Source organism: Nomascus leucogenys, chromosome 24, assembly GCF_006542625.1.
Source record: "Nomascus leucogenys isolate Asia chromosome 24, Asia_NLE_v1, whole genome shotgun sequence".
In the NCBI taxonomy this organism is placed as follows: Eukaryota; Metazoa; Chordata; class Mammalia; order Primates; family Hylobatidae; genus Nomascus; species Nomascus leucogenys.
The window spans coordinates 9,947,244-10,089,462 of record NC_044404.1 but is presented as its reverse complement, the minus strand read 5'-3'; the positions used below and the strand labels follow the sequence as shown (position 1 = coordinate 10,089,462).

General features: G+C 50.7%; 1 protein-coding gene and 2 long non-coding RNA genes across 4 annotated transcripts; 1 reads left to right on the top strand and 2 right to left on the bottom strand.

The window, feature by feature from the left end:
• Window positions 1–3,776: 3,776 nt before the first annotated feature.
• On the bottom strand, window positions 3,777–40,096 carry H6PD (hexose-6-phosphate dehydrogenase/glucose 1-dehydrogenase). Of its 2 annotated transcripts, XM_030805483.1 has the most exons (5): window positions 39,802–40,096; window positions 29,324–29,960; window positions 27,784–27,901; window positions 12,865–13,134; window positions 3,777–11,665 (listed from the first exon to the last, which is right to left on the bottom strand). In XM_030805483.1, the coding sequence occupies exons 2-5, from the start codon at window positions 29,948–29,950 to the stop codon at window positions 10,305–10,307; spliced, it is 2,376 nt and encodes a 791-aa protein (XP_030661343.1). In that variant the 5' UTR covers window positions 29,951–29,960; window positions 39,802–40,096; the 3' UTR covers window positions 3,777–10,304. The 2 variants fall into 2 exon arrangements, with proteins under 2 accessions (XP_030661343.1, XP_030661342.1); XM_030805482.1 differs by lacking the exon at window positions 39,802–40,096 and having other exon boundaries at window positions 29,324–30,048.
• Window positions 40,097–82,733: 42,637 nt separating this feature from the next.
• On the bottom strand, window positions 82,734–93,608 carry LOC115833035. The gene is made up of 3 exons (XR_004028467.1): window positions 93,496–93,608; window positions 91,991–92,165; window positions 82,734–83,453 (listed from the first exon to the last, which is right to left on the bottom strand). It is a non-coding gene; the product is annotated as an uncharacterized LOC115833035 (long non-coding RNA).
• LOC115833034 lies at window positions 93,420–129,013 on the top strand. The gene is made up of 2 exons (XR_004028466.1): window positions 93,420–93,805; window positions 125,167–129,013. It is a non-coding gene; the product is annotated as an uncharacterized LOC115833034 (long non-coding RNA).
• The last annotated feature ends 13,206 nt before the right edge of the window (window positions 129,014–142,219 follow it).

Below are 142,219 nucleotides of genomic sequence, written 5' to 3'. Positions count from 1 at the left end.
ACTTGAGGTCAGGAGTGTGAGACCAGCCTGGCCAACATGGCTAAACCCCATCTCTACTAAAAATACAAAACAAAACTTAGCCAAGTATGGTGGTGCACACCTGTAGTCCCAGTTACTTGGGAGGCTGAGGCAGGAGAATCACTTGAACCCAGGAGGCAGAGGTTGCAGTGAACCGAGATCGCACCACTGCCCTCCAGCCTGGGTGACAGAGTGAGTAATCTAAAAAAAAAAAAAAAAAAAAAAAAAAAATCCAGAGTTGGAAACCAGGAAATGGGAAGTGATGGAGAATCAATGTCTATATTTGTCGAAGTCAATAGACACCCCTAATCAAAACTGATTCAAGGAGTTAAAAATCACATTAAAATTCATTAAGGACTTCAGACTTAATGTTTTTCCATAAACAACTTCTCCTTCTTCTTCTTCTTCTTCTTCTTCTTCCTCTTCCTCTTCTTCTTCTTCCTTCCTCTTCTTCTTCTTCTTCTTCTTCTTATTCTTCTTCTTCTTCTTCTTCTTCTTCTTCCTTCTTCTTCTTCTTCTTTCTTCTTCTTTCTTCTTCTTTCTTCTTCCTTTCTTCTTCACAGAGTCTCGCTCTGTCCCCCCAGGCTGGAGTGCACTGGCGTGATTACACCTCATTGCAACCCCTGCCTCCCGGGTTCAAGCGATACTCCTGCCTCAGCCTCCCCAGTAGCTGGGATTACAGGCACCTGCCACCATGCCCAGCTAATTTTTGTATTTTTAGTAGAGACGAGGTTTCGCCATGTTGGTCAGGCTAGTCTCGAACTCCTGACCTCAGATAATCTGCCCGCCTCGGTCTCCCAAAGTGCTGGGATTACAGGCGTGAGCCACCGCACCCGGCTTTTCATACACTTCTAATGTTAAAGAGACCTTTTGGGAAATGATATTGATTGTGTGACAAAATATATTTCTGAAGTCCAGCAATTCCTTCAGTTTCTAGTAAAATTATTAATGCACCATTATTTATTAAGTATGAAGGTTAAAATTAGCATCAAGAGGAGGATCCCACTTTTACGAAATATTTTTAATCTTCTGTTTGCATCCGTGTCTTGAAGGATATGCACCTGATGCTACGGTTGTTCATTTCTGGAGGGCTGGACTACAGTGATTTTCTTTACACACATTTGTGTACTATTCTGCACTGTTTGAATGCATTTGTAACAAGCATGTGTGATTTTTACAAAAATACGTGTGTCCAGGTCTTTGCCATCAAAAAATATGTATGTGTTTTTTTCTTTTAAAAAAGCAAACATAAAAAGACCTCATACGGTGAATGCTGAAGGGGGCAATCTCCATGGATTAATATTCTCATCTGAGTGCTTACTGTATTTTATTTTTTCAGTAAAAAAATAAAGACATACGGAGCAGGAGGAGGGCCTGACTGATAGCATGAGCTTAGTTTGATAATCTTTCCTCCCAACGATGCTTCTTCAGACAAACAGAACTCATGAGGCTGGGTTTCCACAGCCAGTGAGTGGGGATGAGGGAAAGGAAAGGGTTGTAGTGAGGCCTTTCCAGGGGGGCAGAGCAGCCCTAAACTGTCGGGGCCCCCCCCGGCTGCCATCCCTGCTGCAGCGTCCAGCAGTGGGCGCTGACCCTGGCTTTGCTCTCCATCAGCAGCCAGTGGGAGCTGTCAGAGTGGGGGTCAGATCTTGCCCTGCTTCTGCGTGGCCCTCCTATCCCACGATGCCAACAAGGGTGGTGGCCTGCCATGGCTGGACCACATCCATTGCACCCCTAGGCCCTGGCCCACTCTGGGCACAGGAGACCCATGTGCTTAGAACCTCCCTCCCCTAGAGAGGATGACACATGCCAGGCTCACCGCTGGCCCCACACCCCCTCAGGCCTCCATCCCTCCAGCCACCCTGCTGACCACTCTCTTTCATTATTGCCATTCACTCATTCATTCACTCACACATTCACTGCAGGGCGGCGTGTAAAGTACCAGAAACATGAAAATGAGCAGAACATGTGGAGTCTCTGCCTTCGTGGTCCTCAGCCCGACAGGTGAGTGGGAAGATGGGGGCAACAGAGGGCATGGGTGGAGCCACATCTCCTCCCCTTCTGCTGGGAGCTGGGTGGGGAGGGGCGGCTGGCTGACCCCACCCGGGCTCTGGCTGTCTGTAAAGAGCTTGTAAGAGACCCAGGAGAAGGTGGACTCAGGCCAGCAGCTCTTGAGCTTGTCTTCACCACGGCTTCTTTTATGATTTGCGCAACTCTTCCCCTCCTGCCCTTCCATCTGTCCCTGCATCTCCAAAACTATGGTCTATCAGGAAAACAGTTCCAATTAAGCAAGAAGAAACCGAAGCTGCACAGCAGGGGCCACCCACACTGGACTGCTGAAACCCTGACCCCAAACAGAAGGTTCTGTCCTCTTGGTTCATGCGAATCACCTTCTTACTTAGGTCAGTGTGGGGTTTCTGCTGGGCTTCCGGAAATATGTAACACAGCTCCTAGCTCCAGTACCTATCAGGTTCTGCTGCTACAAGGTAGTTGAGGCACCCAGGAATGAGGCACCCAGGAATGAGGCCCGCAGGCTGACTTCAGGAGACTGGAACCAGGTCCCAGAGACAGCCCCCAAAGCGGGATCCTGGGGCTCTCCTCTCCTCCATGCCAGCCTTGTCCTTAGGCCCCCGCGGTGCTGAGATGGCTGCTGCAGCTCACCAAGGCCTGAGTCCAGAGAAATGGTGCCGCTTCAGCCTGAGTCCTCGGGGTCACTCTGATTTGACCAGTTTGGGCCCTGAGCTCTCCCAGATCCCATTGCTGTGGCTGTGGGCATTGGATGTCCTGATTGGCCAGCACTGGGTCACACGCCCCATGCCTGCCATCAGAACTCTCCAGGACACATGTATGGGAGGGTCCCCAAACGGGGGCTGGACACCAGGTGACCCTCCAGTGCGGCCCTCACAGACACTGGCTGAGACCTGCAGTCCTGCCCCGCCATGTTTCTGTGAGGACTGTGGAACCAGCAGCCATCACCACAGAGAAGCAGGGAGGGGATGCCCTGGGCTACCCCCCGGGAAGCAGCAGATCCCCCGCGCACCTCCTGAGGGACAGGCAGGGACGGTCACTGCAGTTCTGGTTTCTGGCCTTCATGACATCTTCCCTTGCAGGCTTCTGGGCATGTCTCACCGTCTCTGTCCCCTCTGCCGTGGGGTCCCTGCCCAAAGCTCACCTATTTCGAATAGGTGCGCTGCTCCTTTTGCCACCTTGTGATGTCACCAAGCCTGCCTGCGTGGGTCCTGCATGCTGTTGGTGACAACCTGCAAATCTCTAACTCCTGTACCGCAAGTGGTCCTGAAATCCTATTTGACTTCCCCAAAACACTTACATTCCTGGGAGTGTGACACAGCTTGGAGGTAGGACTCAGGCAGGGGACAGGAGAAAAGACAAATGAAGGCATCAGGCTCTGGTGTCCTCAAACATCCTCCCCTCCTGATATCTCCCACTCAGGGGTGAGCTCCTTCCCCTCTAGTGGGCTGCCGGGAAGGTTGGGGGACTCTTCCCAGACTGCTTAGGAGTCTATGAAATGTGATCATCCTGCCCACCGCTGTCTCTCCCATGAGGCCCACAGACCCTCTTGCAAATGGAATGCACTGGCTTGCTCAGACACACTTACACTTGCAACGGGCACACGGCTGTCCTCGGTTCAGGGCCCTCACTCACCGCAGCCCTCCCCTCCTCCAAGAACACACACAGCATGATGCTGGGGCCTACAAACCCCCACACCTCATGCCCCAAATAAAGAATTAAAGCCCAGATTTTGGCAAATCAATTTTATTGTTTAAAAAAATAAATGTTACATTTGACATAGAAAAAGACATCTTAAAAATGTTTTTAAAAGGTTTAAAAAGGCATTTGTTCTGGCCAGGCATGGTGGCTCCCGCCTGTAATCCCAGCACTTTGGGAGGCTGAGGCGGACGGATCACCTGAGGTCAGGAGTTCGAGACCAGCCTGGCCAACACGGTGAAACTCTGTCTCTACTAAAAATACAAAAATTTGCTGGGCATGGTGGTGTAATCCCAGCTACTCAGGAGGCTGAGGTAGGAGAATCACTTGAACCCGGGAGGCAAAGGTTGCAGTGAGTCGAGATCACGCCACTGCACTCCAGCACTCCAGCCTGGGCGTCAGAGCGAGACTCTGTCTCAAAAAAAAAAAAAAAAAAAAGCATTTGTTCTGAATGTGCTTCATCATCCCAGGCAGGCATCTGTAAGTTTCCATTGTTTCCATAAAAACCAGTGGGGTTCCCCTCTCTGAAAAAAAGCATGAACATTCTTGCTGCTTGGCAGTGGGTGGCTCTCATGCCCACGCGTCTCCACCCAAGGGAACAGTCTCTCTGCTCCTCACCTGGCAGAAGCCCAGACCCTGAGTCCCTAGTGCGGGGCAGAGTGCAGAAACATGATCCAGATGCAGCAGGCGCCGCCCGTCTAGTTCTCCTGCAACAGCCTCTTAGCACTGCTCCAATCTGACCTGCCCGGCTGGAATCACAGTTCCCACTCCGGCACAGGTAAAGATGAGCTCCCAGGAGCCAGCAGGGGCTCTGCCCCTGGGATCTGCTGCCAGCCGGCTCTTCCTGGTGGACAAAACTAAGAGGGTCAGGCTGTACCCAGCACATCTCAGAAAGATGGAGGCAAGCTGGGTTCCTGATGATTTCCAGCTAATACAGGTCCTTCCTCCTGCACGCAGGCACCCCGTAACGCTTTGTAACAGATGCCTCTAGACTTCTGTGGGGGTAAAGTGAAGGACCCAAAGTGACACAGGTAGTGTCTGTTCACACTTCCACTTTCAAAGCTAACTACTAGCTGTTCAAATATACTCCATACAGCTTTCAGCAAATCAAAGTGTTTACCTCTCCCACACCAAGGGAAGAAAAGATGCAGACTGCCTTTAAAGCACCTGACAGCAAGGCGAGGGTTTTAAAGATCAGCCTTGAGAATCAAAACAGCAGCAGAAGTGTCGTTACTCCAGTGCTCTCCCTTCCCATGCGTGGGTCACACAGAGAGAGGCACATCCCCAGTGCTTTGCAAACAGAAGCTCTCCCAAAAGTTGGCTAGAGGGAATGCTTCGACAAAGACATCATCTTCCCCCTGGCTTGCTGGACTCTCGGAAATGCTTCTGAAAGCCCTTGCCATCCTGTCTTGTGCTGATGACAGCATGAGCCCGGTTGCACCTTGCTCAGCAACAAGCTGCGAGATCCTCAGCTTCTCACTCATACCCCACCTCGAGCTGCTGATGGCGGCCGGGAGAACCGTGTGTGGCTGTTCCTGGATGACATCTGCTGTCACTAGTCTTCCCAGAACATCCGCTGCCCAGGGTTCCTGCTGCCTTCCCCGGTGGACAGATTTTCCAGGGAAGACTGAGGAAATCGGAGGGGGAGCTCTGCTCTACAGCGGAAGTCACAGAAGGTGGGCTTTTTGTTTTATAGGGAGACTTCCCAGTGCGCTGCAAAAGGAAAACCAAGAACAGGGAGTGCCCAACTCACCCCTCTGCATGAGCAAATGGACACTGGACTGTGCCGACTGACACCGGGACTCACACTTGCTGGTCAGTGGACAAGAGATAAAGGCAGGCAGGATTATCACAGGAATAAATCTGCACTTCCAACGGGGCAGCTCCCATGACTGAGTTACAATGCTTGGAGCCCCCGAGGGCAGAGTGGCACCAGGTGGGAGGTTGATACTGCATCACCGCTTCAGATGCCCTCGCAGGCTCTGATTCGCTGCCAGGTGCTGGTGAGGCTGGAAGAACTTTCTTCCTTCCTATGTACAATGCAAACAGCGCTGCTTCAAGTGCTACCCACACGGGTGCAGCCTCACGGGAGAGTTGCGGAGGGAGGGAATGCATTCAGTTCAGCCAGTGGACGGCCAGGAGTAAGCAGCCCCTAGTGGGTCACATGGCCTATGACGTCTGGAGGCCGCAGATCTTCAGCCTCTGGAGTCTCATTTGCAGGGTGGATGGGTGCTAGGGTGTCGTCCGGTCACTGTGGCCACCTCACCCTTGTCACCACGGGCCTTTCCTGCGCCGTGCTCACTCTGACTCTGAGATGCTGCCAGGCAGTTTTGTTTTTTTTTTTTTAAACCAGTGGAGTAAGTTCAAGGGAGCCCCATGTGCTTAAGATAAAAATGTAGCTGGTAAAGTGGATGCAGAGGCTGCTTCTGTGAGGCTGCATATATCTTACAGGACAAAAAGTTTTGTACTTGAAAACCAAATTCTGGGAAACAGCCCTGCAGGTTTTTGGGAAGCTTCTCCCTCCATGTCGTGAGTTCCACCTGGGCCCTCTGGGAGAACAGGGACAGGAGAAACGCAAGCAAAGCAGACAGGCCCGGAGTTGGAGCCTGAGCCCTGCATATTTTGGAATGGAACCCCTCGAGGGAATAGTCTGGAATAGTAGGCCAAACAGTAGGAAGCTTTGATTACTCTGCTAATTTGGGGGCCCAAGAGTAGGGCTAAAGCATTGTTTGCAGAGAAACAAACAGGGAAATTCAGTAAGAAGGGCCTATTTTAACTTGCAGTTAGCAGAAGAATTTGTCCCCAGATTTTGATCTAGCTTAAAGTCCCTTGATTCCTTCCCCTCTACAAATGGCAATCATGCTTGCCCTAGAGATGCTGACTGACAAGGTCTCCCAAAGGAGGGGCCCTTCTGCCATTTATGGGCCCCTAAGTGCACACGTGGGCTTCCATGCGGACGCAATCATTGGTCCCCACCAGGGAACCTGGACTGTGGGAACTGCCGCCACCATAGGACCCGAGGGCTTCCAGGCCAGGAAGAGGCAAGCAGCCTGCCTGGGAACACAGTGCTGGAACCTGGGACCCTACAGACTTGGGTTCTGAGCGGGGCTGCTCCCTGGGCTGTTGTCATCACTCTTTCTTCCCTTTTTTTTTTTTTTTTTTTTTTGGTCTTTTCTGAGACAGGGTCTCACTCTGTTTTCCAGGCTAGAGTGCAATACAATAGTGCAATCACACCTTACTGCAGCCTCAGCCTCCTGGGCTCAGGTGATCCTCCCACCTCAGCCTCCTGAGTAGCTGGGACCACAGGTGGGCACCACCATGCCTGGTTTTACAACTTTTTGTAGAGATGGGGTCTCACTATGTTGCCCAGGCTGGTTTCAACCTTCTGGGCTCAAGTGATCCTCTCACCTCAGCCTCCCATAGTGCTGGGATTACAGGCATAAGCCACCGCACCTAGCCTAATTTGGTGAATTTTAAGAAGCATTTTTAAAAAACGAGAACTAAAAAATAGAGGATATCCGAGGTCCTAAGGGTAAGAATTTATGAAACTTGCTTGGAACACAGTTGTAAACAAATGGACTGACTTATGATGGAAGGCACGTTTCTTGCTACAGATCATGGTCTGAAGTCTGAAAGCCACCAGCCTAGAGGGTTCTGAGAACTTCTCCTTCCTAACACAGGTGAAGGGAAAGGGGTGGGCAGGCACGGAGGCATACGGACATGTCCACGTTTGGACTTTTCCAACGTGATTTGCAGAAGGCACTTGATTCTGGAAAGCAGACCTTTGGCATTTCGACCCTCACCCACACTCCCACACCCACTCTGCACAGATCCGTGGTGCATCCGAGGCAGGGCTGAGTTAGAACAGGACATCCTAGGCTCGGCGGCAGTGACTATTATTCAGAAATGGCGACATCAAGGGCCGGCCTGCCCTTCATCCTGCAGGGGTACTTGGGCACGCGGAGGCCCCTCTCTCTGGTGTTGCAACTGGAAAGGAGTCGGTTCCTGAAGAACAGATGGGAGAGTGCTGGGGCCAGGTACCCTGGGAGAGAGGAGGGAAATGAAAAAATATCCGGCACAGGAGCTGCGGGGATAGGGGCATCAGGAGGCGGCAGTGCGGTGCAAGGGCTCCCCCACGCGGCCAGCTGTGGAACTTCCACCACGACTCCCTGCCCTCTCCTGAGCCCGCCCATTACGCTCAGATGCTGGGCGCCAGGAGGGTGGCTTCCCGGCTCTGGGCACTGTGGTTCTGTCCTAACGAGGGGCGCTCTCTGGGTATAAAAACAGATGTTCTGGCTGGGTGTGGTGGCTCACGCCTGTAATCCCAGCACTTTGGGAGGCTGAGGTGGGTAGACTGCCTGAGCTCAGGAGTTCGAGACCAGCCTGGGCAACATGGTGAAACCCTGTCTCTACTAAAATACAAAAATTAGACAGGCATGGTGGCCGGCGCCTGTAGTCGCAGCTACTTGGGAGGCTGAGGCACAAGAATTGTCTGAACCCGGGAGCCGGAGGTTGTAGTGAGCCAAGATCTCGCCACTGCGCTCCAGCATGGGCGACAGAGAGAGACTCTGCCTCAAAAAAAAAAAAAAAAAAAAAAAAAAAAGACATGCTCTGTCCGGCCTGGGTTGTTGGTGGCCAGAGTAAGTAGTCTGAACAAGAGCCCCAGCTTGGGAACCATGTCTCAGACTGGCATTGAAAATGAAAGCCAGGATTCCTTTAAAAACATAGCCTTGAAGTGTAAACAGTCCAGAGAGAAACTGACTTCACCATGCTCCCTCACCCAAGAAAGCCCTCTCTGAAAATGCGCTAGAAAGTTTGTACCTGCCTGATCCAGAGAGCAGGTGTAAGGTGCAGGAGAAGCCAGACAGAAGAATCGACCTTAACCAAGAGTTCCATCTCCCAGCCTTAAGTTGTGGGATGTTGAACAAACAAAACTACACATGTCCTGGGAATTTTGCTTTGTGGTGTTTTTAAAAAGAATGTCAGAGCCCTCCTTGGGGGTTTCAGAAAAGCAGGTATTGCTGGCCCACGGCTTCTCAAGATCACAGTCCCCAATCTATGCTCACCAAGAAGATACCCGCTTACTTCCCCAGTCTCAGGCAGAGAGTTAGTGGTGAAGTGAGAGGCGGCAGGAGAGACCGGCAGACAGGAAGCCACGGGGTCACCAAGGGGCAGGAAGAGAAGGCCTGGCTGCGGCCCTGTCACCCGCCAAGTGAGTCCCTGAAAAGGCTGTGGGCAGCCCCCCCGCCAGTGAGGCCTGGCTCCTGTCTGGTGGGAGCAGAACCGCCTGGATGGCCCAGTGTCACCTGATGCTCCATCTCTCTCTCCCCACTAATGAGCTGTCACCTCAGTGGGTGATTTAACTGGATCTTTCCTGGTAAAACAAGAGGGGCTACTGAGAGTGGAAACACCCACCCGGGAGTCCCCTGAGATGGAAATGACCCTCTTAAAGTGGGGCTCTCTGGAATGGCCTGATTATCTGCACCCAGTGTGCTTCATGGAGGAAGGCTAGCAGGACAGAGGAGCAGCAGAGGGCAGGGGTCCTCCCTGAGGAAGCTGGGGGAATGAGACCCCACCTCCCCACACAGAGCAAGTCATCAAATGAGAAACGGAGCTCTAAACAGCACTGAGATTTCTAGGGCTGGGTGCAGTAGCTCACACCTGTAATCCCAGCACTCTGGGAGGCTGAGATGGGAGGATCGCTTGAGCCCAGGAGTTTGAGACCAGCCTGGGCAACATAGCAAGAGCTCATCTCTGCAAATATTTTTTTTAAATAAAAAAGAAGAAAAGATTTCTGGAACCCTTTCCACAGTCTAGTCTTTGCTGCTGTATTCCTGTTATCAGCCCTCATTCTCTATAAATGGAGTCTGAGGAACAGCAAAGACACAGGGAGGAGCCTGGAATTCCTACTGCACAGCCAGGATGGAGGAGAGACGGATGGCAAGCGGGAGCAGGTGGAGGCAGTGAAGAGGAGGGCCACAGGCTAGATGTGCAGAGGTTCTAGAAGATGGGGCAGCTGGGGAGGGAGGGGCTTGACCCCCTCAGGGTCTCAAGACAGTCCCCAGTGCCCCTGCTTTGCAGGGGGCAATGTACTCCCCTGGGCGCCTCTGCACCCTTCTGTCCACCAATCATGCTCTGAATGTTCCCCGGGAGGCAGTTCAAGGATCACCTCCCCCAGGAAACCTTCCTTGATTAACCTCAGCCCACCACGTCTCCTCTTGTGAACGCCGGAGTTTGGGCGCCATCCTGTGTTGTGCTGGTTGATGTGAATGTGTAACTGCTGGAGGGCTTTTCTTAAGGCTTCTCTCCTGGCCTGGATTTGAAGCTTCTCAGGAGCAGACTCTATTTCTTCCTTGTTTCTGCATCTATCCACCACTACACAGAGCTGCCTGTCAAAGGCATCGGGACAAGGCCTTGTCCTGCCCTCTCTGGGGCCTGACCGTGGGACAGAAGGTTCTGGAGAGCCAGGGCACGCTGGGCAGGTGGTGGGGCCGAGAAGGGAGGGAAGACATGGGTGAAGGAAAGCATAGGAGTGGAGCGGGCAAGGGGCACAGGCGCCCTCATCCCAGGAAGGCGTCGTAGTCCATGTACCACACCAGCTGGCCGGAGTGTGGCAGGACACCCGAGATGGGCCACTTCTTGGGCTCATGGCCCACCCGGCTCACCAGCGTGGTGATCTCACGCTTCATCCTGCCCATGACCAGGACTGCCACCTTCTTGGCGCGGTTGATGAGAGGCAGGCTAAGGCTCATGCGGCGGTGTGGCTGGGAGGGGCTCGTGGTCAGCACGACCAGCTGCTCGCCGTCCAGGCCGATGGGCGACTGTGGGAAGAGGGAGGCTGTGTGCCCGTCGGCACCCATGCCCAGCAGCACCAGGTCGAAGCTACTGTTGGCCACCAGGGCTGAGATCTCCCTGGCGTAGATCTGGGCGCCCTGGTCCTCCTCGGCGCAGAGCCGCTGCTGCAGGTGCACAGGCATGGGGTGGATGTTGTAGTAGGGGATCCGGACGTGCTGCAGCAGGTGGGCCTGCAGGCCCTGGAAGTTGGACTCCGGGTCCGAGAGTGGGACACAGCGCTCGTCAACCAGCCACAGGTGCGTGTGGGCCCAGGGGAAGCCATAGTGTGCCGTGGCCAGCTGCTGGAACAGGGCCACGGGGCTCGAGCCCCCCGACAGCGCCAGGTGGAACTGGCCAAAGCGCCGCACGGCTCGCACAGCAGTGGCCTCGATGTCGTTGGCCAGCTTTGAGATCAGCTCCTCGGACCAGGCGGAGACCAACGGGCTCTCTCGGTACTTGGCCCTGAGGACCTGGAAGTCACTGGGCATTGGGGCCGGCCCTGGCCCTGGCACCAGCTGCTCCGGCTGCTGCTGGGAAAAGAACAACCGGCCGCTACTGAACTCAAAGTCCAACAGACGGCCATTCTCAGCTCCTCCAGGGTAGAGGCGTGGGGCCTTATGGGCCAGGCTCTCCAGCAGAGGGGTCCAGAAGTCCCAGGAGGCCAGCAAGTTCTCTGTGGTGATGAAGGAATCCTTCCGGCCATGGAAGATATGGGATAAGAGGATGGAGTGGGCGTCCCGCTCCTGCACAGGGCTGTAGGCGTAGTAATCGGACAGAGGGCTGCCGAAAAGGTGGAGCCCAGGTGGGCCCTCCATTTCCTTCCAGCTGGAGGGCAGGGAGGGCCTGAACAGGTTCCTGCTGACCAGCACGGCGGGGCTGCCCAGGTCGCCGTGGCCGATGTGGAAGATGAGCTGCCGGGGCAGGCACTGGCTTTGCGCCGCGGCCCAGTGCTTTTCGCTCTGCACACAGCAGGCCTGGTTCTTGAACAAGATCCGAGCGTAGCCCACTCTCTCATCCAAGGCTTTGCCAGACATCAGGATGAAGGGCACGCCCTCCCAGCGAAGGTTGTCGATGTGCACTAGGACGGCTGGGGCGAGGGAACAGCAGAGAGTGACTCTCTGGCACAGACCAGGACTCTCCAGCCAGCCCTCTCCTCTCCTTGCTGGCCCCTGTGGGCGTCCTCCTGCCTCAGGGAAGCCCCTCACCTTGCCATGCTCACCCCTCGCCCTGCCATGCTCACCCCTCGCCTGGCATCTCTTCCATGACCTTCTCTTCCCAGTCCATGTTTGAAAACCAGCCTCTGGGGCTATCTCTGCGGCTTTGACACCTGCCTTCCTTGAGGCCCGTCTTAGAGTTATGGTCCCCAGCAAAGGAGAACTGGGCTGAGAGCATCCAACCTGGAGACTCTAAAGGATGCCCCACAGTGGGGGCAAGTGGGGTGGGGGACCCTGACTCTTAGGTGTGTGAGGGGTCAGGGGGTCCTACAGAGAAACGTGCTCCCCTCCTGTTTGTGAAGCATTCAGGATACACCCGACGCAGGGTCAGAGGTGTGGGGTGGGTAGACAGTCACCAAGCAGAGGTCCGTGGGTGGGGTGTTGGCGAGGAGGGGCAAGGCCTGGTGGCAAGAGCCAGGGGCTGACAGTATTCCATGCCCAAGTTCCAAGCCTGGTTCATTTTGACGACTTCACCGAGCCTTACGTTTCCTCACCTATAAAACGGGGCTAATGGCCTCTGCCTCGTGGTTGGCGCATGAGGCTTGTATGAGAGGCATCTATAAAGCACCTGGCATACGGCACATGCTCAGCAGGCAGCTGTGGCTCTTACTGCCTGGCTGCTACCTGGTGAGGAGCCAGCCTCTCCCAGAAAGCCCTGGGCCTCTGGAACTGCCCAGAGGACAGCCCTGGCATGGCACTTGGCCGTGGAAGTGTCTCCAGCTGTGGCCAGGCAAAAGGCTTGTGGCCTCACTGGGGAGGCCCTATGAGGCAGGAACCAGGTCTGTCTGAGCCTCGCACAACAAACCCTTGGGAAGCATCTGGGACTGAACTGGGGCTGACACGAGGCCATGGCCATCGGGATGTCCTTCGCCCTGAGGGCACCACCAGCTGGCCTGCCGCTTTAGGCTAGTAGGAGGCCAGGGAGACAGGGGAATGCCATCCTTGCCTCCGAGCACCCTGGGGGAAATCCCACCTCAAGTCCCCTCCACCCCACCCAAGGGCGTCTGCATTTGGAAAGCTGCTCCTGGCGAAGTGGGCAGCCCAGTGCCCCATGCCCGGCCCCAGGGCCCACCTGCGAAGGTCGGTGTCAGGCTGTGGAAGCTGTCTGGCTTCTGCAGCTCTCTGCGCACCTGCTCGCTGTAAGACTGGTACTGGCCCACGATGGCACTGCCCCTCTGCAGGCCCCGCAGCGCCTGGAAGACCTGAAGCTTGTGCCGCAGCACAGCCTCCGCATTGCTGACATTGTGGGGCAGCTCCATGGCCACGAGGGTGAGGACCTCTGTCAGATGGTTCTGGAGGATGTCGCGAATGACACCGTACTCCTCGTAGAAGCTGGTGCGGCCTGGTGGAGGGAGGTGGAGAAGTGGGGAGGATGCAAAGAGAGGCCACAGCATCAGATCTCCCCCAGGTGCACCAAAACCCCAGCCCGCACATTCATCCTGCATCCTCTTCCCCCAGTCCACAGGGCCTATAAAAATGGTGCACACCAAAGCCAACCTCACCACGAGAAGGGAGGGAGGAAGTCTTGAAGCCACCTCTGTCAATGAGAACTACTGTAAGAGAAGGTGTCAAATCCGTGAGCCTCTATGGAAATCCACATCAAGAAAGCTCTATTCCCAGCAAAGGCCAGATTGCCTCTGCAGATACTGGCCAGCCCCCTGCCCCGCCCTGCCTGGCCACTGCCAGCAGAAGGCTCGGCACTGTGGGGGCTATGGCACCATGGCGGGGGCTGGGGCCCCAGAGTATGACTGCCACTTACTAGCATGTGATCTTGGGTAAGTTACCTGACTTTTGTTCCTGCATCTTGCCCTTGGATGAGACTAACAAGTGCCGCCTCAGTACCGGGCGCACACCTGTGCCAGGCAATGTGCAGGGGAGTGGGAGGGAGGGAAAGTGGGAAGAAGAGAAAAGGAAGTAAACAAAATTACAGAGCAATTGTGACAGAGAGTAATGAAAAGGCCCCTCCGAGACCTGAAGAGCCAGCCTCTCAAAAAGCCAAGGAGAAAGCATCTCAGCTGCAGGGACCCTCAGGTGCCAAAGCCCCGAGGCAGGAAGGAACTTGGTGTGCTGGGGGCCAGATGGAAGTAAGCAAAGAGCGGGGAAAATGGTGAGGCTGGAGAGGAGATCCGGGTCTTGCAGGACAAGGCGAAGAGGCTGGACTTTTTTCTAAGATCAGTTGTAGGGGGGACACTGGAGGGTTTGAGGCAGGAGAAGACGAGACCTGACCTATATTGGGGATCGACCCCTGGTCTTGGGGGGAGAATGCGTGCAGATGCAAGGCAGGCAAGGAAGAGGCTGCAGAGCTGCCCAGCAAAGATTACTGGGCCTGGACTAATGGGCAGTACAGGAGCTGGAGGAGAGGGAGAGGCACCCCAGAGTCAGGATTGACTGGACCTGCTGACAGATGGGGTGGGTGTGAGCAAAATGGAGGCCCCAAAGATGAGCCCTGGAAGTGGGGCCTGAGCAGAGGGACAGGCAGTGGAGGCGCTCACAGACATGGGGAGGCGGAAGCAGAGGGGTTTGGTGGAGGGTTTAGGTGTGTTTAGGCTGAAGACCCCCAGGTGCAGATGTCCAGTTGTCAGGTGTACGGGGTAACTGTGACGATAAAAGGGAAGAACACCTGGAGAACATGGAGCAGCACGCCCAGCATAACAACAGCAACATAACAACACCAGCCTAACAACATAACACTAGCATAAGAGCAGTGCAGCAACACCAGCGTAACAACGTAACAACATAACAACACCAATGTAACAACAGCAACATAACAACACCAGCCTAACAACATAACACCAGCATAACAGCAGTGCAACAACACCAGCGTAACAACATAACAACACTGACGTAACAACAGCAATGTAACACCACCAGCGTAACAACATAACAACACCAGCATAATAGCTGTGTAACAACACCAGCATAACAACGGTAACATAACACCAGCATAACAACAACAAAACAGCAGCAGAGTAACAACAGCAACGTAACAACACCATTGTAACAACAACATAACAACACTGGTGTAAGAACAGCAACATAACACTGGTGTAACAACAACATAACTGGTGTAACAATGTAACACCAGCATAACAACAACAAAACAACACCGACATAACAACATAACACCACCATAGCAACAGCAACATAACAACACTGGTGTAACAACAATGTAACACCGGTGTAACAGCAGCAACATTACACTGGTATAACAACAACATAACACTGGTGTAAAACAGCAACATAACAACGCTGGTGTAACAATAACATAACAAAGCTGGTATAACAACAACAACATAACACTGGTGTTAACAGCAGTGTAACAACACCAGCATAACAACAACATAACACCAGCTTAACAACAGCAATATAACACCAGCTAACAGCAATGTAACAACACTGGCGTTAACAACGTAACAACACCGGCAACAACATAACAACACTGGCATAACAACAGCAACGTAACACCACCAGCATAACAACATAACAGTAACGTAACACCAGTGTAACAACATAACAGCAGAGTAACAACAGCAACGTAACAACACCAGCATAACAACAACATAACAACACTGGTGTAACAACAGCAACATAACAACACTGGTGTAACGACATAACACCAGTGTAACAACGTTAACATCAGTGTAACAACAACAACAAAACAATGCCAGCAAAACACCACCACCATAGCAACAGCAACATAACAACACTGGTGTAACAACAACATAACACTGGTGCAACAATGTAACACCAGCGTAACAACAACAAAACAACACCGACATAACACCATCACCATAACAGCAGCAACATAACAACACCGGCGTAACAACATACCACCACCAGCATAACAGCAGTGCAACATCACCAGCGTAACAATATAACAACACTGATGTAACAACAGCAACATAACAACACTGGTGTAACAACAACATAATGCCAGTGTAACAACGTAACACCAGCATAACAACAACAAAACAATGCTGGCATAACAACAGCATAACACCACCATAACAACAGCAACATAATAACCCTGGTATAACAACAATGTAACACTGATGTAACAACAGCAACATAACACCAGTGTAACAACAACATAACAACACTGGTGTAACAGCAACATAACAACACCAGCGTAACAACATAAAAACACCAGCATAACAGCAGTGCAACAACATCAGCATAACAACATAACAACACTGACGTAACAACAGCAACGTAACACCACCACCAGCATAACAGCAGTGTTATGCTGGTGTAACAACAGCAACATAACAACACTGGCATAACAACAACATAACACTGGTGTTAAAAACACCACCACCAATGTAACAACAACATAACAACACCACTGTAACAGCAACACAACACCAGCATAACAATGGTATACAACACAGGTGTAACAACAACATAACAACACTGGTGTAACAATAGTGTGACAACACCAGCGTAACAACAGCAACATAACACCGGCATAACAGCAATGTAACACTGGCATAACCACAGCAACATTAACACTGGCATAACAACGTAACAACACTGGCATGACGACATAACACCAGTGTAACAACATAACACTGACGTAACAATAGCAACATAACACTGGTGTAACAACAATGTAACAACCCTGGCATAACAATACCGGTATAACAACATAACAACACGGGCATAAAGTAACAACAGCAACGTAACAACACTGATGTAACAACACCAACATAACACCACCGGCATAACAACAGCAACATAACAACACTGGCATAACAACACTGGTGTAACAACAGCAACATAAAAACAGTGGCATAACACCAACGTAACTGACACCAGCGTAACAACACCAACGCTGACAGCAGCCCCGGCCCGCGCTGGGCCCGCACCACTCCTCCCCATACTCACAAAGACCCTGCACGCAGGCACCGTGATCACTCCTGCTCCGCGAGTGAGGAAGGAGGCAGGTGACCAGGCTGGGGCGGGGGGGCAGAAGCAGACACTGCCTAACCACGAGCTCCACTCCACTCCCTCCTCTGAGGCTCAACCCCAGTGAGCACTGATTATCGGTGACTCCAATATACAGGACAGTCCCAGAGCTCAGGGTTCCAACGCATACCACCTTGCAGGAGAGTTCCAATGCCCAAGTCTCCTCACAAGCTCACCTACAGAGAGAGCCTGGCCTCATGACACGAGGAGCCATCGTTTCTCAAAGGCTTCTGCATGCAGGACCCCTAACCTGGGATTCGTTTGTTCGCCCAGCAAACTCCCACTCATTGTTAAGGGCTCAGCTTCTAGGAGCTTTGGCCTACCCCTTCTGAGGGGCCCTGGCTTCTCCTAGCCCAGCTGACTGTAATTCAGGCCTGTTTCTCTTTCTTCCCCGCTACAAGGGAGGGGAAGAAAGGCCTGTTTCTCTTCCCCACTACGAGGGAGGCTCCATCTGAGCAGTATCTGCCCTCTGCTGCATCCCTAGCCCCTAACACGGCACTACGTTCAGACGGTGGACAGCAGAGAAAATGAAGATCCACACATTGTCACAGATAAACCTCCAAAACGTAATGTGGTGAGAAAGCAACATGATTATGTTGATAAAATAAAAATTAATTTGAAAATAGGATATAGGCCAGGCGGACTGGCTCATGCTGGTAATCCCAGCACTTTGGGAGGCCCAGGCAGGAGGATCACTTGAGCCCAGAGTCCAGGAGTTCAAGACCATCTTGGGCAACAAAGTGAGACTCTGTTTCTACAAGAAATTAAAAAAAAAAAAAATTAGCCAAGTGTGGTCTCAACTATTTGGGAGGCTGGGGTGTGAGGATTGCTTGAGCCCAGGAGGTCAAGGCTGCAGTGAGCTGTGATCGTGCCACTGCACCCCATCTGGACAACACAGCATGAGACCCTGTCTCAAAAAAAAAAGAAAAGAAAAGAAAAAGAAAACAGGATATAAAGTGACCAAAATAAACAGAACTTCAATAAATGAAAAATATAATTGGAAACTAGAAATTCAGTAGCTGGGCCTTACAGATGAAAAACAGCTGTAAAGAGTCAGCTAGCAGAAGACAGAGCTGAAGCGATTCTCCCAAATGCTGGACACAGAGACAAAAAGATCCATGCTCGGACACATACAGGATGACTCCTGTTCAAAATTAAACAACAGGTTGTTTAGGGAACCAGGCGTGCATGGAAACAGAAGGAGAAGCGAGGGAATAATCTATCCATAACTCGTTAGTGTAAGATGAGGAAATAGGTCAGAACGTGGGGAGGGACACGCATGAGAATAAAATTCTTTTTTAAAAACGGGTGGTAGGTGTATTGCCGTTTGTTATACCATAGTTCTGTATCTCTTCCATGCATTCTGCAAACTTTAAATTTACCTAGTATCTAGTTAACATTTAACTCCAACAGACAAAAAGCAGCGGATTCTAAGTTCAGGCCTGCGGAGCCCAGCATGCTCCCTCCCAGCAGCCACTCTGGGTCCACGGCGCCAGTCCTGAGCACCTGCCCTGACCAGGTTGGTCGTGTGCACTCTCAGGCCAACTAGACAGCAAGCATGTCCAGGTCACGGCTGGGGGAACAACCTGCCCTGAATCCAGCCCAATGTGCCATTCCCGACAGCAGCACCAGAGTTGGGGGGCAAGAAATGAAGCCGGCAGCCACTCGTAGGAAGGCACCCTGTCCCCGGCCATAGCAACCAGGAGCTGGAGGGCGCAGCTCTGTCCAGGGATACTAAACCTTGAAATGAGCAGGAAGTCCAGCCCAACTGTGCCAACCAAAATGCCAAGAGTGGTCCCCACTGGGAAAACAATGGCTGAGTTCCCCCAGCTCTGTAGTGTTGTGGCCTTCAACGTTCTTGTGCTATTGTTGAGAAGGCATCCAGAAAAAGAGAAACTGATGACAGCAATGTTTGTGGATCAGTTCATTTATCCTCAGAGTAACAACATATAAGGAGGCCCTTGTATTTCCCCTATTTTAAAATATAAGGAACCTGAAGTTCAGAGAGGTTGGATAACTTACCCAAGGTCACACACAGCTGGTAAAGAGGTAAAAAACAGCTTCAAACCCAGGCAGTTGGCCCCAGAGCCTGCAATTCTTAACACCAAAACATTTCCCTTTTAATTACCTACTACTCAACCCTACAACAGAACGGTGTGAAGTTGAGTGGCATGGGCACCACTGGCCTTTAGAAACAGAGCACAATGAAGAAGCCGGCTGAGCTTCTGGAAGGAGGGGTCTAGGGCAAAGCTCAGAGATTCCAATGCCTACTGGGGCCAGCAAAAGCGAAAAGGATGGAGTAAGGCTGGTGTCCCTCAGAGGTACAGTTAAGTACCTCAGCTGCATTCAGGTGGTGCCTCACAGGAGTGTGGGCCCAGGGTGACCAAATCTTCCAATTCTCCTTTTCGGGAGAATGTAAAAAGACAATTCTTCCCTTCCCCTGCAATAATAGAACAGGAAAATTAGGAATATCTTGTATTTGAAAGGGACCTAAGGCCTGGCACAGTGGCTTATGCTTGTAATCCCAGCACTTTGGGAGGCTGAGGTGGGCAGATCTCCTGAGTCCAGGAATTCAAGACCAGCCTAGGCAACATGGCAAAACCCCATCTCTACAAAAAATACAAAAATTAGCCGGGCATGGTGGCATACACCTGTGGTCCCAGCTACTTGGGAGGCTGAGGTGGGAGGATCACTTCAGCCTAGAAGGTCGAGGCTACAGTGAGCTATGATTGCACCACTGCACTCCAGCCAGGGCAACAGATCAAGACCCTGTCTCCAAAAATAAAAACTAAATAAATAAATAAGACTTCTTGGCCTCAAACAGTTAAACAGAGTCATGATCCTCCAGCAACCCCACTCCTGGGTTTATACTCAAGAGAAATAAAAATGCAGGTCCACACAAAAGCTTGCACATGAATGCTCATTGCAGCATTATTCATAATAGCCAAAAAGTAAAGACAACCCAAATGTCCACCAACTGGTGACTGGATAAATTATAGTTTATCTATACAATAAGATATTATGCAGCAGTAAAAAGAAATGAAGTGCTGGTACATGCTAGAACACGGGTGAACTCTGAACACAGGATGCTAAGTGATAGAAACCACACACTGTATGATCCTATATGTATGAAATGTCCAGAATAGGCAACCCCACAGAGAGAATGCATTTCCGTGGTTGCTAGGAATTAGAGGATGCCAACTAAGGGGTACAGTGCTTCCTTTGCCGTGATGAACATGTCCTAAAATTGATTGTGGTACTGACACACAACTCTGTGAAGACACTAAAGCTCACTGGCCTGTCCACCTTGACTGGGTAAAGTGTAGTAGGATTTGTGAGTTACAGCTCAATAAAACCTTTTTAAAAAGGAAGCAGAACCACGAAAGAGGTACTTCAGGAAGATGAAGCTGTCTGCGACCTCCAAGATGAACAGGATGGGACTGGTGGTAGTGAAATCAATGACGCAGCCTTTGCTGCAATCGAAGGAAGTAACAAAGGTAGGAGGGAACGAAGTCACACTGAACTGCAAAGAAGTTATTACAGTAGATGAATACAAACTACTTGGTGACTGGCTGGATCCTTGAATGGTGGTACAGAGCTGTGATCTGGAGTGTGGTCTCTGGAGCCAGGCTGCTCCAGTTTATCTTATTTTATCTTATCTTATTTTGTTATATTTTATCGGAGATGGAGTCTCCCTCTGTTACCCAGGCTGGAGTGCAGTGGCGCGATCTTGGCTCACTGCAACCTTCGCCTCCCGGGTTCAAGCAATTCTCCTGTCTCAGCCTCCCGAGTAGCTGGGATTACAGGCACACACTACCATGCCTGGATAATTTTTGTATTTTTAGTGGAGATGGGGTTTTACCATTTGGCCAGGCTGGTCTTGAACTCCTGACCTCAAGTGATCCACCCATCTTGGCCTCCCAAAGTGCTGAGATTACAGTTATGAGCCACCGTGCCCAGCCTGCCCTGGTTTAAATACCGGCTCTGCCATCTTTCAGCCCTGTGATCTCCAGCAACTGCGAACAAGCAACATGCGAACAAGCAACAATCCCCGCACCTCCCTTGCAGGGCTTCTGTGGGCCTGAAGGAGTTAATATCCACACAGGGCTTGGAACAGTGGCTAGCACCCAGGAAACACTGATAAAGACTGGTTGGAATTTTTCTTATGACAGATGCTGTAAAAGAAGGGCTACCAGCCTGGTCACTCAGAGAGCACTGTTCCCATTAGAAATAAACAGGTTAGAAAACGCAGTTGGTATTTCATGAGAAAAATGCAGTGATGGTTTTCATTCTAAATCTGCTGAATCTGAAGGGATGGTGCAACACCCCGTGAAACGATCTAAAAGGCGGCTGGAGGTATAAACTAGGGCCTGGGGAGACAATGCACACTGGAGATAAACTGGATTTCATCAAACCTGAAATGCCGTCAGTGGCGGAAGCATCGCTGTTTTATAACCCCTAAGAAAGAAAAGGGTTTCCTGTTCCACTATGTCACCCCATTAAGGATAAACCCAACTTCAGAGACGTCCAAATATGAAAAATATGTGTCTTCCAATCAATGAATTACAGTGGATTTATATGTCAACAGCATAGTTAAAGCTTTAAAAACAGATGAATTTTTGATGAAGGGAACACAACAGTCCCTAAAAGCCCTGTTATCTGCTTACTATTCATTAATGTAGCAAATCCCTAAGCGGCCCCTTTCCTATTTTTATCCTCTCTCAATTCTCAAAAAGAATGCATTCCACGGGTTTACTACCTGCTGGGTAAAAGAGAGCTTCCTTTATTCCTTAATTTCAAGCTTCAGGGGGTGCGCCTGTGTTTAACACGGCCTGTAGATTTATGGACTTTGCCTGGTTGGCTCCGTCTTTTCAGAGTTTAATGCAGTGACCGGGACCGTGGCCTGGCACCTCCCGGGGAAGAGGCCATGCAGCTGAGTGCAAGGACAGGAGGTGAGGGGCTGGCCCTCCTGCTGATGTTGATCTTTTCTAGTTACTGCCCGTTATTGTGGACTGATTTCTCCTAAAAATGATCTATATTGGCTCCTAGTATCTTTTCCTGGGTTGAAAGTTGAGGGTTGAAACCCATCAGCATATGAAAAGGATAGAGAAAAGCATAACCAGGGTGGACACTGGGAGGAAAGACCCCCTGTAAACTTGGCTCCCGCCTGTGCACATCCAGAGCTCATCCAAGGTCAGAGGATGACAAAGCAGGGGGGCCATGGCTGCGCCTGCCGGCTGTGCTGCTCAATCTCATAAGAGAGAGTAACAGCTAGAAAGCACTTCTCCCCTTTGGCCCCGTCGTTCCACTGCCGAAGTATATACTTAAAGGGAATACGTTTTTTAAAATGCTCATAAATGTTCTCGAATTAGACAGTAGTTGCATAACTTTGTAAATATACTAAAAACCACTTAATTTTATATTTTAAAAGTGTAAATTTTGTGGTATGTGCATTGTATCTCGATTTTTAAAAAAGCTCACAAAGTACTATCTAAGATAGAAGCCAGGGGAGGTGGGGCGCTCCTGTAGTCTCAGCTATTTGGGAGGTTAAAGCAAGAGAGGATCACTTGAGACCAGGTGTTCAAGACCAGCCTGGGCAACATAACAAGACTCCATCTCTAAGATAATAATAAAATAACAAAAAACTAGAAACAACCAAAAAGCTTAATAAAAGAGTTTATAACACATATTCTGTGGTATGAACAGAACTGAACAGAAATATAAATATTAAAAGGTATATATTGTGCAGACTGCTAATACATAGAGATTTAAATACGTATACAACTGTGTGTGTATATGTGAGAGAGAAATATGACATAAAGAATGGACATGAAAGTATGACAGATCAATTATAGGATTTATATAATAATCCAATATAAGTCATGTGGAACTCAGACACACTGCAAGAACACTGCCGCTGCCTCTCCTGACAAACTTGGAAGAAGAACAACACTTCCATTTGTAATGTATTTCCGTGTGCATTATCTGATTTAATCCTCAAAACTACCCGAGAGAGAGAGGTACCGGGGCTATCGGCATTGTATAGAGGTGTGCTGAAGGTCATAGCCTTCAGAACCGGGACCAGAAACCCCCTCCTCGTTGCTTCCACATTGTGGGAAATCCAGGTTTTCTCAACAAAAATAGATTAAAACAAAAAAAACAGACAACTAAGAGCCAGCTGCAATCCCGATCAACACCTTCTGGGATTACTAAAAATAAAAAGAGGTGAGGGCCAAGGAGAGCACAGTGTGCTGGCTGGTGCTCTCTCTGGACAGGAGATCCGGCAGCTGCCCTGGGCTCACCTTGCAGACAGCTCTGCAGATGGGGCAGGAAGGGGAACCGACCCTGCCAAGCGAGCTCCTGGCCCCTTCTGGCACACCAGGCTGGAAGGCGGGACAGCTGGTGTGTGCCTGGAAGGACCCTGGATGCCCTGGTCCCTCGGTGAGAGGCACTGAACGGTCACTCCAGCCCTCAGAGGTGGGCAAGCATCAGGCTCCTTTCCCCATGTCAGGACAGGGACCCTCCCAGCAGTGACATCCTCAGGAAGTCTCCCTCCTTCTAACAACAACAACAACAACAGGCCTTCTACACAGAGGGGAAACTAGGGCAGCAGGGAGACTGGCCCGGAGTGCATTCCAGCAGGGAGACCAACTGCTGATGGCCTGGCCAGCTTGGGAGGCTGTGGAGCTCAGTGGTTAGAGGCTCGGGCTCTGAGGTGCCAGAGACCTCAGTTCCAATTCCAGCACTCCCGACAGAAAAGGCAGCCAGACCCAGACAGCTGAACACAGCCCATTAATCACATGGGCCCGCCTATCTGCAGAGCCCTCCCGATGCCATGATGAGGGCCAGCCAGGGTCATCTCTGGGATGAAGGAGGCTCAGTGACTCTCCTTTTATGGCCCATGCTGCTTCGAGACCCCAGCCAGGGTACCCAGGGTGGCTGTGACTCTCAGGGGCTCACAGACTGGGATACACAGGAGGAGCACCCCAGGTCAGGCTGAGAGGGAGCTGGGTACCAAATCGCGTCTTCCTTTCCTTCTCCCTACCCCCTCCGGCCTGTGCAGCAGCCTTGACTCTGCAGCAAACTCCTCTGGGCCAGAGGCTGCAGCAGGAAAAGAAAAACAAAACAAAACACTCACCCAGCATGGAGGATGGAGGGAGCCGGGGAAGCCGGCTTCCACCCACTTAGATGTGTGTGATGCGGGTGGGGGAAGACATCCAAACGACCTTGCAGCTCAGAAGTCCCTTTCCCAGGGCCTGCAGCAGCTCTGGACCAGGAACACTCCATTTCTCAGGCCTGGCTTGCAGCCCCCTCCCTTCCCAGCACTCAGGGTGCTGGCTTGGGTTATGCAGGTGCCACTCCTGCCTAGGAGTCAGCTAGGGTTGCACCACTGAGTGGGTGGAGGGCAGCTGGGATCCACCGGAACCCTTGGCAGGGCAGAGCACAGGGTAGGGAGTGGGGGAGAATGGCCTGTGGTGTGTGTGGGGTGGGGAGTGGGGGAGAATGGCCTGTGGTGCGTGTGGGGTGGGGAGTGGGGGAGAATGGCCTGTGGTGTGTGTGGGGTAGGGAGTGGGGGAGAATGGCCTGTGGTGTGTGTGGGGTGGAGTGGGGGAGAATGGCCTGTGGTGGTGTGGGGTGGGGAGTGGGGGAGAATGGCCTGTGGTGCGTGTGGGGTGGGGAGTGGGGGAGAATGGCCTGTGGTGCGTGTGGGGTGGGGAGTGGGGGAGAATGGCCTGCCGTGCACTTTGCCCCTCTGCTTAGCAGTCAGACCTCGGGGCTCTGAATCCTGCCTTGAAGACGTTCTGCCCACGCTGAGCCCCACTGCGGCGGCACTCGCCTGCCAAGTCCACCAAACTCCAATAGGAGGCAGCATTTACTCCTGCCTGTTTCCCGCCCTCACCCAGGGCAGCACTGGCAGCCTAGGCCTTGCTGTGCTGGGCACAGGGCTCCTGGCCGTGCTGGGGTGCACTACAGGTCAGCGGTGCCTGTCCCCTCTCTCCAGTCTGAACCAGAGGTGGGAGGCCCCTGAAGGACTGGCTCCAAAGCAGGACCCAGAGAGGACAGCACAGAGCAGTGCTTGGGCCAGCAGGGCTGTACCAGGCCACCTTCTTGGGATGCAGAAAGAATGTGTCCTCTGGCACGCAGGCACACAAAATTGAGAGAGACAGCAAGCAAGCTCATTCTGTTGCCAAAGCACCCTGTGTCCAAGGCCCACTTGCTGGGGGGCTGGGCTCAGCAGCAGGCAGTCCCTCCCTGCTACGAGCTATCAAGGATCTGTTTGTAAATGGCAGGTAAACAAGCCAACCAGTGAGGCCCAAACCCCAGGACAGTTGCAGTCCTGCTGGCCACCTCTGACAAGGAGCGTGGACTGAACTAGCCCCACTCTGGCCTCACCGCGACAGGCTGCAAGCCTCCACGACTAGTGGATCTCCCACTGCCTGTCCTGCGCTGAGGCTCCCTTTGCCCCTGGGCTGAAGGTGCAGGGCCCAGCTGTACTAAAGGCCGTAGACTCTGGAGCTTAGGAGCGGTGGACCCTCCCCCAGAGCCCCACGTAGCAGGCAAGACTGGGCCTCCTTTAGTCCCCGCAGCTGTGACAACAGGGCTCCAGGTGCCTCTCCCTCCTGGACCTTGAGGACAGCCAGCCCAGGCTGTTGTGTTGCTGTTCAAACGCAACATCCTCAGACTGTCCCGGCAAACAGACCTGCCCAGAACTCCACCTGTCTTTCTTTCATATCTTCCATGTTTCTTTCTTCAAAATCCAAAAGTACCTTTGCTAGGACAATCAGGCCTGCAATCTGCCTGGTCCCTGGCTCCACGGGACCTACAAACAACCCACAAATGACACGACATACCAAGAAGGAAACAGGGTGGCAGGGCTGGAAGAACTAAGAGGCAACAGCACCAACAGGTAACTCCAGGCATCATGGCTCTTCCCCAGCCCAGGGCAGGGATAGGAAGGAGTTGCCAGAAAGGGGAGAGGAGTCCTGGTCTCCCAGCCTCGCTGGGGATGGGGCCAAGTCCAGGTAGAGAAGTGCAGGCGCCGGCCCGCTGGCTTCAGCAGGGGCAGGACCCCCTCCCATTCTGCTCCAGGCTCTCTGCACCAGGTGCAGCTCACTTCTCTGAAGATGAGGCAGGCATAGGCCCAGCACACATGCCTGCTGGGATATCAGGCACAGACAGGCACGGGGGGAAGCCCATGGCCGGCGCCCTGGCTGAGGACTGGGAGGGAAACTTGGAAGGGCTGGAGGGCGATTCCCTGAGACCCACGAAGGCTCATTGCAGGGTGCAGGGCCTCTTTTCTGCTGTGGGTTCTGGAGTAGAGAAACCCAGTGCCTTCTCGAGCCCAGCAATGTCCTTCAAGGCCTGGCTGGGGAAGTCCCGCCTGGCCTCCTGCCCACCCCCCACATCGTCCCCCCACCACGCTGCCTGCCTGCAACACCCATCACCCATTTTGTTTTCTTTTTCAGAGACGGAGGCTCACTATGCCACCCAGGCTGGTGTCCAACTACTGAGCTCAAATGATCCTCCCATCTCTGCCCCCGAGTAGCTGGGACTACAAGTGTGCCACTGCGCCCAGCTCCATTTTGGAGTTTGTCCCACCAGCCAGTGTGATGAGATCATCACCCCCCACAGCACCCGTGAATCTGGGCAGTATTAGGGAGCCATATCTGAGAGGCTGAGTTTTGTACCTCATTGTGGCACCTCGGCCCCACAGAGAGCTTCTGGCACTAAATACACAGTCAGAGAGGAACAGAGAAACAGCTGAAGAGAGAAACCAAGGGGCGGGGGAAAGAGAAAGAGAAAATGGCCCAGAGAAAGAGCAAGGTAGAGAGAAAAAGAGGAGAAACCTCCTGGCCCATCCCTGGGTCCAGGGCTCTGGGCCCTGCCCTGTGGCGGGCACGCACTGCGGGGGCTGGGGGGGGGGCAGTGGCCTCGGGTGCTCCCGCTGCAGCTGCAGAAAGCGGCCACGGGGATGAGCTGGCCACTGACGCAGCGCTGGCAGCACAGGGCGGCGGCGTCAGGCCTGAGTGCTGGGGCCAGACTGTTGCCCCCAGCATCAGGCTCCACCACCTTCTACTGTGGGGCTGTGGGCTCGCCACCATCTTCATCTGTAAGGAGGCCAATAACAGCGCCCACCTCACCTGGCGGCTGGGGACCAGGGACACAGTCAACTTCAGCTCTTATCATTACTGGGCAAGAGCCAGTGCTTTACATCTTCACGGTCAATGCTCCAAAACTTTGCTACCATCACAGAATGCCAGGTCCCAAAGGGACCTTAGCTGTCCTCATCGACAGGACATGCTCATCTCACAGCTGCAGGGAGTGACATGCTGAGGCCACCCAGCTGAAGGCAGCGGTGGGCGTGACGAAGGGCCTCCTGCCTCCCGGGAGTATACTCAGTGTGTCTGAGGTGTGTGGCGGTGCGGGAGAGGCGGTATCCTCCTGCAGCCTACAGGCTGGCAGGAGAGACACGGTGGACAAGGACGAGGCAAGGGGAACACTGTGCAGGGCAGGGGAGGGAGGTGTGTGGCGCCATGAGGGTGAGGGGAGTGGGCCTGCAGGGCTCAGAACGGCTTCCTGGAGGGCCATGGAGCTGAGAACTAACAGGCGAGAGAGGGGTCAGGAGGTGAGGGGGACGCGAGGGGGAGTGCCCCATGGAGGGGGTGCCACGGCTGCAAGCACCACAGTCGGGGAAGCCCTCACGCAGCTCCCATGGTCTCTACGCATTCAAAAACTTGGGGGACCTCAGGGGGACTCCAGCCTCTACCGCGTGCCAGTGGTTTCCCGCCTCTGTGCCAGGCCTACTTCTCTGGACCATACGCTCCCCACGGGCAGCAATGGCTACTTGGGCTTTGCCAGCCGGCACCCTGGGATTTAGCCCGGTTCAGAGCTGGGCACACGGCAGGCTCGAAGGGAGACTACACGCCCACAGAAAACCTCCCTCTGAGAAGCGCCCATGCCTCACAGCAGACAGCGGGCAGGCAGAGGCTGGGGGACCGAGCGCGCAGGGCCACTCACACACCTTCGGCATCCACGGTCTCTTTCATGATGATCTCCACCCGCTCCACATGGTGCCGGTTCCAGAGGCTGTCCAAAGCCTTGCGGTTCTGGTCTCGGAAAGGCAGGATCTGTGCCACAGCCTGTCGGGGGGAAGACTGGGCGTGCTGCAGGATCCTCTCACGATGAAGGAGGAACCCTGACTCCCGGGAAGGGCTCTGACCTCTCTATTCCCTGCTCAGAGCAGAAGATGCCCTCTGAGCAGTAGTTCTGGACTTCACGATCTCACAGGCCAGTAAAGGTTCCAAAAACTTGCAAGTGACCTCCAAAGGGTTACCAGATTTGTATTTTGCCAAGAAAAAAATAGTTAGAATTACCTATCTTCTATTACGATCAATTTTTAATAAAATAAAGATAGGTTTAACACCAAAAATGTAGCAAGAAAAGCTTCGAATTGAGCACATTCTGTATTTCTTCTCATCTTGCCATAAACAAGCGAAAACCTCCCCAGGACTGGCCCAGTTCTGAGGACCACTATTTAGGAATCCTACGATGGGCAACTCCAGGCAGGGTGGGATGGAAAGCCATGTCTCTGACCTCAACAACTGCCTATGCCCCCCTGCACCACATACCAGAACACAGGGCTGCTGCGCTCTCTGCCGGGGTTCCTGGGACAGGATGCCCCCAGGGGCCTCCAAGACATTTTGAGTGAACTGGTCAATGGACACGTGTCACCCAGGAGGTTACCCCATGCTCCTGCCCAGGGCTTAAGGTCCTACTGCTCCCTGGTTTAAGCTCTTGTTGCCAACCTTCTGGCTCAAAACAGAACTCAGGAAGAAAAACATTTTGAAAAAAGGTAGATGGGGCAGGGTGCGGTGGCTCACGCCTGTAATTCCCAGCACTTTGGGAGGCCGAAGTGAGCAGATCACTTGAGGTCAGGATTTTGAGACCAGCCTGGCCAACATGGTGAAACCCCATTTCTACTAAAAATGCAAAAAATTAGCCGGGCCTGGTGATGCGCGCCTGTACTCCGAGCTACTTGGGAGGCTGAGGCGGGAGAACTGCTGGAACCCAGGAGGCGGAGGTTGCAGTGAGCCGAGATCATGCCACTACACTCCAGCCTGGTGACAGAGCAGACTCTGTCTAAAAAAAAAAAAAAAAAAAAAAAAAAAAAAAAAGGTGGTGGGTGCAGGAGAAGAAAGCCCATTCTAATTCCCACAGCACACCCAACAGGAAGCCAGATCCAGACACCAGAGTTGCTGAGCCACCTCTACAGAGGATGCAGGGCAACCGTGAGAAGCCAGAGCCCAGACTGGGGAACAAAGAGAACGGGGGCTTTGCAAAGGACAAAAGAGGCCAGACACATGGACAAGGACCCAACAGTCCTGCCCTGCTGCTGTCTTTCCTTTACCCCCTCACCTCCTGCCCACCTTCAAGGAGACCATGGGAGCTCTGAGTTCACAATGCCCTGGGGCGTAGCTCCACAATGAGCAAGTGGCCTTGTTGCTGGGGTCTACCAGCGCCCAGCTCACCCTAGCCCTGGCAGGCTCCACGCTGATGCTCACCTGCTTGCCTAAGTAATGGTCCACCCGGTACATCTCCTCCTCCTGGAAAAAGGTCCCGAGTTCTGTGGCCAGCTGCTGGGCTGAGAAGTGGTCATGGCCAAAGGGTTTCTCAAGGACAACCCGCAGCCAGGCGCCCGGGCCTGGCCGGCAGCTGCTGTTGATGTTGCGGGCAATGTCTTCATAGGCGAAGGGTGGCACCGAGAAGTAGAAGATCCTGCCAGCCTCCCGGAGGCCTGCGTGCTGGAGCTGTGCCTCGATGTCCTTGTTCAGGGCCTGATAGTCCTCGGCCGTCTTCAGTTGGCGGTACCGGCTCAGCTGCAGGAACTGATCCTTGTGCTCTGCACAGTGACTGGGTGCCATGTCCTTGGGGCAGGAGAGGGATTCCAGGGCCTTGGCCATGAGCTCTTGACCCTGTTTGGGGGCTGTCAGAGCAGCTCCATGGAAGCTAAAACTGTGACCCCTGCCCGCTTCATCCAGGTACAGCTGGAACAGTCCCTGCCATAAGTACTTCTTAGCCAGGTCCCCAGTTGCTCCCAGCAGGATTATGGAGACATGTCCCTGGAGCTCCTGGGCTTGCAGGCAGCCCAGAAGGGCCAAGCACATCGCCACTATGAGCATATTCCACATGCCTGGGTGCCTGGGGTGCACAGAGAGATAGACGAGGAACAAGGAAGGATCAGACATGGTTCAGGTGGCTGTGATGTGGAAACAAACACTTCCTGCCTGGCAAGAAACCACCACGTGTTTCTTAAGAAAATGTTATAGGCCCACAGCTCGTCCCTCCCTCCTGACAGCTTGGCTTCTGTTCCAGGAAGTCAGTGGGTAGGGAGCCTGCCCTGTAGACAGTGACTCTGCCTGGGAAAGTTAGAGGCCACTTGCTAGAGATGAACCACTTTGCTGCCAGGAGCATAGGAAAGTGGCAAAGGCCACCAGGGAGGGCCGCAGGCCTGGGAGTGGAGCTGTTCATTTCATGACCAAGGCCAGTCTCCTCCAGGAGCATAGGTCACCTGGACAAGCAGGGCAGCCCCAGCCTAGGTATACTGGCAGGTCCTCAGGCGACAGTTGGAACAGTGAGAGGGTAGGACCACCTCCTCTCACCTCTCACTTGCCTCTTCCCCATGTCTACTGGGCTCCAACTACCAAATGATGACTAATAACTGCTACGGCATAGTGACAGAAAACATGGACTCCAGACTACCTGCCTGAGTTTGAATCCCAGCTCAACCCCTTAGTAACTGCACAATTATTTAACCTGGCTGTACCTCAGTTTTCTCACCTGAAATGGGGGTAATAGTGGTACCTACACCACAGGGTTGTTATAAGGATAAAAGGAGTTCATGCCTGTAATGAGCTGAGGCCTGTACCTATCACCTATTAAGCACCGAATGGTAGGTGTCATCCTGGAAGAGTGATACCAGCAAACGCTTAGTGCTGGCACTAAGTACTTACGTGTATTAGAGCTCAATGAACCCAGACAAGAATCCTGAAAGAACCACATGGGGTGGGTTCTGTGACAGTCCTCCCATTCTGCAAATGGAAAAGCTGAGGCTCGGGTCAATGAAGGTCCCAGGGTAAGAAAGCAGGGGAGCTGGGACTGACTGTGCAGCCACTGCATGACACGCCCAATGGCCTCTCCAGCACCGCTATAGAGGGGACCAAATCTGCCTCTTGACCCTGACGTCAGACCCCCTCCCCCCCCCCCCCTCCTCACTCTCTAAAAATCCATGTCCAGAGTCCTATGATGACCAACCAAGTGGGACCAACAGTGTCTGCCAGGCTACACCTCCCCATAAGCAACCCTGGCTAGTTCAGCCAAAGGTGCTCCATGAGAGGAGCCTAGTGGTCACAAACACACCAAGTATTTGTTTGTTCTGGCCTTCTGTTCTAACCAAGGTTGTAGGGCTTCCTGCGCTGAATTCTTCCTCCACAGCTCTCTGGCTCTCCAGTTTCCAACCAAGGCCAGTGTTGGAGGGAAGGGAAGAAGGAAGTGAGGGGGCAAGTCATCACAGCCGCCATGCCCATGGGAACTAATCAGAAACCCACGGTGGAAATGGGGTTCAGCCTGCAGGTGGGAGCAGTGACGAAGGAACTGAATGGCTGATTTAGCGCCTATTATATGACAGGCATTTTACCAGGTAAAGGATTAACAAAATCTTTAACAACTTTAGGAAGCTATAATCTGTTAATACAAATGGGGAAGTTGAGGTTTAAAGAGACAACTTACAAAAGGCCCCACAGAACCGGCCCAATGACCTCTTCACCATCCCTATACAGAGGGGACCAAATCTGCCTCTTGACCCTGACGTCAGACCCCCTCCTCCCACGGCCCCCTCTGCCTCTTCCTCATCTCTCTCAAGATCCATCTCCAAGAGGGTCCTAGTGAGTGACCAACCCAAGGTGAGGACACAACCACAGTGTCTGAGCCAGTGTCTACAGGACACACGATGCGTCCATCACTGGAGCTTTAACTAGAGGATCGGGGCCACACGGGTGGCTCCCCAGCCTTCCTCTCCCACTCTCCCTGTATCTGCCCTCACCCCTAAATACACACATGGACCACAGGACCATTCTGCTTTTTCCTCCTGCCTTCCAGTCCCTGTCCTTGGCCCTTCAAGCGTTTTTTCCTCAACCGGCAATCGCTCGTCTGGAGGGAAGGAGAAGCTGCAAGGTCAGTGCAGGAGAGAGGCAGCGAGAAATCTGAAGCCCAGAGAACAGCCTGGAGAAGGTGGAGCCGCCAGCTGGCAGGCTGCGCTTCAGAGCTGCTGATCAGATCCTGGTAGCCAGGGCTCTGGACGTGCCTGGTACAAAGGGAGGAGCTAAGCCTCCAGAGTGCTGGCATGGGCAGGTGGGGGAGCCCCAAGGGCCAGCACCTCTGCCCCCACCCCAGAAGACTGCAGACAGCTGTGACGGATGGCCACCTGGCCTGAACTGACTCCTGGCCCTCTCTTTAATCCTGTTCCGACTCTGAGGTTTGCCACAGTCCTCCCTGACCAGTCCTGTTCTGGGTCCCTGGTTCTCAGGTTGGCCTCCCATATCTGTTGTTGCCAGCACTCCTTTAAACAAATCCAAGATATTGGGTATTACAACATGATTGCTTACTCTGTGGTTGCAAAACAACTAGAAAACAACTCTTTCCTAAATGGGTGTGGGTAGTATGTGTGGGTATTCGTTTTTTTATTATATGTTTTTTTAACCTTTACAGTGTTTCTCAAACTTTAATGAGCATTTGAATTTCCTGGGGATCTTTTTAAAAGGAGATTCTGATGCAGAAGGAAGGGGACCTGAAGTGCTGACAGCTGGTCCAAGAGCACACTTTGAGTAGCAAGACTCTGGAATACGGAGCAGTGAGTACCAGAGCAATGAATCTCATCAAAGGAGGGCATCAGAACAAACACGTGGGCCTCACCTCCTGCTCCCTTTCTCAAGACACAGACATTCTGATCCAGTAGGTGTAGGGTAGGTCCTAACACAGGTATTTCAAAACAGTCTCAAATGGTTTCATGTGCCCATCCCCTTGTAAAAACTGGTTGTTCCTGAATCCAGTAATAACACCTATGTTAACCAAGTAGTCAACGTGTGCCAGATGACTTAAACGCACCTTTCCAATCATTCCTCACAACAGTCTTGTGGAAGGGGTTCTGTGAGGAGTCTCATTCTACAGACGAGGAAACTGGGAGGTGAAGGAAACTGTCAAGCCACAAAGCCTGGACCCTCGGTCACGATGCTAAACAGCTTCCTCAGTCAAGCAGAAGAAGGAGGCATTTGGGTCCAAGGACCTGGGCTCAAGACCACTGCCTAGCTTCATGATCTAATTAAGTCAGCTAATTAGGCCAGGCACATTGGCTCACGCCTATAATCCCAGCCCTTTGGGAGGCCGAGGCAGGAGGATCACTTGAGCCCAGGACTTCCAGACCAGTCTGGGCAACACAGCGAGACCCCCATCTCTACAAAAAATATTTAAAAATTAGCTGGGGGTGGTGGCACATGTCTGTAGTCTCAGCTACTCAGGAGGCTGAGGACTGCTTGAGCCCGAGAGGTCCAGGCTGCAGTGAGCCATGATCGCACCACTCCACTCCAGCCTGGTGACAGAGCGAGATCCTGTCTCAAAAAAAGTAAATAAATAAAATAAATAAATAAATCAGCTAATTAAATCAGGGAGATGCCCTCCACCTTTCCATAAGGGCGGGTAGGTGATTAGAGCCTTATCGTCCACATTTCTTCATCTACAAAACAGGGCAAATACCATCAATCCAAGGCGGGGGTGGGGGGAGGGGCAGTGAAGATTGAGATGATACATGTGACAAAAATGCTATACAAATGTTAATTAATTAATTAAATGCAAAGTTCCTCCTGGCCCCCAAGGGTGGTATAATACCATTGCTCTCAGGAAAAACACTGTGAACCTCCCTCCTCTCCTGGGGCTACAGAGCCAGGCCCTGCAGACAGCACTGGAGAACCAACCCGGGTTCCTAACTCAACACTCCCGACTAGTCTGGAAGCAGCAGGAGGGAAGGCTGGCTTGGTCATCCTCCCTGCTGCCCTGACAGGGAAAGAAGCAGGCCCAGAGAAGCCCAGTTAAGTCAAAGTCAGGGACAGGGGGACCCCAGCCTCTGGAGCAGAGGCACCCACGGCTCCAACACATCTCCTGGGCTCCAGGCCTCCTCCTCATGCTGCACGGCTCTGCTTCAGAAGGTTTTCTTCGGAAGCACTTCTCCCCTCTGCCTCCTTGCCTGCTCTGAGAGGAATCGGCTGTGAAATAAACCTTCCGAAATTACATACTTGAAGTTAGCCAGAGAGCATGGAAGTAGCCTTCCAAAGGCTTATCCAACTACGAATCACTTCTTTTCAAAAAATTAACAAATCAATGAGAAAATCTTTAGTGAAAAGTTTGAGCAGCTGTAAGGGGAGGCGGCATTAGACTGGGAACTTGAATGTGTGGTGGCTCTTGTCTGGGCCCTGCCTCTAAACAACCACATAACCTTGAACAAGTCATTTAGCCTGGCTGGGCCTCAGTTTCCTCATCGAGGAAATGGGAGGGTGAGATAAAGGATCTGTGTAATCTTTTAGTGTCCCTGTTTTCCGAGGAAAGGTGATCCGCATCCTATTATCCGGGAACTGCCCTCCACTTTTCTATAAGGCAAATGAGTGCTTCGAGCCTTGACCTCTGCAGCCAGGCAGGGAAACAGAGAACTAAAATATGAAGCCAAGAGCTGAGAACTGTGCGTCATTCAGCAGTTAAGACAAAAACTCTTGAAGCTATGACTTACGTGTGTGGAGGATGCAATTTCATTTACAATTCTTATTTAAGATACTTGCCAGAAATACACTCACTACGAAACAAAGTGCTGTGGGGGCATCCTGTAGGGAGGTGGAAAAGACCTTCTGATGGCTCATCTTAGAGCCAGGGCCGACTGCGGGCACATGAACCCAGTCCTGGGCACCCTTCACTGTCTCCAACTCTAATCCTGAGGGCTTCTACGAGTCATCCTGGGAGAGACTTACCAGTTAAAAGGCTCTGCTAACATCCCAGAAGGTGGGAGCCAGGGGGTTTGGATCAGAATCCAGGTTCTGGCCTTTGTTCTCACGCAAGTGGAAGAGGCATGCAGCTGTCCCCGAACAGACCCGGCACAGCAGACCCAGCCTGTGCTGAAGCTCCAGCCGCAGAGCGTTTTCTGGTAAACCACAGGAGGAAGCAGTTCTAATCCTCTATGCCCAGCAGACAAGGGGTGGGAGAGAGGAGCTGGGAGGTAAAGGTCAATGTCTGCTGCTGCCCTGTTCCCTTTCCCGACTTTTGACGTTACCCTCTGTGCGCCAGGCAGGAGGAAGGGAAATTTTCTTCAAATCATGACCCATGAGTTTGGAATTTTTTAAAAAGAACATGTGGGAGTAAAACAAAAGTTCAAACTAAAGATCATTTGAAACTAAAGCACAAGGTGATGTGCCTAGTCTTTTTACAATAGCCAACCCAAGGTTTTTGTTTTTGTTGTTTTTTGTCTGTTTGTTTTTTGCACTCTTCCTGTTCTGGTCCATTTATGCTGAACCCATCAATGCAGATAAAAATCAAGCCTGCTATCTATGACCTCTGATCTGCATTCACTGCCCTCAGGGCCAGAATGGGGACAAAAGCTTCCAGATCGGGATCTGGGACTCCTTGTTCCCCTCTCATCTCAGAGAATCCTCATTCCCATCTTTAGGTACCTGTCCTGTAATCCCAGCACTTTGGGAGACCGAGACGGGAGGACTACTTGAGCCCAGGAGATCAAGACCAGCCTGGGCAACATGGCGAAAACCCGTTTCTACTAAAAATACAAGTTAGCTGGGTGTGGTGGCGGGTGCCTGTAATCCCAGCTACTTGGGAGGCTGAGGCAGGAGAATTGCTTGAACCCAGGAGGTGGAGGTTGCAGTGAGCAGAGATCGCACCATTGCACTCCAGCCTGGGTGACAGAGTGAGACTCCGTCTCAAACAAACAAACAAAAAAATCATTAAATAAATTAAAAAGGTAATAAATACTCAAAACTCATTTCTTCCTAATCATCTGACTACATTTCACTAATATCTATGCTCTTGACATTATTTATATCCACTGCATCTATGAGGTGAAGATATTCTATTATAGTGTATTTGAAGTTGGCCAACGTCAGAATATTTACACCACAGATATAGGCAAAGGCTATAAATCAGGTTCCCCACTATCAACCCCACCCCTCACAGTCAGTTGGTAAACATTACCAGCACACAACTGCCTATCTGTCCAAGTCTTTATTTACAGCCCGAACTTCCCCCAAACTCCAGACTCATGCAGTCAATTGCTATTCTGAGAGCATGAGTGGGATGTTTGCCAGACTTAATATGTACAAAACTGAACTGATTTCTCTCCCAATCTGCTTCCAATGTAGCTTTCCCCATTCTCAGTAAATGGCAACTCTATCTTTCCAGGTGTTCAGACCCAGAAACCTTGAGGTCATCTGATCTGTCAGCAAATCCTGTAGTTTCTATCTTCAAAATTTATCTAGAATACAACTGCTTCTCACCACCTTCCACCACTCCACTCCAGTGCCAGCCACCGTCATCTCCGTCTGGATTACTACAGGAACTTCCTAATTGGCCTCCTCTATCTGGACCCTCTATGGCTGAGCCTCAACACGGCAGTCAGAGTGACCTTTTTATAGCTCCAGCTGGATCATGCCATTCCTCTGTGCAGACGTCTGCAGAGTCTACACATTCTGGCCTCCCACCCATTACCTCTTTGATCTTTTCTCTTACCATCCTGCCCGTCTAGGCTCTGGCTGCCCAGCCTCCTGCCTCAGGGCCTTTGCACTTGTTCTCTCCGCCTGGCCAACTCCCCCATGTCCCCCACCAGGTCCACGTGGTTTACTCCCTCACTAACTTCAGTTCTTTGCTAAAATGTCATCTTCTCAGTGAGGCTTACTCAGACCACTCTAAAATTGTAAACCGCCCACCCCCTTCCTCCTCTCCTGCTTTATTTCTCCCCACAGTACATCGCTTTCTAATATACTGTATGCTAATTACATTCATTTTGCCTATTGTCTGCCATTCCTTTTCCCAAGAGTGTGTGTGCCAATGAGGACAGGGACTTTTGTTTGTTTTGTTCTCCGCAGTACCTCCAGTATCCAAAACAAGGCCTGGCATACAGAAGGTGCTCTATAAATATCTGCTAAATGAACAAATAAATCCCATTTGCACAGGACCACTGTCATTTCTGCATTTGAAATACGGCACAAAGGAATATATCTCTAATGGTGACTTCAAGCACTGTGACACAGCACACATTAGCAGCAGCTTACTACTTGGAACAACACTTTTAATAATAAAATAGCTATTTATGGAGTATTTAACTATATGCCAAATGCTAGGCTATCAGTGTGACATGCATCATACCATTTAAGTCTTGCCACAACCACATGAGGTAGGTAACATGATTATGCCCATTTTAGCAGGGAGTAGAGAGGAAACTAAGGCAAAGAGAAGTCAAATAACATGGCCAGGCACAGTGGCTCACGCCTATAATCCCAGCACTTCGGGAGGCTGAGGCAGGAAGATCACTGGAGGTCGGGAGCTTAAAACCAGCCTGGCCAACATGGTGAAACCCCATCTCTACCAACAATACAAAAATTAGCCAGGCGTGGTGGCAGGTGCCTGTAATCCCAGCTACTTGGGAGGCCGAGGGAGAAGAATCACTTGAACCCAGTCGGCGAGCGTTGCAGTGAGCTGAGATCGCACCTCTGCACTCCAGCCTGGGCAACAAAGCGAGACTCCATCTCAAAAAAAAAAAAAAAAAAAAAAAGAGAAGTCAAATAACTTATTAAAGGTCGAGCAGCTAGAGGTGATAGGATTTGAATAGTCTGGTACCAGAGCTAACCTTCCTGTAAAATGTGACTACATTCCTGAATGGCAAAATGTAAAACACTGTATTAGTGTAGATACTGAACAGTGGTTTAAACCAGAAGGCTGTTTCTCTGCTCCATGAAGTCAAGCTGTTCCGAACACTAACTGTGGTAACCAGCCTCGGCCTCCCGGATCCGCTTTGCCTTTCACAGTTCTTCCTTCTGACATCATGAAGACATCATGCATAAGCCCCAGTTGCTTTGTTGAAACCTGGAAGACCTTCAAGGGCTAGTTTTTGGAGAACTGGTTACATGAGAATATTCTGGATTCAAATCCCTGCCACTCAGTAACTATGTACCCTCAGACAAGTTATTTAACCTCTCTGTACCTCAACCACAGAATGGGAAAACAAATTGATGGGAAGCATGTAAGGCACTTAGCACAATGCCTGGCATACAGTAAGCACCCGAGAAATCCTAGCTGCTTTTTTTTTTTTTTTTTTTGAGACGAAGTCTAGCTTTGTTACCCAGGCTGGAGTGCAGTGGCACGATCTTGGTTCACTGCAACCTCCGTCACCGGAGGCGGGGCGGTTCAAGCGATTCTCCTGCCTTAGCCTCCCCAGTAGCTGGGATTACAGGCATCCGCTGCCCCCATGCCCAGCAAATTTTTTGTATTTTTAGTAGAGACGGGGTTTCACCATGTTGGCCAGGCTGGTCTTGAACTCTTCAAGTGACCTGCCCGCCTTGGCCTCCCAAAGTGTTGGGATTACAGGCGTGAGCCACTGGGCCCGGCCAGAAATGTTAGTTTCTATCACTAAACCATTAGCATCACGAATGAAGTCCTTCTTGCTAGCTTCTTGAACTGCTGTTAAAACCAACTAACCAGCTGGGCGCGGTGGCTCATGCCTGTAATCCCAGCACTTTGGGAGGCCGAGGTGGTGGATCACCTGAGGTCAGGAGTTCAAGACAAGCCTGGATAACATAGTGAAACCCCGTTTCTACTAAAAAATACATAAAATTAGCTGGGTGTGGTGGCACGCGCCTGTAATCCCAGCCACTCAGGAGGCTGAGGTGGGAGAATCGCTTGAACCCAGGAGGAGAAGGTTGTAGTGGGCCGAGATCACACCATTGCACTCCAGCTTGGGCAACAAGAGTGAAACTCCGTCCCAAAAAAAAAAAAAAAACCAAAAAAAAAAAAAAACCAAACAACTAACCATCCACCACAGAAAACATGCCAAGGAAAAACTCAGAGAGCTTTTCATGACCTTCCAATCATAATGATGAAAAATTAAAGGGATATGATGCATAATTTAAAATACGCTGTCTGGGCGTGGTGCTTCACACCTGTAATCCCAACACTTTGGAAGCCTTAAGCAGGAGGTTCGTTTGAGCCCAGGAGTTCGAGACCAGCCTGGGCAACATAGTGAGACCACTGTCTCTACAAAAGGTTTAAAAATTAGCCAGGCGTGGTGGTGCGCGCCTGTGGTCCCAGCTACCCGGGAGGCTGAGGCAGGAGGATGGCCTGAGCCCAAGAGGTGGAGGCTGCAGGGAACCGTGTTTGTGCCACTGCACTCCAGCCTGGGCAACCAAGCAAGACCCTATCTTTTATAAAAAAGTAAAAAAATAAAAATAAAAAATATGCCCATTTGATACCAGTTTTCCCTCATCTGCTGCCTTTCATGAACCATGGGCCTGTTGGGGTGCAGGGGGAGTGGGCAAGGACACTTCTTTCCAGAAGTTCTCACTTCTGGCTAAGCATTCAAGGTTGGGTGAGCTGATTTTCAGAGATCCAGAGAGGTTTGCCTCTGGAAAACCGTTCACTGGATCCGGGTACGGGAAACGCTATGTGAAACCCGAGGGCTAATCAATGCCAAAGATTAAGCAGGTCCCGGGGGAAAGCACGGAGTTCCCCCTCTCCTGGAACTCAGTTCCGGGAAGCCCAGGGAAAGGACAGCTCAGCCGCTCGGGGTGACCCTGGAGGGAGCCAGGCCGCCTCCTGAGCAGTCCCAAAGCCGGAAGCCCCAGGCTCCGCGGGGCTGGCAGCGCAGGCTCCGGGGCTCGGCGCGGGCTCGGGCCCGGCGGCGGCGCGGGTTGGAGGCGCCGGGGCCGGGGAGGTGGCGGGGGGCGCTTACTTCCTCTCGCGCGGCGGCGCAGGCCGCTCCTCCGGGACACGGCCGGGACGGCGCTGAGGGCCGGGCCCGCTCCCGAGGGCTCCCCTGCGCCCCGGGCCGCACCTCCTCTTCCGCAGGGCCCGTCACCCCGACAAGTGCGCGTGTCACGCGGTCACGCGCCTCACGACACTCCGATACCGCCTGCAGAGCCCGCGGCGGCCGCAGGGGAAGGCACGATGCCAAGGCCAGCCCAGCCGCCACCCCGCCCCAGACCTCAGGCCTCCACGGCCTTCCGCGCCGCGAGACTGGGGCCCCGGCCGGGGGCGCGCGCGGCGGGGGCGGGGCGGGGGCGCCGGCGAGGCCACGCCCCCCACTGGCGGCCGCCGGGGCGGGGCCTCGGAGCTTCCGGGGCGAGGCGGTGGGTCTGCTCCGAGCCTCCGCCCCCGCCCTTCCCTTCGGCCCCCTGACGGCCGTGCGTCCTAGAACTGTTCTGCCGCGTCCGAGACGAGCGCCGGACCCAGAAGTGGCCGAGGGACGTAGTTGTGTCGTTGAGGGGACCCGGGGTGCTGGCTGCTCCCTACGATCTGGCACCCGCTCTGGGACTCCCCAGGCCTTGCTTTTCCCATCTGTAGAATGAGCGGCTCGGTCCTTCCCGTCTTCAATATCCAGAGTAGGGATTTAGAAGTCGGAGCGCACGCGCTGGCCACGCCTCCGCGCACAGCTTCAGATCTCTGCCACCCCTTATCACTTGTGTGACCTTGAGTTCAGTTTCTTCATCTGTACAGTGGGGACAATGGGAGTACCTGGCACTTGGGTGCTTAGTAAGCGGAAGCTGGGACCCGTGTGGCAAATGGAAGACGTTTGCTAAGACATTGCTAAGAAAGACAGCAAATGGAATCAGGGCTTCTCTGTAGGGTGAGAGGTATTTAAGTGAGAAAACGGGATCAGCTGCCTCTCAGAGCACTCAGTCCCCTTCCTGTCCCCCACCATTATCAGGCAGTAGGTGGCCCTCACCCTGCTCCCCAACCTGCTCCCCACTTTTTCTTTCTTTTCTTTTTTTTTCTTTTTTTTTTTTGTTTTTTGAGACAGGGTCTTGCTCTGTCACCCAGGCTGGAGTGCAGTGGCGCTATCACAGCTCACTGCAGCCTCCGCCTCCCGGGCTCAAGTGATCCTCCCGCCTCAGCCTCCCAAGTAACCGGGATCACAGATGTTCGCCACCACTGCTGACTAATTTTTCAACGTTTTGTAGAGACAGGGTCTCACTTTGTTGCCCAGGCTGGTGTCGAACTCCTGGGCCCAAGTGGTTCTCCCACGTTGGCCTCCCAAAGTGCTGGGAGGAGATTCTGACCTGAGAGAAAATGTGCTGCAGCTTTTTATTTCCTGATGGTTCCATTAGAGGTGGGAGCGTCTGGAACTAGCAGAGGGAACTTGGCAGTGGCCGGCAGGACTGAGTGGGGCCAACAGGCATGATTACCACACAGGATGTTAGGCAAGGGGTTCCGGGAAGGCTGGGAGCTGAGGGGGGCTGGGCCTCACTGTCACCAAGGCCAGGGGCCATCCGGGCGCCCGCAGAGGGCTGCCAAGCCTCGGCAAGGATTTAGGTCACACTGAGTGGGCCTGGCAGAGGGGGGAGCCAGGGAGCCAGGCACTCTCTGGGCTGCCTCCACAGCTGGAAGTGAGCAGGAAGGCTTAGGGCAGGACCGGGCCAGAGCAGACTCAAATGATGCCGGGACTCTTGGCCTAGAGCCGTTCCCATGTTCTGTGGCCCTGAGTGTGTCAGGCACCCACATAGCTCTGAAAACCGGGGCCCAGGAAGGCACAGATAGAAGTGGGCAGGTGTCCAGAGGCAGGACTAGGGGGTCATTTCCCACATCTCCATGTGGCCATCAGAGGGTGATCTGCTACCTTGAGGGCTTCTTTAAAAATAGCCCCAGGCCAGGCATAGTGGCTTATGCCTGTAATCACAGCACTTTGGGAGGCCGAGGCAGGTGGATCCCCTGAGGTCAGTAGTTCCAGACCAGCCTGGCCAACATGATGAAACCCCATCTCTACTAATAATACAAAAAAAAAAACAAGTGTGGTGGCGCGCCTGTAGTCCCAGCTACTCGGGTGGCTGAGGCGCGAGAATCGCTTGAATCCAGGATGCAGAGTTTGCAGTGAGCCGAGATCGCGCCATTTCACTCCAGCCAGGACAACAGGGTGAAACTGTGTCCAAAAAAAAAAAAAAAAAAAAAAAGCCGGGTGCGTTGGCTCACTCCTGTAATTCCAGCACTTTGAGAGGCCGAGGCGGGTGGATCACCTGAGGTCAGGAGTTCCCGACCAGCCTGACCCAATATGGTGAAACCCTGTCTCTACTAAAACTACAAAATTAACTGGGTGTGGTGGCGCATGCCTGTAATCCCAGCTACTTGGGAGGCTGAGGCAGGAGAATAGCTTGAACCCGGGAGGTGGAGGTTTCGGTGAGCCGAGATCGCGCCATTGCATTCCCGCCTATGCAACAAGAGTGAAGCTCGGTCTCAAAAAAAAAAAAAAAAGCCCCAAACTAAGTCAGTTGTAACCTGCTTACTAAGAAAACGTCCACCTGATTGGGTAATATTGGGGTGGGGTCTGAGGAGGGAATTAACCTAGGGTGTCACAATGCCCTCCCAACCCTATGTCCACTCCCACACCACCCTGAGATGCTTCATTTCTCCTCCTGTCTTTCCTTGCCTTACCTTCACCTCAGTCTCATCCTGCCTCTGTACCTTCCAGTTTTCTCTGGGCAATCAATTGCTTTGCCCTCTTTCCATCATGAAGACGATTAGGTCGTGCTAAGCCCCAGTCATCCTGGTGTGAGAGTACTGCCACCCAAAACACAAAAATCAAAAACCTTGTCCCTATGGGCCCTGGCATTGGTTTCTGCACCTTTGCCTGTCTGAAGCTTTTCTTGTTTCTGTGCTGACCGCAGCTACAAGGGACCAGGTGTGTGCCCAGAACCCCGTGAAGGAAGCCGGGAGAGTGAAGGAAGCTGGGAGAAAGGAATGATGCCCCATGAGTCGGCCTGGGGGTGTCCTGTGACCAGAATTCTGTCTGTGGTTTACCTCGTGCTTTAAAAGGAGCGCCCTGGGGCTCTATTTATGAAGTGGATTTTTGGGGATTTTTCTTCCTAGCCCTTAAACTGTGGGGTAGGCAGAAGTCAGGGTGAATTCAGCCTGCTTTACAGACAAGGAAAGTGAGACCCAGAGAGATGAATGACTCACAGAGATGCCTGTGGAGTTAGAAATAAAATCCCATTGCAGTTTCTATTTTCAGGTGTCACTCCCTAAGGCAGCTCTGCTGGCTTCCTCTTGCTTCTCGCAGGAGGTGGGGAGGGAGGGAAACAGGTAGAGATTTTTCAGCCACGAGTAGATCTTTTCATCCTCAGACATGAGGAGCCTCTTTTTAAAAATTTTTATTTTATTTTTTGCGATGGAATCTCACTCTGTCACCCAGGCTGGAGTGCAGTGGCACGATCATAGCTCACTGCAGCTTCAACCTCCCGGCTCAAGTGATCCCCCCGCCTTAGCCTCCTGAGTACCTGAGACTACAGGTGTACGCCACTATGCCTGGCTAATTTTTTTCTTTCTTTTTTTTTTTTTTTGTAGAGCTAGGCCCTCACTATGTTGCCCAGACTGGCCTCTAACTCCTAGGCTCAAGGTATCCTCCCACCTCGACCTCCCAAAGTGCAAGTGTTACAGGCATGAGCCATTGTAACAGACCTTTTTTATTTTTTAAGATTAGCTTCCTAAAGTCCACATAAAGTAGTTATGTAATGGTTTCCATTGTTGCCATAACAATATACCACCATTTAGTGGCTTAAACAACCCAAATTTATTATCTTACAGTTCTGGAGGTCAGAACTTGTGTCTTACCAGGCTAAAATAATGGGTCAGCCTAAATTCCTATCTGGAGGAGCCATATCTGGTCAAGGCATAATTCAGTACCTTGTGGTTTTAGGACGGAAATCCCCGTTTCCTTGCTGGCTTCAGCTGAAGGGCATTCTCAGCTTCTAGAGGGTACCACACTCCTTGGCTTGTGGCCCCTTTCTTCCACCTTCAAAGCCAGCAATGGGAGATCCAGTGATTTCTTTCTCCCCTGTGCCCTTTTCAGGGTCATCTCTCTGACCCAGTTGGGGAAGGCTCTCTGCTTTTTTTTTTTTTTTCTTTTTTTTTTTGAGACAGAGTCTCGCTCTGTCACCCAGGCTGGAGTGCAGTGGCGTGATCTCAGCTCACTGCAACCTCCACCTCCTGGGTTCATGTTCATGCCATTCTGCTGCCTCAGCCTCCCGAGTAGCTGGGACTACAGGCGCCCGCCACCACGCCCGGCTAATTTTTTGTATTTTTAGTAGAGACGGGGTTTCACCATGTTAGCCAGGCTGGTCTCGATCTCCTGGCATCGTGATCCGCCCACCTTGGCCCCCCAAAGTGCTGGGATTACAGGCGTTAGCCACCATGCCTGGCCGGGTCTCTGGCTGGGTCTCTGCTTTTAAAAACTCATGTGAGCCAGGTTTGGTGGTTCACGCCTGTAATCCCAGCACTTTGGGAGACCGAGGCAGGCAGATCACCTGAGGTTAGGAGTTCAAGACCAGCCTGACCAACATGGTGAAACCCTGTCTGTACTAAAAAACCAAAAATAAGCTGGGCGTGGTGGTGGGCACCTATAATCCCAGCTACTCGGGAGGCTGAGGCAGGAGAATTGCTTGAACCCAGGAGGCAGAGGTTGCAGTGAGCCGAGATTGTGCCACTGCACTCTAGCCTGGGCAACAGAGCGAAACTCAGTCTCAAAAAAAAAAAAAAAAAGTTAGCAGGGTGACATGGTGTGTGCCTGTAATCCCAGCTACTTGGGAGGCTGACATGGGAGAATAGCTTGAACCTAGGAGGCAGAGGTTGCAGTGAGCTGAGATCACACCACTGCACTCCAGCCTGGGTGACAGAGCAAGACTTCATCTCAAAAAAAAAAAAAAAAAACACTCATGATTAGATTGGGGGCATTTATATAATCCAGGATAATCTCCTTATATCAGGGTCCACACACTTAATCACATCTTGCAAAGTCTCTTCTGCCACTTAAGGTAACAGACACTAGTTCAGGCATCGGGTCCTGTTTTTTTTTTTTTTTTTTTTGAGACGGAGTCTCGCTGTCGCCCAGGCTGGAGTGCAGTGGCGCGATCTCGGCTCACTGCAGGCTCCGCCCCCTGGGTTTCACGCCATTCTCCTGCCTCAGCCTCCCGAGTAGCTGGGACTACAGGCGCCCGCCACCTCGCCCGGCTAATTTTTTGTATTTTTAGTAGAGACGGGGTTTCACCGTGTTAGCCAGGATGGTCTCGATCTCCTGACCTCGTGATCCGCCCACCTCGGCCTCCCAAAGTGCTGGGATTACAGGCGTGAGCCACCGCGCCTGGCCCGGGTCCTGTTTTTTTGTTGTTGTTTTGTTTTGTTTTGTTTTTTGAGACAGAGTCTCACTTGGTCACCCAGGCTGGAGTGCAGTGGCACAATTATGCATACGTGACCTCGTGCTCAAACAGCCCTCCTGCCTTAGCCTCTCCAGTAGCCGAGACTACAGGCACACATCTGATTTGCTTTTTGTAGTGACAAAGCCTTACTCTGTTGCCCAGGCTGGTCTTGAGCTCCTGGGCTCAAGCAATCCTCCTGTCTCAGCCTCCCAAAGTGATTACAGGTGTGAGTCACTGCACCCAGCTGGACTTTTTTTTTTTTTTTTGAGGCGGAGTGTCTCGCTGTCACCCAGGCTGGAGTGCACTGGTTCAATCTCAGCTCACTGCAACCTCCGCCTCCTGGGTTCAAGCTATTCTCCTGCCTCAGCCTCCCAAGTAGCTGAGATTACAGGCACCCGCCACCACGCCCGGCAAATTTTTTTGTATTTTTAGTAGAGACGGGGTTTCACCACATTGGCCAGGCTGGTTTTAAACTCTTCACCTCAAGTGATCCACCCACCTCGGCTTCCCAAAGTGCTAGGATTACAGACATGAGCCACTGCGCCTGGTTCCAGCAGGACATCTTTAGTCATTGTTCTGCCTACCACAAATTATAAATTTGCAAATTCTCAAGCCCTCTTGATGATACAGGATTTTTATCACAATTTTTATTTTTTTCTTGAGACAGAGTCTCACTCTGTGGCCCAAGCTGGAGTGCAGTGGCACAATCCTCACTGCAACCTCTGCCTCCTGGGTTCAAGTGATTTTCCTGCCTCAGCCTCCTGAGTATGTGGGATTACAGGCGCCTGCCACCACGCCCAGCTCATTTTTGTATTTTTTAGTAGAGACGGGGTTTCACCATGTTGGCCAGGCTGGTCTCGAACTCCTGACCTCAGGTGATCTGCCTGCCTTGGCCTCCCAAAGTGCTGGGATTATAGGCATGAGCCACTGCGCTGGGCCCACAATTTTTCATAATAGCTGTATTGAGAGAAAACTCACCTACTATGCAACCTACTCATTGAAAATGTGCAATTCAATGGTTTTTAGTATATTCACGGAGTTTTGCAACCATCACCACAATCAAGTTTACAATATTTTTCATCCTGACAGGAAACCCTGTACCCATTAGCAGTCACTCCCCATTTTCCCCCCACCCGCTAGGCCCTAGGCAATCACTAATCTATTTTCTGTCCTTATGGATTTGCCTTTTGCAGACATTTCATCTAAATGAATCATACAATATATGGCCGTTTGTGGCTAAATATGTTATATATAGACACAGGCATATATGTGTGTCTGTGTAATGTTTTCAGGGTTCATTCATGTTGTATCGTGTATCACTGCTTCATTCCTTTTTTTTTTTTTTTTTTGAGACAGAGTCTCACTCTGTCGCTCAGGCTGGAGTGCAGTGGCCTGATCTTGGCTCACTGCAACCTCCGCCTCCCGGGTTCAAGTGATTCTCAGCCCTCAGCCTCCTGAGTAGCTGGGATTACAGGCATACGCCACCATGCCCAGTTAAGTTTTGTATTTTTAGTAGAGACAGGGTCTTGTCATGCTTGCCAGGCTGGTCTTGAACTCCTGGCGTCAAGTCATCTGCTTGCCTCAGCCTCCCAGAGTGCTGGGATTATAGGCGTGAGCCACTTCACCCTGATGCTTCGTTCCTTTTCATTGCTAAATCATATTTAATTTTATGGATATACACCACATTTTGTTGATCCATTCATTGATTGATGAACATTTGGGTTGTTTCTGCTTTTTACTGTTATGAATAATGTAGTTATGAATATGTGTGTATATGTTTTTCTACAGATGTATGTTTTCATTTTTCTTGGGTGTATACCCATGAGTGGAAGAACTGGGTCAGCTGGTAATTCTTTTTTTTGAGACAGTCTTGCTCTGTCACCCAGGCTGGAGTGCAGTGGCAAGATCTTGGCTCACTGCAACCTCTGCCTCCTGTGTTCAGGCAATTCTCCTGCCTCAGCCTCCCAAGTCGCTGGGATTACAGGCGTCTGCCACTATGCCTAGCTAATTTTTTTTTTTTAGTAGAGGCAAGGTTTCACCATGTTGGCCAGAACTGGTCTCAAACTCCTGACCTCAGGTTATCCACCTGCCTCAGCGTCCCCCAAGTACTGGGATTACAGGTGTGAGCCACCGTGCCTGGCTCTTCGGCTGGTAATTCTATGTTTAGCCTTTTCAGGAACTGCGAGACTGTTTTCCAAAGTTACAGCACCATTCTCTGTTCTCACCAGCAGTGTACAGGGGTTCCAATCTCCCCACATCCTCACCAACACTTACTATTGCCTGACTTTTTTTTTTTTTTTTTTTTTTGAGACAGAGTCTCGCTGTGTCGCCCAGGCTGGAGTGCAGTGGCACGATCTTGGCTCACCGCAACCTCTGCCTCCCAGGTTCAAACGATTCTCCTGCCACAGCCTCCCAAGTAGCTGGGATTAAAGGCGTGTGCCACCACGCCCAGCGAATTTTTTTGTATTTTTAGTGGAGATGGGGTTTCACCATGTTGGCCAGCTGGTTTTGAAATCCCGACCTCAAGTGGTCCGCCTGCCTTGGCCTCCCAAAGTGCTAGGATTACAGGGTGAGCCACCACGCCTGGCCCCGACTTTTTTATTATAGCTATCTGAGTGGGTGTCAAGTGAGAGTTAATTGTCATTTTGCTTTCATGTCCCTGATGGCCTATGGTGTTGATCATCTTTTTATGTGTTTATTGGCCATTGAGTGTCTTCTTTGGAGAAATATCTAGTCAAATTCTTTGCCCAGTTTTCTTTTTTTCTTAAGAGAAGGAGTCTTTTTTTTTTTTTTTTTTGAGACAGGGTCTGGCTCTGTCACCCAGGCTCAAGCACAGTGGCGTGATCTCCACTTACTGCAACGGCAGCCACCAAGGGGGCTCAAGCCATCCTCCCACCTCAGCGTCCATGGTAGCTGGGACCTCAGGTGTGTGCCACCACACCTGGCTGATTTTTGTATTTTTTGTAGAGATGGGATTTAGCCATGTTGCCCAGGGTGATCTGGAACACCTGAGCTCAAGTGATCCACCCACCCTGGCTTCCCAAAGTGCTGGGATTACAGGCGTGAGCCACTGCACCTGCCCACATTTTTCAGGGGTTTGTTTTTTTTTTGTCTTTTTAATTGTGTTGTTAGAGTTGTTTATACATTCCAGATACAAATTGCTTACCAAATGTATGATTTGCAAAAATTTTCTCCCATTCTGTGGATTGTCTTTTCACTTTCTTGATGGTGCCCTTTAAAGCTTAAGTGTTTAACCCCCATGATGTTCAGTGTATCTATTGATTTTTGTTTAACCCCATGATGTTCAGTGTATCTATTGATTTTTGTTTAATCCTGATGATGTTCAGTGTATCTATCTATTTATTTATTTATTTTTGAGATGGAGTTTCAATCTTGTTGCCCAGGCTGGAGTGTAACGGCGTGATCTTGGCTCACTGCAACCTCCACCTCCTGGGTTCAAGTGATTCTCCTGCCTCAGCTTCCCAAGTAGCTGGGATTACAGGCATGTGCCACCACACCCAGATAATTTTTGTATTTTCAGTAGAGATGGGGTCTCATCACGTTGGTCAGGCTGGTCTGGAACTCCTGACCTCAAGTGATCCACCTGCCTCAGCCTCCCAAAGTGCTGGGATTGCAGGTAAGAGCCACTGCACCCAGCCATCTATTGATTTTTGTTGCTTGTGCTTTTGGTGTCATAGCTAATAAAGGCTTTGCCCAGTCCAACATCATGGAGATTTATGCTTGCATTTTCTTCTTCTAAGAGTTCAGTGGTTTTGGCACTTGCATTTAGGTTTTTGATAATCTTTAGTTAGTTTTTGTAAATGATGTGAGGTAGGGGGTCCAACTCCCTTCGTTTGCACGTGGATATCCCATTGTCCACGGGGACAGCCCAACAATGCAGGCTGTTCCGTGGTATACTCCAAGAGCCTTTGCTTGCATAGACATGCAACATGGTATGCCCAAAGTGCCTCCCTGGTCCAGAAGGTAGACCCTGGAAGACCAATGCCTGGCAAATAACAGGCCCTCAAAAACTGTCAAATGAACGTGCTGTAAGCTAGGGAGGCTGAGCCACCGAGTCCAGGTTCTGGAGTCTCCTTCGCTCTACAGAGGCTCCGAGGGACTTCAGCTTGGCCACAATCTGTTGGTGCCCCTGGGGAAAAGGGACAAACTGTCAGTGCTACTACTTCCTGAGCTGGATCTCAGGAGAAAAAAGCCTCAGATTTTGTTTTGAGGCTGCCTGGGGGAAGGAGAGTCGAGGGAAGAGAAGAGAGGAACTGGGGAGCAGCCGGCCTGGATATGAACCAGGACAGGGGACCTTGAGTAATGAAGAGGGAAGCTCCTGTACTCAAGGTCGATGTTTCTTGCCTTAAGCTTCAAGAGGCAAAGGCAGGGAGAAGCTCTTGGCTGGCAGATAAAATGAGAAGATAAAAGTGCTGGCAGCCACCCCAGACGTCTCTGCACCAGCAAAAGCTGCATCATCTCCTTCGGGCCAAGTAGAGACGCAGCCCGGGGACAGCCAGGCGATGGATGAGCCTGGGGTCTGGGGGAAGGACAAGGAACCCTCAGAGGGGAAATGTGCTGGTCAGCAGGACCTCACCAAACAGCCGCTGGCTTCCCATTGGCTTCTCCAGGAAGCAGGTGCTGTCTGTCTTTCCCCAGCCCTGACGCTGCAGTGGGCTGGTCTGGGGCCAGAAGTTTGGAAGCCTCTGGTGAGGCGGCAGTTCCCAAGTGGCTGCAGGGTCACAGCAGGAGACAACCCTGCATTGGTCCAGCCCTGGCACCTCTCTGCTGTCCAGTCCTGAACGAGGTAAGGCACCCCTCATTTGTTCAACCAACACCATGCACCAGGCATGTGCCAGGCTCACGGGGCACAGCAGCGAACCAGGCCCCTGCTCTCAGGGAGCTCAGATTCTATGCCAAGTAGGCAGGCATGGTGGGGAGACAGACAATAAACAAGTGAATCGTGACAGAGAGTGGCAGATGCCACAAAGCACATAAAACCAAGTGATGGAAGAAAATGTCTGACTGGGTCCTTAAGGGTGGCCTCTCCAAAAGGTGACATTTGACTGAGACTAAAGGGAAAGAGGCCAGTCGTGCAAGAGCTGGAGGAAGAGCATTCTGGGTGGACAGAACAGCAGGTACAAAGGCCCTGAGGCGGGAACTGGCTTGGCGTCGTTGAAGAACGGGAAGGAGGCCAGCACGCAGAGCACTGAGCTCAGCGCCCAGGAGCAGATTGCAGGCCTGAGACCTGCAGGGCCTCGTAGACCACAGTAGGAACTGTGGGGTTCACTCTAATTTGTAACAGAAGGTTCTAGGGAATTTTAAATGAGAGAGTGATGTGATCCGTTTTCACTTTAGAAAAGTCCTTCGGGCTCCTGGGTCACAGGCCTAGAGGAGAAGCACATTAGTCAGGTGTGGAGGAGTCTCTGGGAGGGTCCGATGGGCTTGCTGCACAGTGCTGCGGTCTTTTAAAGTGATGGCTTTATAGGCCAGATGCGGTGGCTCATGCCTGTAATCCCAGCACTTTGGGAAGCTGAGGTGGGCAGATCACTTGAGGCCAGGAGTTCGAGACCAGCTTGATCAACATGGTGAAACCCCGTCTCTACTAAAAATACAAAAAATAGCTTAATGTGGTGGTGCACACCTGTAATCCCAGCTACTCCGCAGGCTGAGGCAAGAGAATCGCTTGAACCTGGGAGGCGGAGGTTGCAGTGAGCCGAGACTGCATCACTGCACTCCAGCCTGTGTGACAGAGTGAAACTCTGTCTCAAAATAAATAAGTGAAAGTTTTATTATTATTTAGGTTTGGCAAAGCCCAACAGATCAGGATACAAATGCCATTGAAGGATAATTGTTTAGACTCACAGACTCCAAGAAGAGGGAACACTCTTGGCGGGGTGCAGTGGCTCATGCCTGTAATCCCAGCACTTTGTGAGGCCGAGGCAGGCAGATCATGAGGTCAGGAGATCGAGACCATCCTGGCTAACATGGTGAAAACCTGTCTCTACTAAAAATACAAAAAATTAGCCAGGCGTGGTGGCACACACCTATAATCCCAGCTACTTGGGAGGCTAAGGCATGAGAATCTCTCGAACCCAGGAGGCAGAGGTTGCAGTGAGCCAAGATCGTGCCACCAGGCCTCCAGCCTCGGTGACAGAGTGAGACCGTGTCTCAAAAAAAAAAAAAAAGAAAAAAAAATCGGCCAGGCATGGTGGTATACACCTGTAATCCCAGCTACTGGGGAGGCTGAGGCAGGAGAATTGCTTAAACCTGAGCTGAGGTGGTGCCACTGCACTCCAGCCTGGGCAACAGAGCAAGACTGTTTCCAAAAAAAAAAGAAGAAAAAAGAAAAAGAAAAAGATGCTGTCTGGGCTTTTGGCTCAAGCAGTTGAGTCCTCCCATTCTTTATTTTTTATTTTTCATTGTTGTTATTTATTTTGTGTCTTTTTGGCTCCTCCCAATTCTTGAATCATGTCTCAGGGAGCCAGGAGACATGGCTATGGCCAGGGAGCTTCACCTCTCACAGAGGAGCCCAGCTTCAAGTGGAGCAAGCAGGTCAGGCGAGGCAGCGGCGTTAAGCTCCGTGAAGCATGAGTGTACCTTGCCTTAAATAGCAGATGTGTTGTTAAAAAGTAATGCAGAGTGCAAAAATTCATATTCACCATTTAGAAATACTATTTCCCCTATGTACTGAAATTATCATTTCGGCAACCGTGATTTCTGGTTAGCATTCCCTTATCCAAAGCCCAGGACGCTGCCATGACGAAGGTCTCTGTTACTATAGCCCAGGAATCGAATGCTTCAAGAAACAAATCTTATTTGTGTTAGAGGATCTCTTCACAGGAATTTAAGTCAAGCCTTTAAAAAATATAGACTCTTTTGACCCTGTAAATTATTGCCTTCTAACTTTTTTTTTTTTTTTTTTGAGATGGAGTCTTGCTCTGTCGCCCAGGCTGGAATGCAGTGGCGCAGTCTCGGCTCACTGCAAGCTCTGCCTCCCGGGTTCACGCTATTCTCCTGCCTCAGCCTCTCTGAGTAGCTGGGACTACAGGCGCCCGCCACCACGCCCGGCTAATTTTTTGTATTTTTAGTAGAGACGGGGTTTCACCGTGGTCTGGATCTCCTGACCTCGTGATCTGCCCGCCTCACCCTCCCAAAGTGCTGGGATTACAAGCGTGAGCCACCACGCCCGGCCCATTTTTTTGTTTTGTTAGTTTTTTGTTTTTTTTTTTTGAGACAGAATCTTGCTCTGTCGCCCACGCTGGAGGGCAGTGGCACAGTCTCAGCTTGTTGTAACCTCTGCTTCCCAGGTTCAAGTGATTCTCGTGCCTCAGCCTCACCAGTAGCTGGGATTACAGGCACCTGCCACCATGCCTGGCTAATTTTTGTATTTTTAGTAGAGACGGGGTTTCACCATGTTGGCCAGGCTGGTCTCGAACTCCTGACCTCAGGTGATCCACCCGCCTCAGCCTCCCAAAGTGCTGGGATTACAGCATGCCCAGGCCTGTTTTGTTAGATCTCATTTTATTAAATTCAATTTTATGTAAAAGTAAATAACTGTTACCTTTTTTTTTTTTTTTTTTTTGAGACAGGGCCTTGCTCTGTTACCCAGGTTGGAGTGCAGTGGCATGATCATAACTAACTGCAGCCTTGACCTCCTGGGCTCAAGTGATCCTCCCACCTCAGCCTCTTTAGTAGCTGGGAGTAAAGGTATGCGCCACCATACCCAGCTAATTAAACAAATTTTTTTGGTTTAGACAGGGTCTTACCATGTTGCCCAGGCTGAACTTGAACTCGTGGCCTCAAGTGATCCTCCCGCCTTGGCTTCCCAAAGTGCTGGGATTACAGGCATGCACCACTGCACCCAGCCTATTGATGTTTTTAAAAATCAAGAATAAGAAAACAGAGCACCAATATAAAACACAAAGCAGGTGCTCAATAAAAAATGTTTTTGTGATTTGTTTTGATGGCACAGCCTCCACAAAAGGCAGAACTGGTGATGTTTTTATTAAGTCTATTGCAAAGCCACAAAAGAGCTCCCTGCCTAGAACATAACACTGACCTGGTGAGAGACTAAATGAACTGGGGATATTACAACACCTCAACATAATGCTCTTGAATTCTTGCTAATTAAGAGGTCGCGCAGCACCTACTGTGTGGATGGAGCTGTTGATTGCTGGTGAGAAATTTGGTTGTGCGGTTTAGGGCAGGTGAGGAAGACCTTGAGGGCTTTCTCTGATCAGCCTCCTTGCACATTGGAGCATTCTAACCCGTCAACTGAAATTCACACACACAAAATGGTCATATGGCACCTACAAACATCATTGTTACTGCTTTTCAGCCTTTCTTTTTTGTGGGGAGTTTCTTATCAAGTAGACTGTAAACACTTTGCAGGCAAGATGTCTGGGAGCTACTATCTTTTTTTTTTTTTTTAGAGACGGGGTCTTGCTGTGTTGCCCAGGCTGGTCCCGAACTCCTAGACTCAAGCAATTCTCCCACCTCAACCTCCCATAGTGCTGGGATTACGGATGTGAGCCACCACGCCAGGCCAGGCTACTGTATCTTATTCGTAGAGCCCTCCCCAGCACCCAGCACCAGGCTCTCCTTCTACATGTTTGTGGGTTCAACGGGTGAATGGATTAATACCGCATAGTTGTCACCTAGCCGATCTTTATCAGATCAGTGATTATTTTTTACATATGCAGAAAGTCACATTTGGTTATGCGTCAAAAGACACCATCAAGAAAGTGAAAAGACAACCTGCAGACCGGGAGAAAATATTTGAAAGTCATGCATCTCATAAATAATTAATATTCAGAATATATAAAGAACTCCTACACCTGAACAGCAAAAAACCCAAACAACCCAGTTCAAAAACTGGCAAAAGACTTGAGTAGACTTTTCCGAAGAAGATATACAAATGGACAATAAGCACATGAAACGATGCTTAATATCATTAGTCACTAGGGAAATGCAAATCAAAACCACTAGGAGACACCACTTCATACCCCTAGGATGGCTGTGATAAACAACAACAAAAAGAAAATAACAAGTGTTGGCAAGGCTGTAGAGAAAATGGAAACCTCCCGCATTGCAGATGGGATAGTAAAGCAGTACAACTGCTGTGGAAACAGTTTAGCAGTTCCTTTAAAAGTTAAATATAGGCCGGGCTTGGTGGCTCACACCTGTAATCCCAGCACTTTGGGAGGCCAAGGCAGGTAAATTACCTGAGGTCAGGAGTTTGAGACCAGCCTGGCCAACATGGTGACACCCCATTTCTACTAAAAATACAAAAATTAGCCGAACATGGTGGTGTGTGCCTGTAATCCCAGCTACTTGGGAGGCTGAGGCAGGAGAATTGCTTGAACCCGGGAGGCAGAGATCATGCCACTGCACTCCAGCCTGGGTGATAGAGCAAGACTCCATCTAAAAAAAAAAAAAAAAAAAGTTAAATATAGAATTGCTGTGTGATCCGGCAATTCCAACCCTAGGAAGAATTGAAAACATGGACTCAGATACTTGTATATTAATGTTCATAGCAGTGATATTCACAAAAGAACAGCCCAAATGTCTGTAAATGGGCGAGGATAAACAAAATATGGTCTATCCATACAATGGAATATTACTCAGCCATGAAAAGGAACAAAATTCTGACACATGTTACAACATGGATGAAACTTGAAAACATGATGTTAAGTGAAAGAAGCCAGTCACTAAAAGACAAATATTATTTGATTCCACTTATGTGAGATACCTAAGATGGGCAAATTCATAGGGACAGACAGAAAGGTGGCTGCCAGGGGGCTAGGGGACAGGAAATGGGAGTTAGTGTTTAATGGGGACAAAATTTCTGTTTGGGAACATGAAAAGTTCTGGAGATAGATGGTGGTGATGGTCATTTACCACTGTAAAAACACCACCACTGGCCGGGAGTGGTGGCTCACACCTGTAATCCCAGCACTTTGGGAGGTTGAGGTGGGTGGATCGCTTGAGCTCAGGAGTTGGAGACCAGCCTGGGCAACATGGTGAAACCACGTCTCTCCCCAAAATATGAAAATTAGCCAGATGTGGTGGCACATGCCTGTAGTCCCAGCTACTCTGGAGGCTGACTGGGAGGGTTGCTAGAGCCCAGGAAGTTGAGGCTACAGTGAGCCGTGATAGCACCACTGCACTCCAGCCTGGGCAACAGAGCGAGACCCTGTCTGAAAATAAAATAAATACATAAATAAAATAAAACACAAATAAAAATAAAACAGTGCCACTGAATTGTACACTTAAAAGTTATCAAAATCGTAAGTTTTATATTTGCATATTTTACCATAATAGAAAAATTACTAAAAAGAAAAGACAAGCCAGGCGCGGTGGCTCATGCCTGTAATCCCAGCACTTTGGGAGGCCGAGGCGGGTGGATCATGAGGTCAGGAGTTCGAGACCAGCCTGACCAACATCATGAAACCCCCATCTCTACTAAAAATACAAAAATTAGCTGGGCGTGGTGATGCGCACCTGTAATCCCAGCTACTCAGGAGGCTGAGACAGGAGAATCGCTTGAACCAGGGAGGCAGAGGTTGCAGTGAGCCAAGATCACGCCATTGCACTCCAGCCTGGGTGATGGAGTGAGACTCCGTCTCAAAAAAGAAAAGACGAGTCACAGTTGGGGCCACATCCCATAAATGAGAAGCTACGTGCCACTTGGCTGGTGCAGTGTCATTTAACCCAGGATCCTGTCTGGCCCTCCCGCCTCCTGGGATTAGGAGGAGCCCAGCCGCCAGCCGGCCATCCTTCTGCATTTGTATGGGAAGGGTTAGACACACGGAGGTTTTAATCACCATGGCTGACACCTACCAGAGCTGGGACGGCAGCCAAGTCCACACGGTGAAAACAGGAGCCTCTTCAAGAGCTCAGGTCTCGTCTCCATTTCTGTATCCCTCTCAATGGCTCAACAACACCTGTCTCATCTGCAATTTACTGTAAAGGGTAATTATGTGTCAGCTTAGGTCAGACACTTGGCCTTCATCACAAGTCCAGTATGGGAGAAGGTTAAGAACATTTAAGCCGGGCACATCTGTGGCTCACACCTGTAATCCCAGCACTTTAGGAGGCTGAGACAGGTGGATCGCTTGAGCCCAGGAGTTTGAGACCAGCCTGGGCAACATGGCGAAACCCTACAAAAAATACAAAAGTTAGCCAGGTGTGGTGGTGCATGCCTGTAGTCCTAGCTACTCAAGAGGCTAAGGTGAGAGGATCATTGAGCCCAGGAAGTCGAGGCTACAGTGAGCTGAGATTGTGCCACTGCACAGAGCAAGACCCTGTCTCAAAAACAAACCAAAACAAACCAAAACAAAACAAAAAAACACTTAATAAAAGGCATATGGCCGGGCGCAGTAGCTCGTGCCTGTAATCCCAGCACTTTGGGAGGCCAAGGCAGGTGGATCACCTGAGGTCAGGAGTTTGAGACCAGCCTGGCCAACATGGTGAAATCCCGTCTCTGCCAAAAATACAGAAATTAGTCAGGTGTGGTGGCACACACCTCGGAAGTCTGAGGCAGGAGAATCACTTGAACCTGGGAGGTGGAGGTTGCAGTGAGCCCAGATGGTGCCATTGCACTCCAGCCTGGGAGACAGACAGAGACTGTCTCAAAATAAATAATAATAATAAATAAAATAAAAATAAAAGGCATATGAAAAATTCAAATGCATGCCGAGGTCTGTTCCCAGAACACGTGCAATTGGGTAGCATGCCAGTGATGTTCTCCTAACTCTTCTAGAATTAAGCACCCCACAGATGAGGCCCCAAATGGGCGCATCTGTACTAAGTTCCGGGACACTGGGTAATGTTAGTGTGAGGTTCCCAGGTACCTGAAACCCACATCACAAATAGAACATTAATGAACGCTACAGTTAGAACTGGCTCCACACACACAGGTATTTAGAAGTGAGACAGGAAGTGTAAATGGAGCCCTAATGAATGGATGTGCTAATTGTGCTTCCCTGAAATTGGGAGATTAAACCTGGCATATTTTTAAAGCTTTTTTGTGTAACTGGTACATTGAACAAGTGGGACTCATTGGGTGCAGAAAACACTTCATCTTCCCCCCACTGCCTGGTTCAAACCTGTTCAAATGCTCTTATTCATGCCTTGCATGAGATCTAAGGCAGGCCCTTGACTCTGCTGGCCCCTTTCTCCAATCAGGATCTACAAGGTGCAGTCCCAGGCCAGGCACGGTGGCTCACGCCTGTAATCCCAGCACTTTGGGAGGTCAAAGTGGGCGGATCACCTGAGGTCAGGAATTCAAGACCAGCCTGGCAAACATGGTGAAACCCTGTCTCTACTAAAAATACAAAAATTAGCGAGGCGTGGTAGCATGCACCTGTGATCCCAGCTACCTGGGAGGCTGAGGCACGAGAATCGCTTGAACCCGGAGGCGGAGCTTGCAGTGAGCCGAGATCATGCCGTTGTACTCCAACCTGGGTGACAGAGCAAGACTCCATCTCAAATAAATACATAAATAAAATAAAATAACATGTGTAGTGCCATGGAAGAAGACACCAGGGGGAGGCGGGGCGGATGTTTTTGGGTTTTGTGTGTTTTGGGTAGCACAGGGGAGGAGAGAACAGGCGCGGTGTAACTGGACGCGTAGGTCACGGGCTGGCTTTGCTATCCCCTGGGTTTGATAGGAATTTAAACTTGTCACATGGGGGCTCTTTCGGGGTTTTTGTTTTTTTGGTTTTTTTTGTTTGAGTTGAAGTCTCGCTCTGTCGCCCAGGCTGGAGTGCAGTGGTGCGATCTCCCCTCACTGCAACCTCCACCTCCCGGGTTCAAGCAATTCTCCTGCCTTAGCCCCTGCTGGTAGCTGGGATTACCGGTGTGCACCACCACACCCAGCTAATTTTTCTATTTTTAGTAGAGACGGAGTTTTGCCATGTTGGCCAGGCTGGTCTCAAACTCCTGACCTCAGGTGATCTACCGCCTTGGCCTCCCAAAGTGCTAGGATTACAGGCATGAGCCACCGTGCCTGGCCTCTGTCTATTTTTTTTATTGAGATAGAGTTTCACCCTGTCGCCCAGGCTGGAGTGCAATGGCGTGATCACTGCAACCTCCGCCTCCCAGGTTCAAGCAATTCTCCTGCCTCAGCCTTCAGAGTAGCTGGGATTACAGGCATGCACTACCACGCCTGGCTAATTTTTGTATTTTTAGTAGAGACAGGGTTTCACCACACTGGCCAGGCTGGTCTGGAATTCCTGGGCCTCAAGTGATCTGCCTGCTTCGGCCTCCGGAAGTATTGGGATTACAGGCGTGAGCCACTGCACCCGGACCTCAGGGTCTTTCAATACTCCTTTGACACAAGGATCTCACAACTGCTGTTCTTTTGATTCCGGTGAAAACACCTCCTGGGGCTGGCCTTTTATTTGTAATTCCACCTCCAGCTCCTGGAGATGAGGTGTTAGAGTACAGAACTCTTCCTCTAAATTCTCCTTTCGCTCCAGGTGGTCTGGTTGGGAGGATCTCAGGCTCTCCCAGCCCCGCACCTGGTCCACAAAATCTCCCACCTTGGACAGGCTGTTGGGGAAGGAATGTGACCACCCGGCTGCTTTAGCCAGGAGCCTCCTCTCCACCTTCAGGTCTTTCGGGTGGGAGGTGCAAGCCGGCCATTTTGTTCTGGGCCCAGGGACGTATGCCTTCTCTCCCTGGGGACCCTTAGTCCTTCTCTCCATGGGGACCCTTAGTCCTTCTCTCCATGGGGACCCTTTCTCAGCTAAGCGTAAAGGGGAAGCAACCCTCCCCATCCCACTCTGCTCCTCCAGGGTTGGGGGAGGCATACTTGCAAGACACTAACCACTTTCTGTAAAACCACTTTCCCTAATCACAGACTTTCTGGGATCTTTTTTCTTTATCTTTCTTTTCTTTTTTTTTTTTGAAACAGAGTCTTGCTGTCACCCAGGCTGGAGTGCAATGGCACAATCTCGGCCCACCATAACCTCCACCTCCCAGGTTAAAGCGATTCTCTTGCCTCAGTCTCCTGAGTAGCTGGGATTACAGGTGTGTACCACCATGTCTGGCTAGTTTTTGTATTTGTAGTAGAGATGGGATTTCGCCATGTTGGCTGGGCTGGTCTTGAACCCCTGACCTCGTGACCCGCCCATCTTGGCCTCCCAAAGTGCTGGGATTACAGGCGTGAGCCATCATGCCTGGACTTTTTTTTTTTTTTTTTTTTTTTGAGACAGGATCTCACTCTGCTGCCCAGGCTGGAGTGCAGTGGTGCAATCATGGCTCATTGTAGCCTTGACCTCCCAGGCTCAATCAGTCCTCCCACCTCAGCCTCTTAAGTAGCTGGGGACTACAGGCACATGCCACCAGGCTAATTTTTGTATTTTCTTGTAGAGACAGGGTTTTGCCATGTTGCCCAGGCTGGTCTTGAACTCCTGAGCTCAAGCAATTCTCTTGCCTTGGCCTCCCAAAGTGCTAGGCTTACAGGCTTGAGTTACCACGCCCAGCCATCTGGATCTTTTTTCTTTAAAGTGGTTGTTGAGCTAATGGATGCAAAACTGTCCTTTGACCCCTCCTTTGCACATTTGCCTGGTTGACCACACCTCACTCTGGTACTACTGGGAATAGTTTGTGTCTAAAGTCTGGGCCCTCAACTGAAATGAAGCCCAAGACCCCTGTTAACGCCCCATCACACACGCTTTGCGTGACCCATGGATTAAGTTGCAAAGCAAGGATTTCTTTTTTTCATATTTTCACAGTTTGTATGGCCTAATACTAAATCTAAAAGGTTAAATATTCTCAGCAGAACCCAAGGGAACCAGGTGAGTCACTAAGCAACTTCAGGAAGCCCAGAAAATTGCTCAAAAACACGAGTCACTGTTAAGACTCCAGCAGCAAATAAAGGTCTTTACGGCCCCCATGGTGAATCGACAAACCAGAATTCTCCTCTGTTGGATGAGTTTTGTCAGCAATATTCGCCATCTCAGGGGTGCCCTGCTTCTAGGCACTGCAATGCAGGTGCAGTCTCTTTCCTCACCTAAACTAATTACGAAGGACTCGGGCACCTTCTTGGAGCGTCTCAGCACATATTCATCACCTCGGCAAGCAAGCATGACAGGTACCCCTTACCCATCACTTCATCCTCACGCCCTAGCATGGTGCCTGGCCCATGGTAGGATCTAGACAAAGTCCGACGTGAATTACAACCTAAGGATGAAGTGGGGAGATCCTCAGAGACCAGGAATTTATTCTTCAAGGACTTTACTCTTCTCCTTACAAACATTCTTCTTAATTAGATTTTAGATATAAAAAAATCAATCTGCTGCTTTATTTTATTAGTCTTCTGTTATATTAGATTGTGCTCTTGGTGGCTTAGAACTATAATGAGTGAAGTCAATAAAACAAAATAGCAAGCACATTAAAATTGCCTATATTTTTTAAAGAGTGGGTCCCTAACATCCTCCATTAGAAAGGGCCAGGCTTTAGGCCGTTGTGGTAGCTGACACTTGTAACCTCTGGGAGGCTAAGGTAGGCTTGAGTCCAGGAGTTCAAGACCAGCCTCGACAACATGGCGAAACCCCTTCTCTACCAAAAATGCAAAAATTTGCCGAGTGTGGTGGTGTGCGCCTGTAGTCCCAACTACTCCTGGGGCTGAGAGGGGAGGATGACTCGAGCCGGGGAGGTGGAGGTTGCAGTGAGCTGTGATCAGGCCACTGCACTTTAGCCTATGCAACAGAGTGAGACCCTGTCTCAAAAAAAAGGGGGGACCAGGTTTTCTAATCTACAAGGTAAGAGGACATTGCATTTTATTGAGGCTACTTGCCTGGCCAATATCCATTCTCCTGTTCTTTAGTAACAGACCCTTGATTTTATTCAATGTGGCAATGTACATAGTTATAATCCTACATTTCCAAGCTTCTGTTGCAGCTGAGAGTGGCCATGTGACTAAGTTCTGGATAGTAAATATAAGCAGAAGTTGTAAGATAGAATTTACCAAAAAGGGGAGAGATGGCTGACACATGGTTTTTTTTATAGTCTTCTTCCCCATACCACTTTTTGCTTGGGATGCTGATGTGACAGTTGGAGCTCCAGCAATTGCATTGGCTCATGAGGCAACTGTTAAGGTTAAGGATGGTAGAAGAGAAAGGTAGGAGGAGTCAGGGTCTCTGATGATGCTGCAGAGCCACCATAGCAGTCAGGGACCTCTAACCTCTGGAATATTTTGATGTGAAAGAGAAATAAACTTCTATTTTGTTTAAGACTTTATTTGTGGCATCTCTAATTTATAGTTTTGATTGGTTACATCTGTTACAAAGGGTCTCTCGATCTCCTGACCTCGTGATCCACCCGCCTCGGCCTCCCAAAGTGCTGGGATTACAGGCGTGAGCCACCGCGCCCGGCTGACCCATTTTATTTTATCTGTTTTGGAAGAATGTCTCTCTAAAATGCATGGCATGCTCTCTTGGTCCCTTAAACCAGGCGTAAAGTGGGCATTGGGTTTCAGGAAGCAAGAGAGCGTGGCATGCATTTTAGAGAGACATCCTTTCAAAATGGCTAAAATAAAATGTGCCATGCCTAAATGATCCTTTAGCCTACAAGGTACCCAGTTAAATTTTTTTTTTTTTTTTTTTTTTTGAGACAGAGTCTCACTCTGTCACCCAGGCTGGAGTGCAGTGATGCGATCTCGGCTTACTGCAACCACCGCCTCCCAGATTCAAGCGACTCTCTTGCCTCAGCCTCCCGAGTAGCTGGGATTACAGGCACATGCCACCATGCCCAGCTAATTTTTATACTTTCAGTAGAGATGGGGTTTCACCATGTTGGCCAGGCTGGTCTCAAACTCCTGACTTCAAGTGATCCACCTGCCTCGGCCTCCCAAAGTGCTAGGATTACAGGCATGAGCCACTGTGCCCGGCCTAAATTGGAATTTTAGATAAACAACAAATAAATTCTTAGTAAAAGCATGTACCAAATATTTCATACTTGTACTAAAAAAAAATCAGTGCTTATGAAATTTGAATTTAACTGGAAGTCCTATAATAATATTCGCTACATCGGCCAGCCCTAACTGAACAGATTCTTTTTCTGCGGTGTCCTACAGTCCTGTGGCAGTGATATATATGGAGCCTGTAAAGGTATATACAGCGCTTAGTCCTTATATGAAAAGGACCCAGATTGCCATGTTTTTCATTCTTATATTTGTATTCTGCCCTTTATTATGTTCCTGTCTCTTCCTTGGTCGTTAGTTTACCAATTGCCTCATGTGCTGAGGCTCGAAGGGTGCCAGCCTGCCTGTTGCCCCCTCCCCATTTGTGACATGCCCTGGTAGTCTGTGGTCGAGCAGTGCTCAGAGCTCGTGCCTGGAGCTGAAGCCCAGGTGGACTCTGGGTCCCCCGCTTTCCGCTCCATGACCTCGGGTGAGTCATTTGACCTGTCTGAGCTTGGGTTCCCTCCCATGTAACAGGAGGGAGAGTCAGAGCTGCCTCGTGGGTTACGTGAGGGTTAAATATGTTTAATGTGGAGAATATGGCCAGACAGTGCTTGGCCCTTAGTAAGCACTGAACCAATGGGAGCAATTGACCTGCGATGGGCTTAGCAACCGGATACCAGGCTGCATAAACAGGATCTAAGGAGAGGTCTCGATGAGTACAACATGAGCAACAGGGAGGTTGAGGTCCCTGGGAGGAAGGGGTGGGAGGGAGGCTGAGAGCTGGGCCCTGAAATCCAAGGCCAGTGGAAGAGTGCGGTCCCAGCCAGCCCAAGACGGGGAGGCGGTGGGGGCTTCCTTCCTTCCTTCCTTCCTTCCCTCCTTTCTAAGTGGATTGCATGGGGCTTGTTAGGGGCTGAATTATGTCCCCCCAAATTCATATATTGAAGCCCCAAATTCACATACTGAAGCCCCCAAATTCATTTATTGTGTCACCTCAGTATTCACATATTGAAGCCATAATTCAATATTGAAGCCCTAACCCCCAGTACCTCCAAATGACTCTACTTGGAGATAGGGTCTTTAAAGAGGTCACTGAGCAAAAATAAGGTCTTTAGGGTGAGCCCTAATCCAGTCAGACCGCTGTCCTCATAAGAAGAGGCGATTGGGGCACAGACATACGCAGAGGGAAGGCCCTGTGAGGACACAGGGAGAAGGTGGTGTCTGCAAACCACGGAGAGGCCTCAGGAGAAACCAGCCCTGCTCACACCTTAACTTGGCTTTCCAGCCTCCAGAGCTGTGAGGAAATGAGTTTCTGGTGTTCCAGCCCCCAAATCTGTGGAACTTTGTCACAGTGGTCCTGGGAGACTCATACAGAAGGTGGTGGAAAGACAGCCACAGGCCTAGTGCCTGGAGCGGTCATTCATCCCCCGTATCCAGCAGATATTACTGTTGTTTATTGATGCCAGGTGCTCTCTTGGCCACAGGTTGTTTATTGATGAGGGAAGCCGAGGAGGCCCTACCCTTACGGTGCTGTGTTTCTTTTTTGTTTTCTTTCTTTTCTTTTTTTTTTGGAGACAGGGTCTTCTCGCTCTATCACCTAGGATGGAGTGTAGTGGCACAATCGTGACTCACTGCAGTCTTCACCTCCTGGGCTCAAGCAATTCTCCCACCTCAGGCTCCCGAGTAGCTGGGACTATAGGCACACACCTCCATGCCCGGATGATTTTTTAATTTTTTTTTTTTTTTTTTTTTTTTTTTTTTTTTTTATTGAGACGGAGTTTCGCTCTTGTTGCCCAGGCTGGAGTGCAATGGCATGATCTCGGCTCACCGCAACCTCCGCCACCCTGGTTCAAGCGATTCTCCTGCCTCAGCCTCCCGAGTAGCTGGGATTACAGGCATGCACCACCACGCCTGGCTAATTTTTTTGTATTTTAGTAGAGATGGGGTTTCTCCATGTTGGTCAGGCTGGTCTCGAACTTCAGACCTCAGGTTATCCGCCTGCCTCAGCCTCCCAAAGTGCAGGGATTACAGGCGTGAGCCACCGCGCCTGGCCATTTTAATTTTTTTTTTTTTTTAATAGAGACAGAGTCTCACTATGTTGCCCAGGCTGGTTTTGAACTCCTGAGCTCAAGCAACTCTCCCAGCTCAGCCTTCCAAAGTGCTGGGATTACTGGTGTGAGCCACCGTGCCCGGCCTACAGAGCTGTGGCTGACAGAGGCACACGTGCATTGTTAGAGAAGCCAGAGTCACACACACACACAGCAGATGCTGTGGACAGGGACTGGCTGGGAAGTGGGATGGGGAACAGAGATGGCTTCTAGAGAAGACATCAGATGATGCCTGTCTGAGGAGGGAGCACTGGGCTGACACCTGGAGGGGACAGGGGCCAGGTGGACCTTGTGAAGGACCCAAAGGAAGCTGGACCTGCTGGAGCTGAGCAAGTGAAGGAGAAGGGGGCCCAGAGGAGGCCGTGGGCAGAGGACAGCGGGCAGCAATTGGACCTCTTAACCCCATGGCCTTGGGGAGGGGTCTGCGCTTCATTCTAAGACAAGGGGCAGCTCTGAAGGGGGCAGAATTGCAGAGGGGTGGGCTGCCCAAGTCAGCCCATCCACCCAGCCTGCATGTCAGGAACGGCAGCGGCGACTTCTGTGGGCCGTGGTCGGGGGAGCTGTGGGAGGCCAAACTGTCACTTAGGGGGGAATTAGAAGTCTCCCAGTGGGCCAGGCACAGTGGCTCATGCCTGTAATCCCAGCACTTTGGGAGGCCAAAGAAGGCAGATCACTTGAGGCCAGGAGTTCGAGACCAGCCTGGCCAACATGGCGAAACCCTTTCTCTACAGAAAATACAAAAATTATCTGGGTGTGGTGGTGGGTGCCTGTAATTCCAGCTACTCAGGAGGCCAAGGCACATGTATCACTTGAGCCCAGGAAACAGAGGTTGCAGTGAGCCGAGATTGCGCCCTCATCCTCCAGCCTGGGCCACAGAGCAAGACTCTGTTTCCAAAAAAAAAAAAAAAGGAAGTCCCCCAGTGGTGCAGACTGTAGGGTTGCCTGGAATTGGTGAACAATTCCACCAGGCACAGATGGAGAAGAAAGGGAACGTATGTCTTCCTTCCTTCATTTACAAACCTTTATGGAGCCTGACTGCATTCTGGGCACTGTCCTAGTGCTGGGACAACGCAGGGAAGAGACAGCCGACTTCTCTGCCTGGGGGACCATTGTGTTCTCATGCAGGGAGGTAAATAATAATAAATTCCTTAAATAATCATAACTAAATATTTAAACAATAATAACTAAATAATAAAAATAATTACTGGTTTCGTTTGTTTGTTTGTTTGTTTTTGAGATGGAGTTTTGCTCTTATTGCCCAGGCTGGAGTGCAATGGCACAATCTCAGCTCACTGCAACCTCTGCCTTCCGGGTTCAAGCGATTCTCCTGCCTCAGTCTCCCGAGTAGCTGGGATTACAGGTATGTCCTGCCACACCCAGCTAATTTTGTATTTTTAGTAGAGATGAGGTTTCTCCATGTTGGTCAGGCTGGTCTCAAAATCCCAACTTCAGGTGATCTGCCCCCCTCGGCCTCCCAAAGTGCTGGGATTACAGGCATGAGCCACGGCGCCAGGCAATAATTACTGTTATTTTAGCAGTGATAAGCAATAAAGAATAAACAGGCCGGGCGTGGTTGCTCATGTCTGTAATCCCAGCACTTTCAGAGGCCGATGGGGGGTGAATCACTTGAGGTCAGGAGTTTAAGACCAGCCTGGCCAACATGGTGAAACTAAAAATACAAAAAATTAGCCAAGCATGGTGGCACATGCCTGTAATCCCAGCTACTTGGGAGGCTGAGGCAGGAGAATCGCTTGAACCCGGAAGGTGGAGATTGCAGCGAGCCAAGATCGTGCCGCCTCACTCCAGCCTGCACGACAGAGTGAGACTCTGTCTCAAAAAAAATAAAAATAAAAATAAAAAAAAAAAGGAATAAACAAATAAGTATAATGTCAGGTGCTGACACACATACTTAGAAGAGAAAAAAGGCTGAGCAAGGGATAGGGATGAGAAGGAGCTGGGGTGCTGTCTTGAAGGAAGGACTCTGATAAGGGGATGTTTGGGGCTAGACCAAGGGATGTGGGCTCCATGTGCAGAGATGCTCACGGCTCATGTCATGACATGACATCCTATGCATGTCAGGGACCCCAGGAAGGCTTCCATGCAATGGAAATATTTTTCATTTGGCTGCCAGGATCTGAAAATGCACCCTTCATCCCTTTGTAGTTAGCGTCTTCATTCTTCTGTTAAACAAGACTCCTTTGAGAAGAATCTCCACAGAAGTCAGTTACCCCCAGCATCTTAGCAAGGACACAGGAACAATCTATGCGGTGCAAGCAAAACTTTAGTTTGGTTCGGGAAAAGGAGAAGCCAGCAAAGACTTCAATCAGCGTGGACTGAATTTGAATCTCTCCCCTGCTCTGCACATAGTAGGCACTCAACAAATACGTATGAAATGAACAAGTGAGAAAACCCACAGTGTGCAGATATAAGCTGGCCCATCTGATATTTGAACATTTATGGATCTGCTAAATATCCCAAGAGCCAGATTGGGTGGATGGGAGGTTGCCAACCCATGGCTGAGGATGCAGAAGCAAGAGGAAGAAAGAACGTGACTGCTTTGGGTGGAAGGGATTTTACAAATCATGAACTACGTTTGACTTTGTGATCTTCGTAGCCTCACATGGCATTGCTTGGAGCAGAATGAACTCCACGCAGTGCAGTTATAAACAGAGCTATATAAGAGATTCAAGGCAGGGAAAGCCTTCATCTTCTATTGATAATGAAAGCCGCCATCTTGTTCCCCTCCCTGTGAACTGTGGTTTTGTGTTGGTGGAGAAGAGGCCAAGCACATTGAGGTCATCAGAGAAGGCGTTACTCATCCGGAAAGAAGAGTCACCATGATGCATGCAGCTTTCTCCAGTCCAGATGTTTCACCATCCAGAGGTCAGGGGACTTTTTATGATTTAAGACATGGGGACTCTCCTGAATAGAATGGCAATCTTGAGTTTATCTTGGCCAGCCCTCTTCTCCAGGCAGCACCATTTCCGGCCATTTAGGGGTTCTGCCTCATCCTTAAAAGGGAAAGACGGCCGTGCAGTGGCTCACGCCTAGAATCCCAGCGCTTTGGGAGGCTGAGGCGGGCGGATCACCTGAAGTTGGGAGATTGAGACCAGCCTGACCAACATGGAGAAACCCCATCTCTACTAAAAATACAAAATTAGCCAGGCATGGTGATGCATGCCTGTAATCCCAGCTACTCAGGAGGCTGAGGCAGGAGAATCGCTTGAACCCAGGAGGCGGAGGTTGCAGTGAGCCGAGATCGCACCATTGCACTCTAGCCTGGGCAACAAGAGCAAAACTCCATCTCAAAAAAAAAAAAAAAAAAAAAAAAAATAGGGAAAGACTGTGCGATTAACTCTAGAGGTAATATTTTAGAACAACTTCCAGACAGAACACTTTCTCTAGGTTTAACCTAGTTTTCTCCTGTTGTTACTGAAAATAAAAGAGACAGTGAGATTGTTGCATATTAACCCCGCAAAAGGGACCCAAGGAAAAGAATGTAGCCGTATCTGCCTTCCACCCCTGTGTGTGCAAACTTCTCATCGCCACGATTGGAGGTGCAAACAGGAATTAGACTGCATGCATTTTTAAAAATCAAGACCTAAGTTGACAGGGGTATTTGCATGCCAAAGCTGTGAGGATTTAGGGGCTAAGAAGAAATCAAACATATGTTAGAATTTGCTCTTGAAGAAAGGGAAAGGATCATCAAGTTTGACAAAACATGGCTGGGAAAGCGGAGGTCGAAAGCAAAGACCTGCAACCTTGACAGTGTCCAAAAGGCTGCCAGTGTCCAAAAGGCTGCCAGTGTCCAAAAGGCTGCCAGTGTCCTTCAGTTTCTTTTTTCTTTTTGATTTAAAAATGAATGCTCATTTCCATTAATTATTGCTCCAAGAGACATTTTGTTAGTCACTCTCGCTAAGTTAGATGTGCAACAGCAAGTTTCCTCCATTCTTTTTCTTTCTTTCTTTTTCTGGAGACGGGAGTCTCGCAATATTGGCCAGGGTGGTCTCTAACTCCTGGCCTCAAGGGATCCTCCCACCTCAGCCTCCCAAAGTGCTGGAATTGCAGGCATGAGCCACCATGCCCGCCATTCCCCATTCTTAGGATGACTTCCTGTGCTGATGCACAGGAGTAAGTTTGCTGAGTTTCCCCTGTGTATGCAAAGGCAGTAGAGACCATCTCTGGTAAGGACAGCAAAGGAGGATGCCCAAAGTTAGATCAGCACAGAGCATTCATCCAAAAACGCCCAATAAATATCAGCAAGAGACAAATCAGAGACCTGGGTTGGATAGAAAATCAATGGCGTAAAGTGGAGACAGAGAAGAATCTGCAGGCTTAGCATGATTAAGCAGAAGCATGGATAAGGGCACACATTCTGGAGCCAGATGGCCTAAATCCTGCCACCTACTAGTTATGTGACCCAAACCTCCTTATGCCTCAGTTTCCTCAACTGTAAAATGGGGGTGATCCTGATAGCACCTGCCTTGAGAGGGTTGTATGGGAATCAAATGTCAACACAAATGAAAAAAAAACTATAAAAGACCAAGCGTGAGGCTGGGTACGGTGGCTCACACCTGTAATCCCAACACTTTGGGAGGCCAAGGCAGGCGGATCACCTGAGGTCGAGAGTTCGAGACCAGCCTGACCAACATGGAGAAACCCCATCTCTACTAAAAATACAAAATTAGCCAGGCATGGTGGTGCATGCCCATAATCCCAGCTACTCAGGAGGCTGAGGCAGGAGAATCATTTGAACCCGGGAGGCAGAGGTTGCAGTGAGCCGAGATTGTGTCATTGCACTCCAGCCTGGGCAACAAGAACGAAACTCTGTCTCCAAAAAAAAAAAGACCAAGCGTTCTATAGATGTAGCTATTAACTTCTTATAACCAAAGAGGTCCATATTATAACCCTTTGAAAAATTGAGATGGGTGGGGGCCAGGTACAGTGGCTCACGCCTGTAATCCCAGCACTTTGGGAGGCTGAGGCAGGTGGATCATGAGGTCAGGAGATTGAGACCATCCTGGCTAACATGGTGAAATCTCATCTCTACTAAAAGTACAAAAAAATTAGCCAGGCATGGTGGTGGGTGCCTGTAGTCACAGCTACTCGGGAGGCTGAGGCAGAAGAATGGCGTGAACCTGCGAGGTGGAGCTTGCTGTGAGCCGAGATCGCGCCACTGCACTCTAGCCTGGGCAACAGAGCAAGACTCTGTCTCAAAAATAAAGAAAAAAAAATTGAGATGGGGTTGGTGGCCATCACATTTCACTGCTGTTTTCACATGAGACAGTTCTCATATGAAAATTTTTACTGGTTGATGTCGTGGATTGAAAGATGGCCCCAAAAAGAAACGTCCAGCTAGAACCTGTGAGTGTGACTTTATTTGGAAAAAGGGTCTTTGTAGATGTAATTAAGGATCTGGAGATGAGATCATCCTGCAGTAAGGTGGGCCCTAAATCCAATGACCAGTGTCTTTATGGGAAGAAGACACACAGAGGAGAAGGCACCACAGGAAGACAAACACAGGGACTGGAGTGATGTGTCTACAAGCCAAGGAGCACCAAGGATTGCTGGCCACTCCCAGAAGCTGGAGAGAGGCCTGGGACAGATTCTCCCTCTGATCCTCCGGAAGGAACCAACCCTGCCCATACCTTGAGTTTGGACTTTTGGCCCCCAGAACTGTGAGAGAATACATTTCTGTTGTTTTAAGCCACCAAGCTTGTGGTCAGTTGTTAGGGCAGCCAAGGCAACGAATGCAGATGACATTCTGGGTTTCAAAATTGGAGGAGACTAAAGAAACGCTTGCTTTGGACTTCAACCCTGTGCCCGTTCTCTGCCTCTGGCTACAAGAAAACGACTTGGTATTTTTCCCGGTTTCAGAGTTGAAATTCTTTGGCTTCGGTCTGCATGTCATCTATCACATCATCTATGGAGAGGAAACTGAGTCACAGAGCAGAGAAGTGATTGTCAAGGTCATATGAGGAAGCAGTAGAGGCAGACCACTTGCCCAAGAGGGTGTGATGACAGGTACAGTGAGAAAATCACAGGACAAAGAATCTGAAGGCCCACATTCTAATCCGGGCGCTGCATCTCACAGGCTAGGTGACCTTGGGTGACTAAGGCCCAGCCGTTTCTCACTTTTCCATTCTTCCATTTGTGAAATGGAAGGACTGGGTTACATGCTTTCTGGGGTGGCTTCCCCACTATGACATCCCATGAGTCTGTGGTCTTCCCCCACCTCAGCCTGGGTGCAGCCAGGAGGAGGAGAAGGAAGACAGGCTGATCGCGGCTGGCCCTCGTCTCTGTCCGCCAGCAGAGCGCAGGCTGCACAGCCTCACCTGTGTGCCAAAGCCCTCGAGGGAGGGCGGGTGAGGGCAGCCGCAAGACACTGTGCCCACGTTGGTTGTGGTGCACTGCAGCAGTGTGGCTGTGTCCCAAGCAGGATGCGGGCAGCAGAGCCTCCCCTCTCACTGCGTTTAGAAACAAGTCACACACTCCTGGTCTTAACTTCAGTAATGAAATGTACACGGAATTGATGCAATTGGTCTTTCTGAACAGTTTATTTAGAAAGGGAGTTTTAGTCTCCCCGCTCAAACACACACACACACACACACACACACACACACACACACACACACTTCCTCCTTTATTTTCCTTTCTTGGGCTCTGAGTTTGTGATAAACTCAAAACCTGGAAATACCTACATCCCTGACCACCTTCTACCTCTCAGTATATCTATTCTGCCTAACCCCTTGTGGATTATATTAGAATGCACTATCTTAACCATATCTGCATTTAAAGTGCTTCTCTCTCCTGGAATTTTCTCAATTAAATCCCTACCTCAATCTTAAAGAATATTAACTTTCACAGAAGCAGGAACGGGAATTTTAAGAATCACAGACGTGTCAGGACAAAATTGACACTTAGTGGCAATCTTGTACATTTCATGTGCATGAAAATTTTTTAAATGGGGTTTTCTTGAAGGAAAACAAAAACAGAGATTTCCCAAACTGTTGAGAATTTGCCAGTGGTTGGAGAGGAATTTTCCTCTTCTCTTCACCCCGGGTCTACCTCTGCCCTTCTTGATAAAGCAACGGTGTCGACTTGTCTGGTGCAAAGCAGACTGTCGGCTCATCACCTCTGCTCCTTCCTGGGCATCAGGCTGCAATTCTCAAACTTCTGAACAAGTCCCGCCTTCTCCAGAATTAAGGATTAAAGACTCTGCAGAGTCTCAATCTTCTGTTTTTGTTTTGTTTTGCAAGAAAAGCATCTTCAGGTGAACAAATCTGGGAGGTGGGGCAAAGCCTTGGACCTAGTTGTGTGAGAGCGAGGGGGAGGGAGGAGGCTCCGCAGAGAGGTGTCTGTATAGGAGTGAGCATCTTGCAGTGTCAGGGGTTTAAATTCAACCGGCGGGGGGCGGGTGCATGGTGGGGGAGACCATCCCTGCCGCCTGCAGCGTTGACTCCCGGCACCATTTGGGTGCAGGGACCCAGCTGACACTTCTTATTTCGGGTCCTGCCTCTCCTGAAGCAGTCTGAACTTGCCAGCATCCAGGCAGGACGGCAGCGGCTGAGCAGAGGAGAGAGGTAACTTTCAGGGAGGGGTGTGTTGGTTTCTGGATGCTAGATCAGCTCATTGACACGCTCCTTGGGTAGCCAGCAGAAAGATCCCCTTTCCTTTGGGTTTTAAAAAGCTTTCTCCTCTAAGAAGCTGGAGTCCTCTGCCTGCACTTTGCAGAAACTCTGGGCGCTAAGAACTCCATCCAGGTCCTTCCCCGATGGCTTACCGGCACAGCACTGCGGGGAGAGCTGAGTCAGTTGCTCACAGGAGTAAATTTTTAGGAATAATTTTTTAAATTGCTTTTTGAATTCTTTTTTTTTTTAAGATTTGGTTTCTTTCTCATGTTGGTTTTATGTTTGCACCTTGTATTTTAATTAAGCTACAAAGAGTATAAGTTTGTGGAGGAGATTTTGGTGGCGGTTTTACGATTAAAAAAAAAAATCTACTCCATTGCAGTCCCGCTGCAGTCCCAGAAACCTGGTTTAACTGCAGAGGCTCTCACGGTACAGCCTGCTTCTCCTCTTTACCCTTGCCAGAGTCTGAGCATCTGGTTCCCACCTGTCTGACTTCTCCAAGCCCCCCATCCCCATCTCCTTGCCCACCTACCCTCTGCGAAGGACCCCGGTAAGTTGGCTGATGTCGGTGACAGTGGGGTTTGAAGGAGAATTTGGACACTGCAGCTTTAAGAATGCCGTACTGCGAAATCTTTCTCCTTCAAGTGACTGCAGACCGCAGCAGCGGCAGAGGCAGCAGCGGCAGAGGCAGCAGCAGAAGGAGTCAGCTGGAGGAGGAGGAGGAGGAAGAGGAGGAGGAGGAGGAAAAGGAGGAGGAGGAGGAAGAGGAAGGAAGGGAGGAGGGAAGGAGGGAGGGAAGGGGATGCTGCCCATTCTCGGGTCAGCTTGTTGGGTACCTCAGACCAGGAAGTGCTCAGCCCTGGGCAAATCCAAAGCACAATCAGGACGCTGACTTTGGGCTAGTTTTCCTCTCCCACATGCTGGGGGCGGAGACCCCGCGGACTTACTGATGAGCTGAGGCTTAGTCCTTCCTCAGTCGCGTGCCATCCTGCCGCGTGTGTTTGCGTCTGGTTAGCTGGCTCTCTCAGCCATGTGGAATTGGGCTGGAGAATGCGGGTCTGGTCTCTGTTGTGATCTTTCTCCAGCTTGGCTTGAAACCTGGGAATACTGATGCAGCCTTCATGGTCTTGTTCACTGGGGATGGAGGTTTTCTTCTTCCGGATTTACTGAGATGGGCTCTGGAGGCAAACTCAAAATAGAATGATTAGTGGCTGCCAGGGCAGAGGCTGTAGCATTTAAGAAGGGGATGGACCTCTTCTGTGTTGGTAGCAGGTGTTGAACGATGGGAGCATTGGGTGCCAGGCAGAAGGGGAGGGGGCTCCATAAGGGGCTCGTCTAGATGGGACTGCACAAAAGCAGCAGGAAGCACACTTGGGACAGTGGCTCTTTCTGGGGAAGTACGTAAGCAGCCTGAGACATGTGAGCTATGGTCTCTGGGACCCAGACTCCTATGCACCCAGCCAAAGGGCCTCCCCAAAGTCATTTGCTGCTTCAGTAGGTGCCAGCTGGAGGAGCTCCCAGGCTGGCACTGCTGGAGTGGCATTCCCTGACACGCAGAGCTCAGATCAGGTCTGCATGGGGGGCAACATTATACAGTGCCAACAGTGGCATCTGCCCAGGTGGTCCTGGGCACTGGAGGGCTGAGCTCCTTGTGATCCCTCCCAAAGCAAAAGGGTATCTTTTTACAAAGAAATTTTAGATCTCACCATAAATCACTCAGAGGATGTGCAGCAAACCTCTCAGATATAAATTATCCAGGCAAACCCCTGAAACAGCAACTGGGCTCTTGGGAACGGCTGAGGCTGGTGGAGCCACATGACCCCTGTGGGTCCCTGCATTGTGTTCTGGTTCTCACTATAGACCGGAGCCTGAATTGAAAGCTCGTGCTTAGAGAACCTGCCTGTACCGTGGCAGGAAGCTGCTGGCGTTGAAGCTCCCTGGGGCATGCAAAGTGCTCATACCAAACACCGCAGTCATTTGGGGAAATTTGGGCTCATAGACAAATGTTTTATGAAGTCTTAGACCAAATCATCGCCTCGACTAGAAAAGCACTCTGCAGGCTGAACACAATTCCCTCCCCCAGAATTAGGAGCGACTTTCTACTGGCTGCTTTCGAAGTGCCCGTTCCCTCCTTGTAGCCCTGTCTCTTGCTCCATTTTTAAAATACATTCCCTGTACATTGAAAACCATCTCTCCTTCTGTCCATCAGTCTGCAGCAACTTAAATTTTCCAGACTAATGTGCTTGGCCACGAATGATTTTGAGTCCAGCACACCGAAATGAATCATTGGGGTCCCACGCACCAGGGTCTTTTGAAGTCAGCATGGTAGGATGCTAAGGATAGAGACTCACCTGTGCAGCAGGCTGAACCGTAACCCACCCCAGCCTCTGACTCCCAACCCTGGAAGCTGCGAGAACCAGCTGTTTGTCTCTGGACTTTTAGTTTGCCCTCATCCATGGGACGGAGGTGTCTGTGACCTCTCCACCCTGGAGAGGGAGAGAACAGACCTGGCCTGCCCAGACACACTTTTCTCTTCTGGTGTCTCCCTTCCCAGCCTGGATGACAAACGAGTGTCCTTCCTGCCTGGAATTAGCTAAGGGAGAGGCCTGCTGGTAAGGGCTGCAGAGCAAATGCCACTGTTGGCCCCCAGCACTCTGTCCCTGCCCACTAGTCTCTGGTTCCCTAGGGGGAGGTCAAGGGAGACAGGAACTTCACAAATGGGTCCCGGGGAAGAACAGATGACTCCAGCGGGGCTTGTGAAAGGAAATACGCGGGATGAAATGAACAAGGGACGGCTGCCCTGGCCTGTACAGTCTTCATATGGCCGGAGGCCTCCTTCCCTCAGGCAGCCACTGTCTGGACCAAAGCCACCACAGGGTGTTTGGGAAGAGGAGGTGCAGCCGCCGAGGTGACATGAGACCCTCAGGGATGGGCAGGTGATGGAGGGATCTTAGCCTGGGACACCTTCATCTCTCAGGCAGCAGAACAGGGAAGCTGTCTTACTAGGAAGTAGCTAGTAAGACAAGAGCAGACCAGGGATGGTGGGGGCTGCATTTCCCAGGCAGCAAATCCACTGCGGTGAATGAAATGATGCCCACCACACCACCCAGTCACCCCCATGTCAGATCCACTACATTTGGGGTTGCCCTTGTCCCTGCCCACGTGTCAAATCCCCACGGCCTTGTCTGTGACCCCAGAGTAACATCTAGGGGGTTCCCCGGGCCTGGGTTAGGCTTGAAAGAGAATTCTGTCTTTCCATTCCCCCGAGGCCTCAGAGCAGGGTGCATTACAGTCCATCATCGGAGGGGAAAAAATGAGGCTAGAGCTGGTTTCAGAATCAGATGGGGGTGCATGACTAGAGGGTGACACAGAGAGGCGTACGTTTCGGACACCCTGTCCATGCTGTGGGCCAGGCTCTCTGGGACACCTCCCAATGCACCAGTGCTGACTCAGGGGTATTTCTCCGCTCGCTGCGCTCCCACCCTTTGTAACTGCCCCAGCCTTGGCCAGCCCAGCCCTTGCAGCCGGCTTCTCCCGGTCTCCTTGCGCAGGGGCAGTTAGAAACCAAGCTGCAGCAGGCCCTCCCCCGCCCTCCCCGCCAGCCTGCCCGCCGCCCGGGCCAAGTCAGCAGTGCTGAGCGCTGCGGGGCTGCAGCAGCAGCCGGCGATGCGGAGACCCTGCACCACTGCTCCGGGCGGCGCTGGCGTCCCGACGGCCACCTTCTGGCGGCTGCGCGCAGCCGGCGCCGAGATCCAGACGGACGCACGGTGCTGATTGGTGCAGTGAGTGAGTCTCCGGCTTTATTTAGACCACCGTTTCTTGACGACTGTACTTCATTGGAGTCGAGGGCTCGGAGCAGCAGGCAGCCTTCCCCCTGGGAAGGATGACAAATGGGGAGTGCTGCTTCTAGGTGCTCTTACTAACTGGCTTCGTGCGTCCTGGGATGGGCGGTGTTCACAGGCGCTTCGGGGCTGAGCGCCCACCAAGTGTGGCGCGCGCTTTTGGGAAACTCCGTGGAAGACCAGGACGGACCCCTGGAGTGTTAGGAAGGCTTTGAGACCAGCCAGGGGAAGCCGTGTCCCGGGCCCTGACTGTGGATTCTCCTACTCTGAACCACGGACTCCAGTTTGGAAGGCCAGGCTGCCTTTCGGATTGGGGGGTAAGGAAGGGATCCCCAGCTCAGGCAGCCTTTTGGGCTAGGGCAAGGGGACCTCTGGGACTACATTTTTTAATGCTCCCACCCATGATTTCTGGGACAGCTACTGGAGACAAGAGTCTCGAAGGTGTCGGGAGAAAGGCTGTGTTCCTGATGTCATGTAGTTGAACTTGGATGTGGAGGAAATCCAGCTTCCCCTGCAGAGGAAAACCAAGCCAGCGAATGTGGGTGGGGGCCAGCAGCTGCCGACCCTCCTGGGTGATGTGATGCGCTTAGGTGGTAGGAGCCAGGGGCCTGGGGCCAGAGAGGGCTGCCCTAAGGGGGTCTAGATAGCACCTTCTGCCCAGAATGGCAGCCTTTGGTACAAGTCTTTATTTATGCCAGTGGCATGAAAATGTCGCCCGACGAATCCCCAGGGGCCTGTTCTTGGCAAAAGCCCTGTCTCCCAGCAAGATGGGAAGTGATGTCACATTGCACTCTCCAGCCCGCTCTTCTGGGCTTGTTCGAAGTTGTGAGATGGTTCGGTGACTGATGCCTCTCATTGTCGCAGACCTTGTGCTTCCGCTGGGAGACCCTCCACCCTGGTGGCTGCTTTTTCCTGTCCCCACGCGTTAGCTTGAGCATCTCCACCGTGGAGGCTGTCCTTGGAGGCTGCACTGTGTTGGGAGGAGAGGCAGACTGGAGAGGGGGAGGAGGAGGAGATGGCAGGGGCAGTGGGGCCCTCAGAGCCTGTGCTGTACTGTGCTGATGTCATCACTTTCGGGGGCCTGCTGAGGCCTGTGGCTGCTCCAGAATCGACACCAGGAGCCTCTTGCTCAGCCTGGGACAGGCACAGCACTGCGGCTGCCAGTCTCCCTGACAAGGACAAGACCTGCACCTTCCAGGCAGAGCCAACTGGCCAGCTGAGGTCCTGCGACTCCTGCAGGGATGAGGGTATAAGGAAAAGATGAGGGCCACGAGAACCGGCAATGGGACGCTGGCGGGGCTCAACTGGCAAATTGGCAGCACCAGACTCCGGAAGAGAGGGAGCAGCAGGGAGACAGGCCGGGGACTGCAGAGAAAGGCGCCAAGGCACTGGCAAGATCCTAGCGCCTCAGCCCCAGATCCTGACCGTGGCACCTCCCCACCGACCATTTTCACTTTTCACCCAATGCAGTCAGTAGTTTGCTCTGCTCTTCTCATTCTCAGCAGTTCTGATTAAGGATCAGATCCCATTTTCCTTTTATGTCTTTAAACTTTAAGCCTGGCCACCCAAGACAAATGCTCTATTCAAAGCCGGAAGATACTTAGAACTCATCTGTTACAAGTCCCCAAGCTCAGCGATGAGGACAGTGAGGCCCAGAGATTAACCGACTTTCCCAAGGACACAGGAAGCTCAGGGCAGACCTGGGATTCCCTGGGACATGTGGGACATGGATGAGATCATCAGCGCTCAACCCATCAGGCATCCTGACTCAGACGCAGTAGGACAAGGTAAGGAAACTGGGGGCTGGGAGTTGACAGAGACCTGGCGCTCTGAGAACCATGGGAGGAACCAACAGCAGCAGGCAGTGTGCCCGGGCACTGAACGCTGCCTTCGAGTCGGTCTGCAGCACCTCTGATTGACAACCGTCACTGGGCAAAGTGCCAGGGGGAGAAAACATTCGGCTTCTTTTATGGTTCCTCTTCTTTTCAGTTCTGGAAAATCGGGGGGCAATTGAGCCCGGCGGCTGCCTGTTAGGTTATGAGCGCTGTAATTTAGGCTTCCTCCATCAGAGGGCTCCCGACGACACGGGAAGGAAACCGAGCTGCTTCCCATGGGGCGAAGTGGTTTGCAGAATGGGGTTTTTCATTTTATTCGATCCCACGGGTTCAGGCAGAAAAGTGTTTCATTATTAGACTCATAGAAACAGAAAGTTTGCCGTTCGGCATTTGTGTCATCTCCTAGGTCATCCCACATTCCATTTTCGCAATACAGAGTGTGCGCTGTGGCTTCTGCTGCTGGCTCTCATTTCTTAGGGTAGGCCTGATTAGTCATGTGTGCATCTGTTATCTGAGGAAATGTAGCAATTTTCCCAGGAGGGGCCGACCATCCTTCAACAGGGTGGCTAAGGAGAGGTGACGGCGGCCCACCAGCAACGATGAACTCAGCATTCTGATCCAGTTGCAAGATCTTGAAGCCAACCTTAGGTTTCAAGTCGGGCCTGGCGCCCATGTCTTGCCTGGGGAATGCTACTGATTGGCAGCACGAACCCAGACAGGAGTCCCCACGGATCAGCCACTGCGGCTGGGTCGCATCCTTCCCCCTCCAGCCTTTCCCTTTGGGATCTATCTCTGTGTCCTTGTTTGGGGCTTGCTGTTCACAGTCTCAGTGCACTTTTGTGTCCAGTGAGTTCCCTCTTTTCTCTCAAACGGTTCCACTTGTATAATGCATACTAATGACCTTCAGCTACTCAGAGATGAATTGCTGCGGTTATCCAGAAGACAGCCCATTTTCTTGTACCAGGAGATGACCTCTCTTCTGCATGGTAAAATAGAGATCACACGGTGTCACACTAGAGGGTGGTGCTCTGGCTTAGGCAAGCATGAGACTGTGCTGTCAGCATCCGCGTGTGCGCAGCAAACTCGTCGGGAAAATGCTGCAGAGCCGGAAAGCTGCCAGGTCCTTCATGGAGATTTAGGTGGTGTCTCGGTCAACTTGACAGAGGTGGAGAAAGTTAGCCGAGAAATTTCACCAGGGTCGTCTCAAATGGGGCCAATAGGCAAAATAGAGGGGTTTTTTTTGACCCTATGATGATGTAAAATGATATCTCCCAAATAATAATTTTTTTTTTGAGACAGGGTCTTGCTCTGTCACCCAGGCTAGAGTGCAGTGGTGTGATCTCAGCTCACTGTAGCCTCAACCTCCTGGGCTCAAGCAATCCTCCCATCTCAGCCTTCAGAGTAGCTGGGACTACAGGCGCCCACCACTGCTTCAGGCTATTTTTCTGTACTTTTTGTAGAGACGGGGTTTTGCCATGCTGCTCAGTCTGGTCTTGAACTCCTGGGCTCAAGCAATCCGTCTGCCTCGGCCTCCCAAAGTGCTGGGATTACAGTTGAGAGCCATCATACCTAGCCAAAGAATTATTTTTCTTTTTTTTCTCTTTTTTCCTTTCCTTTCCTTTCTTTTCTTTCTTTCTTTTTTTTTTTTTTTTTTTTTTTAAACAGGGTCTCACTCTGTCACCCAGGAGTGCAGTGGTGTGATCTTGGGCTCACTGCAACCTCTGCCTCCTGGGTTCAAGCAATTCTCTTGCCTCAGCCACCTGAGTAACTGGGACTGCAGGTGTGCATCTCTATGCCTGGCTAATTTTTGTATTTTTTAGTAGAGACCAGGTTTCGCCATGTTGGCCAGGCTGGTCTCGAACTCCTGGCCTCAAGTGATCCGCCTGCCTCAGCCTCCCAAAGTGCTGGGATTACAGGCGTCAGCAACTGTGCCCGGCTCAAAGAATTCTTGATAGCACCTTCTTGATAATTCAGTTCAAGCCAACAAGAATGTATTCAGCATTCACTGACATAAGAATCAGAGCCTGAACCAGGCATAGTGGCTCTCACCTGTAATCCCAGCTACTTGGGAGGCCGAAGCAGGAGGATCACTTGGGCCCAGGATTTCAAGACCAGCAACATAGCGAGACCTCATCTCAACAAAAATAAATAAATATCTTTAAAAAAAGAATCAGAGCTGTAAGTGTGTACAAAAAGTATAAAGTATGCCTGCCTTTAAAAATCATGGCTGGGCATGGTGGCTTATGTCTGTAATCCCAGCACTTTGGGAGGCTGGAGTGGGAAGATTGCTTGAGGCCAGAAGTTGGAGACCAGCCTGGACAACATAGCGAGACTCCATTTAAATAAAATAATAATCATAGAAAATTTTTAAAAAAGAATAGGGCCAGGCGCAGTGGCTCACGCTTGTAATCCCAGCACTTTGGGAGGCCAAGGCGGGCAGATCACGAGGTCAGGAGATCGAGACCATGGTGAAACCCCGTCTCTACTAAAAATACAAAAAAATTAGCCGGGCGTGGTGGCAGGCACCTGTAGTCCCAGCTACTCGGAGAGGCTGAGGCAGGAGAATGGCATGAACCCGGGAGGCGGAGCTTGCAGTGAGCCGAGATTGTGCCACTGCACTCCAGCCTGGGCGACAGAGCGAGACTCTGTCTCAAAAAAAAAAAAAAAGAATAAAAAGCGTTTTACTATAGGGGTGGCAAGAAGGTGGTAAAGCACTAAGATCCAGGGGACCACTTTTCAGTGACAGAGTTGATGGTTCAGTTTGTGCCTTTTTTTCCTTTCTCTTTGATGGAAATCAAGAATGAAACTTTGACCTAAGATAAAGAATGAAACTCAGACATTTTGCCAGCTTGCCAGATCACTTGTATTTAGAAGCATTGCTAGTTGACCTGTCCAATCCTGGGGCTCAGATTCCTATTGCAGGGCTTATGTCAATATCTGTCACTTATGGCCGGGCGTGGTGACTCATGTCTGTAATCCCAATACTTTGGGAGGCCGAGGTGGGTGGATTGCTTGAGCTCATCTGAGCTTGTAGTGAGCAGCCTGAGCCACATAGTGAGACTCCATTTCTACCAAAATCAGTTGGGTATGCTGACATGCACCTGTCGTCCCAGCTACTTGGGAGGCTGAGGTAGGAGGCTAGCTTGAGCCAGGGAGGTGGAGGTTGCAGAGAGCCGAGATCGTGCTACTGCACTCCAGCCTGGGCAACCTGACCCTTCTGAGACAGAACCAGACTTTGTCTCAAAAAAAATAATTATCTATCATCTATCTATCTATCTATCTATCTATCTATCTATCTATCTATCTATCTATCTATCTATCTATCTATCTATCTATCTATCTATCTATTCTATATATCTGTCACTTGTTTTCTTGGGGGTGTGTTGCTTCAGGGTCTGTCTGCTGGAGGTGGGGCATTTAGCTGTGCTTTGTGTTCAAAGGGGCATTCAGATATGTTTATATCATTACTAGTAAATGGCACAATTATATTGTGTTGCAGTGTGTGTGTGTGTGTGTGTGTGTGTGAAAGCGTTCTATTTTTAAATTTTACATGTTTTAAAGCATGCATTCTTCTAACCTGTTATTTCTTCCCGTTGCAAAATCCCAGGTCCCCTAAAACATGGTGGTGGCCTGTGTGTCTCATGTTCTCTCAAAGACCCTGCCTTGGCCTATGCAAGCCATCGCCACTTTGTGGTCTGAAGGTCACCTTGCCTTGTAGCCCAAATGTTGTAAATAGTCTGCTCAAGGTCTGAGAGACATCAGATTTCCTTCTGTGTAATAAATGTGCTTATTTCACAATAGGGAATGGATCATGCATAAGTATTTTTTAAAATACAAATTTGGCTTTTCTTCAAAACAAGAGGGCTAAGATAGGGCTGGCTCACGATAAAATTGTGAAATGGGCTGAGTTTGTCTTTGGTGCTCCTCTGCTGTCCTCACTCCACTACCCTCCCAGGATCCCTCATAGGCTCAAAGCGGCCCCAGGTGGCCAAGAAACCCCTGTATAGCACCTTCACTCAGCCTGGTGGCCTGAGAGCCTTGTTTGTGTTGTATCTGACCCATGTCTGTCTTCTCCCTTAAACATTTGCAAAGCATGTTGGGGATTCGGTGCACATAACATCTCTCTCTGCTAAGGCACAAGGTCTCTCAGGCATTTCCCAGCGTCTGCAACACTTTTAACTCAAAGGAGGGGGTTCCTGCCAGAGAGAGAAGGTTGGTGAGGGGCACTGTGTTTCAGCAGACCTGCCACATGCCCCACAAACTGCCTTGATGTGCACCTGGCCCTAGAATTAGTTTAGTTTTCATACCACTTTGCCACTTGGCTTCTTTAGGTCCCCAGAGGCCAGAAGTTGCTGCCTTCCCAAGAGGTTCCTTCAAGGCAGTTGGGAGAGACACAGCTCCAGCGAAGCAGCTCTGTGAGTGCCCTTCCCTCTTCCAGCCAGGACTCTGGGTGCTGTCAACATGCAGTTTCTGAGGGCTGTTCTGAGCTTTCTTCCTATTTATAGAAAGACATGGGTGATGCTGAGTGCACAGCTTACTACAGTGAAAGGAGTGACGGCTGCAAACATGTACAAAAACATGGCCGTGTCCGTCAGAAGGATTGAGGGCTTAGTGCCGGTGTGGCAAGGTAGAGAAGGGGTTCTGCTAAGGACAGTGACCCGCACCTCCCATGGGTGCTACCCCGCGGTCCTCATGTTGGAAGTATTTATATGTCCTAGGATTTGAGTGCCTTTCTTTTTTCTTTTTCCCTTTTTTTTTTTTTTTTTTTGAGACGGAGTCTCACTCTAGTGCCCAGGCTGGAGTGCAGTGGTGCAATCTCTGCTCATTGCAACCTCTGCCTCCCGGTTCAAGCAATTCTCTCACCTCAGCCTCCCTAGTAGCTGGGATTACCGGTGCCTGCCACCACGCCTGGCTAATTTTTGTGTTTTTAGTAGAGATGGGGTTTGACCATGTTGGCCAGGCTGCTGTCAAACTCCTGACCTCAAGTGATGCGCCTGCCTCGGCCTTCCTAAGTGCTGGGATTACAGGTGTGAGCCACCACGCATGCCCGGCCATGGGTGCTTTTTCTTTCTCTTTCTCTTGATCTCTGCCATCCTTTAGTGTAGATTGACCTTAGATGGGCAGTCCATTCCACCAATGACTGTGATTCTTTAACAAGAACTCTGTTTATTGAGGGTTCCACTGATTCCAGCATTTCTACAGTCTTCTCCATCCCAGGACCTCAAAGCCCAGGCAAGGAATTCTATCCAGCCCACCTTTCAGTGGGTGACCCTTTCTCCTATAGACCAATTCCTATACCCTGCTGGTATGGAGTCCTTTTTCTTTTCTTTTTTTTCTTTCTTTCTCTTTCTCTCTCTCTTCTTTCTTTTTTATTAATAGACTAATGTGGTTATCTGCATGAGAAATGAAGTGCTTATATTAACATTTTCTGAATTGGGAGGGGATGGTTACTGTTCCCCTCCAAGGGCCTTTGGCTCTAAGAGATGAGCACTTCCTTAGTACCGCTCCCGCTGACGTTTCCCTGGGGGCCCAGGATGGACACAGCCTTAGGTTCCGTGTCCTGTTGTGTTACTGATGGCCGCAACTAATGATGGTGGATGGCGGCCTCTCCCGCCCTAGTCTGTTTCATTCCTTTGGCTTCAGGGAGGGGAAGAGTTGCCTTCTTGGCAACTCCTTGTACGCAGGAACGAGAAGCCAAGGTAGTGGGCCCAGGAGGGAGGAGAGCCAGGCTTCTGGAGACAGGAACCAGGCCTTCTGAACCCACGGGGGCTCCACAGCCATTGCTTCTGAATGCTCAGGCATCTGACCTGCCGTTGTTATCTGATAGGTTCATTTGCCCGATGTGCCGCAAGCCAGTATACTGAGACATCTGGGACTGCAGCAGAGAAAGAGTTTAAATCATAGGGCAGCCACATGAGAAGATGGGGGGAAACCTCAAATCTGCCTCCTGAGGAGTTTGGGTCCAGGGATTTTAAGGTGTTTGGAGTGGGCCAAGGTGTGGGGACCATTGACTGGTCGAAGGGTGCAGGGTGAAGTTAGAGTAGGGAGAACCTTTCAGGTGGAAGGTAAGGTGAGCACAGGCAGAGAGGGAGTAGCCAATACTGGTTTGTTGTTCGTAAATGTTTCTGCAGCACTTACCAGGTGGTAGACTATTTTGGATGCTGAGATCCAGCAGTGGACAAAACTAAGCCATGCCCACATGGAGCTTCCATTCTAGTAGTTGCTGGGGGAGACAGACAATAAACGGACAGGCAGAATTCTGTTCTGATGGTAAATATGTGGACAGGCAGGAAAGCAAGTGCAGGTGGGGGTGATCTGAAAAGGCCTTGTCAATCGGCAGGTATTTGATTAGGGAACAGGAGGAAAGGGGGAACAAGTCACGTGGGCATCTGGGGAGAAGCAGTCCTGGCCGAGAACGGCAAATGAAAGGGTCCTGACGTAGGTCCATGCCTGGAGCGTTCCGAGATCAGCAAGGAGGCGGGAACAGAGTGAGATGGCTCCTGGATACCATGTGGAAGATGGACTTTGGGAAGCAAGGGCCCCGGGAAACCAGCTAGGAGGCCCAGACAATCATCCAGGCAAAAGAATGATCATGAGCCAGGTGTGATGGCTCACACCTGTAATCCCAGCACTTTGGGAGGCCGAGGTGAGCAGATCACTTAAGTCCAGGAGTTTGAGACCAGCCTGGGAAACATAGCGAAATCCTAGCTCTAAAAAAATTAGCTGGTCATGGTGACATGCAATTAACTACTCAGGAGGCTGAGATGGGAGGATCGCTTAAGCTCTGGAAGCGGAGGTTGCACAAAGCTTGAGCTCTGGAGGCGGAGCTGAGATTGCATTACTGCACTCCAGCCTGGGCAACAGAGCGAGACCCTGTGTCAAAAAAGAGAACAATAGTAGCTTGGACAAGAGTAGAAGCGATGAATATGATGAGAAAAAAACAGAGAAGTGTTTGGATCCTGAGTATATTTTACAGATGGAGGCAGCAGGCTTTGCTGATGGATTGGATGTAGGCTAAGTCAGGAGCCAAGAATGGCCTGCAAGGTTTTTGGCCAGGCACTAGAAGGTTGGAGTTGGTACCTATGGAGATGGGGAAGAATTCAGAGGAGCAGTCTGGGTAGCCAGGATGCAATCAAGACTTTTGTTTTGGAAACACAACTATGGAGATTCCTACCACACATCTACAGGACTTGGAATTGGCAGTTGGCTATCAGAGTCTGGAGGTGAGAGAAGCGGTGGCTGCAGATAGTAACTCGGGAGGCATCAGAGTACAAATGTTATTCAAAACTAGGAAGCTGGATGAAATCACCCGGAAAGGGAGTGTAGGTAGAGAGGGGGTCCATGGGGCCCTCTAACACAAAGAGGGTGGGGGCTGGAGAAGGAACCAGCAGAGGAGACTGAAAAGGAACGGCCAAGGAAGTAGGTGAGAACCAAGAAGGAGTGGCATCTAAAGATCCACAGTAGTAAAAACAGGAGTTCTAAAGATCTGGAGGGGGCCTGCTGTGTCAAATTACATTGATGAGCCCAGCAGACAGTTATTGAAACTGACCATTGGATTTAGCAACATGGAGGTCAACTTGCGACCTTGATAAGATACGAGTAGAACAAAAGCAAGCTTTTATGCTGCCTCTCTCGACCCAGTGCCCAGAAAGGGAAGGATCTCTCAGACTGGGGCTCATGGTAGCAAAACTGGGTGGCACTGGCTGGGCAGCCTTCAGGTTCTGTAGACCTCAGCGGCTCAGCGGAGGCCTGTTCCTTCTACCATAAGTTTCAGCAGCTGCAGGACCTGGGGACCTGTCCTCCATCTCCAGAGAGATGCCTCCAGGCCCCTGGTCTCGGGGGCCAATGGAATCTAGTTCTAGTCCTTTTTTTTTTTTTTTTTTTTTTTTTTTGAGGCGGAGTCTCACTCTGTCACTCAGGCTGGAGTGCAGTGGTGTGATCTCAGCTCACTGCAACCTCCACCTCCCGAGTTCAAACAATTCTCCTGCCTCAGCCCTCCGATTAGCTGGAATTACAGGCATGCACCAGCATGCCCTGCTACTTTTTTTGTATTTTTAGTAGAGACAGGGTTTCACCATGTTAGCCAGGCTGGTCTCGAACTCCTGACCTCAAATAATCCGCCCGCCTCAGCCTCCCAAAGTGCCGGGATTACAGGTGTGAGCCACCGCGCCCAGCCGCTAGTTCTAGTGTTATTGTGAGCTGCCAGGTTTTCAGCATCAGCTGTCCAGCACAAGTGACCCATCAGACCTTTCTAAGGTCTAAGACTCAGTCACACTATTGCACTTCAAATGTCTTCCATGTGCTCATATTCAGATTGCTGTATTATAATCAAAGCACATTGGCCAGCTTTATATTAAAAGACCTTCTTCAGCCTTTAACTAGTTCAAAGGATGATTTGGTGACCAAAGAAGTCTGCATACTGTATTGCATTTGCTTGGGGATCCCAGAGCACCAGTGTGAATTGTCATGGAGACCCCTACCAATACCTACTGTGCTTCATGAATGAATGGCATTCAAGATCCCTAGAGTAAGCACAGCAGGTGGAGAGCGGTGTTATGGGGCTTTCTTGTGAGGCCCCTCCACGTAACCAGTGACAGCGAGCCTATGTGGGGTGCAGCCCAGGCTTGCAGCTTTCTGAGGCGCTGGCTTAACGCAGCAGAGACTTTAGATCTGTGTTGTCCAATACAGTAGCCACTAGCCAGGTGGGCGAATACAATGAGGAAATGAATTTTAAATTTTATTTAATTAATTCAAATAGTCACAGGTAGTTAGTGGCTATCCTGTTGGACATTGACTGGCAGCCTTGGGGTAAGCTGGTGCTCCCAGGGTTCTTTAGGTGGGGGGATCCTTGGACAGGGAAAACGCCCTTCCCACAGTCCTTAGGAGTGGAGCTTCAAGTCAGTTTGGTCATTAAAAGGAAATTGGGGCTGCACACAGTGGCTGACGCCTGTAATCCCAGCACTTTGGGAGGCCAAGGTGGGTGGATCACCTGAGGTCAGGAGTTCAAGACCAGCCTGGCCAACATGGTGAAACCCCATCTCTACTAAAAATTAAAAAAAAAAAATGAGCTGGGTGTGATGGCATGCACCTGTGATCCCGGCTACTCGGGAGGCTGAGGCAGCAGAATCGCTTGAACCTGGGAGGCGGAGGTTGCAGTGAGCCGAGGTTGCGCTACTGCACTCCAGCCCGGGCAACAGTGTGAGACTCTGTCTCAAAAAAACAAAAAAACACAAAAATTAGCTGGGCCTGGTGGTGGGCACCTGTAATCCCAGCTACTCAGAAGGCTGAGGCAGGAGAATCGCTTGAACCCGGGAAGTGGAGGTTGTAGTGTGCAGCTGACCTCCAGCCTGGGTGACAGAGTGACATTCCGTCTCAAATAAATTTAAAAAATAAAAAAAAAAAAAAGTAAAAGAGAACTGGGCCTGTTTTGACCTCAAGCTGGAGAAATGGGACATACCTGTTAGATGTATTTATGAAACATGCAGGCAGCAAACAGACCTGGACACATCTCACTTCTCTGGGCTTGAGGTCGGGGGTTTCCGTGCATTATGATGAAAATGCAGGAGTTTCTCTCTGTGCCTGCTGCATTTGTGAAATGGTGCCCTGTGTGTTCTGTGGAGGCGCAGAGTGGAGGGGAGTGTTCGCTGCCCCGCCTTTGAGGGTCCAGCAGAGGTCCAAATCTCATGTCTGTTGCTTACACACTGTAGGACCTTAGACAGGGTTGTGAGAATGAAGCTTCACTGAGGCTCAGTTTATCATCTGCTAAATGGGCATAATACTAGGGATTTTACAGAGCTGTGGGGGGGATCAAAAGAGAAAGTCTGTAAAACATGTAACAGTGCATAACATATACAATACAGACTCGATATGACAGCTAAATAATACATCTTTATGTATTAAATATCATTCCATCTATTGAGTGTCGATCTCCTAAGAATAAATTGACCTCTCTGTGTCCTCAATTTAATTGGGAAAAAGGTTGCTTTGATGCATGAGCCAAGGAATGGTTTTAGGAAAATAAACTTCTGGAAAATAAACAGAACCTGAAGGCTACATTTGGTTAAAATGTCCAGTCAGCAAAGCAGTAAGTAAACACCTAAAAGTAATTTCCCCCTTTGTACAGTATTTTGACTTCTTGCATTTATTTGCCATTTTTAATCTGGTGGCAATTTCTTCACGAACCCAACAAATTGGGCTTCCTTATTGAGAGATGGGGTCTTGTAAGTACTAGCTGGGTTCTTTGGAGCACCCCCAGCCATGTGGCATCACCCCCTGCCCCGCCACACACACACACACACACACACACACACGCATACACGGTGGCCTGTCCATCACCCCACCAAGCAATTCTCTGATCTCACAGTGCAATGAAGAAAGCCCCTTCCTCTGAGACCCCTTCCTTCTGCAGGGTGCAGTCTGGGGCCCTGTGTCCCTGTAGTTCTGTCTGCAGGGGATGTAAGAGACAGGTTGCCCAGGCCTCTTGATTTTGTGCCGCTGTGGCCACTACAGCCCCCTGCAGAGACCCGCTGCAGCCCTGGGATGCCTGATCTTGTGTACTCCCTACCGAAATTAGATCATCTAAGTTAGCAGAGTTGGTGTTTATCAAGAGTGCTGAGGCTTTCCGGTAACTAGCTGGGTTTATGCCATATATTTTAGGCAGTAAGGAAGAATGGAAATGGTGGCTTTTTTTTTTCTTTTAACTGAGATAAATCTACATACCATAAGTTTCACCATCTTAAAGTATACAACTCTGTAGGTTTTAGTATATTCACAAAGTTTTACAACCATCACCACTATCTAATTCCAGAACATTTTCATCCTTTTTTTTTTTTTTTTTTAATGAGACAGTTTTGCTCTGTCACCCAAGCTGGAGTGCAGTGGCACGATCTTGGCTCACTGCAACCTCCACCTCCCAGGTTCAAGTGATTCTCCTGCCTCAGCCCCCAAAGTAGCTGGGACTACAGGCATGTGCCACCACGCCAGGCTAATTTTTGTAAATTTAGTAGAGATGGGGTTTCAACATGTTGGCCGGGCTGGTCTCAAACTCCTGACCTCAGGTGATCCATCCACCTCTGCCTCTGGAAGTGCTGGCATTACAGGCATGAGCCATCACGCCCAGCCAGGACATTTTCATCCTTTAATTAATTAATTAATTAATTATTTTTTTGAGACAGAGTCTTGCTCTGTCACCCAGGCTGGAGTGCAGTGGCACAATCTCGGCTCACTGCAAGCTCCGCCTCCCGGGTTCACGCCATTCTCCTGCCTCAGCCTCTCCGAGTAGCTGGGACTACAGGCGCCTGCCACCACGCCCGGCTAATTTTTTTGTATTTTTAGTAGAGACGGGGTTTCACCATGGTCTCGATCTCCTGACCTCGTGATCTGCCCGCCTTGGCCTCCCAAAGTGCTGGGATTACAAGCGTGAGCCACCATGCCTGGCCTAATTAATTTATTTTTAAAAATTTAAATTAGTTGGTTAATTTTTAGAGACAGGGTCTCCCTCTGTTGTCCAGGCTGAAGTGCACTGGTGTGATCTTGGCTCATTGCAGCCTCAGACTCTGGCCTCAAGCGATCCTCCTGCCTCAGCCTCCTGAGTAGCTGGGACTACAGGTGTGCACCACCATGTCCGGCTAATTTTAAATTTTTTTGTAGAGATGCGGTCTCACTATGCTGCCCCGGCTGGTCTCAAGCTCATCCTCCTTTTTAAATTCTCACTTTTGAACAAGATGGAGCCACGGGCTCCCTGGAGATCCGCGCTCCTTGGGTTCCTTGCCAGGCTTTCCCATTGGCTTGGATCGAGATGTTTCTTTCCCAAGCACTTTACTGATTTCATTTTTCTCATCCGAGGTGGAAAGGTAATCTCAGAGCGGGAGGCCAGCAAGGCACAGTGGCTCGGGCCTGTAATTCCAGCACTTCGGGAGGCCGAGGCGGGTGGATCACTTGTGATCAGGAGTTCGAGACCAGCCTGACCAACATGGTGAAACCCCATCTCTAGTAGAAATTCAGAAATTAGCTGGGCATGGGGGGTGCCTGTAGTCCCAGCTACTCAGGAGGCTGAGGCAGGAGAATCGCTTGAACACAGGAGGCAGAGGTTGCAGTGAGCTGAGATCATGCCACTGCACTCCAGCCTGGGAGACAGAGACTCTGTCTCGAAAAAAAAAAAAAAGGTTGGGGCAGGCCGAGCAGGCAGTCACCACCACGCCTGGGCCTCTGGGCCTCTGTGGTTAAATGTAGGACTCAAGGAAAGGCTTCCTGAGGGACCGTTGTGCACCGTGTCTGGGGTTGTGGGCATCCTGCACCAGGGGTGGATAGTGGAGGCTTGTCCGTGCTACCTCTGTGCTTCCCTTTCTCCAAAGCCCTCTTGACTGTGGCCTGTAAGTTAAAGGTTAGAGATGTGGCTGTCTCGGTGCTGGGTGGATTCTAGAGGAGATATGGGTGGGTTCGGTGTCCTCACACCTGGCAGGGCTGGGGAGAAGTGAGACAGAGTTTGGCAGACAGTGAGGCCTTTATAAAACATTCTTTGGCCGGGCGCGGTGGCTCATGCCTGTAATCTCAGCACTTTGGGAGGCCAAGGCGGGTGGATCACGAGGTCAGGAGATCGAGACCATCCTGGCTAACATGGTGAAACCCCGTCTCTACTAAAAATACAAAAAAAAAAATTAGCTGGGCGTGGTGGCGGGCGTCTGTAGTCCCAGCTACTCGGGAAGCTGAGGCAGGAGAATGGCGTGAACCCGGGAGGCAGAGCTTGCAGTGAGCTAAGATCGCGCCACTGCAGTCCAGCCTGGGCGACAGAGCAAGACTCCCTCTCAAACAAATAAATAAATAAAAATAAAACATTCTTTGTCAACACAAAAATGTTTAAAGAAAAAAAATGAGGCCTAGACTTCGTATGGCCTCTCTGGATGGAAAAGTGGATAAGAATCAGGTTATTTCAATTCTCTAGCTGGCAGTCTGGTGTCTCTAAAGCAGATTCATCCCACTGTTAGCTGCCCAGGTCCAGGCATTTTGGTGGCTCTGAAAGGAAAGCAAGAGAAAAAGAGCCCACAATGGTGGGGACCTCCAAGGAGAATGCTCCCAGGTCTGTCTGCAAAGAACAGAGAACCAATGAGAACCAATGTTCCCTCAATGCCTGGAACAAAACAGGTGCTTCATAGAGATGTTTTAGAAGAGCGACTGCATGCATGAGAGGGCCTACTGTGTGCAGCCACTCTGTCTTGCACAGTCCTTATCATCACCCTGGGGGTAGGGAGGTGTGCATTCATTTCATTCACTCATTCATTCATTCATTCATTCCACAATACTTATTGCATCCATACTAGGAGCCTGATGCTGTCGGTGTATATGAGGACACACGCTCAGTGTGGGTAAGCAATTTGCGAAGTTGAGGCAGGATGGCAGGTACATGAGGAGTGAGGGCTTGGAGAACCGACGGGTGCCACCTTGGGTTGTGGGTCCACCCTGCTCTCCTCCCTGCGTTGGTTGTGGCCAACCCAGTCTTACCTTTCAAGTCCTAATTTCCTCACCTGTAAATGCAGCAGTCCTAGGACTTATCTCAAAGGGCTTTTTGAAGATTGAATGAGATTACTTGGGGGTGCAGGGAGAGGTTGGGAAGATGCTGGCACATTGCCCAGGCCAGGTAGTGAGTCAGGGTTGGAACCCACTTTTGTCTGATCACAAAAGCAGACCTCGGCCAGGTGTGGTGGTTCACACCTGTAATCCCAGCACTTTGGGAGACCAAGGTGGGTGGATTACCTGAGGTCAGGAGTTTGACCTCAAGTCAGGAGTTTGACCTTAAGTCAGGAGTTTGACCTGCCTGGCCAACATGGTGAAACCCTGTCTCCACAAAAATTAGCTGGGCATGGTGGTGGGCACCTGTAATCTCAGCTACTCGGGAGGCTGAGGCAGGAGAATCACTTGAACCTGGGAGATGGAGGTTGCAGTGAGCCAAGGTCAGGCCATTGCACTCCAGCGTGGGCAACAAAAGCGAAACTCCATCTCAAAAAAAAAAAAAGAAAAAAGCAGCCCTCTCCCTTGCCATGGGCTGCCTCTAGGACCCATCTGCCTCCTTTTATCCCTCTGAGTCTTTGAGGATCTGAGAAGCCCTTCACCTACCTGCCCCGTGGTGACAGGCACCCTGGACTGAGAGTGGGTGTAGGATTGCCCCCCAGCAACAGGTGTAGGAAAAGTAGGCCTGACCTGCAGCCATCCACCTGCACCTGGGCGTTCTCACCTGCCAGCTGGCTCACTGCTTCTCTAGGACTGTTCTAGAATCCCGGAGGAGTTTGGAAAACATGGGCTCATCACAGACATCTGTTGAGAATAGGCTCACCGCCCCTCCCCTGTGAGAATGGGGGCAGGTCACCCCTGGCCTCCTCTCAGGCCCGAGGATGCCCAAATGTGATTACGCACTTGGGTAGCATTCGCTTCCCTGTCCTCCTCCTAAAGAATCGTCTTCTCCCAGTGCAGGAGGAATGAGTCTCCCCTTCTCACCCCGGGGAGCGGTTGCCTCGTGAGTCCAAGGAGAATCCGCCCTTTCGTTTTGCGCAGGTGGAGATCTCGGGGGCCCAGTTCGGAGTCCTGCAAACTGTGAGTGTGCGAGGAGGGCTTGTTTCTGATGAAACCATTTCCGTCCCGTAACAACCCTGAGGGCAGAAACCCTTACAAAAGGAGGCACCGAGAGATTTGCTGTCCGCTTGATACCGGGGCGCGGTGGTCCTGGGGGCAGCTTGTCCTGGGGGCAGTTTGTCCCGGAAGGGCCGCAGGGCGCACTGTCCTGGATCTATAATGGTTGGGGCAGGAGGGTGGGTGGGGAGCCCCTTCTCCATGGCGGCGGGAGGTCTTCGGCGCTGCACCTGCCCGTGCCTCCCTGCCCACCCCAAGGGCGCCCGACCGCGCGCGCAGGGCAGCGTGGAAAGGGTGGGAAATGCAGGGAGCGCGCCTCGGGGGCTGCCCCATGCTCCCCCCTGCAGCTCCGCGCCCAGGACCCGCGTCCGACTTTGCGTCTCCGGGAACCTTTAAGGCCGGTGAGGGGGGTTGAGCCGCGGCCCCTCGGCTGAGCCAAGCCCTGCCCCACGCAAGGTCCCCGGCCTGGCGCACCCGGCTCCCCAGCGCCGCGCGCCGGCCGTGTCCCTTCCCACCCCAGCCCCCCGGGACCCGAGTGCCGTGCAGGGCCGAGCCTCGTGCCCCGAGGCACGCCGAGCCAAGTCACCCCTGCAGCCCGCGGCGCCGGAACCTGGGGGCGCAGTGAGTGGGGGTAGGGCGCCGGGCCGGCGGGCGGTGGCCGTGGCTGGGTGCCGGTTCCTGGCTTTAGAAGTCCTTTCGCATCTTGTTGAATCCGGGGCTGCATTGGCCCTCCCAGCTCTCCGGACTGGCAACGTCGCAGAGACAACAGGTCCAGACCCGGGACATCCCCCACACCCGCGTCCAGGACTTGGGTTTCTTCCCTCTTCCAGGCGAGAGGCCCTCGGACTGGGCGTCGCGGCGAGCCCCCCGTGGTTTCTGTTTGCTTTTATACCGTCCCCCGCCCCCTCACCCCGTCCCGGCCCCACCCGGGCCTTGGTCCCACCGCGAAGGGGCGAGGAGTCCCCGGAAGGGTCGTGATAGCTGGGGAGTCCGGGACCTCGGCTCTGGGTAGGCGCGCCCCGCGACCCAGCGGCGGCGTGGGCGAGGGGCGCTGCGCAAACTACGCGCTCTCGCTGGGGAAACGCCAGCCCAGGCGGGCGGCGGCGGTGAAGGGGATGAGGACCAGGACCCCGTGCCCGGCGGGACTGGCCCCGCACCCGAGGCCGTCCCCCTGCGGTGCGCACCGCATCTGCGCCCTAGGCCGAGGCCAGGCTCGGACCCCTCCCCCGCACCGACGTGATTCGGATCGCGCGGTGCTGGCGCCGCCTTCATGCGCCCCGCCTGGCCCCCACCTGGTCCTCTTTCCTTTTCAGGTGGAGGAGATGCCGCTGTCCCGTCGGTCTGGGGCGAGCCCAGCTCCCCGGATCCCGGGCTGGAGAGACGCGTCGCGGCCCCGGGGCCTGGTGGCACCAGCAGGAAGGAGGACCCGGCGGCGGGCTCTGCCTGGGCTTGCCTGGGCTTGTTCCGAGCCGAGCTGCTTCTCGGTGACCACGCAGATCGGGGGCATTTGGAGATTTTCTGGGAGTCCTGCAGCCAAGCTCCGGGGCAGGAGAGGCCTGGAAGCCTGCACTACCTGCTCGCCCCGTCCCAGCATGCACCCAGGTAAACGCTTGTGTTTCTCAGTCCGTGCGAAAGTTTGCAAAGAAGGAGGCGGGAACTAGACCAACAACTTTAATAATCATAGTCATAATAATGAAAACCCTGTTCAATTGTGTAGCCTCCGTAAGGGGAAGAATTTCCAAGAAGCAACAAAATGTTCTTTGATTTTATAATCTCTGGGGAGAAAGGATTCGTTTTTTGGGGTTTTGCTCGGCTAGTTCTTTCTTCCCTCCTCTATCTGCAGCGTGGGGCGAGGAAGGCTGACTGGTCCATGGGTGGCAGATGGGGACCCTGGCTCTCTTGCGCTGCTGGCCACGGTGATACTGCAGCAAATGCTCAACCTCCCCAGTTCCTCTCCTCACCTTGAAGGTGGAGGCATTGATACTAGCCACCCACGGTTGCAAAAAACTCGCATGAAAGGGAAAGTTAAAGTGCTTCGGTCACTAAAGTAGCGTTGTCTAAGAGGTCAAGGCTTTGGAAGACTTCTGCTGTAGAAGAGGGGAACGGGAGAGGGGCTTTCAGCCAACCCGGCCCCGAGGTGAACGCGCGCGCCCCCTGCTGGCTGGAGCCCTGTCCAGCCTGGGAGCCGCCAGTGGGGAAGGAGACTGAGGGGAGGTGGTCCCTGGAGTTCTTTGCTCCTGGCCGGGAGCCCCAGGTGCCGGTGCTCCTGAGGCCCCCTCTCTCACGTTACGTGGATGGGGCCTGTAGCACCGACAGGGCACATGCTTCAGCGTCTCCCTGTTTCTGTGTCAGGTGGGGGACAGGAGCTAGGCTCTGCAGAAGGTTCCAGAGCCTGGGCCTTCCTGTTGCATCCACACTAGGCTCCTGGAGCCGAGGGGTGGCTGGGCTCTCTGCATACATGCATGTGAAACTCTAGCAGATACCAAGTCATGTTAAGGGGGCTAAATGGCCCACTGCAGTTATGTTAGCCAGTTCTGCCTCTGCCCAGTTCTGAGATACCTTTGGGACAAATGGCCACTCCCCTGAGCCCCTGTGTCTTCCTGCATGAGCCACAAATGCTGTGTAGTCATGGCTGAGGAAGAGGGGAGGTGCCTGTGCTTGCAAACATTCCCCTTGAAGGACTATCCAGGAGCAGAGGGAGCAGCTGGGGGCAGCATCCGTTGATACCCTGAGCCCATTGGCACCTACTGCCACATGGGTTAGTGGCCTGTCTCCTGAGCTTCCCCAAGCTGGCCAAAACTGGCCAGGACTGCCCTGCTCTCCCCTCCCAATCCAGCTTTCTCTTGGGCCTCCAGGATCCCTTGGCTAGCTGGTGTGGTGGCCATGAGGACTACACTTTTACAGCCCACCCCTGCCCTTGGCACACACTGCAAATCAATAATGCTAAACCTAGACAGGCCCCCAGGTCTTTCTCATCATAGCATCCATGCAGTGCTTCTCATTGATTGTGTCACCCAATTGCCACCCCAGCCCTACACCTGCCCTTGTAACTGGTCCCTGGGCTGGGGGTGTAGGAGGACTCAAGGATGAACAAGATGCTGCCCTTGGTTATAGGATACACTACCTCCAGCTAGAGGTTATCAGATCTATGCAGAAGATAATAACTAGGCAGGACTCATTCATTCATGTGACAAATATTTACAGAGTCCTTGCTATATGCAATGAGTCATTGAGGAGAAACCTACAGAAAGATGAGGGGGAAGGCTTTTCAGGCAGAAGGGTTAGTAAGTGCAAAGGCCCTGTGTTTGGTGCATTGGAGAAATTGCAAGAAAGGCGATGAGACTGAAGATCAACTCATGTGATACTTGGTAATGAATATCACGTGAAAACAAGGAAGTTTTCTTGTCTAGCCCTGAAATTTGCCTTGGTTGGCAGATCCTTCCTTCCCAGAGAGCACACATCAGTACTGCAGCTACAGCTGTCTGTCTGACATACTTGTAAGAATGAACTGTTTAGTGCAGGCTCTGGGAGGCAGTGCCATGCGGGTCACTGACATACGTGGTGCCAATCATTTTTCTCCATTCGTAAGGCACCTCAGGACCCCACTGGGGCCCCAGTGTTCCAGTAAGGATATGGGTTTTGAGTTAAGGAGCCGCCTTCTAGCTCCGTCTCTGTCACTAGCTGTGCTAATTTGGAAATAGGACTTCCTTTCCTGGCTTTGGTTCCTCATCTATAAAAATTGCCCTTATGTTAGGACCTACTTGGTAGAGGCATGAGATAAAATAATTCAATAATGTGCATAAACCAGGGAGCAGGGTGCTGTGGCAACTATTAGGTAGCATCAGTGATAAAGCACTTTGCTTTCATGGATATTTTATGTGTTCACTAAATCAGAACCTTCCTCTATGCTGATGTAGTCTAGTGAGGTCTGGGGAGTTTCTTGTTTGATTTTTGCATTGCAAATATTCATCTCTTCCCCTCCGTAAAAAACCACTGCTTTTTTTTTTTTTTTTTTTTTTTTTTTGAGGCAGGATCTCACTCTGTCACCCAGGCTGGAGTGCAGTGGCATAACCGTAGCTCACTGGAACCTGGAACTCCTGAGCTCAAGCGATCCTCCTGCCTCAGCATCCTGAGTAGTTAGCACTACAGGCATGTTTCACCATGCCCAGCTAATTTTTAAATTTTCTGTTGAGATGGGGTCTTGCCATGTTTCCCAGGTTGGTCTCAACCTCCTGGGCTCGAGTGATCCTTCCGCCCCAGCCTCCCAAAGTGCTGGGATTACAGGTGTGAGCCACCTCGCCCGGCCTACATTTTTTTTCATTAACTAGTATTGCAAATATTTAAATGGAGTAAAATGCCTTGAGTTGATGCCGAAAGGAAAAATAAGGGTCTATAAGGGGATCTGACTGAGGCATGACACGGTTTGAGTACACCCTCTCCTGTGTCCCTGGCTGTGGGTTACCGCACCTGGGGCAGGCAGTGGCACCTGGGGAAGGCTTGGTAGAAGCTCCTGCCTCTCGTGCTCACAGAGCTTTTGACCCACCAGGCTCACCCAGGGCCCCACTGTGACCTCCGTGGCACCAGGTGACTCTTACTCTGCACTGTCATTTGGGGCCCTCAGCCATCCCACCTCACCTCACATGGTTCCAGCAGCTCCTGCCCGATTCCCATGCCTCCTCTGCACAGAGAGCCCACCCTCCTCTTGACAGATCAGTAACTCCTTATGAGGAAGATGGTTTCCATACTCAGTAGATGGGACAGTGGGGGCAGCGAGGGAGGGTCCGCCAGAGGAGACAGAGCTGGCCTGACAGTGGTGGGGGTTAGGGGTGTCTGTTGACTTGTTGAGCCAAATTGATTCCTAATCCTGGCACTAAACATCCTGCGAGGCTGTCACCTCATCTCAAAACAAGATTAGTTAAAATGGACTTGAATTAAAGGCGGATAAGACTACTGTCGCTATCACCCCCTGTTACTCTGCAATCCACCACCAGTGAGGGGTGAAGCGAGTTTAAAATCCCAGGCCACATGGTTGACCACTGATCAGTCATCCATGCTCATCACAAGGAGAGTGGCGGTGAACTGGCTTCCCAAACCCCAAAGCAAATAGAAAGCCCTCACCTTCAGGGCTGGGTGCGGTGGCTCACACCTGTAATTCCAGCACTTTGGGGTGCTGAGGCGGGTGGATCACTTGAGGCCAAGAGTTCGAGACCAGCCTGGACAACATGGTGAAACCGTTGTCTCTACTAAAAGTACAAAAATTAGCTTGGCGCTGTGGTGCGTGCCTATAATCCCAGCTACTCGGGAGGCTGAGGCAGAAGAATCGCTTGAACCCGGAAGGCAGAGGTTGCAGTGAGCCATGATCATGCCACTGCTGCATTCCAGCCTGAGTGACAGAGCGAGACTGTGTCTCAGAGAAAAACACAAAAAGAAATCCCTCACCTCCAGCCTGAAAGACAGAGAAATAGTTCTTGATAATTTGCTGAGAAAAAAAACGTTGTTTCCTGACTTTTTAATGATCGCCATTCTAACTGGTGTGAGATGGTATCTCATTGTGGTTTTGATTTACATTTCTCTGATGGCCAGTGATGATGAGCATTTTTTCATGTGTTTTTTGGCTGCATAAATGTCTTCCTTTGAGAAGTGTCTGTTCATGTCCTTCGCCCACTTTTTGATGGGGTTGTTTGTTTTTTTCTTGTAAATTTGTTTGAGTTCATTGTAGATTCTGGATATTAGCCCTTTGTCAGATGAGTAGGTTGCGAAAATTTTCTCCCATAACAACAGGTGCTGGAGAGGATGTGGAGAAATAGGAACACTTCTACACGTTGGTGGGACTGTAAACTAGATCAACCATTGTGGAAGTCAGTGTGGCAATTCCTCAGGGATCTAGAACTAGAAATACCATTTGACCCAGCCATCCCATTACTGGGTATATACCCAAAGGACTATAAATCATGCTGCTATAAAGACACATGCACACGTATGTTTATTGCAGCACTATTCACAATAGCAAAGACTTGGAACCAACCCAAATGTCCAACAACGATAGACTGGATTAAGAAAATGTGGCACATACACACCATGGAATACTATGCAGCCATAAAAAATGATGAGTTCATGTCCTTTGTAGGGACATGGATGAAACTGGAAACCATCATTCTCAGTAAACTATCGCAAGGACAAAAAACCAAACACCTCATGTTCTCACTCATAGGTGGGAATTGAACAATGAGAACACATGGACACAGGAAGGGGAACATCACACTCCGGGGACTGTTGTGGGGTGGGGGGAGGGGGGAGGGACAGCATTAGGAGATATACCTAATGCTAAATGACGAGTTAATGGGTGCAGCACACCAACACGGCACATGGATACATATGTAACAAACCTGCACATTGTGCACATGTACCCTAAAACTTAAAGTATAATAATAAAAAAAATTTTTTAAAATGACATCACTTTGTATCCTATAAATATATACAATTTGTCAATATATAATTTAAAAAATAACATTGTTAAATTTATCACAACCTGGCCACCACCCAGCCACCCCCTGTCCTGGACACCCAGCCTCATAGTGCTGGGTGGAGGTAGAGAGACCCTGCTGGCGTTGGAGGACAGCTGCGATGGTCTTTTAGGGAGAAGGTGAGACAGGCTCAAAGTAATACAGTCGAGCCTCTTTACCTGGGGGTTCCACATCGGCTGATTCAGCCAGCCTAGGGTCCAAAATGTTCGAAAAAGCAAAAATAAATAATAATAATACAACAATAAAAAATAATATAAATGGGCCGGCTGTGGTGGCTCATGCCTGTAATCCCAGCACCTATGGAGGCCAAGACTGGAGAGATTGCTTGAGCTCAGGAGTTGGAGTCCAGTCTGGGCAACATAGCAAGACCCCTGTCTAATAAAAAATAATAATAATACAAATTAAAAAACCATGCAGTGTAACAACTATTCACATGGCATTTACGTGGCATTAGATATTATAAGTAATCTAGAAATGATTTAAAGTGTGTGGAAAGGCCAGGAGCAGTGGCTCACGCCTGTAATCCCAGAACTTTGAGAGGCCAAGGTGGGTGGATCACCTGAGGTCAGGAGTTCAAGACCAGCCTGGCCAATGTGGTGAAACCCCGTCTCTACTAAAAATGCAAAAATCAGCCAGGTGTGGTGGCAGGTGCCTGTAATCCCAGATAATCGGGAGGCTGAGGCAGTAGAATCGCTTGAACCTGGGAGGCGGAGGTTGCAGTGGCTGAGATTGCGCCATTGCACTCCAGACTGGGCTACAAGAGCAAAACTCCATCTGAAAATAAATAAATACGGTGGCACGTGCCTGTAATCCCAGCTACTCGGGAAGCTGAGGCAGGAGAATTGCTTGAACCCCGTAGGTAGAGGTTGCAGTAAGCCGAGATTGCACCACTGGAAGTGACAGAGTAAGATGTATGTGGAGGATGTGTGTAGTTATATACAAATACCACACAATTGTATAAAAGGGGCTTGAGCATCCTCAGATTTTGGTACTCACAGGGATCCTGGGACCAATACCCCTGGGACATTGAGAGACAACTATATTTCAGACCAGGTATAATTCTCGTTCGGTCCCTTCCCTTTTGGTCTCAGGCATAATACTTTGCCCGCTGCCCCACAGCTCTGAGCCTACACTGTGGGGCCTGGTAACTCTCCAGAACCCCTCAACTTTGACACCTAACAAGGACTGTCCTATCCCTTCAAATGCTGTTGAACCCTAAAATACTTCAAAACTTCTGTTCCCCTAGAGCCACTTATAAGCCACATCATTCCACACTGAATTTTTTTAAAAACAGCAAACACTTCCCTGCCTCTCATCTGTCCCCTTCATGAAGAATCACACCTTCTCCAAATGCTGCCAGATTCGCACACTTTGATGGCACACACAGCACTCATTATGTTCATTTAAGTGAATTATTTCCAGTTAAGCCCAATTACCATATGAGAGGCTCACACTTGTGCTTGTCTTTAAATGTGGGTCAAATTAACTTTGTTAGAGGTTGTTTTTAAGGCAGTGGAGAAATATAAAGAATATTGTCTGGAAGTTAGTTGGTCCTTGTTTTTTGTTTTTTTGTTTGTTTGTTTGAGACAGGGTCTCCCTCTGTTGCCCAGGCTGGAGTGTCGTGGTGAGATCTCGGCTCACTGCAGCCTTGACCTCCCCTGGCTCAAGTGATCCTCCCACCTCAGCCTTCCAAGTAGCTGGGACATTACATGTGCACCACACCCAACTAATTTTTTAAAATTTTGTAGGGGTAGTGTCTCATTATGTTGCCCAGGCTGGTCCTCATTTTACCCCTTCATTATCTCAGTGGTGCATGACCAGAATATAACACCTCTCAATTCATTTTCTTTTTTTTTAATAAGAAAAGAATAATAATAATTTTAGGCCGGGCGCTGTGGCTTACATCTGTAATCCCAGAACTTTGGGAGGCCAAGGCGGGTGGATCACTTGAGGTCAGGAGTTTCAGACCAGCCTGGGCAACATGGTGAAACCCTGTCTCTATTAAAAATATAAAAATTAGCCAGGCACGGTGGCATGCATCTGTGATCCCAGCTACTCAGGGGGCTGAGGTAGGAGAATCGCTTGAACCCAGGAGGCAGAGGTTGCAGTGAACCGAGACCACACCACTGCACTCCAGCCTGGGTGACAGAGTGAGACTTCATCTCAAAAAAAAAAAATTTAAAGGTGGTATCTCACTCTGTCACCCAGGCTAGTCTCAAATTCCTGGCCTCAAGCAGCCCTCCTGCCTCAGCTCAACCTGTTTCCTTATCCTAAAATAAATCATTCCTGTCCTGCCTACCTCCCAGAGTCTGTAGGAGGATCACACAAGATGGGTCCTTATTCCCAAATCCGCCCTGATACACCTCATGTTCAAAGCTCTGTCCTCCAGGTACAATAGCTAGACAGCTCATTGCCACCCTGATGGTCTTCACAGTCTGGTCAGGACAACAGAAGGTAAATAACTAATGCACAAATAGCCAACATTGACTGAATACTCGCAGTATGCTCAGCCCTTACTGTAAAGTGCTAAGCAGTTTACAAATATTACCTTATTTCATCCCTATACCAGTCCTCTGAGGTGGCTGCTGTTGTTCCCATGTTTACACGTAGGAAACTGAGGCTTAGAGGGGTTATGTTGATGGGTACATGTGTGATCATGGTAGAGCCTGGCTTGAACATGTGTAGTATGACCCAGAGTCTGCGGACGTGATCGCTCTGCTTCTGTCAAGGTGCAGGGTGACAGGCACGAGAACCACAAACCGCACACTTGTCTGGGACTGTTGTCATGGCCACATCTTCATTATCATCATCAGATTCGTTTTCTCTTGCTGCGTAACAGAGTACTACAAAGTAGCTTAGGAAACACACATTTATTATCGCACAGTTTCTGTGGGTCAGGAGTCTGGGCACAGTTTAGCTGGGTCCTGTGTAAGGCTGCCATTAAGGTCTAAGCCAGGGCTGGGGTCTCATCTGGTGATTGAGCTGGGGAAAGATCTTCTTCCAAGCTCACTCAGGTTGTTGGTGGAATTTTTCTCATTGCGGTTGGACGACTGGGGTCCTTGGCTTCTTGCTGGCTGTTGACTGGCGCTGCTCTCAGCTCCTAGAGTCCGCCCGCAGGCCTTTGCCTTGTGGCCCCCTCCCTAGGCTCTCCCACAGCATGGCAGCTTGTTTCTTTAAAGCCAGGGAGGGAGAGCGTCTTCAGCATGAGCCTGCCAGCAGGAGAGGGAATCTTATATAACACAGCGCACTCCTTGAGTGACACTCTGCCATCCATGCCATATTCTGTTGGCTAGAAGCCAGTCATAGGTCTTGCCCATACTAAAGAAGGGGGTCACACAAGGCATGAACACCATGAGGCAGTGGCCATAGGGGCCACCTTATCATTTGTCGCCTACAATTTCTAACTTCATTTGTGCTTGTCCTTAAATATGTGTCAAATGAACTTTGTTAGAAACTGTATGTAAGTCGATGGAGAAATAGAACATTGAGAGTGACAGTGTTCCTGATGGTTTCTTGTCATGTCAACAACTTACAAGAACATTTAGGATGCCAGCAGCGTGTCTGATATGTTTTTTATTCCCTCCTGGATTCCATGGACCTGCCCTCTGGGGAGTTAATACAGTCAGGGTCGCCTCTATGGTTAAATGATCCCCAGGAGTTTACAGAAGAGGAACTGAGCCACAGGATCTTGAGACAGAGCAACAAGGGAAGAGAGAGCCCAGTGTTGAATTTAGGCATTTGGTAAAAACTTTAAAATTCATCCACTTATTTATTGATTCCTCAGTTCATCTGTTCATGCGTTCATATATCCAGCACATTTCAGTGACTTCCTTCTGTATGGTGTGTTCAGTACTGTGCCGGTGTTGATGCAAACGTGGCTATGTCCCCACTGTGTCCAGGGCAGAGTTAACAGATAGGAGAGGTGGGATGCCTCTGCCTGGGACACTGTGGGTGGCTTCATTCCCTTTGGGCGTGGGGACCATCCTGGAGTCCACTACAGGCACAAGCAGGCAAAGGGAACAGCAGGTAGGAGTGCAGAGGTGCAGAGGGCGGGTGTGGGGCAACCCCAGGGGGCTCAGTCATGCCTCAGGGCAGGTAGGGGGCCAGAAGCAGTGGCCACTGCACCCTACCTCCCCACTTCACTAGGAAAATGGGAGAGAGTGGAATGTCACCTCTTGAGGTGGTTTGTCTTTGGGGCACAAGATACCTCTGGACAGGAGCCTCAACACCAGACAGACAGGTTCCTGGGAAACCTTGAGTGTTTTATTTTTATTTTATTTTATTTTATTTTATTTTATTTTTTTTTTTTTGAGACAGAGTCTCATTGCAACTCCCAGGCTGGAGTACAATGGCATGATCTCAGCTCACTGCAACCTCCACTTCCCAGGTTCAAGCGATTCTCCTGCCTCAGCCTTCCAAGTGGCTGGGATTACAGGTGCATGCTACCACGCCTGGCTAATTTTGGTATTTTTAGTAGAAACGAGGTTTCACCATATTGGCCAGGCTGGTCTTGAACTCGTGACCTCAAGTGATCCACCTGCTTTAGCCTCCCAAAGTGTTGGGATTACAGGCGTGAGCCACCACACCCAGCGAGTGTTTTAGACAGCTAAAGATTCATCCTGGCTGGGTGCGGTGCCTCATGCCTGTAATCCCAACACTTTGGGAGGCTGAGGAGGGAGGATTGCTTGAGCCCAGGAGTTCAAGACCAGCCTGGGCAACATGGCGAAACATTGTCTCTACAAAAAAAAAAAAAAAATCAAAAAGATGAGGCAGGAGGATTACTTGAGCCCTGGAGGTTGAGGCTGCAATGAGCCATGATTGTGCCACTGCACTCCCTCCTGGGTGACAGAGCGAGACCCTGCCTCAAAAACAAACAAAAATCCTCCCTGTACTGGCACTTTTCAATTCTATTGTTTTTGGTTGGAAGTCTTTCTAGAATATAACTCATGCTTCCCTCTTCTTAAAACAGAATAAACACAATTTTACCTTTTCTTCCTAAGCTTACTGGTCACTGTGAACATGCATTGCTGTGTCTGTGTGAAGCCACCTCCTGGAGGCCCTGGCCTCAGGTTGCAGGGCTTTTTTAAATGTCACGAGTGTGGTTTATAGAATTTCCATTTCTTCCCTTGTTCTCTTTCTCTCACTTGTCTTTCCTTGTTCTTGCCGGTGAATCTGATTTCAGCAAACCTTTCCTTCCCTTCTGAGTTGCTGCTTCTAAATTACTGTGGGGTCAGGAACCCTCATTCCTATTTAGGTTAAGATTTTGAAATAAGACCATCTTGGATGATCTGGGTGAGCCCTAAGACAGGTGTCTTTAGAAACAGAGGCAGAAGGAAATTTAAGACAGTCAGAAGAGGAGAAAACACAGACACACAGAGAAGGCCACTGAAAGACAGACGCAGAGACTGGAGTGATGCAGCCACCAGCCCAGGAATGCTGGGACAGCCACCAAAGGTAAAAAGAGACAAGGGAGCCTTCTTCAGGCCAGACATGGTGGGTCACGCCTATAATCCCAGCACTTTGGGAGGCCGAGGAGGGTGGATCATCTGATGTCAGGAGTTCGAGACCAGCCTGGCTAACACAGTGAAACCCCATCTCTACTAAAAATACAAAAATTAGCCAGGCGTGGTGGCGTGCACCTGTAATCCCAGCTACTCGGGAGGCTAAGGCAGAATTGCTTGAACCTGGGAGGCGGAGGTTGCAGTGAGCCAAGATCATGCCACTGTACTCCGGCCTGGGTGACAGAGTGAGACTCTGTGAAAAAAAAAAAAAAAAAAAAAAAAAATGAGTTCATACAGTGGAGTTCAAGGGCAAGCTAGGCCTCACCCCAGTGTCAGAATGGGGGGGCAGAGGTCATTTGGAAACAAAGTATTGCTTTGATTCATCACTTTCCTTTAGCTTAGCTTTAGTTGTGCTATTTACTTGATATTGAATTTCAGCTGTGAAGTTGAGAGTGGGGAGAGTGTTTATCCAAGGAGAGTATTGATTAACAGAATATGAGATATTAACAGAACACCATGTTGAGGGTAACAGTATGTTCTGAGGAGGGACAGGAACTTGGGCGCAGGAGTTTGAGCTGCTCAGAGACTTTCTTTTTTTAAAGACAGGGTCTTGCTTTGTTGCTCCGGCTGGAGTGCAGTGGGGTGATCATGGCTCACTGTAGCCTTGACTTCCCAGACTCAAGCCGTCCTCCCACTTTAGCCTCCCAAGTAGCTGGGACTATAGGCATGCGCCACCATGCCTGGCTAATTTTTTTTTTTTTTTTTTTTGTAGAGATGGGTTTCGCCATGTTGCCCAGGCTGGTCTTGAACTCCTGGGCTCAAGCGATCTGCTCACCTCAGCCTCTCAACGTGCTGTGATTACAGGCGTGAGCCACCAAAGTGCTGTGATTACAGGCATGAGCCACCGTGCCCAGCCCAGAGGCTGCTTTCCTACCCTGCCTTTCTGTAACAACCCCATTGCAGTTGTGAATGAGCTTATTCATGACTCCAGGAGTATAGTAATTTCCTGTGGCTGCTGGATGGCTTAAATTATTCCCTCACAGCTCTGGAGGCCAGAAATCTGAAATCCAGCAGGGCCGTACCCCCACTGGAGGCTCTAGGGAAGAAGCCTCCCTTGTCTCTTTTTAGCTTTGGTGGCTGTCCCAGCATTCCTGGGCTGGTGGCTGCATCACTCCAGTCTCTGCCTCTGTCTTTCAGTGGCCTTCTCTGTGTGTCTGTGTTTTCTCCTCTTCTGACTGTCTTAAATTTCCTTCTGCCTCTGTTTCTAAGGACACCTGTCTTAGGGCTCACCCAGATCATCCAAGATGGTCTCATCTCAAAATCTTAATCAGCTCTGCAAAGACCCACATGCTCTGGTTGCAGGGATTTGACGTGGCTATCTCTCCAGGGTGTTTTTCAGCCCACTGCAATGAGTGACGCAGTAAAAGGGTGAAGAACAGTGCCTGACGCGTAGTGGGGCCGCTGTTTCTATTGCTATTGCTGCTGCTTTTGGATTACTTCTCATCCTTTTCATTCATTCACTGGGTATTCAGGTATCGGCCCTGGCTCCCCATCATGCTAGGTGCCAAGAGGGATAAAGTGAAGTGAGGCATCCTGACCCACGAGGGGATGATGCCCCATGTTTCTGGATATCTGAAGTCCCACAGTACAGTGGACTCTACTGGCTGAAACTACAAACCTGCCACACTTATGGTATTGTGACTTCAGGGCGTGGCATTCCTAATTACAAGCAGCCAACTTGCCAAATAACCTTGTGAAAAGTCCAAATCATTGTCAACTTATGAATTAGGTGTACTTGGCCGGGCACAGTGGCTTACGCCTGTAATCTCAGCACTTTGGGAGGCCGAGGTGGGTGGATCACCAGAGGTCAGGAGTTTGAGACCAGCCTGACCAACATGGGGAAACCCCATCTCTACTAAAAATACAAAAAATTAGCCGCTCATGGTGGCGGGTGCCTGTAATCCCAGCTACTCGGGAGGCTGAGGCAGGAGAATCACTTGAACCCAGGAGGTGGAGATTGCTGTGAGCTGAGATCGTGCCACTGCACTCCAGCCTGGGAGACAGAGCAAGTCTCAGTTTCAAAAAAAAAAATAGGTGTACTCAAAGACGGTCTGAAATGGAAGTGTGACTCTTTGCAGTTACAGTTTTGTTTTTGTTATTATTATTATTTTTTTTTGAGACAGAGTCTCACACTGTCACCTGGGCTGGAGTGCAATGGCATGATATCGGCTCACTGCAACCTCCACTTCCCAGGTTCAAGCGATTCTCCTGCCTCAACCTCCTGAGTAGCTGGGACTACAGGCATCCGCCACCACACCTGGCTAATTTTTTGTATTTTTAGTAGAGGCGGGGTTTCACTATGTTGGCCAGGCTGGTCTGGAACTCCTGACCTCATGATCTGCCCTCCTTGGCCTCCCAAAGTGCTGGGATTACAGGTGTGAGCTACCACACCCGGCCCAGTTACAGTTTTTTTTTTCTTTTTTTTTTTTTGAGACAGAGTCTCGCTCTGTCACCCAGGCTGGGGTGCAGTGGCGTGATCTCGGCTCACTGCAACCTCTGCCTCCCGGGTTCATGCCATTCTCCTGTCTCAGCCTCCTAAGTAGCTGAGACTACAGGCGCCCACCACCACACCCGGCTAATTTTTTGTATTTTTAGTGGAGACGGGGTTTCACTGTGTTAGCCAGGATGGTCTCGATCTCCTGACCTTGTGATCCACCTGCCTCGGCCTCCCAAAGTGCTGGGATTACAGGCATGAGCCACAGCACTCGGCCCCAGTTACGGTTTTTAAAGCACTTTCCCGTCTGCTGCCTCACCTGTGTTTTCTGTGCTGATGACAGACTAAACACCTGAGGCTCAGCCTGATGATTAAACTCTCGCAGGCTTGGAACGTGCGGTCCGCTGACTGAGCGCAGGCTGGCTGGCAACGCTGCCTGTCTTTTTTTGCCCACTCCTCCTCCCGTGCTTTCTCAACAGACCTTTACTGGCACTCACTACGTCCTGTCTGCTGGGCTAGGTGCTGGGAGTAGGAACAGGAAGCTGACACTCAGTCTGGTGAGAGAGAGGTACAAGCGAGTTGGCCACCATGATGCAGGGAGACGTGTGATGCTTGGGGTGGGCACTGGGAGCCCATAGCTGAGTGAGGGGGGTTGTAGGGCGCTTAACCGAGGCCTGAAAGATGAGTAAGAGTTGCTTGTGAAGCTGGAAGGGTGGGGCCTCAAGGCAGAGAGGCTGGCCCCAGAAGGCCCGGGGGGCATAGAGCCAGCATCTGAGTGAGGAGGGCCCTGGTCTGTGAGCTCAGGGACACCTCCCCTTATGCTGCCTGCCTCCACCCAGTCTCCTTCAGTGAGCTGGTTTGTGGCTGAAATTCAGCCATTAGAGCTTCATTCTTTTGGCTTAAGCCAGATAGAAAATGTATTCCAGTCCTGGCACCGTGGCTCATGCCTATAATCCCAGCATTTTGGGAGGCCGAGGCGGGTGGATCACCTGAGGTCAGGAGTTTAAGACCAGCCTGGCCAACATGGTGAAACCCCGTCTCTGCAAAAATACAAAAATTAGCTGGGTGTGGTGGTGCACCCCTGTAATCCCAGCTACTTGGGAGGCTGAGGCGGGAGAATCACTTGAACCCGGGAGGCGGAAGTTGCAGTGAGCCAAGATCGCATCACTGCACTCCAGCCTGGGCAACAGAGCGAGCCCCCGTCTCAAAAAAAAAAAAGAAAAGAAAATGTATTCCATACTCAAATGCAGAATCCACTGAAGATGAGTCTCCTACAGCACCAACCCCTTCCAATTCCAGGGCATCTGGCATTCACCCAAGGGTAGGTTTTGCCGTGAACCAGGGGTCAGGCAAGGGCCGAAGACAGTGAGTACTTGTAGGTGTGGTTGGAAAGCAAGTCATCTCTATATGGGGACAGGAGGAGAGAGGACAGCACTTGGTGGTCCACACATGTTCCTTGGGCCAGCTGTGGGCTATCCCCCCACATTCAGACATTGGGTCCTGACACTCTTTATAAAAACACTCTGTGTTGAGTCCCTTCCCTGTGGATGGAAGGAAGTAGGTTTCCTCCAGGAATGCATGGCCCAGTGTGGTGAATTTGCATCTGCTTGGCTCCTGTGTCTCTTCCACTGCCTGCTTCCTTGTGTCCCGGATCACCAGTTCACCCCCAGGTCTGGCAGCCTTTACAGAGTACCAGGACTCCGGATGGGGGCTACAGGGAACTGTGCTTCTCCCATGTGACCCAGAGAGGCAGCAAAGGGACTTCTCCATCTAGCCCACTGGAAACATTGCTTTTATTTGCCTTTGCACCATATATTCTTTTTTTAATTTTTTTTTTATTTTTTAGAGACAGGGTTTCACCATGTTGCCCCGCCTGGTTTCGAACTCCTGGGCTCAAGCCATCAGCTGGCCTTGGCCTCCCAAAGTTCTGGGATTACAGGTATGAGCCACTGTGCTCAGGCCTGTACCACATATTCTTAAACTAGAGAGACACACACACACACGCACACGCACACACACACATACACACACACACTTTAGATTATTTTGAATATTATCAACCTATCCATTTTCCTTGACATTTTTCAAGGTATACTATGTCCTCAAAATATGATATTATGCCCACACTGCATTTATTTTATTTTATTTTGAGAGACAGGGTCTTGCTGTGTTGCTCAGGCTGGAGTACAGTGGTGTGATCATAGCCTACTGCAGCCTCGAACTCCTGGGTTCAAGCGATCCTCCCTCCTCAGCTTCTTGAGTAACTGGGACTACAGGTGCACACCTGAATGATTTTAAAATATTTTTTTAGAGATGGCCTCTCCCTGTGTTGCCCAAGCTGGTCTCAAACTCCTGAGCTCAAGAGATCCTCCCACCTCAGCTTCCCAAAGCATTAGGATTACAGGTGTTAGCCACCGTGCCTGGTCTGAATTTCTTGCTTTACATGTTAGCTGGGAAGTAGATGCCCTTAAGAATGGTGGAGCATATAAGCTGTCCCTGCAGGTCAGTCTCATGGCCACCCAGCTCCAGCCCTGTCTCTAGGTGTGAATCCCTTTTGCACGACAGACAGCCTGGGGAGGTGGAAGGTCTTGGTGACACCTTGTGAGTTATTCACACTGGCTGTGGGTGACAGAGCCAGAGGTGGGAGCACAGAGCTCTCATAGCAGAGAGGAGTAAGGAGTTGAAGCCGCAGAAACAGTGCTGAGGCCTGAGGTGGAGGAACAGTTGTAGATGGAAAATTAGATGGCAGTTCTGCAGGTTGGGAAGTGGGTGATAAAGTGGGTGTGCAGGCACCATTCCAGGAGGCTGTGCCTTGTGTGCATTGAGAGCAGGTCAGGTGGCCAGGAGGCTCCAAGCTTAAAGCTGCCAGGTGAGCCAAGCATTTTTTTTTTTTTTTTTTTTTTTTTGAGAGGGAGTCTCCTTCTGTCACCCAGGCTGGACTGCAGTAGCACGATCTTGGCTCACTGCAACCTCTGCCTCCCAGGTTCAAGTGATTCTCCTGCCTCAGCCTCCTGAATAGCTGGGATTACAGGCGAGCATCACACGCCCGGCTAATTTTGTATTTTTAGTAGAGATGGGGTTTCACCATGTTGGTCAGGCTGGTCTCAAACTCCTAACCTCGTGATCCGCCTGCCTTGGCCTCTCAAAATGCTGGGATTACAGGTGGGAGCCACTGCGCCTGGCCTTTCTTTCTTTTTTTCTTTTTTCTTTTCCTTTTTTTTTTTTTTTTTTTTTTTTGAGACAGAGTCTCGCTCTGTCGCCCAGGCTGGAGTGCAGTGGTGCCATCTCAGCTCACTGCAACTTCCACCTCCAGGGTTCCTGCGATTCTCCTGCCTCAGCCTACCGAGTAGCTGAGATTACAGGCGTGTGCCACCACACCTGGCTAATTTTTGTATTTTTGGAGACATGAATTTCACCATGTTGGCCAGACTGGTCTTGAACTCCTGACCTCAGGTGATCCCACCTGCCTCGGCCTCCCAAAGTGCTGGGATTACAGGCATGAGCCACCACGCCGGCCTGGGCCAAGCATTTTTGCAGTGACTTTCCTCCTTGTCAGCAGCCTCAGAGGCAGGCACTGGATCCAGAACCTCAGATTGATCCTAACAGCCTCTGTGTGCCAGCTGCAATGGCATCCAAGCTACAGGGAGGCAGTTTCTATTTTCGCCTTGGAGTCAGCGGCTCCTGCCTGCCTGGTGGGTCACATCCTCCCCTTCTTTGCTCAAACTTCAAAAGGGGCTTCCAGGTTCCGCCTTCCCAGGATACGTTGAAGAGCTGGTGTTTCCCCACATCCACCCTCTCTCCCGAGGAAAGGCCTTGGTCTGAGGGGACGGGCAGTGGCAGGGGGCCACCTACTCAGGGGGAGTGCAGGCAGGAGGTCTAGGGGTGTCAGATGGGCAGCCTCCCTCCCGCAGGGGCTCCCGGCTGGAGCATGGACTTGTTTCTCTCATTTCCTGAGGTTTGCTGGAGACAGGTGTTTGCTTAGTGCCGGGAGCTGTCTCCTGTGGTCTCTGTCCTTTGACTTATTCAGAGTCTCACTTGGGGTTGGTTTTCCAGGATCTGGTGACCAGGATGAATGACGCATGGAGTCACAACCCAGACTGCAGTTCAGGAGTTTCCCAAGCAGGCAAGGCTGTGTTTCCCAAGAAAGGGGGTGTGGATACGAGATATTCTGCCCCTATTCTTATTTTTTCCTAATGTTCTTTTAGATTTATAAAATAAGTAATAATACTCATAAAAACTCAAACAGGCCAGACGCGGTGGCTCATGCCTGTAATCCCAGCACTTTGGGAGGCTGAGGCTGGAGAAACACTTGAGCCCGGAGGTTTGAGACCAGCTTGGACAACATAGTAAGACCCTGTCTCTAAAAGAATTGTTTTAAACATTAGCCGGGTTGCCAGGTGCGGTGGCTGACATCTGTAATCCCAGCACTTTGGGAGGCTGAGATGGGCGGATCACCTGAGGTTAGGAGTTCGAGACTAGCCTGGTCAACATGGTGAAACCCCATCTCTACTAAAAATACAAAAAATTAGCCAAGTGTGGTGGTGCCCACCTGTAATCCCAGCTACTTGGGAGGCTGAGGCAGGAGAATTGCTTGAATCCGGGAGGCAGAGGTTGCAGTGAGCCGAGATCACACCACGGCACTCCAGCCTGAAGGACACGGTGAGACTCTGTCTCAAAAAACAAAAAAAAGATTAGCTGGGCGTGGTATGGTGGTGCACACCTGTGGTCCCAGCTACTAGAGAAGCTGAGGGGGGAAGATGGATGGCTGGAGCCAGGGAGGTCAAGGCTTTGGTGAGCTATGCTCATGCCACTGTGCTCCAGCTCAGTGGGGGACAGGGCCAGACCCTGTCTCTGCAGTTAATGAGCTGGGCCTATTTCTGTCCTGCTTCTTCCCCAAGTCCCCAAATACGTCCCATATCAGCCTTGGGCATGTGTCCTTCCAGTTCATCCACTTCTTGGAGATGGTTTCCGTTGACTATTTGCTGAACTTTGTGGCTGCCCAGAAAATATTCCAGGGAGTGTGACGTGTGTCTATTTCTGGAGCCTCATTTCAGCAGGACTGGTGCCTGGTCAGGGTCTAGACCCTCCACCTCAGGGCCTGCCGTGGAGCAGCCAGAACCCTGGCCTCCCCCAGGTCCCCTAAACAGGCTGCTGTCACCTCTGCCCAGCTCTGGACTCTGGGGGCTCCCCAGATGAACACACGGCTCCCTCTCCCCCAGGTCCTCATCGGGGACAGGTGGCCTCTGCATGTTTCACTGGTCTGGCAGGTCAAGAACTCAGATTGCTTTAACAGTGGGTGAGGCTTTTATGTATTCAGGTGAGACAAGGAATGTGAAAGCTCACTGTCACCTGTAAAGCACCTACCAGTCTGCTGTGACGATGACGGGATGATGAGAACTGTCATTGCTCCTTCTCGTTCCTGTGGCTTTACTGTGGGACCTTGAGAGCCAGAGCAGCAGAGGGGAGGTTCTGAGGGTCTAGGAGCCTCGGCAAGGGGCTGTTGCAGCCAGGGGCAGTCAGGCAGGGTCACCCATGCAGGGGCAGCCAAGTGGCTTGCCCAAGCTGGGGTCTATGCCCAGAGGACCCTCCAAAGATGCTGACCCCGTGAAGCCTGGCATCGCCCAGGGAGGAGCTGTCACCACCATGGCCCTCTGGGCTACTAAAAACAACCATTTGCCCAGGACTTGCAAGGAAGAGAGAGAGAGTTCTCAGTGGATGAGAACAGTTTTTCAGTGGCAGTGCTACGGACATTCGGGGCCAGATGATTTTTTGTGGTGGGGGCTGCCCTGTGCACTGTAGGATGTTTAGCGGCATTCCTGGCTTCTACCCACTAGAAGCCAGGAGCACTCCCTACGCTTCAATTGTGATAATCAAAAACGTCTGTTTTTTTTTTTTTTTTCTTCTTTTTCTTTTGAGACAGAGTCTTGCTCTGTCACCCAGTCTGGAGTGCAGTGATGCGATCTCGGCTCACTGCAACCTCCACCTCCCAGTCTCAAGTGATTCTCCTGCTTCAGCCTCCCAAGTAGTTGGGATTACAGGTGTGTGCCACCATGCCCAGTTAATTTTTGTATTTTTAGTGGAGATAGGGTCTTGTCATGTTGGCCAGGCTGGTCTCGAACTCCTGACCTCAAGTGATCTGCCCGCCTTAGCCTCCCAAAGTGCTGGGATTACAGGCATGAGCCACCACACCCGGCCCCAAAAATGTCTTTAGATATTGCCAAATATCCCCTGGGTGACAAAATCATCCCCCAAACTGCTGGATTAGAGGCTTTGGAAATGGATTTTCTGTGACCACTGCTTCACCATTGTAAGCTGCCTCTCACTTGGGTGCAGTTTTCTTTGTTCCTTTTCCAAAAAGCTGACTTCATCGGGCCCATTTGTTTGTTTCGTTGACTCACCCAGTCTAACCACAAGCAGCCTTCCTCCTCTGGGGGATCCCAAATGACTTATCATGGGACTTTGTATGTAAATTTCAAAGATTATTTTCTACTAAATCAGACGCAGAAATCCTCAACTTCTTTTTTAGCAGCCTTGGTAAATACTTCCTTAAAGTGTTTTTAAGGGGCATGCCGCACTCCTGCTGGTGGTCTGATTGTGAACACCTTTGCTGTTCAGTTCCCTGAAATCGCCAAACATTTCCCTCTCGTTTGGGTCTCAGCCCAGTGACTAGCAGATGATCTAAGGGCCAGGGCGGTCTGAGTTGGCTAGTGCATGGGGGATTTTCTTAAGGCCTTTGACCCGGGGACTGGTGTGGGAGGAAGGCAAAGGCCTGGTTGTTTATGAGCAAGGAGGAGTCAGGTCCCAGGATGGAGCCCTTTGGGGTCACTGCCCTGGGCCCTGTCCCTCTCCTGCACATCAGGCCCCTTGGGCAAGGCCTGTGTGTTTGCAGGACCCTCTTGGGGCAGCAGAGCCAGTGCTGGGTTTGAGAGAGGGCTTCACTTTCTTTCTTTCTTTTTTTTTTTTTTTTAGTAGAGACGGGGTTTCTCCATGTTGGTCAGGCCAGTCTCGAACTCCTGACCTCAGGTGATCCGCTCTCCTCGGCCTCCCAAAATGCTGGGACTACAGGCGTGAGCCACTGCGCCCGGCCAGGGCTTCACTTTCAAGCTCAGTGCTGCTCTAAGGGGTGGACACAGCCCTGAGGTCAGTAGCTGAAGACCTGCCTGGCCACACTCAGCAGCAGTTAGCCTTCTCCTCCCGCGCCCCGTGAGCAAGGCTATACCCTGGGAGGAAGGAGGTTGGGCTCTGTCTGAATTCCATCACGGGTCCTCTCCTGGGCTCCTTGCCCTGCTTTGTTGCCTCCTTAGGAGGATGTGTTCTGGTTTCCTAGGAAGGGCTTTATATCTTAACATCCACCCTGCATTCAAAACCCAAGTTATCAAGACCACAGGGCACCACAACCCTCCTCTTGGCCTTGCTGTTTCTATTCTTCAGTGACTCCCAGAGGTTTGGCTTGATTGGCAGCTTAGAAGCACATGATTGAACTTGAGCAGTGGTTGAAACTCAGAGTCAGATGCCTGGCCCACCCCAATCCCAGGCACAGAGTCTGTGACCTCACACCCAGGCTGTGCTGTGTACTCAGTTGTTCAGTATCGACTTGAGCTTGACGGGCATCAGGGGCCAGGGAGTGAAAGGGAAGAGAAGCCAAATCTGGCTGCTAAGGGCTCTCAGTCCTGGGTGGCAGGAAAATAGTGGCCTTACCGCTAGACCTGATGCCACCTGCCCCTCCAGCTGTACCCCCTCAACACCTTGGGTAATACCTCAAGCCCCACGTCCTCTTCCAAGCCAGACAGGACCCCAAGTGCTGGGTGATCCTTATTGAAGGGTAGGGACAGGAGGGACTCGTGGGACTGTGTATGATCAGAGCGGAGTTCTGGGGCACCTGCAGCAGCTGGAACTGTTTCTTTGCTCCCAGGGCTGTCCTCGGTGCCTTTACCTGTGCTGGGCCCTGGCAGAGCTTGGAGTCTTCCGGATTCCAGCGTCCGTAGTAGCTAGTCTGTCGACTGCTGGAGGAAAGCCGCTTTCCCAAAATAGCCACCCAGGGGGAAAGAGCAGCCCTGGAATTTGACCCTGACGATCACCGTGACGGGGCTGCTGGCCCCACCTGGCCTGACCTCCACGACATCACGGAAGGACTGTTGGTTAGTTGTGGGGGCCAGGATTTTTCCTCTGTCCCCCTCCCCTCTTCTTCTTCCCTTTCTTCTTTCTCTCTGCCAGCTTCAGGTTTGAAATTCTGGTGACACCGATGGGAGATGCTCCAGTGCCTGTCCAGCTGGGGGGCAGGTCACATGGTGGGAGCAGAGAGGGGAGGGCACTTGTGTGCCTGCACCTCTCGGCAGGTGAATGCACACCTATGGAGGGGCCTGGGTGCTGGCAGCGAGCCCCACTCCCTGCGGCTGTGCCAGGCCCAGAGGCGGCAGCCAGCCGAACAGGTCAGACAGGTGGAGCCAGCCTGGGGAAGCTGCAGGACCAGAGCTGACATCCGATCAATCCAAGGTCCTTCTTTGGCCCACAGAGCAGGTAACCCACCCTTTTTTTCTTTTCTTTCTTTTCTTTCTTTCTTTCTTTTTTTTTCTGGTTTAATTCACTGACAACTTTAGGGAACATTTACAACCCGAGAAAAAGGCCATTGAGATTGGGGGGAAATCACGCGAATTTGTTTGAAGAGGGATTTGTGGTGTTTTGTGTGGAGGAAATTTGGCCTCGGCATTAGAAAAGCATTTCTAATTTTCAGGTCTTTGATTCTGAAAGCAGATTTCTTATAGAGCCTGGGTGCTGGGTGGCAAATTGGGGAGGCAAAGCCCAGAAGCCATGAGGGTTTTCCTGTGACTGCCGATGGAACGCAGTGGGAGGCTGTAGTTCGGTGGCCTGTTTGCCTCCATAAGGAGGGTTGGGGCGGAGACAGGGTGGTTGGGGGACTGCTCTGCGACGGGACTTGGCTGTATGGGGGAAGCTCTCCCAGTTCCTACTCAGAGAAACACGTGGAGGGCTGGACTCCCTCCAAAATTCAAATTTATGCTACAGTCCCTTACTGGGGCTGGATTTTACTTGGAGATTGTTTGAAGTTTTGTAATCACCTCTCCTGGTAAGAAGACTCCGTCTCCTGCGTTCTTGCCCCCTCTGTATCTTGGCCAGTGATGGTTCCCTTAGACAAATTTATGGGGGATTTCTGGCCTGAGGACAGGAAGAAAAGCAGCCCAGGTCTGTTTCAGTGAAGAACAAGCCCAGGACACCCCACCTGAAACTAGGACTAGTTTTGCCCAGTTTGGCATCGTTGAAAACGCATTTGCCCTCTTCCTTGAACCAGGCTGTGCCTTCTTCTATCTGTTCCCCTGCCATGGAACATCACCCAAACACTTTACTGGGAAGGGGAGATGTAAGAGCAGATACAATGCTTGTCTGAAACCCCCGTTGCATGGCATTCTTTGCAGGGACAGGACAGGGGAGCAGTTTTTGCTGTTACCGAACCCTTTGTGACAGAGATGCTGTTTGTTAAGTGAATTGCTTTTTTACAAAAAAAATTCCAAGGTAATTGATGATGACACAGTTGCTTAGACTGTGGGATATACCAGTTAGGATTCCTTCAGCTGCAAGTAAGAGAAAACCTTACTTAAAATGACTTAATCAGAACAGTAAACATTTTTTAAGGCCAGGTGCAGTGGCTCACGCCCATAATCCTAACACTTTGGGAGGCTGAAGCAGGAGGATCCCTTGAGCCCAGGAGTTGGAGACCAGCCTGGGCAACACAGGCAGACGTGGGGTATCTCTACAAACAAACCAAACCAAACCAAAACAAAAAAACTAGGCAGGTGTGGTGGCGTGCACCTGTGGTCCCAGCTACTCAGTAGGCTGAGGTGGGAGAATCGCTTGAGCCCAGGAGGTGGAGGCTGCAGTGAGCTGGGATTGTGCCACTGCACTCCAACCTAGGCAAAAGAGCAACGCCCTGTCTCAAAAATAAAAAAAGTAACAAACCAAGTAGTCCAGAGGTAGAGCAGCTTCAGGACAGGTGACATCCAGGTGCTCAGTAATGTCAAGGACTTTGGTTCCCTCCGTATCTCTGCTCTACTGCCCTCATCCCACTGGCTTCGTCCCTGCCAATTCCTCTCCCATTTGGCTCCTCCCAGGGTCTCATCATGAGTGAGGAAGCCTTTCCCAAAGCCCATGCTGACTTTCTTACACACCTCATTGGTCAGAATTGGGTCTTGTGCCCAGCCCCAAACCAATCAGTGGCAAATGAAGGGATGACCTCAAGGGCTTCATGAGGCACGTGGCCAGGGGAGGAGGGTGGGTTACCCAAACCAAATCAGGGTCTATGAGCAGGGAGAAGAGGGGGCGTGGATTTGGGACAGGCAACCAACAGCATGTGCTACATCCAAAAATTTAAATTTACTCAGATTTTAAACTGATTTGGGGTAAAACAATAACCCTTACTCCTCAAATATGTATATATATATATATGTATGTGTGTGTATATATATATATGTGTGTGTGTGTGTGTGTGTATGTGTGTGTGTATATATATATATTTTTTTAAAGAAATTCTCACCAGGCACGGTGGCTCATGCCTGTAATCCCAGCACTTTGGGAGGCCGAGGTGGGCAGATCACCCGAGGGCAGGAGTTCAAGACCAGCCTGGCCAACATGGTGAAACCCCGTCTCTACTAAAAATACAAAAATTAGCCGAGTGTGGTGGTGGCTGCCTGTAATCCCAGCTACTTGGGAGGCTGTGGCAGGAGAATTGCTTGAATCCAGGAAGCAGAGGTTGCAGTGAGCCAAGACTGCGCCATTACACTCCAGCCTGGGCAACAAGAGTGAAACTCCATCTCAAAACAAAAAAGAGATTCTCAATGCAGTGGTAATTTCCAACAATCCTAGCATCTACTCTTCACCTTTCACTGCCCAGGGAGACCCCTCTTCCCAGTAAGCAGCTGGGCTGCTAGTTTTTAGGTGTTTGAGCCTTTTTGCCTGTTTATTTATTTATTTATTTTAAATGAACCTGCTGCCTCCTAGAGTTGGCTGCTTAAGGCTCCATCCATAAGAACCAGAAAAAGGGAAAAACAGAGTCTTAAATATTAAGAGGTGTGAGATGAATGAGTCTCTCGCTCTGCAAATGGCAAAGGCAACAGGCTTTTGGCTGGTGGCCCCAAAGAGCCAGCAAGGCTCTCTGCCATTTACCCAGGGACGCTACGGGAATCAGCAGAGGGACAGCATTCTAACACATCATCAATAGGGCAACTAGCAACCTGCTGCAGTTTTCTCCTATCTCCTGGGGACACGAGGGTGGTGGCTCCCCACCCCCCACAGCCAGTGAAAGCTTCTTCCAGTAGCCATGGACCTGTCAGTCATTTTTGAGGCTCAAAACTTCCAAATCCATCTTTTTGACCCCGTCCCCAAGACAGCCACTCTCCTGTCTGCCGTGGCTCCAACCTGGACAGAATCAGCTGCAGATCTGGATGGAGTCTCTGAAGCCCCTTTTAGCCATCAGCTTCTTCCAGGCCAGGCCAGAATTTCTTTTTTGTTGTTGTTGTTTTTCTTTGAGACAGAGTCTTGCTCTTGTCGCCCAGGCTGGAGAGCAGTGGCATGATCTCAGCTCACTGCAACCTCTGCCTCCCGGGTTCAAGCTATTCTCCTGCCTCAGCCTCCTGAGTAACTGGGATTATAGGCATGCACCACCACTCCCAGCAGACTTTTTGTATTTTTAGTAGAGACGGGGTTTCACCATGTTGGCCACGCTGGTCTCAAACTCCTGACCTCAGGTGATCCGCCCACCTTGGCCCCCCAGAGTGCTGAGATTACAGGCGTGAGCCACCGCACCTGGCCCAGGCCAGGGTTTCAAGAGGAGATGACATAGTGGCAGAAAAATTCCTTCAAGGGGACTCTGAGCTGGTGTTAAACATCCGCAGCTTCCTCTCAAAGCCTGGGAGCCTGGCTCCTCCACAGCACTGTCCTCCTTCCACCACGATGGGCCCTTCACTAGCACTCGTGGTTTAGAGGGGATTAGGGGAAACAACTGAACTGCCCTGCAGAGGGAAAGAGGAGGACTTTGCTTTCTGGAGATATTTTTATTTTTTATTTATTTTATTTATTTTTTTGAGATGGAGTTTCGGCTCTTGTCACCCAGGCTGGAGTACAATGGCATGATCTTGACTCACTGCAACCTCCGCCTCCCGGGTTCAAGGATTCTCCTGCCTCAGCCTCCTGAATAGCTGGGATTAGAGGCATGTGCCACTACACCCGGCTAAACTTTTTTGTATTTTTTAGTAGAGACGGGGTTTCACCATGTTGGCCAGGCTGGTCTTGAACTCCTGACCTCAGGTGATCTGCCCACCTCGGCCTCCCAAAGTGGTGGGATTACAGGTGTGAACCACCGTGCCCAGCCTATTTTTATTTTTTTAGAGACAAGGTCTTGCTCTGTCACCCAGGCTGGAGTGCAATGGTGCAATCACGGCTCACTGCGGCCTCCACCTCCCAGGCTCAGGTGATCCTCCTGCCTCACAGGCGTGCACCACCATGCCCAGCTCACTTTTTAATTTTTTGTAGAGCTAGCACCTTGCAATGTTGCCCAGACTGGTCTTGAACTCCTGTCCTCAAGCAATCCTCCCTCCTCAGCCCCCCAAAGTGTTGGGGATTATATGCGTGAGCCACCACACCGGGCCAGGATATACTTCTAAATGAAAAGCTACCGGCCCAGCCTTAGCCAGTTTCGGCCATGAAAGTGGCTTTTCTTTCTGAATCCATCACCTGTGGCCCCTACTTTAGCTGTGCTGGCCTTTAACCTGTTAGAGGACATTAAAGCAATCTCTTCGCTCTCATATAGTCATATTGTGTTTGGATCAGAGGGACGTCTGAGGTTTCATCTGCTTATGCAGATGGTGCCAGCTAAGCCGTGCCTTTTTGGATCCAGGTGACCTCCAAAGCAGGCCTCTCCAACACATAAAGATCCTTGGGACGTAGTCACATATGAAGGGTCTGCCGCGTGTCCACTGTGCATTAGATGCTGTTGGGGAAATGGGAGCAGAGGATGAGGTCGTGACCCCACACACCCACAACCTGATGTTTGCTGTCGTGGTGGAAGCATGCCCGTGGTGGGGGGTGAGGGTACGGGGCTTCGTTTTGTTTGGTTTGGTTTTCAGTATATTTACCAGTCCCCGCCACCAGGCTTCTAGAGCAGTTCTGGAAAGAGATCCCTCCACCCCTAAGCATGCTGTGTCTTCCCATCGCTCCTAAAACAAAGGCGGGTTCTTCGTGGAGGCCTGCGAGGTCGCCCACTTCTCTTGCCTCACTTGTCCCCACCTTCTTGGTTGCTTCAACACCCTGGCCTCCTCGGCAACTTTGGCCACCACACGCCCCTCCCAGGCTGCTGGTCCTCCCTCCCCGAGCCCTACTTCACCCACCCTGATGCCCGTGGTGCGGCGTGTTCCGTTACCCCTCCCTGATCTCATTGATGAGGCCATGGGGACAATGTCCCAGACCACCCTCTCCTCTGGAAGAGAAGCTGGGGGTCTTTCCTCCCTAGCACTGCTCCCCATTGTAATTTTGCCCAGCTGTGATTTCTTGCCTGTGTCTGTTTCATGGACGTTAGATTCTCCAAGGCCCAGGACACCTGTCTGTCCCCCTGTCATGACTGGTGAACACCCAGCACGGTGTCCGTGGGTCAGAGGCTCTCGGTGGCTGTGTGTTGGATGTGGAGGGGACCGTCGTGCTTCCGGGAGATGTACTGTGAGGCTGAGGAGGTTTCCTGAGTGAATGTTCACATCCCGGTGATGGTGAGAGCTCCTGTGTTTCTGGGAATCATACCATGTGAGAGCATCATTACCAGAATCAGCATTTTCTTTTCTTCTTCTTCTTCTTTTTTTTTTTTGAGACAGAGTCTTGCTCTGTTACCCAGTCTGGAGTGCAGTGACACCATCTCAGCTCACTGTAACCTCCTCCTTATGGGTTCAAACAATCCTCTCGCCTCAGCCTCCCGCGTAGTTGGGATTACAGGCACCTGCCACCATGCCTGGCTAGTTTTTGTGTTTTTCGTAGAGACGGGGGTTTCACCATGTTGCCTAGGTTGGTCTCAAACTCCTGACCTGAAGTTATCCACCCACCTCAGCCTCCCAAAGTGCCGGGATATACGGGTGTGAGCCACCACACCCGGCCAGAATCAACGTTTTCTTTTATGCTGAAGGAGCTCACAACCCCCTGGAGTTCTGTTCCCTGCTAAAGATGGCTTCTGGTTTTCTCGAATTCCTCCTGGTTTGCCGGACCAGCAGGGCTGGCTGGGCAGCAAGACACATCAGGCCTGGGGCCTTATACGTCTTATGTTTAATGCAGCAGAAGCTGGACCTGCTACTTAGAGCGAAGGCCTTTCTGTAGCAAGGATTTAAATCTCTGTCCTCAGGTTGTGACTCCAGGGAAGTCTGACTTGGTTAAAGATTGCTGACTTGGTGCGTTTTCTATTTTGTGGAACACAATCAATTTTCATGTATAGATTAATTATTCCCCATTGCCTAAAATCCTGGCCTCTTCTCTCTTGACAGAGAAGGTTGTCCCCAAAGTCCAGGCCTCCTCTCTCTGACTGGAAAGACTGTCCTCAGAGTCCAGGCCTCCTCTCTCTGACTGGAAAGACTGTCCTCCAGGCCTCCTCTCTCTGACTGGAAAGACTGTCCTCAGAGTCCAGGCCTCCTCTCTCTGACTGGAAAGACTGTCCTGAGAGTCCAGGCCTCCTCTCTCTGACTGGAAAGACCTGTCCTCTCCTGCAGAGTCCAGGCCTCCTCTCTCTGACTGGAAAGACTGTCCTGAGAGTGCCAGGGCCTCCTCTCTCTGACTGGAAAGACTGTACTGTCCTCAGAGTCCAGGCCTCCTCTCTCTGACTGGAAAGACTGTCCTGAGGAGGCTGGAGAGTCCAGGGGCCTCCTCTCTCTGACTGGAAAGACTGTCCTGAGAGTCCCCAGGGCCTCCTCTCTCTCTGACTGGAAAGACCTGGCTCCTGAGAGGTCCAGGTCCTCCTCTCTCTGAGAGAGTCCAGTCCCTCCTGACTGGAAAGACTTCCTGAGAGTCCAGGCCTCCTCTCTCTGACTGGAAAGACTGTCCTGAGAGTCCAGGCCTCCTCTCTCTGACTGGAAAGACTGTCCTGAGAGTCCAGGCCTCCTCTCTCTGACTGGAAAGACTGTCCTGAGAGTCCAGGCCTCCTCTCTCTACTGGAGAGACTGCCCTCAGAGTCCAGACCTCCTCTCTCTGACTGGAAAGATGCCCCTCAGAGTCCAGACCTCTTCTCTCTGACTGAAAAGACTGTCCTCAGAGTCCAGGCCTCCTCTCTCTGACTGGAAAGACTGTCCCCAAGTGATTCTCCCCCCTTGGGCTCCCAAAGTGTTGGGATTACGCATGTGAGCCACCATCCAATTTTTTATTTTTATTTTTAGAGACAGAGTCTTGCTCTGTCACCCAGGCTAGAGCGCAGTGGCTCACTGCAGCCTCAGTTCCTGGGCTCAAGTGATCCTCCCACCCTGGCCTCTTGAGTAGCTCGGAACTACAGGCATGCACTACCACCACCACCTCCTCTGTCTAACTGGAAAAAATTGTCCCTGAAGTCCAGGCCTTCTCTCTCTGACTGGAAAGATTGTCCACAGAATCCAGGCCTCCTGAAAAATTGTCCCTAAAGTCAGAGCCTCCTCTTTCTGACTAGGAGGATTTTCTTCTCCATCTGAGGGTCCTGACTCAGGAGGAAGAGAAACGGCCCCCTCCTGACCTCCTGGTGCCTGGGGCAGCAGCCTTCATGGGCAGATGCCTTCACCCAGGTGGCTGTCTGGATTCAGAAAATGGAATTCTGTTTGGAAGTCTGGGGCAGGGGCTGCTGAGCAGTGGAAGGTGCGTGTGGTTTGGCTCGGATGTCCCCAGGATCTTACTCTCTCTCTCTTCTGAACCATCTTTTCCTCTGGGACCGTTTCTGAGCCTGAGGAGCGGGCTGGCTGGAAGCCTTGGCAGTTGTGCTTCACTGTGTTAGTGTTTGCCTGAGACCCCTGCCATGCCCACCCCTGAAAACACACAGCCCTCCCACCATCCCCACTGACCTTTGCCCTCCCTCTGGTGGCAGTGCTGGGGCTGAAGCCAGGAGCCACCATGAGGCCACATTCCCACCTCTTGCACCCCATATCTGGATGGGCCAGCCCATCCCACACACTTCTGCTGTGCTCACAAAGTTCAAGGGTGCTGTGGTCACTATTTCCATGTGGCTATCTGTTTTCAGGATTCCAGAGTCCCCCGCCCCGTCCAGTCTTGGCTGGGAGTTGAGGGAGGGAGGAAGCTTTGAGTTTTTGCTTGTCTCTGTGCTGACTTGGGGACACAGCAACTGCAGGATGTACCTTTGGCATCATCCCAGAGCTGCCAAGTCTGAACTTCTAGGTTTGAACTTGGGAATCTGCATTTTACCAAAAGCTCCCCAGCTGATGCTTACACAGCGAAGCTGAGACCTGCCGCTCTGGCTGACGATCATGCCCTGCTGGAATTTACCTTTGGGTTAAAATCTGACATATTAGGAGCTTTTTTTTTTTTTTAAGACAGAGTCTTGCTCTGTCACCCAGGCTGGAGTGCACTGGTGTGATCTGCAACCTCTGCCTCCCAGGTTCAAGCAACTCTCCTGCCTCAGCCTCCCAGGTAGCTGGAACTACAGGCACGTGCCACCATGCCTAGCTAATTTTTGTATTTTTTATTTTTTTAGTAGAGATGCGGTTTCGCCATGTTGACCAGGCTGATTTCGAACTCCTGACCTCAAGTGATCCACCTACCTTAGCCTCCCAAAGTGCTGGGATTACAGGTGTGAGCCACCACGCCTGGCCTAAGAGCATTTTTCCCACACTAAAAGATAACACAGTCCAGCTGGCTTGCTTTTTAACCAGAGCATTACACGGTCACCTGTTTGGAGGAGGAGGCCTGAGGTCAGAGCAGGCTCCTGTCAACTCCAACGGGACATTTCACAGTGGCCACAACAGGCTGACCTCTGTGTCCTGTGTCCTGCTGAATGTGTGTGGAGGCCTCAGAGGGGCTCTTTCCCCTTGCACAGAGAGACACAGCACTGGCTCATGAGCCTGCTTTTTTCTGCACTACCTTACCTGGAACTCAAGTTTCTGGGACTTCCCATGCTGGGGTAGAGGTTACTTTGATCCTCCTGAAAACAGCCCTTCATGCCCCCACACCCACATGGAAGAGGAACTGTTCCATGGTGGTCCATATCCAAGGTCACTAGATCTTGGCCTGGCATGGTGTTTCATGCCTGTATAACCCCAGTACTTTGGGAGGCCGAGGCAGAGGGATCACTTGAGCCCAGGAGTTTGAGACCATCCTGGGCAACATGGCGAGACTCCATCTCTATAAAAACAATAACAACAAAACAACAAGAAGTCACTAGATCTTAAAGCACTAGATCTTAAGCCCTGTGATGGGCAATTTCCTTGTCAATTTAGCCAAGCTATGATACCCATGATTCAACCAAACGCTTGCCTGGGTGCCACTGTGAGGTGCGTTGTAGATGTGGTCAGCACTGACGATCACTGGCTGTGAGTAAAAGGTTCTCCTCTGCGAGGTGGGTGGGCCTCATGCAATCGGTTGAAAGGCCTCAAGAGCGGAACTGAGGTTTCCCTGAAGAAGAAGAAATCCTGCCTGGGGACCGCAGTGTCAGCTCCTCCAGGGAGCTTCCGGCCTGCTGGCCTGCCCTCTGGATTTCAGACTTGCCTAGCCAGCCCCCACAATCACGTAAGCTGATTCCTTGAAATAAACTTAATCTATATCTCCTTCTGGTTCTGATTCTCTGGCAGAACTCTGATCCTCTCCCTAAACGGTGCCCGGGACGGGGGAGGAGTTGGCGCTACTTCATTGCTTCCCTTTCACGCAGACATGCTGACTTTTCAACCACTGTCCTTTTCGAATTTTTTCTCTTCCAGGGAAGTGCTGACTTTTTTTTCTCCTTGTCAATTAGTCCTTTTGGAATCTGTTACTGGTCTCTCAGCCTTCTCCTCCATCCTCTCTTTTTCATTATTTTTATTTTCATTTTGTAGAGACAGTTGCTGAAGGTGGGGTCTGGCTATGTTGACCAGGCTGGTTTTGAACTTCTGGCCTCAAGTGATCCTCCTGTCTTGGCCTCCAAAATTGCTGGGATCACAGGTGTGAACCATCACCCAATTTTTATTTTTAGAGACGGGGTCTCACCCTGTCACCCAGACTGGCACAATCACAGCTCCCTGCAGCCTCAACTCCTGGGCTCAAGTAATCTTCCTGCCCTGGCCCCTCCAGTAGCTAGGACTACAGGCACGCATACCACCATGCCTGGCTAATTTTTTAAATTTTTTTGTAGAGATGGAGTCTTGCTATGTTGCCTGGGCTGGTCTTGAACTCCTGGCCTGAAGCGATCCTCCCGCCTCAGCCTCCTGCATCCTTTCTTTCCTCCCCACATTTCCTTCTTATCAACAGGTGCTGGGGAGAGGCAGGACAGGCCTGTCCCCCGAGTCCCCTCCGGATGCCGTGGACCGGCCAACTGTGAGTGTTTCTTTGGCAGTGTCTTAGCTGGTTGTTGTGAGCAATAGTAAGGAAGCAATCAGCAAGTATACTGCCCTAGAAGTGCTGCACGTTGTGGGGCCGGAGAGGGAAGATGAGGCGAGAGATGCCCAGACCAGTGGGAGACGCCAGGACTTCGGAAGCTCTTCTGCGCCATGGTGGGTGGTGAGGGCGGCTGGGAAAGTGAGCTCCAGGGCCCCAGGAGCAGCCTGCTCGTGGGTGCGGAAGGAAAAAGGCACAGGGGCTTGGTGTGGGCGGCTTTTGGCTGGGAGAAGTTTGCACGTAGGGAGAATAGTAGCCAGTGTTTGCAGAGCACTTACTATGCAGGAAGGCCTGTCCTAAGCATTCTAAGTGTATTACATCATGAACAAGTGTCTGTGATTAGCCCCGTCTTGCAGAGAAGGAAACAGAAGTACAAACAGAAAATGTAACTAAGCATGCAATTAATAAAAAGTGACCAGGTTTTGAACCCAAGCAATCTGGCTCAGGAATCTGCGCCCAACCACCGGCTCCTGTTCTTAGAGATGAACGTGGCGTCCTGGAGCCTGCTCCACACTGTGACTTGATCGTGAGCGTATGCGCTCCCTGTCCCCAGGAGACAGATTTCCAGTGCAATCATAGAAAGTGCCTGTGTGGGCTTCGGGAGATGTGTCTGCCTTGGGGAGAATTTTCCTTTTCAGCTAGAGCCAGGCCCAGGATGTTGACGTCAATGAGACGCTGGTGACGTTCTCTGCTCCAGTGGTTGATGAGAAAAGTTCCTCCAAGACAGCTCAGTTGAGAAGAATTAAGTTCTCTGGGTCCCACTGGCTTCACCTACAGATGCCAACTTTGAGGCCAGTGAACTGTGAGGCCAGCTGGACTGATTGCCATGGCAACAGGAATTGGACCCAAGTCACCGGAGGATGGAGAGGGAAGACACAGTGGTGGCTTCCCCAGGTCTTGGACCACAAGGCACAGCCGTGGCCTCCAGGAAGCCTGAGATAACCCGTTAGTGGGTCCTGCACTCCAACAGAGCTCTCGCAATCAGCCTCTGGTCCTCACCCTCCTCCCATTGGTGTCGTTGCGTTCTCTGACATTGACATTGAGCAGTGAGTGCTCCAGATCTCGTTCCACTGATTTTTTCCACTGTTCTCCAGTCTAGCACTTTCTGAAATTCATCCAAGCCTAAGAGGTGAGGCCAAATGTCAGTGTCTTACACCTCAGACCCCATGGACTAAGACAAGCCTCTGGGGTCCATGTGGCACCAAGGATGGGGTCTTCTAATACCTTTCACACAGGCCAGAGACAGCACCTGCTGTGACCCCCACCCCCAGCCTCTGCTTCTTCTCCCGTTGCCCTTCCAGCCACTGCCCTGGGCACCTCCCCTGCTCCCGCCTCCCTGCCTGGGCCCATCTTTCTTTCCATCTCACTGATTGTGGGGCTCCCTAGCGCTGGAGGGGAAGGGAGCCTGCTTCCATTCGCACCACTCTGAAAGTCAGAAGGCCCTGCAGAGAGATTTTCTGGGATTTGGAGCCTAACCTTGGCCTTGACACAGTCCAGATGAGAAGGCCGTCCCCCAGTTAAGCCAGCCCTCCCTCCCTCTCAATGCTAGAGAGGAAACCAGGCAGCTAGTTGCTTCAGCAAACCCCATCCCTATGGGAACTGTTCTTTTTTTCCTCAAATAGACTGGAGTGCAGAGGACTTGCTTCAGAGAGAGCCCCTTTGTAACGCACATTGCACGGGCCGTGCCCCATGCCCACTCTGCCACAAACTCCCCTCAGCTGCCCAGCCCCGTGGAGCCAGGCGTGGGCTGAAGTGGGGCCAATGAAATGCCTGGAATGCCAGCCGCAGCGACAGGCCAGCACTCAGATGCCTCTCGGGAGTTCTGACCAAAGCAGCACTGAGGACCACTTCAGAGCAGAAGTCTACACCATTTTCCCCAGTTTTAGGCAGAAGTAAAGAATGTCTCTACCTTCTCCCAACCAGCAATTGATTCGGAGTCCTGAGCTTTTAAATTAAAGGGACCCCTCTGTTGCTTTATGCAGTAGCCAGCCTATTCATTTGAGTTCAGGTGAAATCATTTTCAAGTAACCTCTTCCTATCCAGCTTTGCTTTTAGTTATGCTGACATAAAAACAATAAAAATTGTCCTTCTCAGAGTTCACCTGTAAAAGTTCCTGGATAATTAGTAAGGAAACAGAAACGGCAGACAGTTGTTGCTTCAGATAAAAGCGATGTCTGGGTCAGGCACGGTGGCACATGCCTATAATCCTGGCACTTTGGGAGGCCGAGGTGGATGGATCCCTTGAGCTCAGGAGTTTCAGACCAGCCTGGGCAACATCTCTACAAAAAATACAAAAATTAGCCAGGCATAGTGGCAGGACTGTAGTCCCAGCTACTCAGGAGGCTGAGATCAGGGGGTGGCTTGAGCCCAGGAGGCACAGATTGAAGTGAGCTGAGATTGCGCCACTGTACTCCAGCCTAGGCGACAGAGCCAGACTCTGTCTCAAAAAAAAAAAAAAAAAAAAAAAAAAAAGTAACGTCTTTGTGGTCATTCAATTTACTTCTGCATTCTTTTTTTTTTTTTTGAAATGGCCAGTGGTACCATCTCAGCTCAATGCAACATCTGCCTTGGGGGTTCAAGTGATTCTCCTGCCTCAGCCTCCCAAGTAGCTGGGATTACAGGCGCCTGCCACCATGCCCAGCTAATTTTTGTATTTTTAGTAGAGACAGGGCTTTGCCATGTTGACCAGGCTGGACTCAAACTGCTGACCTCAGGTGATCCGCCCACCTCGGCCTCCCAAAGCACTGGGATTACAGGAATGAGCCACTGCACTCCGCCTACTTCTGCGTTCCTTAGAGTACATCCTAGCTAGGATAGATTCAGTTGTCTTTAGAGCTAACAGCAGAAGAAAGGTACTTAGATGGTTATCTAGCTCTTTATCTTTCTAGAAATTCTAGAAGATGAGAGGGGCAGTGGTGGCTCCAAGGGAGTGATTTTAGGATGGACTGGGACAGAGAGGGGCTGCTTACACATACTCACACAGAGGCCATTAATTTAGGGAGTTCAAGGTCCAGGAGGTTGACGGCATCTAGGCCTGTGGCAGAGTGCACTCCTGCTTTGGGGAATGTATGGGCAGATTCTTGCCTGTAGTTGGAGGGTTAGAGAGAGGGATCAATAATTTCATGGTTGGACTTGAGTTTGGAAGCGAGTGGAGTTAGATACAAATTCTATGTTTTTGGAGAAAGTATTTGATCTTCTTGGCTGTGAGGCAAAGCGAGGTTTAAAAATATTTTTGACTTAAAAAATATATATATACATGTATATTTAATACCATCTATGGACTGTGCCAATATCTATTTCATGGTTTTGATATTGTGTAGTTATACAAGGAGTTACCACTGAACGAAACTGAGGGAAGGGTACACAGAATCTCTGTACTTTTTTTGTTGTTGTTGCAATTTCCTGTAAATCTATGATTATTTTAAAATAAAAAAGTTAAAGCATACGTATTTACATTTGATTAAATGCAGTGTGATATCCTGGGTTGGATTTTGGAACAAAAAAAGGCATGAGTGAAAAAACTGGTAAAATCCAAAAAAGCCTTTAGTTAAAAGTAATACCAGTGTTAATTTCTTAGTTTTGACAAATGTGCCATGGCTGTGTAAGATGCGAATGTTAGAGGAAACTGGGCGAAGAATTTGAGGGAACTCTCTGTACTATTCTTTGCAGCTTTTCCGTAAATCTACAATTATTCCAAAATAAAAGTCTATTAAAAATGTAAGTATACACACACACATTTATATTTGAACACATCTAGGCAGCCAATGCCCTTAAAGAAGGCACTTTCTTCAAACGATGCCTCTGGGATGGGTGAATAATTAAGGGCCCCTTTGACAACTGTGCTGTAGGTTATGTCACTCCCTAATTTGGCTGTCTGGGCAGAGGGAACCCTAGAGAGCTTTTAAAACCGAATAGAGTCCGGGCGCGGTGGCTCACGCCTGAATCTTTGGGAGGCCGAGGTGGGCAGATCACCTGAGGTCAGGAGTTCGAGACCAGCCTGGCCAGCATGGTGAAACCCCGTCTTTACTAAAAATACAAAAATTAGCTGAGCGTAGTGGCGGGTGCCTGTAATCCCAGCTACTTGGGAGGCTGAGGCAGGAGAATCGTTTGAACCCAGGAGGCGGAGGTTGCAGTGACCTGAGATCGCACCATTGCACTCCAGCCTGGGCAACAAGAGCGAAACTCTGTCTCAAAAAGAAAAAACAAACAAAAAACAAACAAACAAACAAAAAAATTAGGAATGCTGATCACACGTCAGAGAGAGTTAATTGTAATACAACCCTATTTTCCAGGCTAGAAACTGAGGCACAGTTGGGAACTGATGCAATTAGACTGTAATTTCCTGGAATACTTAAAACCAAATTCTTTTCTGTTTCCCAAGCATGTGCTTTTGTAAACATACAAAATACAAATTGTAGTAGCTGTGATACATTTAAAAAAAAAAAGCGGAAATGACCTTTGGTACTCTACTTAGCTCTCGTCAGGATCCGTGGTTAAAACTGGTGGGTGGGGTGGGGATCCAAGCAAAATGCAAGTATTAATTCAGCACTTACCCTGTGCCTTGCACTTGGCAGGATGCTTCCAGGGATGCTCAGGACTAGCGGGCATCAGGGAGTTTTGCTGCCCAGCTTCCATTCCTCTTCTAGCAGCACCTGATACACTACCAGGTACAGTCCAGGGGCCCCCCACCAAGATGCCTGCCCTTCCCTGGTCAAGATGACCCCAACTTCCTGATGAAATGTGAGTCATCAAGAGCTTAGCGTGCAGAGGAAACTCGCTCACAGCTCACTGGCCGCATTGAGAGCTTGCTGTATGTATTTATGTTCAAGATAGAGTTTCGCTGGAGTGCAGTGGCGCGATCTCGGCTCACTGCAACCTCAAGTGATTCTCATGCCTCAGCCTCCTAAGTAGCTGGGATTGCAGACGTGCGCCACCACGCCCAGCTAATTTTTTTGTGTTTTTAGTAGAGACCAGGTTTCACCATGTTGGGCAGGCTGATCTTGAATTCCTGACCTCAAGAAATAATATTTTTTTGAGACAGACTCTCCGTCGCCCAGGCTGGAGTAGAGTGGCACGATCTAGGCTCACAGTAATCTTCGCCTTCTGGGTTCAAGCGATTCTCCTGCCTCAGCCTCCCGAGTAGCTGGGATTACAGTCACACCCCACCATGCCTAATTTTTGTAGCTTTGTTAATAGTAGAGACAGAGTTTCACCACGTTGCCCAGGCTGGTCTCGAACTCCTGGTCTCAAGTGAACCGCCTGGCTCGGCCTTCCAAAGTGCTGGGGTTACAGGCATGAGCCACCGTGCCGGGCTGAAACTCACTAACTGATACACCTCCCGTGTGGGGAGGGTAGGGGGAAGGAGCAGGAGGAGGAGGAGGAGGGGGGCGGGGGGAGGAGGAAGACGAGGAGGGGGGGGGCAGGGGGAGGAGGAAGACAAGGAGGAGGAGAGGAGGAGAAGGAGAAATGGACTCTCACTCTTCAGGCCAAGTGCCCCTCATTGTGTTCATCATCCCCCAAGGCTGAGCATTACCTGAGGCCACTGTGGACCAGCCCCTTCCTCTTCCTCTGTTGGAACTGAAAACATCAGAGTAAACTACTAAATATGAAGGCCTCTGGACTCCAGCCAAGAAGTGCTTTGTGTACTTCCGAGTATTTCTGCAGCAGTGGTGCAGGCTGGTGCCACCTCTTCCCTGCCAGGACCCCTTGATGCTGCACCATTGCAAAACAAAGCATGTCTTAGTCTAATTTTCTTTTCCTTTTTTTTTTTTTTCCCCGAGACAGGGTCTTGCTCTGTTGCCCAGGCTGAAGTGCAGTGTGCGATCATGGCTCACTGGAACCTTGACCTCTTGGGCTCAGGTGAGCCTCCCACCTCAGCCTCCTAAGTAGTTGGGACTACAGGTGTACACCATCACACTTGGTAAATGTTTACATTTTTTCTAAAGACAAGGGAGAGGGGTGGTGTCTCATTATGTTGCCCAGGCTGGTCTTGAACTCCTCGACTCAAGCAGTCCTCCTGCCTCAGTCTCCCAAAGTGCTGAGATTACAGGTGTGAGCCACCACACCTGGCTCTAATTTTCATAACTGCGACTGAAATCACAGCTGATCCCATCTGTCTTTAAATTAGTAACCTTGAGGGGGTTGTCTTTCTCGGCCGGCAGTCGCTTACTCCTGAAATGAATCTGGTTAGAGAGGAATCTGGTCAGGGGAGGAGAGATGAGAAGAAACGATGAACAATGTGGGAGCCTCACAGAGTCTCCCTGTGTCTGGTCTTGGAAGCTTCCACCTCGCTCAGATCAGACCAGGCAGCCGACTGATGAAAGGCCCTCCTGATGACTCAGTGGCTCCTGGTGACGTCACTGTGCCCTGGACACCTTTCGGCCTGCCTGTTCCTCTCTTTGCTGTCCCCCAGTAGCAGAGCTGGCTTCATGGGTGTGCAACCTGGACAGCCACACAGGGCCCAGTGCCTAAGGGGTCCACGTTTGGGGTGTGGCTATGTTGAAATAGGTGATGATTTAGGTGCAATGATTTTTGGATGAGGGTCCTGTGAACGGAGGAGCTGTTTCTGCCCAGCGGCCTTCCACAGGGCTCGGCTGCAGGCCACAGGGATCCCACCATCCTGCACCAGCCCAGGTGGGATCAGGGCTTGGTATCCACTTCCCAAGAGGGTCAGAGTGAGTAGGGCTGAGTGAGATCAGAATCCTCCCTCTCACCAAACCCAGGGCTGCCCCGGGACACACACACATAGAGAGCCCCAGGCCCTGTGTAGAGGCTGCCTCTGGTCCCCGTCCGAAACTGCAGGTAGTTCCTCAGGATGCAGGAAGGGACCTTACTGGTTTAGTGAGTTGTATCCATTTGCAACCTCCGCCTCCCAGTTTCAAGTGATTCTCCTGCCTCAGCCTCCCAAGTAGCTGGGAACACAAGTGTGGCCCATCACACATGGCTAATTTTTGTATTTTTAGTAGAGACGAGGTTTCACCATGTTGTCCAGGCTGGTCTCAAACTCCTGACCTTAAGTAATCCACCTGCCTTGGCCTCCCAAAGTGCTGGGATTACAGGCGTGAGCCACCGCGTGCGGCACCCCCAGGCCTCTCTGCTCGGCTTGGAGATGCTGTCTTCTCCTTGTGTCTCCCCTGGTCTTCCCTGGGTTCTTATCTGTATCCATGTTTCCTTTTTTTTTTTGAGGCAGGGTCTCACCCTGTCGCCCAGGCTGGAGTGCAGTGGCATGACCTGGACTCACTGCAGCCTCAACCTCCCAGTCTCAATTGACTCCCCCCTTCACCCTGAGTATCTGGGGCTATAGGCGTGCGCCACCATGCCTGGCTGATTTTTTTGTATTTTTAGTAGAGATGAGGGTTCACCGTGTTGCCCAGGCTGGTCTCGATCTCCTGACCTCGTGATCCGCCCACCTTGGCCCCCCAAAGTGCTGGGATTACGGGCGTGAGCCACCGCACCGGGCCCATGTTTCCTCTTAAGGACACAATGATATTGGTTTAGGGTGCACCCTAACGATCTCATTTTAACTTACCTTTAACTTTACATTTTAAAGACCCTATCTTCAAATACAGTCATATCCTGAGGTAATGGAGGCTAAGATCTCAAAATATGAATGGGGGGCTGGGCATGGTGGCTCACACCTATAATTCCAGCACCTTGAGTGGCCCAGACCAGCCTGGGCAACATAGTGAGACTCCATCTCTACAAAAAATTTTTAAAAAGTATGGCCGGGTGTGGTGGCTCATGCCTGTAATCCCAGCACTTTGGGAGGCGGAGGTGGGCAGATCACCTGAGGTCAGGAGTTCCAGACCAGCCTGGTCAACATGGTGAAACCCCATCTCTACCAAAAATACAAAAATTAGCTGGGCGTGGTGATGGGCACCTGTAATCCCAGCTACTAGGGAGGCTGAGGCAGGATAATCACTTGAACCTGGGAGGCAGAGGTTGCAGTGAGCCGAGATTGCACCACTGCACTCCAGCCTGGGTGACAAAACGAGACTTCGTCTCAAAAAAAAGAAATAAAAGAAATAAAAAATTTTTAAAAAGCATATGGATGGGGAGGGGCGACAATTCAGCTCATAACAGGGATCTTTCTGGACACTCAGAACCAAGCTTTAATAGCCTGACAATGTCTTTCAGTCTGAAACACAGAGATGCTGCCAACCCAGGGCCTGCCCCTCCATCGCAGGAAGAGGCCACACCATGAGCCTCGTGCCAGCAAAATGTGGCTGTGATTGCTTGCTCAAGGGCAAGGCTGATGGGTGTTACTTCACCCTGGCTTTCAGAGCCACAGGAAGAGGCTGCGCAGGGAATAGGAGTCAACTGTTCCCCAATTCCTGTGGCGCCTGAGCAAGAGAACAGGAGTGTGAGCCCAGGGCTTGGGTCAGACATGGGCAAGACGCTCATGTGTGTGGGAATGGCTGCTGGAAGCCCCTGCGCGGTCACCAGGGGTCTGGGATGCAGGGGCCAGGCTGTGACAGTGGTTCCCAAACAGCCCAGGAGCTCTGTAAATCTTAAGGCTCTGATCGCCCATATAGGGCAGGGCAAGCATCTGTATCTTTAGAGGGCTCCCAGACAGGGTGCAGAAATGACTTGGGTCCCGAGATGATCACTGCAGTCGCTGATGGCTCTCTGGGGGTTCATATACTTTTGTATGTTTGAAATTTTTCATAACAAAAAGTTAAAAGGGAGGAAAAAAGGAAGGAAGGAGGGAGAGGGAGAAGGGAAGGAAGGATGGAAGACAGGAGGGAGGGAGGGAAGAAGGAAGGAGAGAGGGAGGGAAGGAAGAAAAGAAAGGAGGGATGGAAGGAAGGGAAGAAAGGGAAGGAAGGAAGAAAAGAAGGAAGGGAGGGAGGGAGGGAGGAAGGAGGAAGGAAGGAAGGAAAGGAAGGAAGGGAAAAAGGAAGGAGCAGCTGAGCACAGTGGCTCATGCCTATAATCTCAGCATTTTGGGACCCTGAGGTAGGAGGATCACTGGCGGTCAGGAGTTCAAGACCAGCCTGGCCAACATGGTGAACCTCTGTCTCTACTAAAAATACAAAAATTAGCAGGTGGTGGTGCGCACCTGTAGTCCCAGCTACTCGGGAGGCTGAGGCAGGAGAATCGCTTGAACCCAGGAAGTGGAGGTTGCAGTGAGCTATCGTGCCACTACACCCCAGCCTGGCTGGGCGACAGAGCGAGAGAGTGAGACTCTGTCTCAAAAAAAAAAAAAAAAAAAAGGAAGGCGAGATGGAAGTAAGGAAAAAAAAGCTCCGAGAGGATTCTGATGCCAGCCCCTGTTAGGATGAAGGCGGGAGGGAGAAAGCCCTAACCTGCCCAGGGCTTCCTGTGACTCGGGTGAAGCAGTGCCTCCTGGTGGTGAGAAGGCAGCACTACTGGTATAAACCAGTCGTGACGTGCAGACTGGGTGTGAATGTGGGGCCAGGACAGTGTGTGTCGTGGGGTTGACTAGGGGGAAGCTAGGCAAGCCTTTGGAGCAGGCCCATAACTTTGGTTATACCACAAACCCCTTTGTCAGTCTAGTGAACTCTCTGGATTCTCAGGATAAAGGCATAAATTACATGGGATTACAAAGCTAACCAATCATAGTGAAATACAATGATTGAAATACTTGATAAAGCCAAATTTGGTATAGCATGGTAGATATGACAGTAGCAGTATGTCATAGTAGATAGCAGTAATGTGCCGATGAGAGTATTAGCACATTAAATAATATCCAATAACAACTGGTCTAATAACTATAATTTTAAAAGTAGTGAGGAGAATTCATGATATTTTGCAACAACTCCAACATATAAAAAATCTGCAATTTCTATTGTTAACAGAATCATATGTACTACTATAACAAACAACAAAAACCTCCCAAAGGCCAGGCATGGTGGCTCACACCTGTGGTCCCAGCACTTTGGGAGGCCGAGGCAGGAGGATCCCCTGAGCCCAGGAGTTCGAGGCTGCAGTGAGCTATGATCGCACCATTGCACTCCAGCCGGGGCAACAGAGCAAGACCCTGTCTCAAAACAAAGCAAACAAAACAATACAACCTCTTGAAACTTATTGCCCATCTTTATTCATGAATAAAGAAAATGGGCGATTGCTATGAGAAGTCGGTAAAAACAAAGAAATGCCCGGTCGCCCTGCAGGTGCTGGACCGCCAGCTGAGACCCTGCCTTAGAAAGGCAGCCAAGGGCCCACTGCACCTCCCTGTCATCTGGCTGCTCCATATTCCCACTATGTGTTCCACAAAGATTGATCGAGGGCCTACTGTGTGTGGCAGATGCTACACAATACAGACCAGATATCTGCCCTTAGCAAGCATGCATTCTACAGGGACAGATGATAAGCCAACAATATACAGAACATATTCTACCAGCTCATCTTTTTTTTTTTTGAGACAGGCTCTCACTCTGTCACCCAGACTGTAGTGCAGTGGCACAACCACGGCTCACTGCAGCCTTGACTGCCCAGGCTCAAGCGATTCTCCCACCTCAGTCTTCCGAGTAGCTGGAACTATAGGCATGTGCCACCAAACTTGACTAATTTTTTTTTTTTTTTTTTTTTTTTTTGAGATGGAGTTTCACTCTTGTCGCCCAGGCAGGAGTGCAATGGCATGATCTCGGCTCACTGCAACTTCCACCTCCTGGCTTTAAGTGATTCTCCTGCCTCAGCCTCCCAAGTAGCTGGGATTACAGGTGTCCACCACCATGCCTAGCTAATTTTTGTATTTTTAGTAGAGATGGGGGTTTCACCACATTGGCCAGGCTGGTCTCGAACTCCTGACCTCGAGTGATCAGCCCACCTCAGCCTCCCAAAGTGCTGGGATTACAGGTGTGAGCCACCGCACCCAGCTAATTTTTTAAATTATTTGTAGAGAGGGGGTCTCACTATGTTGCACAAGCTGATCTCAAACTCCTGGGCCCAAGTGATCCTCCTGCCTTGGCTTCCCAAAGTACTCAGATTGCGGGCAAGAGCCACAGTGCCTGGTCTAGCTCAACATTTAAGTAAGATGTTCCTATTGAATACATTATGTAATATGTAACAATGTTTTGTGCGTAACTGATATGTAGTACTTATTGAAAGTTTCCTTTTAATCCCATCTGCTTTAAAGTCAAGAGTTTTCAGCCTAGTTTAGCCGATGTGTGTTCAGTACGCTTTTACAAAGCAAAAGAAATCTCACATCCTCTGGAAGATTCTGAAGGGCTTCTGGGGAGGGGAGATGCTCATTCCTGTTATCTTCCCCCTCAACCAGTATTAAGAGCCACTGCTTATTCATAGCAGCGCTTTTCACCATAGCCAAGAGGTGGAAACAGCCAGGTGTCCAGGAACAGATGAATAATAAACAAAAGGTGGTCTATCCACACAATGGAATATTTTGTGGCCATAAGAAGGCATGAAATTCTGACACATGCTATAACATGGGCGAACCCCAAAGACGTTATATTGAGAGAAATAAGCCAGACACAAAAAGAACAAACATTGTAGGATTCCACTCACATGAGACATCCAGAATAGGAAAATTCATGGGGACAAAAAGTAGAATCAGGGTTACCAGGGGCTGGGGGGAGGAGGCCATGGGTAGTTATTGCTTAAGGGTATGGGATTTCTGTTGGAGGTGATGGAAATGTTTTGGAAATATGGTTGCACAATATTGCAAATGTCATCAACACCACTGAATTGTATACTTTAAAATGGTTAAAATGGGCCGGGTGCAATGGCTCATGCCTATAATTCCAGCACTTTTCTTTTCTTTCTTTCTTTTTTTTTTTTTTTAGATGGAGTCTCGCTCTGTCGCCCAGGCTGGAGTGCAGTGGTGTGATCTTGGCTCACTGCAACCTCCCACAGTGATTACAGGCACCCACCACCATGCCCGGCTAATTTTTTATATTTTTAGTAGAGATGGAGTTTCGCCATGTTGGCCAGGCTGGTCTCGAACTCCTGGCTTCAGATGATCTGCCTGCCTTCCCTCCCAAAGTGCTGGGATTACAGTTGTGAGCCACCGTGTTCGGCCTGCCCACTGGTGTTCAATCACAGCAGCCCATGGCACACCTCTGCTCAGCCCTGCACTGACTCCCGTGTCCCTTGGTGTGTCCAAGCTGAAATCCTCACACTGACTTTGGGCCCTGCGTGATCTCTCCTCCTCACTGCCCCAAACCCCTCTGCTTACAGAATTCCCCTCATGCTGTAAATCTCCCTGACTTCCTTTTTCGATACTAGCCAAATAAAATCCTCCTTTTAATTAGTTAATTATTTTCTTTCTTTTTTTTTTTTTTTTTTTTTTTGAGGCAGGGTCTCACTCTGTCGCCCAGGCTGGAGTACAATGGCACGATCATGGTTCGCTGTAATCTGGAACTCCTGGGATCAAGCAACCCTCCCATTTCAGCCTCCTAAGTGGCTAGAATTACAGGTGTGATGAAGTGGCTAGGACTGCAGGTGTGAACCACCACGCCTGGCTAATTTTTAAATTTTTTAGGGATGGGATCTTGCTATGTTGCCCAGACTGGTCTTGAACTCCGGGCCTCAAGCCATCTTCCCACCTTAGCCTCCCACGTTGCTGGGATGAAGGTGTGAGCACCACACCTGGCCCCAAACTCTGCTTTCATAGATTTCACCTGATTGGGCCAGACCAACCTGGGCAATCTTTGTTTTTTTGTTTTGTTTTGTTGAGACAGAGTCTCACTCTGTTGCCTGGGCTGAAGTGCAGTGGCCTGATCACGGCTTGCTGCAGCTTCGACCTCCTGGTCTCAAGTGATTCTCCTGCCTCAGCCTCCCAAGTAGCTGGGACTACAGGTGTGTGACATCACACCTGGCTAATTTTTAAATTTTTTGTAGGGATAGGGGTCTCGATATGTTGCCCAGGCTGGTCTTGAACTCCTGGCCTCAAGTGATCCTCCTATCTCAGCCTCACAAAGTGTTGGGATTACAGGCATGAGCCACCACACATTCTGTTAATCTTTATATCTTAAGGTCCACTGACACGAGACTTTTTTTTTTTTTTTGAGGTGAAGTCTCACTCTTGTTGCCCAGGCTAGAGTGCAATGGCATGATCTCCACTCACTGCAACCTCCAGCTCCTGGGTTAAAGCGATTTGCCCACCTCAGCCTCCAGAGTAGCTGGAACTATAGGCATGCACCACCACGCTCGGCTAATTTTTTGTATTTTTAGTAGAGACTGGGTTTCACCACGCTGGCCAGGCTGGTCTCAAACTCCTGACCTCAAGGATCCTCAAGTGATCCGCCCGCCCAGCCATGAGACTTTAATTACATCTTCAAAATGCTGGCCAGGTGCAGTGGCTCATGCTTGTAATCCCAGCACTTTGGGAGGCCGAGGCGGGTGGATCACTGGAAGTCAGGAATTCAAGACCAGCCTGGCCAACATGGTGAAACTCCTCCTCTACTAAAAATGCAAAAATTAGCCGGGCATGGTGGTGCGCGCCTGTAGTCCTAGCTACTCGAGAGACTGAGGCAGGAGAATCACTTGAACCTAGGAGGCGGAGGTTGCAGTGAGCTGAGATCATGCCACTGCACTCCAGCCTGGGCAACAGAGTGAGACTCCGTCTCAAAAAAAAAAAAAAAATTAGCCGGGCATGGTGGTGCATGCCTATAATCCCAGCTACTCAAGAGGCTGAGGCAGGAGAATTGCTTGAACCCAGATGCAGAGGTTACAGTAAGCCAAGATCACACCACTGCACTCCAGCCTGAGCAGCAGAGCTAGACACTGTCTCAAAAAAAAAAAAAAAAAAAAAAACACATCAGTACCTAGTTTGGCATTTGGTTGAAAAACTGGGAGACAGGAACCTTGGTTGGGGAAGGGGGAGCTTTAGAATTCTGCCCATCAAGGCCGGGCGCAGTGGCTCACACCTGTAATCCCAGCACTTTGGGAGGCCGAGGCGGGTGGATGGCTTGAGGTCAGGCATTCAAGACCAGCCTGGCCAACATGGTAAAACCCCATCTCTACTAAAAATACAAAGATTAGCTGGACATGGTGGTGTGTGCCTGTAATCCCAACTATTCAGGAGGCTGAGACAGGAGGATAGCTTGACCGTAGGAGGTGCAGGTTGCAGTGAGCTGAGATCCTGCCACAGCATTCCAGCCTGGGGTACAAGAGCAAAATTCGTCTCGAAAAAAAAAAAAAAAAATTCTGTCCATCAAATGTGGCCCGGACAGAAGTTCAGGGGTAGACCCTGGGTCTTCCACTAACTCATGAAACCTCTCTTCTGGTACCAGCAGCATAAGCCAGTCTTACCTGCAAAACAAGGCTCTGAGTAAAGGTAGAGAAGAAAATAACCTTTCCCTTTAGTGGCTTAGCTGTTCTTTCATTAGTCCGGCTCCTCTTCACCCAGGCAGCTAGGAACTGTGGGGCAGTGGCCACACCGGGAGCTGCTGCAGTGGAAGAGCCTCCAGGACCAGGCTGTTTCTATGGTGTGTGCAGGTCAGAGGGCCGGGTGCACAGCAAGCGGGGGCAGCAGCCTTCAATGTGTGGGGTGGGGAGGGCAAGGCTCAAGGTAATCAGGGAGAGGTTAAACACATCCCATTAAGACCCGAGGGCTCCTGGAGGGAAATATACCCACCAGATGGGGCCCCTTGAAGAGGAAGCTCCTGACTCCAGCAACGGTGCTGGCCAGGCTTGCCCTACTCTTTATCTGTGTGGCCCAATGGTCACGTGAACATGCCCAGGGGTTGCAGGGCCCCCTTGGGGATGCTGGAGGTTGACGGTTGCTTCCTGTGACTGTTAATATTGAATGTTAACTTGATTGGATTGAAGGATGGAAAGTATTGTTCCTGGGTGTGTCTGTGAGGATGTTGCCAAAGGAGATCAACATCTGAGTTAGCGGGGTGGGAGAGGCAGACCCACCCTCAATCTGGAGGGCACCATCTAATCAGCTGTCAGCTCGGCCAGAATAAAAGCAAGCAGAAGAACGTGGAGAAGCCCAGGCAAGGTGGCTCACACCTGTATATAATCCCAGCACTTTGAGGCAGGTGGATCACCTGAGGTCAGGAGTTCCAGACCACCCTGGACAACATGGTGAAACCCTGTCTCTACTAAAAATGCAAAAATTGCCGGACATGGTGGCGCCACTGCACTCCAGACTGGACGACAGCACGAGACTCCATCTCAAAAAAAAAAAAAAGAAGAACGTGGAGAGATTAGACTGCCTTAGCCTCCCAGCCTACATCTTTCTCCCATGCTGGATGCTTCCTGCTCTCAAACATTGAACTCCAAGTTCTTCAGCTTTGGGACGCAGACTGGCTTCCTTGCTCCTCAGCTTGCAGACGGCCTATTGTGGGACCTTGTGATTGTGTGAGTTAAAACTCCTTGGCCGGGTGCGGTGGCTCACGCCTGTAATCCCAGCACTTTGGGAGGCTGAGGCGGGCGGATCAAGAGATCGAGACCATCCTGGCTAACACGGTGAAACTCTGTCTCTTCTAAAAATACAAAAAAAAAAAAAATTGGCTGGGTGCAGTGGTGGGTGCCTGTAGTCTCAGCTACTCAGGAGGCTGAGGCAGGAGAATGGCATGAACCCAGGAGGCGGAGCCTGCAGTGAGCGGAGATCACATCACTGCACTCCAGCCTGGGCGACAGAATGAGACTCTGCCTCAAAAACAAAAAAACAAAAAACTACTTAATAAACTCCCCTTGGCCGGGCGTGGTGACTCACGCCTGTAATCCCAACACTTTGGGAGGGTGAGACCCGTGGATCATCTGAGGACAGGAGTTCAAGACCAGCCTGTCCAACATGGGGAAACCCTGTCTCTACTAAAAATACAAAAATTAGCCGGGCATGGTGGCGTGAGCCTGTAGTCCCAGCTACTCAGGAGGCTGAGACAGGAGAATCGCTTGAACCTGGGAGGCGGAAGTTGCAGTGAGCTGAGATTGTACCACCACACTCCAGCCTAGGCAACAGAGCAAGACTCCATCTCAAAAAATAAAAAAATAAACTCCCCTTCATATTTACATCTATCCTATTAGTTCAGTCCCTCTAGAGAACCCTGACTAATAAACTCACCATGGTCCCCAGGCAGGAAGGAGAACGATGATTTCCCTCTCTTCATGATTTGGACAGTGATCGGTGGCAGAGCCTGTGCCACACACACCTTTCGAACAGGGAAATGAGGAAGGTGGCCAGCCCAAGCTGAAAGTCCCTCTTCTGTTCCAGTTTTAAAAACCACATTTGTGGCTTGTGACTTACGTTGGAGTCGACCTCAGAAAAATCATTTCAGATTCCTCCAAATGAGAGACACCAAACTGTCACCCCTATTTTACTTGTCAGAGGAGAATCTTGTGCCAGTTCCTGGGGTGAGAGGAGGAGGAGGAGAAAGCAACCCCAAAACTAGCCTTCTCCGGGGGCTGCTCGCCACTGTGATGGGGCCTTTCTGGGTCTGGGCCCTAGCTCTGCAGCCAGGAAACTGGGGTGAAGCGAGGTTGTGATGATGTGTGAGGACATGGGACACGGCCCCTTTGGACGCTGGACATGGAGCGGCAGACAACTGCCAGCTGGCTTGGCACAGCTACTAGAGAAACAACTCAGGGTCCAAAGAAGATGCATCTGGGTTTCTTACCAATTCCCCCAAAGATGAGGCTGGAGAGGGGGGCCTGAAAGACTGGAAATTGAAAATGTGGCTAATGGGACATCACATGCCACATGGGGCAGGGATCCTCAGAGACAGCTCAGAGCCTGGGGTTTCTCTAGGTTTATTCTTCTCAGTTAGACCTCCCCAGAGTCCCCCAAGGAGGAGTGGAGCCCCAGGAGCTCTGAGAGTCCCAGGGTCAGGAACCCCAAGCTCCCTTTAGTGGAGATCATGCTGGGCTCCTTGAGCTCACTCAGCAGCTGTAGTGGGAGTCACAGTTCCCACCTCCTGATAAATGCCTGGACCCGTCTAGACAACGTCCGTGACCCTGGACAGTGTAAAATTAGCTTCACGTTTAAATCTAAGCA

Coding starts and splice junctions, on each gene's coding strand:
- H6PD (XM_030805482.1), bottom strand. CDS start 30,007: ATGTCTGATCCTTCCTTGTTCCTCGTCTATCTCTCTGTGCACCCCAGG. Junction 27,902..29,323: donor ACCATTACTTAGGCAAGCAG/GTGAGCATCAGC, acceptor TCCCCCCGACAG/GCTGTGGCACAGATCCTGCC. Junction 11,666..12,864: donor CCTGACACCGACCTTCGCAG/GTGGGCCCTGGG, acceptor CCCTCGCCCCAG/CCGTCCTAGTGCACATCGAC.